This window comes from Ambystoma mexicanum, chromosome 1p, assembly GCF_040938575.1.
Source record: "Ambystoma mexicanum isolate Mex_15411 chromosome 1p, UKY_AmexF1_1, whole genome shotgun sequence".
Taxonomy (NCBI): domain Eukaryota; kingdom Metazoa; phylum Chordata; class Amphibia; order Caudata; family Ambystomatidae; genus Ambystoma; species Ambystoma mexicanum.
Window position 1 is genome coordinate 1,328,111,958 of NC_090921.1, and position 144,179 is coordinate 1,328,256,136.

A 144,179-nucleotide genomic window follows, 5' to 3' on the forward strand; every position below is an offset into this window, starting at 1 on the left:
GGTTAAACAATTGATGGAACAGATGGGCATGTTTGATGCATGGCGGGTACTACACCCGAGGGAGAAGAAATATACTTTCTACTCGTCGGTGCACGATTCTCACTCGCACATTGATTACTGGATCATTAGTCAATCCCTAGCCGGGGCTATCTCTAGGTGTGATATACACCCCCGTACCCTTCCTGATCACTCACCGATAACACTTGACATAAACTTGAGGGACGCTCTCCCCCCGGCGAGAAGATGGAGGATGCCATCCACAATCCTAAGAGACCCTAATGTATGTGAGTCGCTGCATGTTGAGATCGCAGAATTTTTAGAAATAAACGAGGGTTCAGTTCCAACTTATGCGACTCTGTGGGATGCATTTAAGGTCTGGGTCAGGGGTAATATCCTGGGCAAGTCGACGGGTATGTTGAAGTCGGTGCGGGAGGAACTGGGCTCTACTGAGGCAAAGCTTGATTTACTACAGACTGAATACAGTACTACACAGAACAAGGAAACCCTTTCACAACTGCACACAACACTGTGAGAATTCCATAAACTGGCTCACAGAGAAGTCCTGTACATGGCCACACCGGCCAGAGCGCGACGATATGGGGAGAGTAATAAGGCTGGGAGATTCCTCGCCAACATGCTTAGAACTGACAGGCACCACAACCCGATCCCGAGTATACACACCCCTAATGGTACACTGGTGAATGGAGAACAGGATATCAACTCTGCATTCATGGAGTTTTACTCCTCTCTCTATTCTAATCACGATCAGAAAAATAAAGAGGATACGTTCCGATACCTGGACAACCTTGACCTTCCCAACTGACCACTGCGACCCGGGGGCGCTAGATAGTCCTATCACTGTGGAAGAGATTGTTGAGTCCATAAAAGCTTTATCGAATGGTCGCTCCCCTGGCTCTGATGGCATGCCTGCGGAACTATATAAAGAGTTCAGTGATGAATTGGCCCGCTGTTGTTGAAGGTCTGGGGGGAGGCGATGGACCGGCAAGTGCTTCCGGAGTCAATGAGGGAGGCAATTATCACTGTCCTTTTGAAACCTCGCAGACCGGCACAAGACATGGCGTCTTACAGACCCTTATCCCTAATTAACACCGATGCAAAGATTTTTGCAAAAGTGCTGGCCACTAGGCTTCTCCCGTACATGTCGATCCTTGTCCACCCCGACCAGGCGGGCTTTATTCCAGCTCGATCTACTGCTCTCAATCTGAGGCGCCTCTTTAATGTTATGGCACAGTTAAACCCGGATGCCAAGGCGGCTGTGGTCGCATTAGATGCCGAGAAGGCGTTTAATTCAGTGTCCTGGACCTATCTTTTTCTGGTGTTGGAGCGGTTTGGCCTGGGTCACTACTACATCAACTGTGTGCGTTTATTGTACACACAGCCGACAGCTAAGGTTTTGACTAACACCACTCTCTCCCCCGCTTTCCGCCTACACAGGGGGACTAGGCAGGGATGCCCCTTTTAACCCATACTTTTTGCTCTAACTATTGAACCAATGGCGGAATACATACGCCAACACCACGCACATAGAGGGCTTAGGATGTCTGGGCCTCAGATAATCTCGCTTTATGCGGACGATACCCTGTTATACGTCCGAGACCCCATTGAGAACGTAAAACACATCATGGCAGACATACAGGAATTCTCGGAACATTCTGGATACAGAATTAATGTGCCCAAGTCTGAAGTATTCCCCCTTACGGATAGCACAGGGGACCTGGCTGGTATAGAGGGATTTCGTTTTGCCCCCTCCAGGGTGAGGTACCTGGGGATACTAGTGGCTAGAAATAAAGACCTGCTATACGCACACAACCATGGGGAATTGCTGTCAACTCTGGTGACTAAGCTTCAGATGTGGGCTAACCTGCCACTATCATTATACGGGAGGGTGGCGTTACTAAAGATGGTGGTTCTCCCCAAGCTCCTTTATTATTTCAATAATATCCCTCTCTGGCCTGGTAAACCTTTCTTCGTTAAATTTAAATCTCTTGCTTCCTCGTTCATTTGGAATGGGAAAACAGCTAGGATGGGTTGGGATAAAATGGTGGAACCTTTTGTTAAGGGTCGCATTGCTGCACCAGACTTTGAGTTATATTATTTATGTGCACAAGCACAATTCGTAAAACACTGGTTTGATCCTGAGGACACAGCCCCACACATACTTATTGAAAGACACTCGGTCCGCCCAAACGACATACGTTCAGTCCTCCTTAACCCGCGCTATGGTGGCACATGCCCATTTGACCCAGTATATACAACCACTCAAGCATGGGCCAAGATATATGGAAGAATCGGCGTGGAATCCCCCTATGACCCGGAGGTTCCCTTATGGGACTTCCCTGGCATCTCCCCCACATTTGATCGGGCCCTTCAGCAATCCTGGGATCCTAACAAGCTTTTTACACTGGGCGATATGTTCCCTGACGGGGAGTTCTGTGATCTCACAGATTTCATTGCAGTGGTGGGCAGGGGTCAACTTAAACACCTTCAATACTATAGAATGAGGGCAGCCTTTTTAGCGAGATGGCCAACATTCCCACAAGAACCCCAATCCCATGAATGTATTAGGTCAATGGTGTCCAAGGATAGTTGCGGCAAGGGGGTCTCCATGCTATACACCCTGGTTCAGGCCCACTCCCCGTCACGCAACACGATGAGAGAGGTCTGGGAACGAGACACGGGCACCCAGATAGATGAGGTCCGTTGGGCCCGGTACTGTCAATTAACCCGATCGGTGTCTATGAACTCTGGGTTACGACTAATCCAGTTTAAAGTACTGAACCAACTCCACTATTCCCCCTCCAAGGTAGCTAAATTTGTGAATACTTGCACGGGCGCCTGCCCTAAATGCGACTCCCCTGACGCAAGGCCTTATCATATGTACTGGACGTGTCCTAGGGTTACTGAATTCTGGAGGGAAGTGGCAGTACTCCTTGAGGACATCACAGCCATTCCGGCAGATCTCTCGCCCCTGAAATATCTTTTGGGCGACATAGGGAAGGTAAAGGAAACCACAAGGAGTTTATTCAATATATCATGCATCATCGCAAAACGTTGTATTCTTAAATGCTGGAAATCCCCCACTGCCCCAACCAGGGCCTCCTTCTTGAAGGAACTTTGTATGGTAAATGATGATGAGGAATTATTCATACTGTCAGTGCCATCGCCCTCTCGTCCCAAGGACATCTGGCCATTGTTGCGCTTCTATCTATGTGACCTGGTTTCAGACTCAGATGTAGCATCTGAACATACACCTTGATCTGTGATATCTGCTTATCTTGCAAGTGATGTTTTTGTACTTACAATTTGGATGCTGTGGCGTCTTATTTCTGAATGCTCCTTCTCTGTATGTTAATGGAACTGTATAAATTACTGTCGTGCTTATGAACTGCTCTCTTAATAAAAATATGTTTTAAAAAAAAAACAATGGTGCATATGCTTCAGAAGTTCCCATCCCATGGAGTCCTATGGGACTCCATGGGAATGGGAACTTACAGTTACTCTGCCGCCTGTAATGTCCCAGTAATACCGGGATATCGTGCGGCGGAAATGGCAATCTCTTAATGAACCCCTATGTCTGAGGTTGATAAATATGCATGTATATATACTTTTGTGATAGTAACACTTACTGTGTGCTACACAGCAACGTAACTGCGCCAGTTGGTGCCAGCTATAAAAAGTAGCATAGCATCAGTCTGGAGCAGGTACAGAGTTTTGTTCCTTCAAATGAGGTATAGTGAAACTAGTAGCCATCCCCCAATGAGGACCATAAAGTGTGAGTAGGGAGAGCTGATTAGGTAGTCAAATTCGAGACACTGGAAACAAAGTGCTGAGTCTCATATCCCAGCTTTGCCAGTGGAAGTTACAGTGATTGTGGATAAATCATCTTATGTCACTATATAGAACTGTTCTGTATTCAGTGAAAAGGTTTGCCTTCTCACATACTGGTGGCATTGTTTAGTCCTTTGCCTGCTCTTTCTTTTTATCTAAGCCATTTGAGTGTAAGGAGTTCTAGACAGAAGATGGAAGATCAAATGTCAGAGGCCTCTGGCGGTATATTTGCAGGTCTGCTCATTTGGCAAACACAGTCTGCTTTCTTATACAATGTCAAAGGTACCTCTGCACATCATAAATAACAGTTCTCAATTCTGTGTGTTGGGTGCATGCAAAGTTTTCAAATACAATTGCAAGTCCCAGAGGAATCCTTTTAAGCTCACATAAATTAATATTGTAGTGCTTGTGTACTTGCCTTGGTGATAGTGAAAATGAAGGTAGAATCATTGGCATTTTGCATAACCTGCTTCTGTAATGTTTTGTTTTTACATGTTGTCATGTTGGGTTATTATGTGATTTGTGTACTTTCCAATTCAATCCTTTGAACAATAGGGTGTTATTTTAGTTCATGAAAGTGAAACATTCCCAAATAATTGCACCTTCCTCTGTGATAAATACTGAGAAACAATGTGAAGTGCAGAAATTGCAGTGTGGGCTAAAATCTCAGCATCTCTTCTTAACCAACGTGTTGTCATGGTCATGAAGTCAGGGGCACAGGCATGCAGGGGTCGCATGCACAGGAGACCTGGGTGGACACTGTCCTGGCAACTTTGGCACCAGGCTCATAAACAAAAGTAAACAAGAACATCCAATTAACACCAAAACGCTTTTATTATGGACATATCACTTCAGATGCATTAACCTTAAACATTCCATCCATTAAGCAGGATGCATTAACCTTGAACATTCCATCCATTAAGCAGCCCCAAGTGTATTCTTGGGTGTGGCTGCTAATGGATTGCCTTCGCATGTGCTCACTCTCTAGGAGTGGCAGGGTGTGGCTGGTAAACCGGCCCTAATGGGCGTGCCTACGATCTCAGCTAAATAAACTGCCCCGATCCTCAAGACAGACGCTTCGCTTTATTCTGCATTTGCAAGCAGCGTAACGCTCACTGTCGCCTGAGGTCAGACTTACCTTTGAAGATCCTGCTTCCTGGACATCCTGCTTCCTGCCAGCATCCTTACCAACTGGACGAAGATGTTCTTACCTGTACAGCTCTTCAGCGAACCAAGTATTCATCTTTACACTTTCCGGAATGCCGAAATCTTCATCTTGGCACCGCAGCACGACACGCTCCAACGTCGACAGCAGCGCCTGCAAAGAAAAACAGAAGACAAGGTTAGACATCGAAAAAACAGTCAGTTTAAGTTTCCGCTTTGCCATACTTCGCGCTTTTCCATAAACCATCACTTAGCTGCTGTCGAACATTGCGGTAGCATCCATCCTCCATCCAGCCGCGTCTCGCGTCTCACAGCTGCATTGAGGCCGCATTTCCATCTAAGGGAAGAAAACAGAAGAGAGACATTATTGCAAGCATAAATAGGAGCAACATATAAAGACATTAAACAGAACGAACAGCATCACAAGAGCTCAAGAAAGACTTACCAATCATAAGGAGAAGCATAGTCGCAGCTGGACTGGACTAATCCTTATCAGGGATCAGTGAAGGAACTAGATCCCATTCGACGCGCCCCTGCCAGAAGTAGCAGGACAGAGAGCTTATCTTCCATAATTCATAGGGGGTCTTTATGGGCCGGAGTATGCTCACAGAAACCGTACTTTGGGGTGAAGGGTTCGAGAAGTACAACAATCACAGATTGGCGCACTCACACACTCTTATCTCCACGCAGGAGCAGTATCACCACGTACCACCGCTCACAGCTTTTCTACTGAGTGAGAGGCCTGAAGGGGGTGATTCAAGTTCAGGGAAGGCTGCAACTGTGCCCCAACACCTCTGAAGAAAAGAGGTGACGTAACAGAACGTAAAGCCTCTAATACTCTCTGCCTGGGTGTTATGAAAACTTTAGAAACGGATCAGTTAGCGCTCCTACTAGGGGAGTTATGGGCTGAATTACATGCTTCAAGAAAGGAAACCAATGCATTACGGAGGGATCTTATTGTAACTCGAGAAAGAACTGACGAATTGGCAAGACAAATGCTACAAGCACAAGCAGGACAGGTTCCACTGCCTGGGGTGACCCATTCTTCACATTCTTCCACACCACAACAATCAACACCGGTTCAGGCCGTTCTTCCAGGAGCAGTGCCTCTAGCCCCTCCCGAATGCTTCATCGGTAACCCAAACAAGTTTGCTGTATTTATGAACCAATGTCGCTTTCATTTCTTGTGCAGACCAGGAGCCTTTCCTAATGACCAAGCCAAAGTGGCGTTTGTACTGTCGTATTTAGGAGCTAGTGCGGCAGACTGGCCTATACCTTTGGTAAATCAAGATGACCCTTTACTCCGGAACTTTGGGAATTTCCAAAATGAGATGGAGAAATTGTTTGCCCGTCATACTCAAGGACAAGCTCTGGACAATGAGTTGTTGTCACTCAGACAAGGGAGTCAAGACTATTAACCTATATAGCAAACTTCAATCGTCTCATAGCTCAGACCAACTGGCCAGAAGAGAAGAGGACTACACTCTTTTACTGAGGGTTACATGGAGAACTTAAGGATGTGTTGGCGCAAGTGGTGAATCCCCCTAAGAGGTGTGCGGACTACATAGACCTGACGGTGCAACTTGATCATAGGTTTCAGAATCGGAAAATGGATCGAGCTAGATCAGAGGGATGGTCAGTTTACGTACGACCTCGTGAGAATCAGACTAAACCACATGAACAGCCTGAGCCAATGCAAATTGGTGGATTACGAAGTCCCCTTACCAAAGCAGAAATGGAAAAAAGAAGACAACAGCTTTGCTTATATTGTTGACAAGTAGGTCACTTCCTCCGTGACTGCCCGGTAAAACCACCCAAGAAAACGGTTGGGGCAACAGACAAAGGTGATGAAGAAGAAGAACAGAACTCGGGAAACGCCAATGCCTGGCAAGTGTAGGAGTCTGCTTGTCGAGCCTGAAAAAGGAATCTGTACAGACCTCACATCTAGTCCTTCCAGTGCTTTTGGTGAATCACAAGCAACCATCAAGAATACATGCCTTGGAGGCATATATTGATTGTGGAGCTGTGGGTAACTACATTGACCAAGATTTGTCTCTCCAAATAGGCCTTCCTCTCCGACAGAAGCAGAAATCGGAAAATGTCACTGCTGTGGATGGTTCTCAGCTATCATCTGGCCCGGGGACACAATACACCGAGAAAGTCGAGCTCTGTGTCAGGACGGCATGAAGAGGAGATTACTTTCAATCTCATCGGTGCTCCTCAGTTCCAGATGATATTGGGAATGCCCTGGCTGGAGACCCACAGTCCAAGGATTGACTGGCTAAAACGAGTCCTGACATTTCCTCATGATTGTGCCAACACATGTTACAAAAAAGATGACACCAATCTGAAACCGAAGAAAGGAATTATGTTGGGCCTCATCAGCTCCTTACCGCTTGAATACCAAGATTACAAGGATGTCTTCAAAAAAGAGCAAGCCAATGTTCTGCCCCCGCACAGACCCTACGATTGTCAAATAGATATTGTACCCGGAGCCCGGATCCCTTGCAGCCGAATTTACGCTCTGACAGAACAGGAAAATCTGTATCTTAGAACTTACCTGGATCAGTACCTGGCGAACGGTTTCATTCAACCGTCCAAGTCACCTGCCTCCTTGCCCTTATTCTTCGTGCCTAAAAAGGAGGGGGACTTAAGAACTTGCATTGACTATAGAGCCATCAATCAGATCACAGTAAAAAATCAATATCCTTTACCACTTATACCAGAGCTCCTGGACCAAGTGAAAAATTCTCAAATCTACAGAAAACTGGATTTAAGAGAAACATACCATCTTGTAAGAGTTAAAGAGGGAGACGAGTAGAAAACGAAGTACAGCGTCTTTGAATACCAGGTCATGCCCTTCGGGCTATGCAATGCTCCAGCAGTGTTCCAATTCTTTATGAATGATGTACTCCGTGAACTACTGGACGTTTGCGCTCTTGTTTACATTAACGACATTCTTATCTACTCAAATTTCATGGAAGAACATGTAGGCCATGTCCGGGCAGTCTTAGAGAAGCTTCGAGAACACCAATTGTATGCCAAGTTGGAAAAATGTTTTTTCCATGTAACCAAGGTTGAGTTTCTCGGTTTCATGCTCACACCACAAGACGTACATATGGATACACGATAGGTGGATGCAATCCTCCAATGGCACTCATCAACATCCACGAAAGGAGTGCAAAGCGTGCTCGAATCGCCAACCTTTACTGTCGGTTTATACCTGGGTTTTCATAAATTGTACATCCAATTACCTCCTTGTTAAAGAGAAATCAAAAGTTCCATTGGTCAACAAAAGCTGAAGAAGCCTTCCAGAAATTGAAACTAGCATTCACTACAGCACCAGTCTTTCAACACCCACGACCAGACCTACCTTACAAAGTTGAGACAGATGCTTCAAAAATTGCCATGGGAGAGGGGGGCGCGGCCAACTGCACGATGCGGTAGACGTGCGCCGCTGGAGCTCCCGCTGCCGCGGCCTAACATCCTGTTATAAACGACTACTTAAAACCATCTGGTAACCCCCAAAATATGATCTCCGGTGCGTGATACACCAGGGCACGTCTGGGGCGAATTCCAGCCTGAAACGCGCCGGGGCTGCAGAAGTGGGAGCCCGGGAAGGAGATGCCGGTGAGGCCCGACGATGAACCAAGTTGGCCGCCGGAGCACTGGGCGCGCTTTGAGCGTGGACCGGGCCATCCACGCACTCTGAGGTGGTTGCAAGTCGGAGTCGGGGACGGAGCTCCCGAGGACCCGCAGGGGCCGGGAGTTACGGCGTGGCCCCGTGCGACCCCAACTGGAGGAATCAGTTGGCCGGACTCTGAACCGCTCCGTCCAGACGAGGAGAGACGGGCACCGCCAGTTGGTTGCCGTGACGAAGACCCGCATACAGCGGTGAGTGCCCGGCTACGGACATGGGGAAGGACAAAGCTGGACGGCCCACCATGCAAAACAGAATCGAACAGTACACAATCCCTCCAACGCAGTCCCCCGACTCCCAACCACTGCCGTCGGTAGAGGAGGACTCGGCACCTGGACTCTCCCTGAGGGACGTTATGGCGGCCATAGCAGACTCCCGCACATCGATGGAGCAGAAGATGGATGGAATCAGCCTGGACGTGTCCCTCCTCCGACACGACCTGCAGAAATTGTTAGCACGAACGGGCGAGGCGGAGCAGCATATTTCCAACACGGAGGATGGACTGCATGCAGTGCAACTACAGCTTCAAGGGGTCACCGCCAAACTCAAAACTCTGGAGGCCAGACTACTGAACTATCGGGATCGAGACACACTGCTGCACCTTGCACAAACCAAAGGCTCGATCACCTTTAACGGATCCAAGATAGCCTTTTTCCCACATTACACGCGGGAGGTCCAGAAAGCATGACAATCCTTTGATAAACTTAAAAGGCAGTTGCAAACGATGGGAGTCAAATACGGCCTCCTCTTCCCGGCGCAGCTGAAAATCTATCACAAAGGCACAACGGTCCACTTCCGCGACCCAAGGGAGGACTGGCACTGGGCAGAGCAGCATATCGAGGGAGACTGGTCGGCACCTCAAGCCAACAGAGACAGAAATCCCAGGCCACCGGCACGACACCCACCGGAGCCTGATCAAACACCCTCACCGAACCAACCGGCAGAAGCCGGGGGCTGACTCTGGCGGGCCCCCCGCGGGGGGGGATCGATCCCACAAGCGGGTCTGAGACCGAACTGATACCACGGACTAAGCCGGGTGGTGCCAAGAAACTGTTGTAAGTCGTTTACGTCGTTAATATTGTGGCTAGCGGTGGCGTATCTCCATCGCACCTGGGAGAAGACTACCGGGGCCCCCTCCCTAACTTCTTTAGTTTTAATCTCAACGGGGGTTCGCAAGGTTGACGCTCTACTCTTTTTGAGAGTGAACGATGTTGGGGCTACAGGTACTTCGTGTTGGGGTGGAGTATGGGGAGGGGGTGGGAAGGGAAAATTATAGGGAGTTTTTTGTCACCCTGGGAGCAACGCGTTACTGCAAACTCCAGGGTTCCTTGAGGTTCATGGGAAGAGGAGGCCACAGATGGTCCAGACAGTACAATACCATTGACCCTGGGCAGGCACCGCAATGCACCACCACTGATGGGGACACCCTCCTCGTGAATCACCCGCCCAATCTCTTATCCCGACTATCGGATGGCATCCATACATCCCCAGTCGAGCCCGACTGAACGCCCCAAATCTTTGAAGGTACTCACCTGGAACGTAAATGGGATGGGCTCCGCGATCAAAAGGCGTCTGATTAAGCAACTACTTAGCAGACACTCTCCCAACGTGGCCCTGCTATCCGAAACGCACCTTGCGGGATCAAACTGTGCCCATTTCCAACACACGAATTACAGGGCGGCCTTCCATGCGGGTTACACAATGGGATCCAGGGGCACCCTCATTCTTGTACACAAGCGCATTCCTTTTGCTATTCAGAGCCTGGAACAGGACCCTAGGGGCCGCTATGTGATGATTCTGGGAACGCTTTGGGAGGAGAGGGTCGCTTTTGCTTCAGTGTACTCCCCACCTGGGTTGGGGCAAGAGCTGCTGGAGGACTTGATGGCCCTCATTGGAAAATACCAGCCGGATAGGCTGTTTCTGGGGGATATTTTAATGATGTCATGTGCAATACCACTGAGCGTACTCACCTTAGACACCGCAACCCAGAAACCCCAACTAAACTGTATAACTTTGCTTCTGCTTTGGGTGATGTATGGCGAGAGTTACACCCAGACACCAGAGGGTACTCCTTTCACTCTGGAGCCCACGGCTCCCTCTCCAGGATCGACTATCTCTTTGTCCCACACACAGATCTTTACAGGGCACGAGCGGCCGACTTCCTTCCCCGGGGCATCTCAGACCACTCACCCCTACTTGTGGAAGTTCGCACACAGGGTTCTTCCCCCCCCCCTAGAACTTGGAGATTGAACAATTACTATCTGGGCTTCCCCAAGCTAGTTGACCACCTTTCGGAAGTCTCCACCGAATACTTCAAGCTTAATGATAACGGAGAACAGGACCCAGTGGTGGTATGGGAGGCCTATAAGACAGTCTTGCAGGGCGCCATAATCTCCTGGGTGGCAAATAGGAGGTGGGTGAGACTCCAAGACAAGGCGAACTGGCCCGACAGGAGAGCGAACACATTCTTGACCCATCCCCACAGACCCAGCTCTCCCTTAAATGAGCCACTGAGTGGCTCCGAAACCTCTTATTGGATAATGCTAAACAAGCCCATTGGGACTCTCGAGCCAGAATCTATGAACATGGGGACAAGGCCGGCAGAATGCTAGCTTGGCTGGAGAAAAGGGATGAGGGACAACGGTGCGTTCGTGAGATTGTCACCTTAAGGGGTGAAAGGTGCACATCGGACGCCGAGATAGCCGAGGCCTTTGCCCAATTCTATGAAACACTCTATCGGGCCCCGACCCTGCAGCTGGACCCAACTCTCCTTAGTGACAGATCACTCCCAACTCTTTCAGTACAGCAAAGGGCGAGTCTCGATTCTGCCCTCTCGGAGACCGAGGTTGCCGAAGCACTAGCGCAATTGCAAACTGGGAAGACACCGGGCCCGAATGGGTTCCCAGCTGAAACTTGGCAGAAGCTGGGGGGGGGCAACATTACATCTTCCCTCCATAAAATGTTTTTGACAGCCCGGGAACAGGGCACCCTCCCGCAAGACCTCTTTAAGGCCACCATTGTGGTCATCCCTAAACCTGATAAGCCCCAGGACCAGTGCACCTCCTATAGGCCAATCTCGCTAATCAATGGCGAGGCTAAGATCCTTGCCAAACTCCTAGCCAACAGGTTGCAACTGGTGGCTGAGGCCCTAATACACCCGGATCAATGTGGCTTCATGCCACACAAATCGACCCGTATGAACCTGCGTCGACTCCACCTGGCGTTAGAGAGGGCTCCCACCATTAACGACCCGCTCGCTCTCCTAGCGATTGATTTTGAGAAGGCCTTCAATTCGGTCCGATGGGATGGCCTCTGGGAGATCATGGAACGCATGGGCTTTGGGGAGGGATTCCTGGGATGGGTATAACTGCTGTATACAAATGTCCGGGTGGAGGTCAGGGTGAATGGGTGGACCTCTCGTTCTTTCCGACTGGGCAGGGGTACAAGACAGGGGTGCCGCCTTTCCCCCCTTCTCTTCGCTCTCGCGATAGAGCTGTTGGCCATATGGCTTCGCCAGAGCACATCCTGGATAGGTGTCATGGGCGCTACTCCTGAGGGGCCAGGACTGGCCCAGCACCCTCGGAAGCAGACCCGTCTTCCACTACTCCGGACCCAGCAGACCCCTACAGGGGCCCTTTGGACCGTGTCCTGGTGTCTTTGGCGCCAGGCTCATGAAGGGTTTCAGTCCCGGGGCCTTAGGCGCCGGGCTCATATTGATAAACAGTGTAATAATGCTTGGGTGGACTTACCTGAGGCAGACCATGCTGCATATTTACCCAGAACAATCCAGTCTGGTTGAAGTCCCCAGCCATCAGGGCTGGGAGGAACTATTCCCTCCATTCAGGAACTCTTTTCTTACCTGGGTGGAACAGGTGGAAGAACACACACTGGAAGCACTTCTCTGCTATTTAAACCACGCCCGATGGAAAACACGTGCTTCGCGTTATTCTGCAGCAGCAGCAGGACGCTCACCGAGACGGCTCCTGCATTCCAGATCCAGAGTCATCTTCAGCTTCCGCGCAGCAACCTGTGGATGAAGAAAGACACAGAGCAATACTTACCAGATCCCGGAATCCAGTCACCGGCATAACCTGCAAAGAATAAACATAAGGTTAGAAAAGTGCAACTCGCTCGCAGCCGCGCCCGCTTACCTGATCCATCCGTGATTGCAACGGAGCTAACCGCGGCCTTCTCTTCGGCAGCTTCTCTGCACCTGAAAGGCAAAGGACATAATTAAAAAGGGGTTTGGGTGAAGGCAGTCGCATTCATCTTAATTTACCAGTTTTTGCACGCGCAGAAGCGGCCGCATCAACCGCAGCATCCCGGCACCTGAAAACTAGAAAAAGGACATTATTAGAGGTGCCATTAAAAGCGGCCAACGATCATTATACTTACGTGCATCGGGATTCCTTGGTTGGAGAAACACAATCCTCAGATTGATTGGCGAGCAAAGACGATAAAGTTCCCAGAGTGCACACCAACTTGTTATCCACGACCCAACATTGGCCTAGCGTCAGTAACGGCTGACGGTCCACAATTACCTCTAGAGTATCGAGAGTTCCAAGATGTTTTTCAAAAGGAACAGGCTAACACCTTGCCACCCCACAGATCATACGATTGTCAGATAGATTTGCTACCCGGTGCAACTCCCCCTTGCAGTAGGATTTACGCCCTTACCGAGCCTGAGAACCTTCATCTACGACAGTATTTAGACCAGTACCTGGCCAATGGCTTTATCCGTCCGTCGAAGTCCCCTGCATCCTCGGCTCTGTTCTTCGTACCAAAAAAAGAAGGTGACCTCAGAACCTGTATAGATTATCGTGCTCTGAACCAGATAACAGTAAAAAAACGGTACCCCTTAACTCTGATCCCGGAACTCCTTGACCAGGTAAAAAACGCCTGTATTTATACTAAGCTTGATCTCCGGGGAGCTTATCACTTGGTACGGGTCAAGGAAGGAGATGAATGGAAGACGGCCTTTCGCACTAAGTATGGGCTATTTGAATACCAAGTGATGCCCTTTGGACAATGCAATGCACCGGCCGCCTTCTAATATTTTATGAATGTTGTCCTCAGAGAGCGCATTGATGTCTGCGTTGTCGTCTACATAGATGACATTCTTGTGTACACATCTATAGAAGCTGACCATCGAAATCATGTTAGGGCGGTCCTTGAAAAAACTTTGCCAACATAAACTTTTTGCCAAGCTCGAAAAATGTGTTTTTCATGTCACTGAGGTCGAATTTTTGGGATTTATTCTGACACCCAAAGGAGTCCACATGGACTCGAGAAAAGTAGACGCTATCCTCAAATGGCCGTCTCCTACTTCTGTGAAAGGCGTTCAAAGCATGCTAAGCTTTGCCAATTTTTAACGTAGATTTATTCCAGAGTTTTCACGAGTGGTACAACCCATCACCGCCCTCTTAAGAAAAAATAAACGCTTTGAATGGTCCGCAGAAGCAGAACAAGCCTTCCAAGAGCTAAAGGCTAAATTCACCTCGGCGCCAATACTGAAGCACCCACGCCCGGACCTCCCTTACATCGTTGAAACCGACGCCTCCAGCTTAGCAATGGGAGCAGTCCTATCACAAAGAGATCCAGAGACTAACCAACTGCATCCTGTGGCATTCTGGTCTCGGAAGTTCTCGGCGCCTGAGATCAACTACACCATCACAGACAAAGAGCTTCTAGCGATTAAATCAGCCTTTAAGGCATGGCGGCATTATCTCCTCGGGGCCAGACACACTGTCACAGTGATCACCGATCATCGAAATCTGCAGTATCTGAAAACCGCCAAGGCTCAATCCTCCAGACAGCTTCGCTGGGCTCTATTCTTTGCTGAATTTGACTTTGTGATCACTTATCGCCCCGGCAACAAGAACGGCAAAGCGGATGCTCTTTCCCGAATTGGAATGGGAGATAACGTTGCCAATCCAGAACCTGTACCAATAATTCCTGAACAAAGGATTGTGGGTCTGATTTCTTCACAATCCATTGAGGATATTGAAGAAAAAACTAAACAACTTGTAACCTTACCAGACTTACTGAACTGGTTACAAAAAGGAAAAGATTTCACCGTAAGCAATGACTTGCCTTATTTCCAAGGACGATTGTTCCTACCACACTCCGATTTACAAAGACAGGTAATCTCCTGCTATCATGATTCATTAATTGAGGGTCACCCTGGCATTACCAAAACCACAGAAAAGGTGAAGAGACACTTCTGGTGGCCTTCGTGGAGAAAAGACATAAAGGAATTTGTGATGTCCTGCGGTGTGTGCGCTCAAAACAAGGGTCAGAAGAAGAGGCCGGCTGGTCTTCTGCAACCATTAGACATCCCACCGTGTCCCTGGCATACCCTTTCCATGGACTTCATCACAGACTTACCCTCCTGTTCCGGGTACAACACCATTCTTGTTATTGTGGACCTGTTTTCTAAAATGGCCCACTTCATTCCGCTAAAAGGCTAACGTTCAGCATCAGTCCTAGCCAAAGTATTTCTTGAAAACATCGTCCGGCTACACGGCTTCCCGTCAGTACTAATCTCAGATAGGGGGAGCCAGTTTATTTCCCACTTTTGGCGTAGCTGTTGTCGATTAGCTCAAATCGATGTAAGACTTTCGACCAGCCATCATCCCCAGACCGACGGGCAAACCGAGAGAACAAACCCGACTCTCGAGCAATATTTACGATGCATGCTACAACAGTCGGAGAGTAACTGGAAGGACATCCTTTGGATAGCTGAATATGCTTACAACAATTCAGTTCATTCGGGTACCGGGAAGAGTCCCTTCTACATCTTGTATGGGATTCATCCTCGAACCTCCAACCTTGATCCACCTCAAGATCTTGGAACACCCGCCGTGGATCAATTGCACACCGTTATTACCCAAGCTTTTAAGGAAGCGACTGCACATCTACAACAAGCTAAAGAGAGGTACAAAAAAGGAGCAGATCAACACCGAAGCAATGCCCCTCAATACCAGGTTGGGGATCAAGTCTGGCTGTCCACCAAACATTTATCGCTTAAAGGGCCTCGCACCTTCAACCCCAAATACCTGGGACCATATCCAATTACGGCCATAATTAATCCAGTGGCCGTTAAATTAGAATTGCCAACCCATATGAGAATACATCCTGTATTTCACATATCTCTTTTGAAACCCATGCAACCTGGAACCAGATTGACCAATCCTCCAGAGCCCATTCAAGTGAATGGGGAGCCCGAATTTGAAGTAAAAGACATTTTGGACTCTAAAATCATCAGATCGAAGCTATTCTACCTAATCGACTGGAAAGGCTACGGACCTCAGGAAAGGTCATGGGAACCCTATGACCACGTCCATGCTCCTCGTCTAGTCCAGAAATTTCACCGAACCTTTCCCGATAAACCAAAACCCCCGGGGAGGACAAGTTTGGGAGGGGCCTTGAGGGGGGGTGCTGTCATGGGCGCTACTCCAGAGGGGCCAGGACTGGCCCAGCGCCCTCGGAAGCAGACCCATCTTCCACTACTCCGGACCCAGCAGACCCCTACAGGGGCCCTTTGGACCGTGTCCTGGCGCCTTTGGCGCCAGGCTCATGAAGGGTTTCAGTCCCGGCGCCATAGGCGCCAGGCTCATATTGATAAACAGTGTAATAATGCTTGGGTGGACTTACCTGAGGCAGACCATGCTGCATATTTACCCAGAACAATCGAGTCTGGTTGAAGTCCCCAGCCATCAGGGCTGGGAGGAACTATTCCCTCCATTCAGGAACTCTTTTCTTACCTGGGTGGAACCGGTGGAAGAACACACACTGGAAGCACTTCTCTGCTATTTAAACCACGCCCGATGGAAAACACGTGCTTCGCGTTATTCTGCAGCAGGACGCTCACCGAGTCGGCTCCTGCATTCCAGGTCCAGAGTCATCTTCAGCTTCCGCACAGCAACCTGTGGATGAAGAAAGACACAGAACAATACTTACCAGATCCCGGAATCCAGTCACCGGCAAAACCTGCAAAGAATAAACATAAGGTTAGAAAAGTGCAACTCGCTCGCAGCCGCGCCCGCTTACCTGATCCATCTGTGATTGCAACGGAGCTAACCGCGGCCTTCTCTTTGGCAGCTTCTCTGCACCTGAAAGGCAAAGGACATAATTAAAAAGGGGTTCAGGTGAAGGCAGTCGCATTCATCTTAACTTACCAGTTTTTGCACGCGCAGAAGCGGCCGCATCAACCGCAGCATCCCGGCACCTGAAAACTAGAAAAAGGACATTATTAGAGGTGCCATTAAAAGCGGCCAACAATCATTATACTTACGTGCATCGGCACGTGCAGTGGCAACGGATATAAAGCCCACAGCATACCGGCACCTGAAAACTAGAAAAAGGACATTATTAGAGGTGCCATTAAAAGCGGCCAACGAACATTATACTTACGTGCATCGGCACGTGCAGCGGCAACGGAAAACTACACCCACAGCATCCCGAGGCCTGAAACAAAGGAAAAGGGACATTATTGAGGTGCCCATCTTTTAAAGCCTAAAGACTACAGTATACTTACAGGCATCCGCTTGTGCAGTAACGGCGGCATCGCTCTTCGGCATCCCAGCACCAGTGCCACAACTAAGGCCGCAAAAGACTTGAGCCTCAACACTGAACTCATCCAGTGACGTAACTGGAATCCACGCATCCCTGCACCAGACGCAGGATGGAGAGCTCAGCATTTATACGCCTAAGGTGAGAGCTCACCGAGACAAGTAGAAAGCTAGGCTGTGGGAGAAACTGGTGATTGGTGGGAGAAGGAATCCCATCAAACGGTGATTAACCCTTTTTCTTCCACCTGCAGAAAACTTACCCTGCAAGTCAGACATTCGATAAGAGGAAGCCCAGTCCTGAGAGTCGTCCGAGCTCTACGCTTCTCAATTGAAGAAACGATAGCAGCCCAGCCGGGATCAGCGCCTCCGTGGGAATCAGGTGAGCGTTACAATAGGATTCAGGTGGCCAGAGGGACACGAAAACCGAATATCCCTATACGCGGACGACCTTCTAATTTACCTGGGAGATCCTGTCCGAACCTGCCCCATGGTGACCCGGATGCTTGTTCAATACGGGGAATTTAGCGGTCTAAGGATCAATTGGAAGAAATCGGTCTTCTTCCCAGTGAAGGGTAGGGGTCAGCCTGATCCACCTGACTGTCCATACCACATAGAACAAGCTGGCTTTCGATATCTTGGGATCTGGATAACAACAGATCTTACCAGTTATACCATGCACAATCTCAAACCGATCATGGATCGATTCTCTAACGATGTACAACACTGGAAGCTTCTCCCCCTGACCCTCATGGGTAGAGCCGCCCTTTTTAAAATGTTAGCCCTCCCGCGATTCCTTTACGTCCTTCAAAACGCCCCGCTGCAGATCTCGGGGGCGGAATTTGTCCGGGTGGAGACCATCCTCAGGGAGCTCCCATGGGGCGGAGGACAAGCACGTATAGCCCTGGCCACACTCCAGAGGTCGATCTGGGAGGGTGGGATCGGAGTGCCCCACCTTCAGACCTACTATTGGGCCTCCCAATTGGTGGTGGGTAATGACCTTCTGCACGGAGACCAGGAATTACCCCATATAAAAGCCAAGGTAGAAACTATGCACGACACCGACCCATTGCAACTACTGTACCAAACCCCTCCCAGATCTTCCCCACTAACAATGAAGGCACAGATCATTACCACCTGGAGGAGCGTCCACAAGTTTGTGGGGTGGGGGAACAGACTATCAGCGGCACAACCCCTGTGGTGCAACGCCAACCTGAAAGAAATTGCGAAGCTCAAGCCCTGGCCATGCTGGGTGAGGGCTGGGATCCAGAGGGTGGGGGACGTCTTGAAAGATGGGAATCTTGCCCCGTTCGTAGACCTACAATGCAGGTTCTAGCTCCCAGACAATGAGAGATACCATCATATGCAAATGTCCCATGCCCTGAGAGTCCATATATCAACAGAGGACAATATCCTGGAATGGTCGCCTCTAGAACGCAACATTTTATCTGAATATATCCCCTCCAAATGCATATCCATTCTCTACAACGCCATCACTTCCTTCGCAACCCCTGAGCTGACCAATCTAAAGGCCAAGTGGGAAATAGATGTAGGGGAGATCGACCCTGAGGAATGGATCCGGGTACTAATGCACCCACGAGAAGCCGCCATTTCCTCGAGACTTAGACTGGTGCAACTGAAAATACTGCAAAGAGTGTATTATCCCAGAACTGCTATGTTTGGGTGGGGGAAAGCAACAAACCCGAACTGCCTCAGGTGCGGGGGTGAGGAGGTGACCTTCTTTCACATCCTGTGGTCCTGTCCCCGGATCCATACTTTCTGGGAAGCCTGCTGTCGGGAACTGACCCGGATACTCTCCAAAACTATAGACATGGACCCAAAGGTCCTAATCCTGGGAGCACCGGGGGAGCACGAACTGAACAAATGGGAAGAATTGCTATTGCATACGGCAGCAGCCCTAATTAAGCACAATATTGCGCAGAAATGGGGAGCCCCGGACTCTCCGACACTGGAGCAAAGGGCATTGGACATGGACACATGTGCTATGATTGAAAGGAGGATCTATACCGCAAGAGGCTGTCCCAATAAGGCCTCCAAAATATGGGCGGCATGGGAGGAGGTTGGGCCCTGAGGTATACGGACTCCGGGGACATCGCCCTGAACACTTATAAGGTGAATCGTGACCGTACTCCATGAAGATGGTGATGCAAGACAGTTATTATTGTAAGGTGGGCCGGGCCGGCCCAGTGGATGTAACTGCCTCGTCTTTTTCTTGTTCCTCCCTTTTTGGTCTTGGTTTTGTTTATGTTGTAATCAAATGATAATAAAAAATGTTTTATCAAAAAAAAAAAAATAGCCATGGGAGCAGTATTGTCACAATGAGACCCTGAAACAGGACAACTACACACCGTCACATTCTGGTCCTGCAGAATTTCAGCCCCGAGTTGAACTACGCAATCACAGATAAGGAATTACTGGCGATTAAAGCAGCATTCAAGGCCTGGAGACATTACTTTCTTGGGGCGAGAAATACAGTCACTGTCATCACGGACCACCGTAACTTGCAATACTTGAAAACCGCCAAAGCACAATCCTCGCATCAACTTCGTTGGGCTCTCTTTTTCGCGGAATACGATTTTATTATCACTTATAGACCTGGAGTACATAATGGGAAAGCAGACGCTCTATCACGCATGAGTGAAGAAAAAGAGGCTTTTACAGCATCCGACCCCATGGCCATAATTCCTGAGGAAAGGATTCAAAGCAGAATAGCTGCCACCACATGTGTGGATGACCAAAGAACCAGTTTGCAATCCCCGATGGATCAATCAACACAACAGGAATGGCTGTTAAAAGGTGACCAGTACACCAAAAAAAAAAATCTACCCTATTTCCAAGGACGATTATATGTCTAAGACCAAGAACTGCAAAAGCAAATCATCACAAATTACCACGATTCATTAGTGGAAGGACACCCATGAATAGCCAAAACTCAGGCTAAGGTAAAACAAAACTACTGGTGGCCAACCTGGCAAAGCAAAAAGAAAGAGGTGATGGCTGAAAGGTTTAGAATGAATCTTAACCACTGGCATTGCTCTGCGCAACCCTCCAGACCACTGTTCTTCGCCTGCCAAGCCATTACAGAAGGGGAAAGACCATATGCAAATCAGGCTTGGCCCCACCCCAAAAGGGGCAGTCCAGCCCGAACCGCTAGGTCACATCCCTTCTGCACGAGACCACAAGTATCCCCAAACATGTTTCGGCCTTGTTGGGGCTCATCATTGAGGAGTAGCTTGGGTCTCTAGGTCATCACCCAATTTATTGAAACCTGCGGTGTCTGTGCACAACACAAGTCTCAGAATCAGAACCCTGCTGGCTTACTACATCCCCTAACAGTACCGCCAGCACCTTGGCATACCCTGTCGATAGACTTCATCACAGATCTTCCACCCTGCAATGGATACAACACCATATTAGTCATTGTGGATTTATTCTCCAAAATGGCCCATTTCATCCCTCTGAAGGGACACCCAACTGCGTCAACTCTCTCTTCTGTGTTCCTAGAGCAAATTGTTCAATTGCATGGATTTCCATCAATATTAGTATCTGATCGCGGAACTCAATTTTTTCTACCTTTTGGAGAAAGTGTTGTACGATTGCCAAAATTGATCTCTGGTTGACCACAAGCCATCACCCTCAAACTGATGGGCAAACTGAACGAACCAACCAAACTTTAGAGCAATATCTCAGGTATATGTTGCAACAGTTCGAGGATTCTTGGAAAAATATACTCTGGATAGCTGAGTATGCATACAACAACTCAGTTCACACAAGCACAGGGCCAACTCCATTCTACACTGTGCACGGAAGACATCGAGGACATCAGTATTTGATCCACCCGATACGCTGGAAATGCCAGCCATAAAAAACTTGCATAAAACCATCACTCAGGTTCTTAAGGAGGCAGCAGAGCATCTGACCAAGGCTCCAAGGAAAGACAAAAACTGTTTGCTGATCAACATCGAAAGGAAGCTCCCACCTACCAGATTGGAGTAAAGGTGCGGTTAGCTTCCAAATATATTCCCCTCAAGGGGCCAAGAGCTTTCCGCCCAAGATACTTAGGACCCTATACTATAAAGTTCATAATCAATCCTGTCGCCATGAAATTGGAGTTACCATCTAACATGAAAATTCACCCTGTATTTCATGTCTCTCTCCTCAAACCAATGAAATCCAATACACGGCTTAGTTCTCTGCCAAAGCCCGAAGTAATAGATGGAGAACCAAAATATGTAGTCAAATCCATCCTGCACTCCAAGGTGGTTCGATCAAAATTGTATTACCTAATTGACTGGAAAGGTTCTGGACCTCAAGACCGTACTTGGGAACCCAGTGAACACGTCCATGCTCTGCGTTTAATCAGAAAGTTCCATCGCAATAATCCCACCAAACCAGGACCGGGAGGAGAACCACCCCTGAGTGGGGCCTTGAGGGGGAGTGCTGTCATGGTCATGAAGTCAGGGGCACAGGCATGCAAGGGTTGCATGCACAGGAGACCTGGGTGGACACTGTCCAGGCAACTTTGACGCCAGGCTCATGAACAAAAGTAAACAAGAACATCCATTTAACAACAAAACGCTTTTATTATGGACATAGCACTTCAGATGCATTAACCTTGAACATTCCATCCACTAAGCAGGTTGCATTAACCTTGAACATTCCATCCATTAAGCAGTCCCAAGTGTATTCTTGGGTGTGGATGCTAATGGATTGCCTTCACACATGCTCACTCTCTAGGAGTGGCCGGGTGTGGCTGGTAAACTGGCCCTAATGAGCGTGCCCACAATCCTAGCTATATAAGCTGCCCTGATCCTCAAGACAGACGCTTCACGTTATTCTGCACTTGCAAGCAGCGTAACGCTCACCGTCGCCTGAGGTCAGACTTACCTTTGAAGATCCTGCTTCCTGGACATCCTGCTTCCTGCCAGCATACTTACCAACTGGGGGAAGATGTTCTTACCTGTACATCTCTTCGGCTAACCAAGTATTCATCTTTACACTTGCCAGAATGCCGAAATCTTCATCTTGGCTCCGCAGCACGACACGCTCCATCGTTGACAGCAGCGCCTGCAAAGAAAAACAGAAGACAAGGTTAGACATCGAAAAAACAGTCAGTTTAAGGTTGCGCTTCTCCATACTTCGCGCTTTTCCTTAAACCATCACTTACCTGCTGTCGAACATTGCGGTAGCATCCATCTTCCATCCGGCCGCGTCTCGCATCTCACAGCTGCATTGAGACTGCATTTCTATCTAAGGGAAGAAAACAGAAGAGAGACATTATTGCAGGCATAAATAGGAGCAACATATAAAGAATTTTAACAGAACGAACAGCATCACAAGAGCTCAAGAAAGACTTACCAATCATAAGGAGAAGCATAGTCGCAACTGGACTGGACTGATCCTTATCAGGGATCAGTGAAGGAGCTAGATCCCATTCGACGCGCCCCTGCCAGAAGTAGCAGGATGGAGAACTTATCTTCCAGAATTCACAGGAGAGCTTCATGGGCCGGCGTATGCTCACAGAAACCGTACTTTGGGGTGAAGGGTTTGAGAGGTACAACAATCACAGATTGGCGCACTCACACACTCTTATCTCCACGCAGGAGCAGTATCACCACGTACGCTAGCTCACAGCTGTTCTACTGAGGGAGAGGCCTGAAGGGGGTGATTCAAGTTCAGGGAGGGCTGCAACGGTGCCCCAATGCCTCCGCAGAGACCAGGTGAGCGTAACACGTGTATGATACTGGGCAACACATTTAGTCCCGCTTTGCCTAACTAAGTAAGAGTCATTTAGTTCTGAGGATATGCTCGTCAGAAAAGTCTCACTCGTGGTTTAACTGGCTACAGTGTACATAATAATAGTGACCATTGATATCTGGCACACCACAAAGTCATTTGTTTATTCGCGGACTAATAGTAACAGCACCTGAAAACCATAGTTTTGAATGTATATGCGCAATCTGTCTAAATGCTTGAGCACTTTTACATTTAGTGTGCAAAGATGTGCCCAGGATGTTATGTTATAATTTGTATTAAGCACACAGTTGCCCAAAAGGAATCATGGCGCTAGAGAATACCCCTGGATTCGACAGGCATCTAAAACATATGGGTCTTCGAAAGTTGTTGAAACCTAAAATGACTCTTTGTAGCCCGGAGGGAGCACGGTAGGGCTTTCCACATTCTGGCTGCGTACCACTGAAAAGGAGCGGCCACCCATCCTGGTGGGGCGAACACTAAGAATGGCCAGCGGACAGGCTTTAGTGGATCCAAGAGAGCCTGTCGGAACATAATGCCAGAATTTCTGCTACAGATATTCAGCTCCCTGGCCATAGTAGCCATGGTGGACAGTACAGAGAGACTTAAAGAGAATCCTTTTCTGTACTGGCAACCAGTGGAGAGTATGCAGGAACAGTGAAATATGGGCCCCATAGGGAGTATTGGTGACCATGCGAGCCGCAGAATTTTGGAGTAGTTGAAAGTGATGCAAGAGTTAGGTAGGTTGACCCAAAAGTAGTGAATTATAATAGTCCAAGTGACTTAAAATAAGAGAAGAGACAACTAATGGGCGCAGATGCCCCGGGAGAAAGTGCAATACCTTAAGTACTCTTAACTAGAAGTAGCCCCCTTTGCAGATGGCACTGACCTGGGGTGGCAGATTAAGACTTGGAGAAGATGCAACCTAAATTCCTGACCTGAGACACTTGTGAGGGGCAAGGGGCCAACTCTGGAGGTGAACTCCAGGGGCCACCCAGCTGACGACCACAAAGAGGAGCCCGAAAGAGAGTCGAAAGTGCAGAGAGAGGCAGAGCCCACCACCAGAACCTCTATCTTATCTCCATTCAGTTTGAGCCAGTTGCGGCCCATCCAACTACACACGGCCGCTAGGCAACCCCTAAGCTGCGACGATTTGTCCCACTGGGTCAGGTCCAGTCGGATGATGATTTGAGTGTCGTCAGCATAGGAGTAGCAGCGAACTCTGAAGGAGTGGATGAGCAACAAGAGGGGCTGCATATAGATATTGAAAAGAGCCGTAGACAAGGCGGAGCCTTGAGGAACACTGTGCAAAAGAGCAGCAGTGTGTGAGAGAAAAGAAGTTAGACAGAGAATCTGTGTTCTTTCCGACAGGAAGGATGAAAACCACAATAGGACCTGACCCGAGAAGCCGGCCCGGGAGAGGCAATGGAGCAACAGAGGGTGGTCCACTGTATCAAATGCTGCTGAAAGATCCAACAGAATCAGTGCCCCTACCCCTCCCTGGTCAACAAAGCGGGTCGGGTCATCCAGGACGGACAGAAGAACACTTTCCGTGCCTGACTGGAAAGGATCCAGCAATTTAGAGTGCTCAAGAAACGAAGTGAGAAGAAAGGAAACCAACATCTCCATAAGTTTCATAGGGAACGGAAGCAAAGAGATAGGGTGGAAATTAGAAAGAACAGTAGGATCAAGAGATGGTTTCTTTAACAAAGGAATGATGCGTGATTGTTTAGGTTCCCGGGGAATAAAACCCTGGGAGCAAGAAGAATTGACTGCCTGAGACACCCATGGGCAATCTGAGGCATGATTTCCTGTTGAACACCCAGAGGAATAGGCGGTTAGGATAATACAATCATTCAGACTAATACTTAATGATGGAGGACTCAGGTGCGCATAAAGGAATAAATATAAGCCGGGACAGCATACAAGCATTTTCGTTCTCATAGCTCTCAACTTTTACAGCGATTACAAGCGAGTTTTGTGATCTCACATTACAATATCAGTTTACAAAATCTACGGGGAAGTTGGGTTGGTTAATAGTCCACGCTATATAGGATGTATGGGGATTAGTTATTTTATTGGTCAATGTCTGTCTGATTGTTCCGCCTAGACCCATACTTCTGCTGATACTATTTATAATACATCATCAAAGGGACAGCTAATTGGTTGGCATTGTCCATCATAGGTGGTGTGGCAAAGGGATTTCTCATTGGTTGGCATCTAGATTGCCAACCCTGGATTTGACAAGGCGTCAATATATGTGTGAGACACAAGTGGAGGAACCAACTCAGTTGCTTGCCTTAATTGCAATTAAAGAATACTCCTGATCATCCTGAGGTGATGAGGCCTTCCCTTTCCTTTGAACTTGGCCCTGTGTGCTGTCTGGTGTCTGCATGTGCTTTGAGGGAGTTCTGCATGTGTCCTATCAGTGTTTGGCTTGCAATGAATAGCCAGTGTTTGCATGTCTGGATCACGTGTTAGGGTACCATGTTTGAGAGCTGATATTCTTCTATTTACTACAATTCTTACCTAATTCTAACGCATGCTGTGTTCTCTGTGACCACTTGGGACCCCCTTTCCCTATTCTCTATGGGATCAATTGGCAAGGTACTCTTGTGCACCTGGACATCAATGGCTGGTTCTTTCTATTCATCCAATTAACTTGGAAAGTTATTGCTTAGTCTCCTGGGAATTGTTATCTCGTCTTTGGGCTCACTATGCACGCCCACTACTCCCTTCTGTGCCTAACCTTGACATGTGCTATGGCGGCTGTTCTGGACAGCTTCATAGCGTCTAAAATAAATTCAGCATTTCTCTGAGCCCCTGTTCGTTCTAGGCTTCTTGTAGCCTCTGTGCTAGGAAAATGGCATTGGTTCATCCTTTGACCTGTTATTCTGCTTCTCCTCACATGTTAATGTTCTTTGGGTCTACATATACACACGTATTTATGTTCTTCATGTCTGCGTGCAAGTATTCTTCATGTCTACATGCAAGTGTTTTTCATTTCTAAGGATGAATATTCGTCGTGTCTATGCATTCTACGTGTACTTGTGTTTTACTAAGTGTACTTCGTGTGTATACGTGTATCCACCTAGTCATTCTCTATCTATGTATATAGTATAGGAGATTCATGGCTGGGATTGGACCCTAGGACATAACATGTGCACCCAACAGGTATCGCCTATGGAGAATTATGTATTGGCAACATTGCTGGCCCGAGGCCAGGACGAGGAGCGTATACCTTATACATGCGTTTCAAGGAGGTTTTCTGATTAATCACACTGAGCAGGGAATTGTCCCAAGGACCGAATAGACTTAGAGTACGACAATGGTCACACTATTCTACTGATCTCATTTTATCAGGACCATTTATTCTTCGCATTTTGACGATTTGAGAACATCGCACAAACGTATAGAATTGTTGCACATGGGTACTTCCCATTTGGTCATATTTGTGGATAAACTGGTCGCCCTACCATGATCATCCCAAGATTGAAACAGGGTTGATATGGTGGACTTCATGACCTGTCAACAAAAAGGCCTTGATAACGACCACGAGGTTGAAACACATGTTGGCTGTCTGAACTAAGAATAACTAAGAATAACATTTTATTCACAAATTCTATTCAAATACGGGCATTTTTATGTTGAATATTTTCCAACCAGAGCGCAACTTACCTTTTCAACGTTATCCTCTGATTCACTATGTTTTAAACCCTAGATGGGTGGGTTTATGTGAAAAGGTGTACGCAGCTGGTCTTTATATTATTTTATTTCTTCAAAGTGGTCACAGCGCACAGTCACTTTCTCGAACCCATCCTTCCACAGTTTGTATGTATATAGTAACTATTACTTGTTTCTCTACTTATCACATTATATTCTTAGTTTGTTTCATCTTCTATCCCAAGGCTCTTGGAGCAAAAGGCTGTCTCATCTTGTAATTTTTCTCACCTGGACGATAGTGGCAAGGGATGCGGACGGGAAACGGTACTTGCATACTCATTTAAATCAGGGCAGTAGGTTGTACCTCAATATTTGCCTGCCCCATTACACTCCCCTCTGGTCCAGTCATGGACTATGCCCATATTTCTGCCCATTCATTATAGTCAACTTTGGATATCCATATTTTCAAGAACAATATATGTTTTCAAATTAAACAATAAAACTGTTACAAGCTACTAAAAGGGATAAGTATTCAGAAAACATTAAAGAACCATAAAAAACAGAATGGTTATGGGGAACATTTGATGCTTCTCTTGGAATGAAAAAAAGCCACACTCTATGTTGAGAAAGTGTCCTGGAAGAATGATGGAAAAATTTTCTTGTGCTAAACAATGCAGTTATTTGTCTTTTATTATTGTTTTTGCTCCTGCTTCTGATTGGCTCTACTCATCACCTGGATCCGTGGTCTTTTAACTCCTTCTTCACCTTCAATCTCCATATCGTTGGACAGGGGGGCATCACAACAATACTTTTTGGCGTTACTCAAAGGATCCAAGCTTTCCTTCTTTCCACTTTAACTGTGGAGGAGGTTGCTGCTTCCACTTCATAAGGTCCTTCGAACCTAGGCTTGTGCCAACGTCTCACAAACTTTCTACACTAACCTTCATCCCCTAGCTGAAGGGGCTGTAACAACTTTTCTATATCAAAAGGTCAGTTGGCCTCTTCAGTGATACTTGAACCCCTTTCTCACCTGCACATGTTTGTAAATAAATTTCTGAGATTTAGTCATAGCCATCAATGGTAATGCATTTTTTCTTCAAGTACAGTGGCTGAATTTCTTAGCATCAGTATGAGCCTGTGTGCGAGGATCAATTGGCACATGCATTCTAGGCCCCGTACCCAGCTCATGAAGTGTGAGGTGGTGGTCAGAGCTTGTCTGATTATGTAAGGCAAAGAGAGCCACGCGAAGGCAGTGTAGCCAATTAGTATGCGTGGTATCTTTTATTTTTGTAATGCGTTCCTTTAAGAGGCCGTTGTGGCACTCGCAAGTTTAGTTTGCTTGTGGGTGGTAAGCAGATGAGAATGTGTGTCTTATTCCAAAGAGGGATGTTATCTGCTCAAAAGCTTCATTAACAAAATGTGTTCTGCGCTCAAAAAGTAGTACTTAACATACTGACTATCTAGGAAATGCCTCTCATATGAGGAACTTTGCAGCTGATATGGCAACTGGATGTGTGCATGGACCTGCTTCAATCCAGCGGGAAAATGGGCATACAACTACGATCATGTATTTGTAGCCATTACAATTTTGAAACATATCTACACAATCGATATGCAAATGCCAAAATGGTCCAGTAGGATGGGATATTGCTCCTCTGACCATTCTCAATGTGTGACCAGCAGTACATTTCTGACACTCATGCAATTTATAATATAATTAGTCACATGCTCATTTAGATTGGGGACAAACAGTCCAAATCCGATGCTTCAAGGCATTCTCTGGTGATGTGTGATGGGTAATGGAGTTGCTACAGAGCTACCCTGAGCAATTGTTTCGGCAGGATAGCTCAGGGGCAACATGCTTGCCTTGGAAGCAAGACGACACGGAGCACCAGAGATTCAATCCCGGGGTCCGCGCTTAGAAACCTCTGGGTAATAAGCATGTTATAAATAACCTATCATATCACATAATAATTCAATCAGTATAATGGGTTTCCCTGTGCTATCCTGGTGCTACACTAGGTCTTTGAGGGGATAATAAGCACCCTCTTTTGCTCCATAACTCTTGTTCTTCTTTTGGGGCGCATCCTTGTAACTCCACAATCTGTGTTATTGGCAATGTGTTAAATTCTTCTGTCATCACCATATTACGTATACGTGTATGCTTGTTCTGGGCAGTTGTGATGTCTGTTATCTTTGGGAAATATGCTGCCCTTTTGGCTTCTGTATCCATGGCTTCATTGCCACAAGAAATCAAATCTACACCTCTCATATGTGCTGGGCACTTGACCATGGCGATCGCGGAGGGACATTGAAGAGCTTCCACTTGCCACTCTAACAATAGCACATGCTGTACTGGTGTGCTGCGTCTGCGTGCTCGAAGCCCCCCCTTCTTTTCCATTGTGACAACCCTGAATGTACTGTTGTCATCACATAGAATGCTCTAATAAACTCACTAGCATTTACATAATGAATGCCCGGTGTAGAACAAATTATCCTCTCTTCAGTGAAAGAAATCATCATGTTTAGTTTGCTCATCAGATCTCTCCCCAATATGTTGACTTGTGTCTTACCAGAATATAACAATTGCATAGCCATCTTGTGCTCCCCTATGGTTATGGGCAAGTTGTCTATGAAAGGAACCATTCTCATAGCCCCGGAGAATCTTAGTGCATCCATCGAAATTCCTGACTTCGGAAAGGTTCCCTCTCTAACAGAGGATCTTGTCGCCCCAGCATCAACTAAGAGGGGAAAAGCCTTGTAACTGATGGTCACCCAAACCCTTGGTTGCTCTTGTGGGTCTGGGTTAATTGATAGAATTTGGCACATCAAGTCTCCCTGTGGGTTGTCGTATTGTGGGTACATGTTCAGTCCTGTTCCAGTGAAAGGATTCCCTCCCAATACTGTCACACCCACTAACCTGGGTGCTGCCAATGCCTGCGGGCAATACCTTTGCATCGCATTGTATTATGTCATTCTGGGGTACCTGTGGTTGCATCTGTGGTTGCTGTATCTGGGATTGCATCGCCTGTTGTGATTGTTGTATTTGCGACTGTACTGTCTGTTGTGCTTGCAGCATTTGTGGTGTCAGTGTTTGCTGATACCGAGTGTAATCTTGAATGTTATATTATGGTGGTGCAACCCTATACTGTGGTGAGTATGCTGGCTCCCCTCTTGTGCCAAATTGCTGCCTGTTTTGGTGCATGCTTCCCCTTCTTTGGCAAGCCCGTGAAATTTGTCCTAGTTTACCACATGTCCAATACTGTACTGGAGGTCCTCCTTATCGTGGTTGCCCTCCATTAAACCCTCCTACCTGTGGTACTTGAAATCCAAACCATCTACCTCTGGACGCAAAACCCTCTCCCGGGAATAATAATTATATTGCCCTCTTCATGCAAAGTTTCCATTGAACCCTGGCTGCATCTGCCGTGCCTCCTGCACGCTATTATTTTCTCCTTGACTCGTTAACACAGCTCCTTCAATTGTCAGTTCTAAGTTTCTTTTGCACTAACTTTGCTTCCTCTATCTATCTTTCCATAACCTTCTTTCTGTCCTTCTCTTGTTTCAGTCTGCAATGATGGACACTATTCAATTGTATCTTTGGCCATTGTTTTGCCTCAATCCCCACAATTTTCTTTAATTGCCTCTGTACCTCTTTGGGGAGTCCCCGACATAAAATGTGGTAGAAAATAGTCATATTTGTGTCCTATGATTCTCTTTTCTCTAGACACCATTTCTCTTGTATGTCTTGTAAATAAGCAGCAGGGTCCTTATCTGGCCCAATTTTCTGTATTATTATTGCACTCATGTTTGATGTGTCTGGGAATTGTCTTCTGAGTGCCCTCCAAACATCTTCCCTACAATTGCTTAGAGGTGCCACGTCATGTCTTGTGTTTTAGGATGTCACTCCAGGATACCCTGCCTGTTTCCAAATGTCACCTGATTGTTCGCCTAGTATAGCAGCGAACATGCTTTTCTTGAATCCCACAGCCAACATTATGCCTGCCATCTCTGGTTCTAACTCATAAATCCACTTCCCATCCCCTGCTGTGAGTGATGGTAATTCATAAATCAAGTTGTTTGTATCTTTCTGTGGCCAAGGTATATATTGTGCTAGTCCTTTACCGTTCTGTAATGGCGGAAATTGTGTCAGTCTTGTTCTGCCCAAGGGTGTAGCCACACCCTTCATTCCTTTCAGCACTTCTGTCAAACTAACTTTCTTTCATCACAGTAAATCTCTTAGCCTGTTTACATATGGAGTCTATTTTTCTGCCCCCTCAACCTCATTTCTGGGAGCCACAGGTATTTAATGGGCATGAGCCCTGGCCTTATTGCTGGTTTCTCTAGATCCGACTAAGCTACCTCTCTCCCTGCACGCGTGCCCATAGAAGTTGCTCATGTTGCTTCCTCTTCCCCACTCACTTCATCATCTTCCTCGTCTGTCAGTGTTTCTTCTTCTTCCTTATCCTCTCTCACCTCAAATTCTAATCTCATAAGGGTTATCTATCCTGTGTGTCCCACTCATTACCTCTTCCATTACATCCCTGCCTTTCTCTTTTTGATCGTTTCCGCAACTTCTTCTTGCACCAATGCCATCCCTTGTGTTCCTCTCTAGACTGTTACTACTTCTCATAACACCTTCTGCCTTTCATCTAACATCATAAGTCCATTCACGTTGTCATCAACTTCCTTATGGCGCCTCTCTAAACCTCTCACCTTCTCCATTTCTTCATCTCACCATTTTTCTCTTTCCTTTTCTTCTCTTCTTTTCCTTTCCCTTTCTTTCTTTTCCCGTTTCTTTTCTCTCACCCTCTCTGTCTTCCTCTAGTCTGTCCTCCCGTTCCCTCTTTTCCTGCAGTCTTTTCTCATTCTACACCTCCTGTCCATCTCTACCTTCACTCACCTTTTCGTTAAGTTCATCAATGCCCATTCCATCAAGTTTCAATATTATTTGCCCTCCTGTCCATTTACATCGTACAAATACTGTCTCCTATTTTTCGCCCTGCATACCCTTTGCTCTCTGCCGCTCCACATCTGCTACCATTAACTTCTCTTGCACCCTACACTGTGCATCCGTTTCTTCCTTTAATAGTGCTGGCCTTTGCCTACTCGCTGTCTTGCCTCTCATACTGTCTTCATCAGAGTTGTCATGGAAGTACTGGCACTGTTACCAACAGTGCCAGTGCATCCAAGTCCAAATCTGGCGCCTGACATCCCGTGCAACCGGGACTTGTAATGTCCGGGTGGCACCGGGAAGTCAGGTGCCAGAAACAGTGTTTTAGGGTGGCAGCAACCCACCGGTAGCACCAGCAATTTCCCACCGACCTTGTAATGAGGCCCTTTATCTCTGATCCCTAAAGAGGCTTACCACGTGGTCTTCCTCAACCCTTGTCGAAGGTATTACATTATGTATCATCTCTATTTCTCTTAAATCAATAACACACAAAAAAACAACTCCCCAGTCTTGGCCTGCACTGTTCATACTCGCATCCACGGATCCTCTGAGAGCCTTTGGTGTCGAGCCTCCTCAATCTGCCAACTCCCAAACAAGCCTAGCAGGGGTGGCCTGTGGGGACCGGCAGGCTTTTCCGTCAACATGGTTACCTGCCGACCTCTCTTCTTAAATGTGCTTTATCTCCGCTCTCCACAGACCACTCTCTCTGTCCAAGGGAAAGCGGCAAGGAGCCCTCCATAGTCCAAAAAACACCAGAGATTCATCCTCTGCTACCAAGTTTAAAGATGTGCCCAGGATCACTCAATCAGTCAGACTAATACGGATGGAGGACTCAGGTGCACATTTAAACCCAGCTTTATTCAAACAACTAATCTAAGCCAGGACAGTATACAAAGTATCTTTTCTCTCATAGTTCTCAACATTTACAATTACAAGTGAGTTTTGTACCAAAATGATGCCACACGACATTATCAGTTTACAAATCCTATGGGGAAGTTGGGTTGGTTAATAGTCCAATCTACATATAAAATATAGACGTGCTGCTGCTGCCTGGTGCGTAAATGGCGTCTTGGTGTGCTCCCTTAATTTGGTCCAATATCTTTGGGGGAAAAAGTATTTAAGAAAGTGGCGCCCTCCCGTCCCTCTCCTCTGTCCCCGCTCATCCCTTTCCATTCCTTGTTCCTTGCAGCCCGCCCGCCTCCTTTCCCTCCCTCTAGCTCTTATTGGCCCAGCATGCATTATTGCTTGCCCTACGAGGCCCTTTCCTCGCCGGAGCTCCAGCGTGCACACTTGTTGCTGCTGCCTGGCAGGTAAGTGGTGCCTTGTTGTGCCCCCTTAATTTGGCCCAATATCTTTGAAAAAAAGTATTTAAGAAAGCTGTGCTCTCCCGCACCTCTCTCCTCTGTCTCCACTCATTCCCTTCCATTTTACTGTTCCTTGTAGTCCGCCCGCCTCCCAGCCCTCCCACCACCTCCGACTGGGCCATCACCTGTTGTTGCCTGCCCTACGAGGCCCTTGCCTTGCCGGAGCTGCAGCGTGCACACTTGCTGATGCTGCTTGGCAGGTAAGTGGTGTCTTGTTGTGCCCCCTTAATTTGGTACAATGTCTTCGGAAAAAAATATATAAGCACGCGACACATCCAGCACGTCTCTCCTCTGTCCCCGCTCCTCCCCTTCCATTTCCCTGTTCCTTTAGCTCACCCGCCGCCCACCACCTCCAATTGGCACAGCACCCATTGTTGACAGCCCTACGAGGCCCTTCCCTCACCAGAGCTACAGCTTGCACACTTGCTGCTGCTGCCCCCTTAATTTGGCCCAATATAGTATTTAAGAAAGCAGCACTCTACCACACCTTTCTCCTCTGTCCCCGCTCATCCCCTTCCATTTTCCTGTTCCTTGTAGCCTGTCCGCCTCCGAGCTCTCCCACCACCTCCGATTGGCCCAGCATCCGTTGTTGCCTGCCCTATGAGACCTTTGCCTCACCGGCACTGAGCTGCAGCGTGCACACTTGCTGCTGCAGCTGCATGGTGGGTAAGTGGTGCCTTGGTGTGCCCCCTTAATTTGGCCCAATATCTTTGGGAAAAAAAGTATTCAAGAACGCGGCGCTCCCCCGTGCCGCTTTCCTCTGTCCCTGCTCATCCCCTTCCATTTCCCTTTTCCTTGAAGCCTGTGCGCTTCCCAGCCCTCCCACCACCCTCGACTGGCCCAGCATCCGGTGTTGCCTGCCCTACGAGGCCGTTGGCTCGCCGGAGCTGCAGTGTGCACACTTGCTGATGCTGCTGCTGCCCTGCGGGTAAGTGGTGCCTTGGTGTGCCCCCTTAATTTGGCCCAATATCTTTGAAAAAAAAGTATTTAAGAAAGCGGCGCTCTCCTGCGCCGCTCTTCTCTGTCTCCACTCATCTCTTCCCTTTCCCTGTTCCTTGTAGTCCGCCCGCCTCCCAGCCCTCCCACCACCTCCGATTGGGCCAGCATCTGTTGTTGCCTGCCCTACGAGTCCCTTGCCTCACCGGAGCTGCAGCATGCACACTTGCTGATGCTGCCTGGAAAGAAAGCAGCACTCACCCGCACCTCGCCCCTCTGTCCCTTTTTGAAAAAAAGTATTTAAGAAAGTGGCACTCTCCCGCGCCTCTCTCTTCTGTCTCCACTCATCCCCTTCCATAATCCTGTTCCTTGTAGTCCGCCCACCTCCCAGCCCTCCCACCACCTCCTATTGGCGCAGCATCCATTGTTTTCTGCCCTACGAGGCCCTTACCTCACCAGACCTGCAGCGTGCACACTTGCTGTTGCTGCTGCCTTGCGGGTAAGTGGTTCCTTGTGGGCCCCCTTAATTTGGCCCAATATCTTTGAAAAAAAGTATTTAAGAAAGCTCTCCTGCACCTCTCTCCTCTGTCCCCGCTAATCCCCTTCCATTTCCCTGTTCCTTGTAACCCACCCACTGATCCAGCTCTTCCACCACCTCCGATTGGCCCAGATGCTCTACTTGGGCTCCCTGCAGTGAAGGATCCAGATGCAAAGGACAGCTCCGGCAGAAGCAGCTCCACACTGTATTGGCCCACGTTAGCCGGTGGAGGGTGGAACCTGCAGCCGTCAAGCTACTGACAGGGTAAGTGTGGTTCGGGCAGAGGGTGCAGTCATTACTGTACCCCACTAAACTGACCAACCCAAACCTATCTTCCTTTTACTCTCTATTGACATACAGTCTGATAAGTTCAACCCACAGTTAGTATATTAAACCTATCTCGCACCTAGCCTGATTGTATTAGGTAGCCATATCTTGCATCTAGCCTGATTGTGTTAGGAAGCCATATCTCGTATCTAGCCTGATTGTGTTAGATAGCCATATTTCGCATCTAGTCTGACTGCATTAGGTAGCCATATTTCACATCTAGGCTGATTGTGTTAGGTAGCCATATGTCCCCACATCTCCTGTGAACTCCTCTCCATGAAACTGTCTCTCTCAGCAACAGCGACACTAAATGTCCACCTAATCTGCCGTCCCCCTGGACCCACACACACCTTTGAAAAGGAGGTCACTCAACTGATCTCGTCCAACACAAAACCCAAATCTCAAACCATTCTACTAGGTGACTTCAATTTAGGCCTGAACGACCCACACGACTCCAATGCGCTATCCCTGGCAAACACTATCTCAGCACTGGGCTTTGAGCACAGAATCCAGAACCCTACACACTCGGAAAGGCTGCACTCTCGACTGGCTTGCAGATATCAACTGCACTGCCTCCCTCCTATCGAACTCTCCCTGCCCCTGGACGGATCACCACCTAATCACTTTCAACATAAATACCATGATCAGCCCGTCCCATCTTCCCACTATTGCTACAGCGGCTCCCTCAAGAAACAAAAAGAACATTGCTGCTAATAACTTGCTCCCACTACTGCAACCTATCCTAGCGTCTAGCGAACAATACTGACAACCCCACCTTAATGACACTATCCTGTCTGCTATTAACAAAATAGCACTGCTCGCGCTACACAAAGCGAAACCACCTGCCCACCTCAATGTGTGGTTCATCCCTGAGTTAAAAATTCTTAGAGTAACTAAATGAAAAGCAGAATCACTCTGGAAAAAAGAAACTCAACTACCAACAAAATTCTCTTCGACACTGCCTCCAGGGATTACAAACAAAAAGTCCCTCTCACCGAAGGGAAACTTTAAAATGACAGAATAGCCAAATCCAGCTCTAACACCAAGGAACTTTTCCTAATCCTTAGAGAACCAGAGACTCCTGACCCGTCACCTGAGAGCAGCAACAAGGATGTAGACTGGTGCAAGGACATTCAAAATGCCCTCCAAAGCAAAATCAGCCGCCTCCAATCTACCATCAAAGCCAAAAAGAACAGCCTAGACAAACTACGCAAACTCCTACCCCTTCTGCCACCAACATCCCCTCCACCCCCGGAGACTCAACAATTTGAATTCACAGATGTCTTCATGCCAGAAGTTCTGAAGATCATCCACAGCCTAAAGCCCTCTAGATGCCAAGGTGACCCATGCCCACCCACAGTCATTAAAGACAGCGCACCCCAACTCGTTCCAACAGTACTGTTTCTATTGAAAATTCTGGATCAGGTTGCATATCTGCAAATTCAGACTTACCTGAAAACAAATAACATTCTGGAGCTACGTCAGTCTGGCTTCCGCCCTAGACACGGGAGGGAAACAGCTTTACTGGATTTAAAAATCCAAATGGACAATCTGAGGGACAATGTGAAACTAGCAGTGCTTCTTCTATTAGACCTCTCTGCTGCATCTGATCTGGTGGACCACAGCATTGTATGTGAGCACCTAACTTCAACAGCCAACTTCTCCCCTAACGCCACACTCTGGATTAATTCCTTCCTCAGTGACAGACTAATGCAAGTCTTCTACCCCAAAGCCGAAGCCCCCTCACCACCACAGTCACCTGTGGAGTGCCGCAAGGCTCCAGTGTGCCCCCCACCTTGTATAACTTATTCACAAAACCATTCTTTGACTGCCTCGACGACTTGGGTGTCATATACACCAACTACGCAGATGACACCCAAGTTCTCATACCCATCTCACAAGACCAGGCCACCGACACGGCCGCCCTAAACACCATATACAGATCCATCCAAGACTGGATGGCGCAACACGGGCTATGCTTAAATGACAACACAACCGAGCTGCTTATCGTCGGCTCTCAACGTAAAATCTCCAAACCTAATCACCTCTTCAAGTCATTCATCATCGATGGACACACCATCAAAGTCACCAATGAGGTTAAAAAGTTCGGATTCTACCTAGACTCCGCACTCAATCTCAACAAACAAGTAAATTCCACCACTTCAGCCACCGCATACACTCGCAGACTCATCAGCGCCTGCAGAAAATTCATCACACCAGACAGTTGTCTTGCTCTAGCGATAGCCCTAGTCCTCACACACCTCGACTACTACAATGCACTATACGCCGGGATGAAGATACAGAATATCCGAAATCTACAGGTCCTTCAAAATAATGCTCTCAGGATTGCGCTCAACATCCCCAGATCTACACACATTGCAGAAAAAAGACCTGAACATCACTGGCTCCCAAATAAAGAACTCATAATGTTCAAATCACTCACCCTCACACACAATTGTCTCCACCAGATGGCCCCAGCCTACTTGTCCAACAGCATCACGCCAACACAACGATCCAGACCTACCCGTTCTACCTATCAGCACCACCTTGCCACCCATAGATTCATGCTTCAAAAGAGACTATAACTCGTGGTTGGCTGGTGGGGGTCAGAGGCCTGCTTTGGCCTGTTTTGTGATCACACATACACCAAGGCACCCAAGACTGTCTTGTGGTCTAGCATGGCACATTCCTCCATAGAGCAACATATTAGCAACACTTTGAGAACAAAGGGGGATTTATGTGGAAGTTACCAGCAGTGTGGGCCTCTCTCATCAGCGCTAGGGCCTATTCAGATTTTCTCCTCAGGCTTGCAGCCTGTTTTTAACATGCTGAATACTATTTGGTCATGCAGACCTGTAAGTGATTTCAATCCGGCACTCCAACTAAGTCAATGCTTAGTATGGGATGCCCAATGGAAACCCTTATTTATATATTTTTATGTCAAAGTTCATTTAATTCTGGATGATGTACCCTTATATAACGCCCCTCTCTTTGAATTCCCCCGGTCTCACTGAACCAAGAAACAGGGTTGTTTTGCAAATTAAAAAATTTATTTGAAGAATTGAACAATATATATATTAGACTTTTATGAATATGAATAATATCTGAATATCACACTTATGAATATGAACAATGATCAGCAATGGGTAATATTACAATATCAACAATCTCTTAAATCAATTAGAAGTAGGAATAGGAAGAATAATGTAACAGAGAATACTTGGTGCGGTTCAAGGAAATGCAGTGATATAAAAGAAATAAACTTGATATGAATTTAACCAAAGACAATGTAATCACTTTCCCCCTGTTGTTACTCACTCCCCCCACTATGCAATATGAAGAGAGGGAATGAGGGCACACAGGTATCAGGGATAACAATCAACAATTGAAGTTTCAATCCCACTTCCCCCCAGCAAGTTTAGAGAGAACAGGAATGCTTTTAAACAGGTCAATTGCTTTTGAATGTGATTTAGTAAGGTATGGAAAAATGCTAAAAATGATTTTTATTCACTAAAAGAGATGCAGACCTAGTGAGAGTTGCTTTGAATTGGGTCAGGTGAACACTAGCAATGATTTCTGAATGATTAGCAGATTGAAAACGAAATTCAGAAGTTGAAAGCAAGAAATAACTATTTTTACATGTGGTGAAATTTAACCAAATTGCATATTCGCAGCAACTTTTCCGCGTGCGGCAAACGCGATTATGGCACAACGATTCCGTAGAAAGCTGAGGATGTTAGCTTCAAAATGACATTTAAATTTTGTTTCTAGGACGTATGGTTCAAAAGTTACAGAGGTTTTCTTATTAGAGGTAGATTTTTCTCAAAATGTCAAGATTTGAAATGAAAGATGCGCTGTTGAAGATTTGGAACAAAGATTTCTTAACACTAAAGAGTCTATGGAGCTGCAAAGTACACAAAAGCCCAGCCACCTATCCAGAGGCGCCTCCGGATGGTTTCTGTCTGCACGAGACGATTGCCTCTCTCCAGAAAATATATATTTGTGCCAAGATGATTATCACTACAATTATCAAGGATTATGTGGAGGAGAGAAGAATTTAGAATAGACAAAAGAGATTCAATAATGCAGTTAGAGATAGGTTGGAATGGTTGGATTGGGTTACTTAAGACTAAGAGGTTGGTTATGGACAGTTCTACACTAAATACTTACAAATATGGCTTAGGAATGGAATGGGCCGTCAAAGATCTGGTCAAAGGTTTGGACTTCACTCACCACCGGACAGGATCAAGGCACTGGGTTCTGCTCTCAGCAAGGCACTCTGGTCTGCGTGGCCTCTTGGACTGGATCTGACGGGTTCTGGGTTACAACTCTGCTCTGTGGGTCTGGATCTTGGTTCTAGCACGGGGTTCTTAGCTAGAATAGAAAAACAGCTCAGCCAGGCTGTTGGATTTTGTGGTGCCCCTTGGAAGTTTAGGGGTTAAAATCAGGTTGCTTAAGATTCTGAAGGCAAGCTGAGAAGAGTTCAGCTTTTGGGTTGGTGTCATGACCCATAGAACTTGCCCCTTCTGGACCTCCTGGTCCTTATCGCGCCGGGGCTTGTATTCCTTGTTACTCCCAACATGGCCGCAACAAGCGACTTGCCTCACACCAGCTTTCACGTCGCACACGGCACGTCCTATAAATTGGCCACGCCTCCGCGGCCCCGCGCGTCTCAACACTATCATTAGGTAGTGACTTGACGCGTGTGTGCTGTTCGGCAAATCTTCTATCCAAGATCCTGGTTTCCTTCCTCCTTCCTTCTCCCTTTCCCTCTATTCGACTCCTGGAATCCCCATTCTTAGCGACCGCTACCTACTTTCCTGGACATCCTGGAACAGCGGCCTTCCCGGAACTCTGAACGCGCTCTGCAGCCGGACAGATTTCTTTCCATTAAGTATCTTTAAAAGTGGATTTTGTTCTGATAACATATGATTCTTGCTGACATTATAATTGTATGGGTTCTTGAAGTAGCATGATGTGGAATACCCAACAAGGAGGTTGGATCTTTTGGGTGGTTTGTGAGCCATAATTGTTGCAAATTTGACAACCAAGAAAACGGATTTCCAAACAGCTCTGTGTTTCTTTTGGCAATCAGCATTGCTTTTTCAAGTGGTTTCAGGCTACTTTGTGTGTAGCCCAATGGAGGGTTTTGGCAGTGGTCTCCTGTGCTCACTGAGATAGGCAAAAGTGGATGGCGGCCTATTTTTCAGATTTTTACTGTGCAATTCTGGGTGATCTTTAGCGAGCAGCATGCTTTCCAGTGGCCATTTCTGATGCTTCTGCTGCCAGCAACGCACAGTAATGTTGCAGTTCCTGGACCAGTGGGTTGAAACATCCCACAAGCCCCCCTCTTGCGATTGGCGTTGATTGGCCATCAATGGAAACTCGCAAGACTGGGATGGAAGCCTCATCTCTTCTGATTCCACCAATGGCAAAGTTCAGCTCAGCATCTTTTCCTCCATCAATGGTGGATCGATTGGTTCTCCTCGCCAGTCGTGATGGGAGTATTGAGCGATACTCCGGGCCCCTCAGATCTTTGCTCCCGGTCCCCGGGTCGTCCTCCTTGGTTAGTCTCCAGGTTTCCAATCTATTATGGCTTATCTCTATCTCTCCTAGGATGACAAAGCAAAAAACATATTTGTAGACATTTCCCCACCACTATTAATGTAGTGGGGCGGACATATACATTTTGATAATCAGGACACATTTTTATTATAACATTTTATAGACTATATAGGGAATATTTTAGAGTTGGAATTTTATGAAGCTGGAGGGGCCCCGTCTGGGGTTCCAGAAGACTCCTCCAGTTGCTGCAGAGTGTGCCTAGGATGGCAACTCTTTAGTTGATTAATCTGGACCCTCTTATCTTCTCCTTCTGCCAAACTGCCTTTGGGGATGCAGATCTTGTAGGCGACTGGTGAGATTTTGCTTACAATTTCAAAAGGTCCCCTCCAGGTAGGCAAAAATGTGCGTTGTTTGGCCTGGTTCCTTTGGAAATTGTATAGGTAGACCCAGTCTCCTACATTGTATTCTTTTCTGGTAGTCTTCAAGTCATAGTGGGTCTTCATGCTGTCGGCAGATCTCTCTAGATTTCGCTGAGCATAGGCAAAAGCATGTTGAAGGTGTTTTCTTAAATTTTCAACATACTCATGAGTTGTGGAGGCATTGATCAATGTCTGCTCTTGGGTCCTGTAGAGCAGATGCTGCGTCCAGTCATCAGCTCAAATGGTGACATTTTAGTTGCAGATGAAGGGGTAGATCTGATGGCCATTAGGATAAGAGGTAATCGAATATCCCAACTTGGCCCAGAATCTGCCACAAACATTTTTAATATGCTCACAATTGTTCTGTTGTATCTTTCTACTGAACCACTAGAGGCTAGCCGGTAAGCAATGTGTAGCTTCCTTTTAACCCCAAGTATCTCTGTCACGTCTCCCGTTGCTCGCTCCATTAAGAACCGCACAACCACACACCCAACAACAAGAGCAGTCCTTGCACATAGAAAGAACCAGCAGTTTGCCTAGCGTAGGAGGACACCAGCCTGTAGCCCCGGCGTCTACCGTCCTTTGTTTCGCTGGCAGTTACCATGGAGGCGCGCTCATGGCTGGTCACGCCCACGGAGACTCCCACGGCAACGAATATCCAGCGTCCTGTGACCACGTGATCACGTCACGTCTCACATGTCCATGAGACACATCACGTGGTTACTTAATCAGTTTAAAAGCATCTTGGCAACGTGGGTACAGCGCTTCACAGCTGATCTCTTGAGGATTGTGTAGCGCTTTGGTTTACCTGTTTTTGATCACGGATTTTGCGACCTTGGACTGTTCTTCGGATTTGTCTTGCCTGTCCCTCTGATTTCTGTTTCTTGGATTCCGCTTTGTTTCCCCGGCTCCTTGACTTTGGAACTCTCTTGGACTGCCTTTGGATTATCCCCTCTGAACCTAGAATCTTGGAACTTGGTTTTGACCTTCTTGCCTTGCTGGTCCATCTACATCAGACCCAGATGTGTCTCACCTTCGAGCCGTGCAGAACGCCTATTTTCACCACCATCAACAATCTGTGGCTCTTACCACATTTAGGACCCTACTTGCAACACTCCTGGGTAAGCCTTGTTAATACTGATTGTTACCCGTATCAATTGCACTGCTCCTGTTTAACCATTAACCATTGCCTTGCAGCGGTCAGGGGTCCTTCCGGCGTTCCTGCTACCTGATTGACGGCTCAACACATCTGTGGCCTCAAAGATTGCACAGACAGTGTATCCTTTCTGTCTGTGCGGTACTTGGGGACAGAGGTTTAATAATCTGCACGACCATCAAGATCAGAACAGACTGTGAAGCCTTCCTGGTCGTCCAGATTATGGATACCTCCTCCGGGGACCCTGTGGCCGCTCTAATGCAAGCGGTTGCGGCCCTTAGGACCGACATGGCCGCAGCCACAACAGCTATCCACCATAGACTCGATGCCCTACAAAGCACACGTGCCCCTTTACCCGCAGATGCCGAGTTCGGCGACCCCACCCCCCAGATCCACCTGCACATCCATCCACAGCACCCCCAGTCCCCACTCCAGTGGTCCTTCCAACCTCCTTTCCTCTTGCTGCCCCCGAACATTATCAGGGGGATCCCAGGAAATATCGTACCTTTCTCAACCAGTGGAAACTTCACTTCTTGTGTAGACCCCAGCTTTTTCCTGACTCTGTTACCAAGGCAGCTTTCCTTCTTTCTCACCTGTCAGGTGTAGCGGCCATTTGGGCGAACCCATTACTAGAGAGCGATCACCCTGCTCTATACAATTTCGATCTACTGGTGACAGAAATGGCAAAGATTTTTGACACCAGGTATAAGGCACAATCCCGAGACCTGGAATTGCTTGATCTTACACAGGGAAAGCAAACTTTGATTGATCACATCGACCCTATGATTGCCCCATTGATTTGGTTCCTGGGGCAACTATACCAAAGGGCAGAAAATACTCCTTATCTCCATCGGAAGAGTTGGTACTCAAGGAATACATCCAACAAGCCTTATGCTTAGGCCACATACGACCCTCTAGCTCTCCAGCTGCTAGTCCGATTTTTTTTGTGCCCAAGAAAGAGGGTGACTTACGTCCCTGTGTTGATTACAGACGATTGAACGCCGTTACCATCAAAAATCGGTATCCCTTACCCCTTATCTCCACGCTTCTAGACCGATTGACCAAGGCATCCATCTTTACTAAGTTGGATCTTCGGGGGGCGTACAATTTGGTTCGTATGCGTAGCGGAGACGAGTGGAAGACGGCATTTTGTACTCGACAAGGGCTGTTCGAGTACACTGTAATGCCTTTCGGTCTCTGCAATGCTCCCGCTACGTTTCAACGTTTTGTTAACGAAGTATTCTCTGATGTCTTAGACGTTTTTGTTGTGGCCTACCTAGACGATATATTGATATTTTCGTCCTCACTGGAGGAACACATAGGTCATGTCACAGAAGTCCTAACTCGGCTAAAAAGACCTTCCTTGTACGCCAAACCCGAGAAATGCGTGTTTCATACTAGGGAAGTAGAGTTCCTAGGCTTTCTTATTACACCTGGAGGTCTATCCATGAACATGTCCAAAGTCCGTGCCATCATCGACTGGCCCGTTCCAACCTGTCTCAAACAGCTCCAGTCGTTTTTGGGCTTTGCCAACTTCTATCGGCGTTTCATTGCCGGTTTTTCATCCATTGTTTCACCACTGACTGCCTTGACCAGTCCTCGGGTCCAGTTTTGTTGGACCTCAGAACATGAGCGTTCTTTTGAGACACTCAAAGCTAGATTCACCACAGCTCCTGTACTACAGCATCCCTACCCCGAACTCCCGTTTGTTGTAGAGGCCGATGCCTCTTCCTTTGCATTAGGCGCAGTGCTCTCCCAACCCTGTCCCTCCACGGGTCAGTTGCATCCCGTAGCATTCCACTCAAGGAAATTCACACCTTCCGAGTCCCACTACACAGTCACCGAGAAGGAGTTACTGGCCATTAAGGATGCATTACTGACCTGGCGACACCATCTCATTGGGGCCAAACATCAAACCGTGGTTTACACAGATCACAAAAACCTGCAGGACCTGGCCTCCCTTAAATGTTTGAACAGCAGACAAGTGCATTGGCACCTGTTTTTTGCCGCCTATGACTTTGTGGTAAAACATAGACCAGGGCTTTCACATGGTAAGGCAGATGCTTTATCTCGCTCGCGCTCGCCTGGAGGGGATTCTTTGCCCTTATATCCCGATACTCTTCTGAACGAAGGTCATGTCATATGTATGTGCACTCCTCCTCCCTCCATGCTATCTCTCATCCGACAGTGGGTTTCACATCATCCACAAGCACTAACAGAATGGGATTTGGTACTTCAGGAAGGGTTGCCCTTCATACAAGATAAGTTATTCCTCCCCACTAGCGATGTACGTAACCAGGCACTTGCTTGGTCTCACGACGCGGCCATCAATGGGCACCCTGGACAGCACCGCACCTTGGAGTTACTAAAGCGATGGTGTTGGTGGCCATCTATGAGGCGCGATGTGCAACATTATGTAAACACTTGCTCCATCTGTGCACAGTGCAAGACACGCAGGGGTCGTCCTGTGGGTCTCCTTCAGCCCCTACCTATTCCTCCCAGACCATGGCATACGGTCTCTATGGACCTCATTACAGATTTGCCTCGCAGACAAGGTTGCGACTCCATCTGGGTGGTAGTCGATTCCTATACTAAGATGGCCCGTTTCATTCCTTGTCACGGGATTCCCTCAGCCCCTGTTCTGGCCCAACTATTCTTCAAGTCAATCTTCTGTCTCTTTGGTCTTCCACAAGTCATTGTATCCGATCGCGGTACACAGTTCACATCCCGTTTTTGGCAGGCCCTTACCAAGATCCTTGGCATTGATGCCCGCTTCTCCTCAGCCTACCACCCGGAGAGCGATGGCCAAACCGAGAGAGTAAACCAGGCTCTCGAACAGTACCTACAATGTCTGACCCTTCAGTATCAGGATACATGGCTGAACCTGCTCCATTTGGCCGAATTCGTATACAACAATGCCTGGCATTCCTCCACCGGGTTCTCCCCCTTCTATTCACTATATGGGCAGCACCCTCGTTCTCTCCCTCTACCCGATTTTTCTTCCTCCTCCACTCCCGCCGCCAATTTTTGTGCTCAGGATCTGCAATCTATCCATGCCCAGACACTGGTTCATTTGCGGGAAGCCCAAGCCTCTATGAAAACCAAGGCCGACAAGAAACGGGTGGCGGCTCCTGTTTATCAGGTTGGGGACCGTGTTTGGCTGTCGACTCGCCATTTGCGGATCCCTGGTTGCCGGAAACTGTTGCCCCGGTTTGTCGGTCCCTACAAGATTTCACATGTTCTGAACCCAGTAGCCCTACGGCTTTCTATTCCCTCTTCCTGGCATATCCACCCGGTGTTCCACACTTCCCTACTCAAGCCTTGTCTTTCTGCCACCCGGATGGTCCAATCTCCTGCCCCTGTTTCTGTGTCCTCCCCGGATACGTATGAGATCAGTGCTATTCTGGGTTCTCGTCTCTGCAGGGGTCGCCTCCAGTATCTGGTTGACTGGTTGGGGTATGGCCCTGAAGAACGCTCCTGGGTTCCCTCCCGGGACATCCATGCCCCGCGTCTGGTCGCTCGCTTTCATCGGGATAACCCGTCCAGCCCACGGGGTTGTGGGCCTTTGAGGGGGGGCTCTGTCACGTCTCCCGTTGCTCGCTCCATTAAGAACCGCACGACCACACGCCCCACACCACACCTAACAACAAGAGCAGTCCTTGCACATAGAAAGAACCAGCAGTTTGCCTGGTGTAGGAGGACACCAGCCTGTAGCCCCGGAGTCTACCGTCCTTTGTTTCGCTGGCAGTTACCATGGAGGCACGCTCACGGCTGGTCACGCCCACGGAGACTCCCACGGCAACGAATATCCAGCGTCCCGTGACCACGTGATCACGTCACGTCTCACATGTCCATGAGACACATCACGTGGTTACTTAATCAGTTTAAAAGCATCTTGGCAATGTGAGTACAGCGCTACACAGCTGATCTCTTGAGGATTGTGTAGCGCTTTGGTTTACCTGTTTTTGATCACGGATTTTGCAACCTTGGACTGTTCTTCGGATTTGTCTTGCCTGTCCCTCGGATTTCTGTTTCTTGGATTCCGCTTTGTTTCCCCGGCTCCTTGACTTTGGAACTCTCTTGGACTGCCTTTGGATTATCCCCTCTGAACCTAGAATCTTGGAACTTGGTTTTGACCTTCTTGCCTTGCTGGTCCATCTACATCAGACCCAGGTGTGTCTCACCTTCGAGCCGTGCAGAACGCCTATTTTCACCACCATCAACAATCTGTGGCTCTTACCACATTTAGGACCCTAATTGCAACACTCCTGGGTAAGCCTTGTTAATACTGATTGTTACCCGTATCAATTGCACTGCTCCTGTTTAACCATTAACCATTGCTTTGCAGCGGTCAGGGGTCCTTCCGGCATTCCTGCTACCTGATTGACGGCTCAACACACCTGTGGCCTCAAAGATTGCACAGACAGTGTATCCTTTCTGTCTGTGCGGTACTTGGGGACGGAGGTTTAATAATCTGCACGACCATCAAGATCAGAACAATCTCTCACATCTTTGTCATTACTTCGCTGGTGAAATGGCTACCTCTGTCTGACTCGATCCTTTGGGGTAGTCCAAAACGCAAAAAGATGTGGTTGATCATCAGGGCAGCTGCTGTTTCTGCCTTGCAGTTTGGGGCCGCGAGACATTCCACCTATTTAGTAAACAAGCATGTCACGGTCAACATGTACTTGTTCCCCCTAGAGGAGTGAATCACGGGCCCAATGAAGTCGACTTGCAAATCTGACCATGGCAGTGTCATCCCCCTCTTTTGGAGAGGCGCACGGTGTGTGAGGGATGTTGGCTGAAATTGTGCACACACAAGACACCCCTTCAAGTATTGGTCGAGGTCCTGCCCCATGTGTGGCCAGTGTGCAACCTCTCTTAAGATTTCAAGTGTTATATGAAGCCCCCTATGACCGGCTGTGGCCGCATCATGGGCGTGACTTAACATCAGGCTTCGGAATGAGGTAGGGACCACCCACTGATCATGACCAGCTAGGGATTTCCTCACCAACAAACTGTCTTGGATTCGGAACAGTTTTGGACATTTCATCAACACTCTGAGGTCCTCTTTCCCTATGTAATCAGTATCCGTCAGTGGAAAGTTCTCAGGGTCCTCAATGTGTTGATAAAACTTACCAATTATTGGATCCCCTTTTTGAGCTGTAATCAAATCAGCATCTGGGTCTCCTTACTCCATTGTACAGTTGAGAGATCATTGTGAGCATTTGTCTGGGACCTAGTGATAGCAGTTACCTGGATTTCCCCCAACAGGGACTGGATCTCAATTAGATCCCCTTGGATGGCCCCGGTTTTGGCCAGCTGATCAGCTAAGTCACTTCCAATTTCGTCTGGTCCCTCTACTTTAGAATGACCCTTGATCTTTTTCCAGTAGATGGTCATCTGCCACTTGACTACTTCAGGGAACAATCTTGTATCCGGCGGAGGGTTCTGGGATCTCATTCACCCATGTATTCCCTACACCGGCCACAAGTTCTTTTTCCCCGTTGTTGTCAACATGGTAAGAGCATCCATCCACATAGACGGTGGGCATTCCCTCACACTTGTCTTCTTCAAAGACTTTGTGTGGGGAATTAAGGTATGCCTCCATGTTGTCCTTGATTTTTAGACTTTCGTCCTCGAGACAGTTTTCTCAGGCACAATCATGCAAGTCAGCCAGACCTTGCGCAAGGGGACTCTTCTTGTTTTGGCCATATCTGACCTCCACAGGAAAGCCTTGCATTGACATAATCCAGGAAGTAATTCGGGAATTACTCACATTTCCGGCCCGGATTCTGTCACTTTGGAGATATTGCAGAGGCTGGTGTGGAGTCTTCACTATGATGTGTTCCCCCTGGATAAACAGCCAGTAATTCTTCAATGCCCACACCGTTGCCAGGAGTGCCTTCTCACAATCGTTGAATTTTTCCTCCACAGAGGATAAAGTTTTGCTCGCATAGGAGATTACTTTATTGACCTTGTCATGCTTTTGGTATAATATTGCAGTCAAGCATGTATTAGAGAAACCTGTCTCCAAGAAGAACTCCTTGTTTCTGACAGGGTAAGCTATGCAAGGCGCTTGTAAGAGGCTTCTTTTCAGTTGTTTTACTGCCTCGGCTTGTTCTGGACCCCACTCCCACTTGATCCCAACCTCCAAAAGATGAATCAGGGGTCTTGTGATCTCTGCGTAGCCCTCAATGAACTTTCTACTGTAATTAGTCAGTCCAAGGAGGCTCCCGCAGAGTTGTGGGGTCTTTCAATTTCTGGAGGGCTTCCACTTTCTTTTCCTGAGGACAGAGACCCTGAGGAGTAATCTCATGCCCCAAGAAGTTGACACGGGTTCTACACCACTGTGCCTTTTGAAAGGAAAGTTTTGCTCCGGCGGCCCTCAACTGTGTCAGAACATAACGGATCTTCGCTATGTGTTCCTCCACAGTTGAGCTTTTGATGAGAACATCATCTACATAGGCCAGGTTACCCCTCTCACCCAGGTCGGGCATGGCCTTATGTAGAAAAATGTTGAACTCATTGCCGGAGTTGATGTATCCAAAGGGAGTCCGGGTCCATGTGTCCTGCTGCCCCCAAAGGTAAAGCAAAACAGAAAGGTGATGGCTGGAAGGTTTTGAATTAATCATAACCACGGGCAAAGCTCTGGGCAACCATCCAAACCATCGTTTTTCAGCCTGCCAAGCCATTACAGAAGTGGAAAAACCATATGCAAATCAGGCTTGGTCCTACCCCAATAGGGGCAATCCAGCCTGAACTGCTAGGTCACATCCCTTCTGCATGAGACCACAAGCATCCCCAGACATGTTTCAGCCTTGTTGGGCGTCATCAGTGAGGAGTAGCTTGGGTCTCTAGGCCCGGCAGACTCGGGACCCATGTCTGGGCATACCCGTCCCATTCGGGGTGACTTTAGCAAAACAGAAAGGTGATGGCTGGAAGGTTTTGAATTAATCATAACCACGGGCAAAGCTCTGGGCAACCCTCCAGACCATTGTTTTTCAGCCTGCCAAGCCATTACAGAAGGGGAAAAACCATATGCAAATCAGGCTTGGTCCTACCCCAATAGGGGCAATCCAGCCTGAACTGCTAGGTCACATCCCTTCTGCACGAGACCACAAGCATCCCCAGACATGTTTCAGCCTTGTTGGGCATCATCAGTGAGGAGTAGCTTGGGTCTCTAGGCCCGGCAGACTCGGGACCCACGTCTGTGCATACCCGTCCCATTCGGGGTGACTTTAGCAAAACAGAAAGGTGATGGCTGGAAGGTTTTGAATTAATCATAACCACGGGCAAAGCTCTGGGCAACCCTCCAGACCATCGTTTTTCAGCCTGCCAAGCCATTACAGAAGGGGAAAAACCATATGCAAATCAGGCTTGGTCCTACCCCAATAGGGGCAATCCAGCCTGAACTGCTAGGTCACATCCCTTCTGCACGAGGCCACAAGCATCCCCAGGTAAAGGCCAGCTCGTATTGGTCCTCCCTACTGACAGGCACAGTCCAGTATCCATTGGTCAGGTCTATTGCAGTGAATACCTGTGACCCCTGGATCTGAGCCAGCCCTTGGTCAATGTAGGGAAGAGGCCATCGGGAAGTATGGACCCGTTTGTTGAGCTCCCTAAGGTCGGCGCAGAGTTCCCACTGGCTGTTTGGCTTCAATATCCCCAGCACCGGATTATTGAAGGTGCTGTGGACTGGACGGATTATCCCACGGGACTCAAGGTTCTTAATTATTTCAGTAAGGGACTCCATTGATGCGAGAGGCAAGCAATATTGCTTCACAAACACTGGAGTCATGCCAGGGTCCTTGGGAATTGTTGTGTGGATGTCGGTGCGACCACAGTCATATGAGTCCACCTGAAAGAGATCTTGAAAATCCAAGAAAACTTGTTTCAACTTTTGCTTCTGCTCCGGAGTCTCACAGGCATCAGCTAGGTTGACTCTCTCTTCAACCATCTGCCTGAATCCTGGAAAGACTTCTGGTTTTGCTATCTCAGCGGTCTCCTCCAGCTGGGTGGAGAAGTCCCTGGTCAAAGTGCTGATTTCGACTCGTGGCTTCAGGTGGGAAAGGCAGCCCTCATGGACCTGGAAAATCACCTCATCCCTCCTGAAGTGACAGGTCACATCTTCCTTACCATAAGCGCAGGAAGTGTACACCAGGAAGTCCCCCCCCCCTGCTGGGTAAAGATCCTGTCTGGTGTTGTGTTGTCATCACTGTCACTGTCAAAACAGTCCTTGGGGATTGGTCCTAACAGTACATTTCCTAAATCAATGGAAAAATGTCAGTCATCAACCGCCATTCCAATAGTGGTGCCTGCGGCTAGAGTGATACTCTTTAAGTCGCTGTTATCCACCTCTATTGGAATGGTGTCATGTTCTATATTGACTAGTGGTGTTGGATTTACCCCCAACCCTTGCTGTTGGAAAGAAACATTTAGATGAATATAAGCATCAGGGTTTTTCAATTTCTGTCCTCTTTTAACTTTCACTTCCAGGGAGAATTGCCGGGTCCTTTCTGGGATGGTGACTTCCTCTCCAATCTGAATTTCAACTGCATAAGGCAACAGTTGAGCTGACCTAAATGCTTTCTCTGGATCATCAAAGTCCATGGGATTATCCGCTAATCGGGACCAAGCTTTGAAGTTTATTAGGTCCAAACTAATGGCAAAGCGATTGAGAATATCACTGCCTAAGTAAAAGGCAGCAGTGACGTCTCACACGACCCAACAATTATGAACTATGCTCTTGTTGCCTATGGAGATTTTGAGCATACACCTGCTTGGCAGGAGATGTTTGGAATTGGGTGTTTCCAGATCCATTTCCCATTTATCTATCAGTCTAAATGTGGGAATGGCTGGATCTTTTGGGAGTTGGCGGAACATGGCTTCGCTGATGAAGCTCTTACCGTTGTTCACACACACTCGGGCGAGAACTGAGTCCTTCCCTTCATTTAACTGAACAGGGATGAATAACTGCTCTCCAATTTGCTGAATTTCAGCCAGGCTCTGAGCTGATTTCACATCTTTCTGGACTATAGGAGTGGGAATGTCTGATTGTGGATTGGTAAAGAATTTCAGAGTGTTTGCTTCCAGTGTGGAATGCCACCTTAGACTGGAAGGAAGGTTGATTTTCAGAAATAGAGGGGACCCCCCCATCACCAGTCCGTTGTCCTACTGCTATTACTGTCACGTCTGGAATTTGGTTGTTCTGGAAGTGAAATTCTACTTGGTCAGATTTGTGTTCAACCATGTGGCATGTGCCGTTTAAACTAACATGGTTGACGCTCTGTTTCAATTTTATTGGTCGGCTAGTCTGGGTCCAGAGGACCTTGTTTACACAGTCTATTAGGGGCGACAACCTTCTCAGGAGGTCATTCCCTAGTAAACAAGGGGTGTCCTCTGGAGTCACAACTATGACCGGGTGCTTCACCCTGTGTCGCCCAATTTCAATGTCCAAATTCGCAGTCCCCTCGACAGGAATTTCCTTCCCGTCAAAGTTCTGAAGTTGTACAGGAAGAGAGGTGAGGGGAATTTGATAATTCTCCCCCCTTCCTGAATTCAGTTCATCAAAGGCCTTTTTGGACAGAAGGGTAGCTTGGGATCCAGTGTCCACCAGTGCCAAAATTGTACCCTGCCCCTGTACTTGAACCGGGGCATAGTATCTTCCCTCCCTCTCCGCAAGGGGGTACAGATAATGTAAATTTTTGGACAACTGGTGGGTTAGTTTTTTAGTTTTGGACACTGAAAGAGAAGAGATTTGGAAAGAATTCATTCGGGAGCCTAGGGAATCTGAAAGAAAAAGGTGGCAACTAGAGATGGGAGAAGTTTTGAGTTCCCCTGGTTCTGCCCCCCCCCCTTTTTGGAGGCAGTCACCAGGATGGGTTTGAACCAGGGGATTTTCATGCTGTTGGTTCTGGGATTGGATGATGGGCGGCACTAGCTCAGTCCCCACATCTACCCAGACTGGATTTGAATCCTTTGGGACCCATTTCTCTTTTGGAGGAGTTCCCCCATTTCTGAAGGAGAAGATCCTTTTCCCAGGGTCCTCTGAGGACCACTCTCCTTCAAATTAGAACTCCTCCACAAAATGGGTCTGTTTGGATCCTTTGTTTCTCCTACCCCCCCTCTGCTCCTTTGGTGGCAGGCTTTCAGGGTCAGGAGATTTTGTTTCCAGTTCCTGGGTTTCCAGGGGCTTTTTACAAGTGGGGAAGGAAGCTTCCACCAGGGCTTCACACCCCCTTCCCCTTGTGCCTCCTCCCTGGGAACCGGTGGGTTGTCGGGGTGCTGCCCCCGTCATTGTTCTGGAGCACCAGGTCCAGAGTTGGAGGCATTCTGTGCCGGCATGCCCATCTGAGTGTTCTGCTGAGCCCTCAGCATGCGACCCAGATCCTGTGCCATATTTTGGACCTGACGCTCTAGCTGTGAAACCCGCTCAGGCTGATACGGGGTTCTGTTTTCTCCCCTGGGCTGATCCTGGGAAGGGTAGCTATCCCTTCTCTGGTAATACCCCGGGTTGGGAGGATTTGGGTACCCCTCCACCCTTGGCCTCCCCTCTCCTGGATTAGGTTGTCTGGGCTCAGGAAATTGGGGAAAGAAGGATGGATGATTTTGGGGTTGAAAGTTTTGTGGATACCTGGGGAAGAAGTTCTGTCCAGGATTTGGGGAGTTTCTGCCCTCCTCTGGGAAGTTAGGAGGGAAGTTCTCTGGGTTAGGTACCTGGTTGGACCCCCCCCCCTGGGCTGGAAGAGTCCACACATAACCCAGGATCGGTCTGTTCCCCTTGTAGCGGGGACTTACATAGTCAGGGCAGTGAGGGATCCCATTTGTGGGACTACCTCCTTGGCTCCCTGTCTGTGACTGGCCTGAGGGCCTTCTGGGCTTGGAATTATTCTGCTGGGCAGGTGGGTTTTTAGGCCCCCCATCTCTAAATCCGAAATGGGGGCAACCTTTACCTCTGCCACCTTAGCAGCAGCAGGCGTGCTGGTTGGTTTGGGGCTTTATTTGAGTATTCTTGTTGTCTATGGGCTTTTGCACCTCATAGATCCGAGTGGCCTGTTCAAAGACCCAGTCTAGTGATATTTTCTCATGAAAATCTCTCACTAGCTGGGTCATGATGTACTTTGGTTGAGCGTGGAAAACATTATTAACAAATTCTCTGCTGTCCGTGTGCTCCCTTCTGGTAGTCTGTGTCATGCCTGCCAGGTCCTCCCATGCTCGTGCTCAGCACCCTACACGTACAGCCCAGAGATCAGCCAGACCATTTTATACTCGGTGGCGACTCTGGGGGAAGATTCCTGGCAAACGCCTTCATTCCCGCTAAATTCATTGTCAGTACTTCCTTATCTTCTGCCTTTTGCGAACGGGCGGACATTCCTTATCAAGCATACCGCGCATACCATTTACCAATACCAGTTGCATTCCACAGGTATGCGCGAGTATCACATGACTGGACGTCTTCGCGCTACTCACGCATTCTCGTCAGCTGACTCGTATTTAAACGGAAGCCTCCCGCTAATCGGAGCTTCTGATCGTTGTTCTTTGATCTTCGTTCCGGAGCTCGGTTTCTACCTTGCTTCTAAGCAGTTTCCAAACTGCTTTTTCCTTTTGCTACCAGCCGGACCCGCGCTGCTATTTTTGGCGGTTTCCTGAACTGCTCTTTCCCTACTGCCAGCCGGATCCGCACTGTTATACATGGCAGTTTCCAGACTGCTTTTCCTTTGCTACCAGCCGGACCCGCGTTGCAAGTCTCGGCTAGAACCCCAGCTATCCTAACGCCACGGTCCTCTGGCTCCTCGCAGCAACACCCTGCGGTTCATACCGCTATCTTCAGCTGGTTATTCTATTCTCCACATCTGGATTTCGGATCCATCTCAAACCTCTAAAGGGCTCTGCCAGTCCCAGCCTATCCTGGACCTTCCTGTTCTAGGAATACCTTTTCCATCCAGACCTCCATCCAACTACTTTCTACAAGGATAGTGCACGGAACTTTATGGACGCTATCCGGTGTGCACCAACCCGTCACTAGTGCGTCCCTCGTTCCGTTCGGGTTAGTTACCTTACTAACTTCCCTTTTTCCCTTCGTTGGTTTTTATTTTCGGATTTGTATTGCTGGAACTCAGTCTTCAGTCCACACAAACTACAGGTTAGTGTGTCCTTAATCTAACCCATACATAGTAATTAGATCATTTGACTAGTGACTAAAACTTATTATTCTTTATCCAGCAGACTGGTGGTATCCATCCCATATCTGGCCCTTTCCACTAATTACTCTCTCAGGCTGTTTTTTGTTTATTAATAGTCTGAGAGTGGCATTGGTTGGAAGGTTTTCAATCATCAAACTCATCTCCTTAGAAGTCACCCGGAATAGCCGATTGGGAGAAGTCCTCCGGGAACTCAACTTGTATCCTTTTTTGTACATCTGAGTATCCTTTTGGTGTTGTGCTAGCCTTCTAACTCTGTGATTGTAACAGACCTTTTTGGTGTTGTGCTAGCGTTCTAAATCTGTGATTGTAACAGTCTGCGCAAAGGCACGCTTTAGTTCCTGCACACATTCTTGTGGGGCCTGATCCTCCCCACATTGCAAGTTGTAGGCTGCCTTGCGAGCCTCTTGGGGATTTCTGTGAACAGAAAAATGCTTCAAGATAGCCGCCCTATATGTGGACCATCTGGAATGATTTTGGTCCTCCAGCCCTGTAAAGAAACTGGAGTATTCTGGTGAGAATGTCCATCATTTCACATACTGAATGCAGCTACTACTGTCTTTCAGATGGAAAGTTTCCATCATCTGCTCAAAGAGCTCTAAGTGTTCCCAAACAGAATACTTAGTGTTCTTATGATACGGCGTGATGGCGCTCCTTATTGCCTTGATCTGTTTTAAGGGGTCCTTAAGCAAGGCCCTTTTTGCCTTATTGGCCTTCTTAGTTCGGGTAACCCTGGTCCATTCATCCTCTGACTCAGAGGCACTGCTCCCAGAGGTGCCGTCTGATCTTCTAGGTTCTCCCGGATTCTGCAAGCCTGGGAATGGCTGGCAGAATGTGGGGACCTAGTCTCCTGTGTCCTGGGGTGCTCAGAGGAGTCTTCTGATTCCTCCTTGCTCCCAGGATTTGATGGGTACCCCCCCCATACTGTCCTAGCTGGGCAGAGGTTTTTAGGATGCCCTTAGTGGGCCTACTCTCCTGGAGTTCCCCACTAAACTTCACAGTACTTGGGTACCCATACCCAGGTGCCCGCCCATCCATTCCTGGGAGGTACTGGCCTATGAGCCCCATACTTCTGACTGGATAGTAATCTGCCATCCCCGTGGCCCTGGGCTCATGTGCGCCAGTGGACATGGGGGTGGCAGAGTCCAAGGACTGGGAGAGATGAAGGCCTCTGGTACTAGGGCTCCTGAGGTTATGCTCAGGTGTTTCCCTTTCCCAGCGAACCTCATCTCTATCAGCCCCTGCTCCCTGTTGCCATACAAGAACCTGAGCGTTCTGTTCCTCAATCAGGGCCTTACTAGTCTTTATCAGTCTCTCTTGCATGGCAACCTGCCTGTGGAGCTTGTCATTATTCTTACAGAGAGCCTCATTTTCTCTCTGTGCTTCCTGGGTTGCTTTTCAGTACTGGGCCAGTCTTTGCTGCAGGAGGGTTACCTCCTGAGTCATGTCCATACTGGCCTGTTCCTTCCTGTTGAAGCATACCCACATCCTCTTTTATTTTAACTATATACTGCCTGCTTTCATTTTCTGACTCCTGGCTCCTCTGCAGCCTCTGCTCAGAAGAGTCCAGATCCGATTGGGCCTTTTCTAATGCCATCAGTTGCCTACTTGCCAGATCTTGGCCTTCAGCATATTTGTCCTGTATGGCTCCCATAGATAAATATAGATATGCCGCTATCTTGGCAATCTTATTTTGCTCATCCTTGGCCATAGGGGCCATATATAGTTCACTCAGGGCCACACGTAAGGGACCCTGATCTCTCCAGATATCTAACCCAGTTGCAGTGATCTGTTGTGTGATTGCCTGCAACCACACATTCTGGTCCTGCTCAGTCCACTCACCTCTCACAAATAACTTATGTAAAAGGTGTTCTCTAGCAATCTTGATGTCTACCAATGTCGCCATTTTGGAAATATTGATTTCCTTCCTTCCTGATTTACAGAAGTTTTTTATTTTATTTTGCAAAACATACCGTTTCCTTAGAGCGTTCCCTTTTGAGGGGTGCTTTTACAGTGTAACACAGCGTGTTAGCCCAACAGGATTTATGTATCCTTTTAGTAAGCACACTGTATTAAGCTGCACAAGTGGTAGCTCTAATCCAGAAATCCCGGCCACGAGCCCCCAATCTGTAAGTGATTTCAATCCGGCACTCCAACTAAGTCAATGCCTAGTATGGGATGCCCTTAGCCTTTTGGGCTCCCTGCCTCAGCCCTGCTCCTCTGGGCGTCCCGCCTTGCAGCCTGCTACACCCTGATGCCTACAGCCCTAGCCTTTTGGGCTCCCTGCCTTGCATTCTGCATCTCTCCGCTGCTTACAGCCCTTGTCCTCTGGAACCCCTGTCTTGCAGTGTTAGGCAGAAACCTGTGCAGTTCCCTTAGGGAACACTGCAAAAGATTTAAGACTACAGGTGTTGGCAGTAAACCCACTTGGTAGCAGTCTGTACCACCCAGATTTACCTGGTAGCCGTGGCTGAGCAGTCAGACTTCTCTCAAGAAGAGTTAGGCAGTATGCAAAGTATACACAATAGGCACTCAGACACACTAATACAAGCAAACACTGACCAGAGCTTTGGTATCAAAGTATATAATTATTTATTTAAAAACACACTGTTTGAAACACTCCAGCACTCTTATTGTAAAATATTCTAAACACAGTTACTATTGTTATATATACACCCCTTTTTCCTTATCAGATAAGTCACAGTAAAACACCACTTATTTTCATACAGAGGTGAGCACTTAACTAGATGGCACTCCAATAAGTTTGCGAGAAAGGGAGGGAAAAAGACAGAATATGGAAAGGTACACCACTCTAAGATTCAGGAACACTGTTAGCAAGGCAGAAGAGCAAAATTCACTGGTGAGCCAAATTCCAAAGGCTGGGCCCACTCTTAGAGAGAGCAGAGCACAAATGCGCCCAAGATCACACAGTTACACTAGGCTTTGAAAGTCTTGCAGAGGGTTCAAAAAGAGTTTAGAGAGGCTTTAGGAAAGTTTAGCCAGGGCGTCCCAGGCTAACCCAGGTTCGAAAGCCGGGGGCTAAATCTACCCCGTACAGTCCGTAGCAAGGGAAGCCGGGCGGGACACGGTACCTTAAGTGGGAAGGATCCTCCAGCGGTGGCAGTTGTTCCTGGCAGTGGGTGAAAGTCACGTCGTCGTCCAGGGGAAGAGAAGATCTCGACTTGGAGGAAAGATGAAGGTTGTTGCACTACCAGGGAAGAAACCAGCCACAGAGTTTTCCGGTTAAAGGTGGTACCTTTGTTTCGCGGTCGTGGTAAAACGTGGTATCCCGGTTTCCGGGGTGCTTGGCACAGGCAAGGCAGCCATGAGGTACGTCGGGAAGGCGAAAAGACGGTGAAACTGGTTATGCCCACCAGTCAAAGGAAGAAGACTCTGCAGTGGGAGATCTCCTCTGTCGTTGGGAAAAGTGGTGAGACGGAACAGCAGGGCTCCACCGGTGGTGGTGTCGTGGCAGGTCGGCTCAGCTTCTCCCTCATCGGATTCTTAGGTCCTGTGGCGACTTCTGAAGTTCCAGTCCCCAAAGCCCTGCTTTTATGCAGAAAACCCCCATTCACTCAGCCTAGCTGTCACTCAAACATGCTAAGTGGTGAGCCGGCCGGCTCACCACTTGGGCCAATCAGGACGGAGTGCGACTTGAGTTGCCTAGGCAACTCAGTCCAGGGTGCCTAAATTCCCCTCCACCCCTCCTAAGTACCCCAGACAGAGTGGCACCACTTTGGAGGGCTTCTGTGGAGAAGCCCGCCAAAAAGTGGAACAAAGGGCTCGACTTGGGTTGGAGTCACAGAAGAGAACACAAACACCATTTTAGAATCAAGTTTTGGCAAAAAATACCAACCGGAGAATTAATATTAATTAAATAAACCGGCGGTATGTTCGAGGCTACCGTAAATAATTAAATAAAGGTAGTAGCCTAAAACAATGGGAAATCCCATAGGAAAATATTCGTGGTTGAATATAAAAAGTAGTATCCACTGCCACCAGCCAAAACTCGATCAGGGGGGACGGAGACGTGCCCCCTCGACTAACAGACCCCGGGGCAATTGAATTGCCCCAGCCAGTACGTCCACAATATGATGGTTTGTACTGGTTCTGTCCAGAATTTAAGACTAGTAAAGTCATTGGTGACTTTACATGCCCTGGGAGACAGTAGTAAGTCCCAGGGTATGGAGTCTATACTGGGGGGTCACTATGACACCCCTGTGTCATTGCACTGAGGGTTCTGTGTAACACACCTCACAAAAACACATGAAGCCCTATGGAGTAAAAGACCCCATAGCCCATTAAACACATCTAGATTCAAAGAAACACACTCAAATCATGCCCAAGAGTGAGGGTAAAATAGTCTCACTCTTGGCAGGAGAAAAAAATAAACCCCAAAAATCCAGCAAAGCTGCTGGGGGACTCACTAGGTTAGGAAATTCAGCCTAAACAGAGAATTCTCCCTAACATGCAGCTTGCTACACCCCTCTGCCTTCAGCCCTTGTCCTTTGGGCTCCTTGCCTTGCAGCCTGTTTCACTCCGCTGCCTTCAGCCCTTTTCCTTTGGGCTCCCTTCCTTACAGCCCTGCTCCTTTGGGCTTACTCCTTGCTGTCCTGCTCCTCTGAGCTCTCTACCTTGCACCCTACAGTCCTCTGCAATCAACAACAATTTACCTGCATTTATTACTTTCAGTTTATGCAGCCCCCTGTTTCCTGACTGCTGCTCCATTGCTCTCTTTCTCGTTTTTATCCCTCAGTTCTTTATCCCTGTCCAATTCAGCTATACTGCTTTCCTTTCATTTCCTTCTGCTAGTTTGCTCATCGACTTCTCTATTCCTGGATTTTTCTGTTATTGTCTTCTCTTGTATCGTTTGTAGACCCCTTTGTACAGGGCTTGTCTGTTGGTTTCCGGCAAGCAACCTCTGCCCCTCCCTTGTCTAATTTCTGTGTTACAGACACCCACAGCTGTTGTTCCCAGCCATGAGCAAACAGCGTGGGCCTCTGTTATAGCAAACTGTGCAGATGGCTAGAGTTTTTCCTAAGGTCCGTGGAATACTCTTTTCCTATATCTACATACACCCCAAGAGGGAATCCATTCTGTTGTACCTTATTTCCTTGCTACACTTGCCTACTCTTCGTTCTCTTTACTTTCAGCTGTGTGTGTACTGATCTGTCCACCTTACTTCGGCACAACCACCCAAACCCTTCCTGGGTGTCCTGTGCCACTCTTAACAGAGTGCCAACCGTGACACTTTGAGTGGGTGTCCTCTTTCGACTGGTGTGTTTCCTGGTCCTTGGCATTTAGTCTATGTTGTTTGTGGTTCGTTGTTGCTTGTAGTTGCTGAGGTAGAGGATTGTTGAAACCTCGGTTGAAGACCTTCGTGGTTTGGTTTGTTTACTGCTCTTTCCTTTCTGGCTCTGATGTGTTTTTTGTTGTTTATCTTAGGGGTGTTTTGGTTGTGGTGGTTGAACCGAAGGTAGTAAACCCTTGTGGTTTGGTTGTTTAGTGGTATTTTCTTTCAGGCTCTGATGTGTGAACCCCTGGTGGGTTGATGTGTCTGGGTTGTAGACACAGCGATTGTTCAAAGGGCACATATTTTAGCTACCATGGATTGTGGGCACCTGAAGCTTAGCTGCCAAGGATTGTGTGGAGGCCCAACAGTCTATGCAGTAACACCTAGACTCGGGACAACTTGACAGAGGGAGAGAGCCCCAAGGGGGAGACAACCGTCAATACGGCAGCACCCAGGTTTGGGACACCTGGATAGAGGGAGAGGGGCACAGAGAGGAGGCACAATAGTCGATGCAGTCACACCCAGAATTGGGACACCTGGACAGAGGCTGATGGGCCCAGAGAGGGGCACAGCAGTCAATGCAGTAACCCCAGATCTGGGGCACAGTCAATGCAGTAACACTTCGATTTGGAACACCTTGATAGTGGGAAAAGGGTCCAAAAAGGGGGCACAACCATCAATGCAGTAACACTTCGATTTGGGACACCTGGATAGAGGGCACAACAGTAGATTTAGCAACCCTAGACATGGGACACTTGGGTAGAGGGGGAGGGCCTAAAGAGGGGGCACAACCCTCAGTGCAGTATCAACTAGACCCGGGACACCTGGATAGAGGGAGAAGTGCCTAAAGAGGGGACACAACCAACAATGCAGTAAGACTTCGATTTGGGACACCTGGATAGAGGGCCACAATAGGGAATGGAGCAACCTTAGACTTGGGACACCAGGTTAGAGGGAGAAAGGCCTAAAGAGGGGGCACAACAGTCTGTGCAGTAACACTTCGATTTGGGACACCTGGATAGAGGGTAGCAGCAGCCCTAGACCCGGGACACATGAATAGAGGGAGAAGGGCCTAAAGAGGGGGCACAGCAGTCAATGCAGTAACACCTCGATTTGGGACACCTGAATAGTGGCCACAACAGGAAATGCAGCAACCTTACACTTGGGACTTGTTGGAAAGGGAAGAACCCCATCCCACCCCACTAGGCATTTTAGGTTGATGCAAATCCCATCGGAAGACCTGTGACATGCCAGGGGGAGAGGGACGTCTCAAGTATCCCCACACAATCATAATGTTATATGTAATGTAGACAATAAGGCGCGAATATAAGTAGACGCCATTTTGTAGTCGTAATCGAAGCATAGGGTCTGTGGGATGTTTCAACCCACTGGTCCAGGCCCTGCAACATTACTGTGCATTGCTGGCAGCAGAAGCATCAGAAATGGCCACTAGAAAGCATGCTGCTCGCTAAACATCACCCAAACTTGTGCCGTAAAAATCTGAAAAATAGGCCGCCATCCACTTTTGCCTATCTCAGTGAGCACAGGAGACCACTGCCAAAACCCTCCATTGGGTTACCCACAAAGTAGCCTGAAACCACTTGAAAAAGCAATGCTGATTGCCAAAAGAAACACAGAGCTGTTTGGAAATCCGTTTTCTTGGTTGTCAAATTTGCAGCAATTATGGCTCACAAACCACCCAAAAGATCCAACCTCCTTGTTGGGTATTCCACATCATGCTACTTCAAGAACCCATACAATTACAATGTCAGCAAGAATCATATGTTATCAGAACAAAATCCACTTTTAAAGATACTTGATGGAAAGAAATCTGTCAAAAATGGGTGGAGTACCCTTACTTGCCTCCGACAGGTGCTGGCGATCTCTAAATATGACAGGAGAAACTTGTTTTTTCAAAGCTAAACATGTCAAAGAAGGGATTTCCATCAAATGCATATAGAGTGACACACACTTTCCACTCATCAACTGATTCCTTGGCGAAGCACCCTGCAGGAAGATCCAGGCTCCAGACATAGATCCAGAATCCAGACTCTAGAACTTTGAAGCAGAAAGGCCCAACCCAAAAGTTGAACTCTTCTCAGCTGGCCTTCAGAATCTTAATCAACCTGATTTAAACCCCTAAACTTCCAAGTGGCACCACAAAAGCCAACATCCTGGCTGAGCTGTTTTGCTATTCTAGCTAAGAACCCCGTGCTAGAACCAAGATCCAGACCTGCAGAGCAGAGCTGTAACCCAGAACCCGTCAGTTCCAGTCCAAGAGGCCGCGCGGACCAGAGTGCCTTGCTGAGAGCAGGACCCCTTACCCTGATCCTGTCCGGTGGCGAGTGAAGTCCAAACCTTTGACCAGATCTTTGACGGGCCCATTCCATTCCTAAGCCATAGTTGTAAGTATTTAATGTAGAACTGTCCATAACCAACCTCTTAGTCTTAAGTAACCCAATCCAACCATTCCAACCTATCCATAACTGCATTATTGAATCTCTTTTGTCTATTCTAAATTCTTCTCTCCTCCACATAATCCTTGATAATTGTAGTGTTAATCATCTTGGCGCTAATATATATTTTCTGGAGAAAGGCCATCGTCTCGTGCAGACAGAAACCATCCGGAGGCGCCTCTGGATAGGTGGCTGGGCTGTCGTGTAGTTTGCAGCTCCATAGACTCTTTAGTGTTAAGAAATCTTTGTTCCAAATCTTCAACAGCGCATCTTTCATTTGAAATCTTGACTTTTTTAGAACAATCTACCGCTAATAAGAAAACCTCTGTAACTTTTGAACCGTACGTCCTAGAAACTAACATCTTCAGCTTTCTAACGAACCCAAAACGACATTCCAATTCCTGATAGTTTTGCCATAATCGCGTTTCCCGCACACGGAAAAGTTGCCGCGAATTTACAATTTGGTTAAATTTCACCACATGTAAAAATAGCTATTTCTTGCTTTCAACTTCTGAATTTTGTTTTCAATCTGCTAATCATTCATAAATCATTGCTAGTGTTCACCTGACCCAATTCAAAGCAACTCTCACTAGGTCTGCATCTCTTTTAGCGAATTAAAATCATTTTTAGCATTTTTCCATACCTTACTAAATCACATTCAAAAGCAATTGACCTGTTTAAAAGCATTCCTGTTCTCTCTAAGCTTGCTGGGGGGAAGTGGGATTGAAACTGCAATTGTTGATTGTTATCCCTGATACCTCTGTGCCCTCATTCCCTCTCTCTTCATATTGCATAGTGCGGGGAGTGAGTAACAACAGGGGGAAAGAGTGATTACATTGTCTTTGGTTAAATTCATATCAAGTTTATTTCTGTGTTGCATTGTTTTATATCACTGCATTTCCTTGAACCGCACCAAGTATTCTCTGCTACATTATTCTTCCTATTCCTACTCCTAATTGATTAAAGAGATTGTTGATATTGTAATATTACCCATTGCTGATCATTGTTCATATTCATAAGTGTAATATTCAGATATTATTCATATTCATAAAAGTGTAATATATATATATTGTTCAATTCTTCAAATAAATCTTTTAATTTGCAAAACAAACCTATTGCTTGGTTCAGTGAGACCGGGAGAATTCAAAGAGAGGGGCGTTATATAAGGGTACATCATCCAGAATTAAACGAACTTTGACATAAAAATATATAAATACGGGTTTCCATTGCATTGACTTTGGGGCCCCCTCTTTAGGCCTTTCTCCTTCTATCCAGGTGTCCCAGGTCTAGGGTTGCTGCATTTACTGTTGTACCCTCTATCCAGGTGTCCCAAATCGAAGTGTTACTGCACAGACTGTTGTGCCCCCTCTTTAGGCCTTTCTCCCTCTATCCTGGTGTCCCAAGTCTAAGGTTGCTCCATTCCCTATTGTGGCCCTCTATCCAGGTGTCCCAAATCGAAGTCTTACTGCATTGTTGGTTGTGTCCCCTCTTTAGGCACTTCTCCCTCTATCCAGGTGTCCCGGGTCTAGTTGATACTGCACTGAGGGTTGTGCCCCCTCTTTAGGCCATCCCCCTCTACCCAAGTGTCCCATGTCTAGGGTTGCTAAATCTACTGTTGTGCCCTCTATCCAGGTGTCCCAAATCGAAGTGTTACTGCATTGATGGTTGTGCCCCCTTTTTGGACCCTTTTCACACTATCAAGGTGTTCCAAATCGAAGTGTTACTGCATTGACTGTTTTGCCCCCTCTTTAGGCACTTCTCCCGCTATCCAGGTATGCCAGGTCGAAGTGATATCGTGTTGACTGTTGTGCCCGTTCTTTAGGCCTTTTTCCCTAACAAGGCGTCATGGGTCTGGTGGTCGCTGCATCTACTGTTCTACCCCTCTGTCTAGGTGCCCCAGATCTGGGGTTACTGCATTGACTGCTGTGCCCCTCTCTGGGCCCATCAGCCTCTGTCCAGGTGTCCCAATTCTGGATGTGACTGCATCGACTATTGTGCCTCCTCTCTGTGCCCCTCTCCCTCTATCCAGGTGTCCCAAACCTGGGTGCTGCCGTATTGACGGTTGTCTCCCCCTTGGGGCTCTCTCCCTCTGTCAAGTTGTCCCGTGTCTAGGTGTTACTGCATAGACTGTTGGGCCTCCACACAATCCCTGGCAGCTAAGCTTCAGGTGCCCACAATCCCTGGTAGCTAAAATATGTGCCCTTTGAACAATCGCTGTGTCTACAACCCAGACACTTCAACCCACCAGGGGTTCACACATCAGAGCCTGAAAGAAAATACCACTAAACAACCAAACCACAAGGGTTTACTACCTCTGGTTCAACCGCCACAACCAAAACACCCCTAAAATAAACAACAAAAAACACATCAGAGCCAGAAAGGAAAGAGCAGTAAACAAACCAAACCACGAAGGTCTTCAACCGAGGTTTCAACAATCCTCTACCTCAGCAACTACAAGCAACAACGAACCACAAACAACAAAGACTAAACGCCAAGGACCAGGAAACACACCAGTCGAAAGAGGACACCCACTCAAAGTGTCATGGATGGCACTCTGTTAAGAGTGGCACAGGACACCCAGGAAGGGTTTGGGTGGTTGTGCCGAAGTAAGGTGCACAGATAAGTACACACACAGCTGAAAGTAAAGAGAACGAAGAGTAGGCAAGTGTAGCAAGGACATAAGGTACAACAGAATGGACTCCCTCTTGGGGTGTATGTAGATATAGGAAAAGAGTATTCCACGGACCTTAGGAAAAACTCTAGCCTTCTGCACAGTTTGCTATAACAGAGGCCCACGCTGTTTGCTCATGGCTGGGAACAACAGCTGTGGGTGTCTGTAACACATAAATTAGACAAGGGAGGGGCAGAGGTTGCTTGCCGGAAACCAACAGACAAGCCCTGTACAAAGGGGTCTACAAATGATACAAGAGAAGACAATAACAGACAAATCCAGGAATAGGGAAGTCGATGAGCAAACTAGCAGAAGGAAATGAAAGGAAAGCAGTATAACTGAATTGGACAGGGATAAAGAACTGAGGGATAAAAACGAGAAAGAGAGCAATGGAGCAGCAGTCAGGAAACAGGGGGGCTGCAATAACTGAAAGTAATAAATGCAGGTAAATTGTTGTCGATTGCAGAGGACTGTAGGGTGCAAGGTAGAGAGCTCAGAAGAGCAGGACAGCAAGGAGTAAGCCCAAAGGAGCAGGGCTGTAAGGAAGGGAGCCCAAAGGAAAAGGGCTGTAGGCAACGGAGTGAAACAGGCTGCAAGGCAAGGAGCCCAAAGGACAAGGGCTGAAGGCAGAGGGGTGTAACAAGCTGCAAGACAGGGGTTCCAGAGGACAAGGGCTGTAAGCAGCGGAGAGATGCAGACTGCAAGGCAGGGAGCCCAAAAGGCTAGGGCTGTAGGCAGCAGGGTGTAGCAGGCTGCACGGCGGGACGCCCAGAGGAGTAGGGCTGAGGCAGGGAGCCCAAAAGCCTTGGGCTGTAGGCAGCAGGGTGTAGCAGGCTGCAAGGCAGGACGCCCAGAGGAGCAGGGCTGAGGCAGGGAGTCCAAAAGGTTAGGGCTGTAGGCAGCAGGGTGTAGTAGGCTGCAAGGCAGGACGCCCAGAGGAGCAGGGCTGAGGCAGGGAGCCCAGAAGGGCCAGGGCGGAAGGTAGAAGGCAGCAGAGCGTGATCGGCTGCAAGGCTGGAGCCCGGAAGGGCCAGGGCGGAAGGTGGAAGGCAGCAGACCGTGATCGGCTGCAATGCAGAAAGCCTGGCAGGGCACTGGATCAAAGCAGGTGTAAGCAGGAATAGCATACAAAAATACGTAGCTCGAAGCAAAAAGGTGCTGGAAGGACTCTTAATGCAAGAGACTGAGCTCCTGCAGGCAGCAGCTTTTATACCGCCCTGCCCAGCACAGAAGCAGGCTAATTGGTCGCACCTGGATCAGCACACCTGCATACAATCTGCCTCCTCCCTCTCTGTTCCTGAACTGGTGGAAACAGAGCTGATCCCTAGGGCTTCTGGGGATTGTAGTTCCGATGATGACAAATAGGAATAGCCAGGAATAGATAGTTATAGCCAAGTGCATTGTGGTAAGTGTAGTTTGTTGGGAAAAATAGAAAAGCACCAAAGTCTCGCAAATGGGAAATAAGGTCCAAGAAGTGAATAGCGGTTGATCCGAGAGTTTTCTGTAGATAAATGAATAACCATTAGTCCATAATGATCGCCAATGTATGCGCCCATGGCGCAGGCATGACAGTATGCCCCTCTCCAGGCCCCTCTCCAGGCTCCCTGAAGACCGACCAACAAGAAGAATGTCTGTCACGCCGTGAAAGAGTCTCATACCAAAAAGGCACATCATGAGGCACCAAAAACGGTTCAAGGTTGCAAGGTGAGAGTCTTGAAGGACGGAGACAGTACCAATGTTCTGAACCATTGAGGTAGAATTCAGAAAAGACAAAGTCTTTGGAGCACAAAACCCAACAGTGTGTTCATGGACAGAGGAGCTGTGAAAGACTGCTGCAGGCTCCATGGCAAATCTTGCTTTGAAAGGCAACAGTAAGGTGTTGAAAGGTGGAGCCAGAGGTAAAGCAGAGTTGGTTGCTCTAGGAAGGTTTTCCAAGGCATCAGAAGCAGCAATGGCAAAGTCAAGATTAGCCACAGAAAATTCAGGAGTCACAGTGGCGGGTTCGCCAAGATTTGTAGGAAGTTCAGAAGCCACCACAGCAGGGAGATCATGAATGGCTGTAGATAGTTCCGATGCTGTAGCAACTGGTAGTGTGGGTGCCATAGAAGAACCAGCGGGCAGTGATGCACCTGAGACTAATAGAGTAGAGTCTGGTCGTTTTAGTGCTGCAGAGGCACCAGCAGGAACAACCAGAGCTGTAGTCCTAAAAGAGAAGTTGTTATCTGACTTAGCAACAGGTTATGTCCTTGCAGGCAGAGAGGAAGGGGGTGCTTCTACTGCAGAAAGAGTGATGCGAGATGCTGCAACAGTAGCAGATTTAGAAGTATTAGCAGGAGGAGCAGCAGAGATTGGGCTAGCAGATGCAGTAACAGGTAGTATGACAGATGTGGGGTCAGGATAGGGTAGGCGTTCTGAAGGCTGATCTTCAAAGTCTGGTGTGCTCAGATTGCTAGGTGGGTCTGGGGTATTGACTGATGGAAAGGCTGGATTCCAGACAGGTACTGGGTATTGTTCAGAATTAGAATCGTGGTCTGGTGTACAAAAACCCTTAGAAGCAGAGTACATTTCTGATTTGATCACTTCAGAATTGGCTGTAAGTGTGAGTAAAGGACAGTAGTCAGGGGTAAGAGCGGAACAATCCTTTGACTCACAAGGATCTCTAATCAGAAGATTACACTTGTCTTGTGGTGTAATGGCAGTGTGAGTGATTTGGCCCACCGAAGGAGTTCATTCTTTACTGTCTGTACAACAACCTGAGTTACTGTGGCTGGAAAGTGAAAGAGCTGTGTCAGACTTTAGAAGGGATGCATATGCCAAATTTAGGTCTTCCATCTGCTTGGTATAAGTCTGTATCCTTTTCTGCATGGCAATTCCAGGCTTTATCATGTCGATCTCAAAAAACAGAATATCGGGTGTAGGACATAGTGTCAGAGGTCTGGAATATTATGTCCCTTCATTAAATTTTTACTATGTAAATAAACAAAGTCATCATAGAGATCTTCGGTCTGTCTTTTAAGGCGTAGGAGATGTTCTTGAAGCAGGTATGTTCCATTAGCCTGATCTAAAGCTTCAGAATCTGGTGTAGCAGAACATTCGGTTGTAGCAATAGGAAGACTGACCTTAAGGTTATTATGGTTAGTAGATTCTGGGGAAGTATTAAGACAACCGATGGTCAGTATAGGTCTTTTGTACCCAGGACCAGGGGGACTAACCTCAGGATACTTAATGCCTTGTCCTGTCAAATGAGGGTTTCCAGCAGTCTGGGGAGTTTGCCAAGCTGATTCTGAACATATCACTCTAGCAACAGCGTACTCTGGCTTAGAGTCACCCATAATGAGTGCTATATCCTTGGCTGTAGCAGTGTTAGAAGAATTGTCAGAAGACGCAGGAGTGTTTTTTACTGTTTGGGCTAGCAAGATCTGTAAGAATTCATTATCTTGCTGTAGCTCTTCAACAGATCAGGACTGCGGATCATAGTCGCAAATGTCATAATAATTATACATGGAAGAAGGGTCAGCTAGCCAGTGAGTGTAGTACCGTGCTTGTAAATCTTTGTTAACTAAGGCGAGACTGTCTTTTAGACTAATGTTTTTGTCTGATGTCTTTAGAGAAACTATAGATATTTGTAAATGTTTCCTAACCCGAAAGGAAAGCCTCTTTGGTCTGTGTGTGCCTTTCCTGCCAATGGTACAAGACATTTTTGGCTCTTGCATTCTGTCACGGATGGCACTCTGTTAAGAGTGGCACAGGACACCCAGGAAGGGTTTGGGTGGTTGTGCCGAAGTAAGGTGGACAGATAAATACACACATAGCTGAAAGTAAAGAGAACGAAGAGTAGGCAAGTGTAGCAAGGAAATAAGGTACAACAGAATGGATTCCCTCTTGGGGTGTATGCAGATATAGAAAAAGAGTATTCCACAGACCTTAGGAAAAACTCTAGCCTTCTGCACAGTTTGCTATAACAGAGGCCCACGCTGTTTGCTCATGGCTGTGAACAACAGCCGTGGGTGTCTGTAACACAGAAATTAGACAAGGGAGGGGCAGAGGTTGCTTGCCGGAAACCAACAGACAAGCCCTGTACAAAGGGGTCTACAAACTATACAAGAGAAGACAATAACAGACAAATCCAGGAATAGAGAAGTCGATGAGCAAACTAGCAGAAGGAAATGAAAGGAAAGCAGTATAACTGAATTGAACAGGGATAAAGAACTGAGGGATGAAAACGAGAAAGAGAGCAAGGGAGCAGCAGTCAGGAAACGGGGGCTGCAATAACTGAAAGTAATAAATGCAGGTAAATTGTTGTGGATTGCAGAGGACTGTAGGGTGCAAGGTAGAGAGCTCAGAGGAGCAGGACAGCAAGGAGTAAGCCCAAAGGAGCAGGGCTGTAAGGAAGGGAGCCCAAAGGAAAAGGGCTGTAGGCAGCAGAGTGAAACAGGCTGCAAGGCAAGGAGCCCAAGGGACAAGGGCTGAAGGCAGAGGGGTGTAGCAAGCTGCAAGACAGGGGTTCCAGAGGACAAGGGCTGTAAGCAGCGGAGAGATGCAGACTGCAAGGCAGGAAGCCCAAAAGGCTAGGGCTGTAGGCAGCAGGGTGTAGCAGGCTGCAAGGCAGGATGCCCAGAGGAGCAGGGCTGAGGCAGGGAGCCCAAAAGGCTAGGGCTGTAGGCAGCAGGGTGTACTGCAAGGCAGGACGCCCAGAGGAGCAGGGCTGAGGCAGGGAGTCCAAAAGGCTAGGGCTGTAGGCAGCAGGGTGTAGCAAGCTGCAAGGCAGGACGCCCAGAGGAGCAGGGCTGAGGCAGGGAGCCCAGAAGGGCCAGGGCTGAAGGTAGAAGGCAGCAGAGTGTGATCGGCTGCAAGGCTGGAGCCCGGAAGGTCCAGGGCGGAAGGTAGAAGGCAGCAGAGCGTGATCGGCTGCAATGCAGAAAGCCCGGCAGGGCACTGGATAAAAGCAGGTGTAAGCAGGAACAGCATACAAAAATACGTAGCTCGAAGCAAAAAGGTGCTGGAAGGACTCTTAATGCAAGAGACTGAGCTCCTGCAGGCAGCAGCTTTTATACCGCCTTGCCCAGCACAGAAGCAGACTAATTGGTCGCACCTGGATCAGCACACCTGCATACAATCTGCCTCCTCCCTCTCTGTTCCTGAACTGGTGGAAACAGAGCTGATCCCTAGGGCTTCTGGGGATTGTAGTTCCGATGATGACAAATAGGAATAGCCAGGAATAGATAGTTATAGCCAAGTGCATTGTGGTACGTGTAGTTTGTTGGGAAAAATAGAAAAGCACCAAAGTCTCGCAAATGGGAAATAAGGTCCAAGAAGTGAATAGCGGTTGATCCAAGAGTTTTCTGTAGATAAATGAATAACCATTAGTCCATAATGATCGCCAATGTATGCGCCCATGGCGCAGGCATGACACAAAGGAATACAACCCACAACTCAAAGAACATGCCTCGACAAAGAAAGACAAAGAAGCCAGAAAGGTCTACAGAAATAATAAGAAAACCCAAACCGCTCGGGAAGGTGCCGACCAGCATGAGCCCACAACTCTGAAAAACTGGACAAAAAACAGCCCAGACAGCCCGACCAGACATACAAATAACAGAACAAAGGCAGACTACATCGCCCGCTCCCTCTCCACATACGACTGCATGGTAAGTAAAGACATAGCAGCAACAACGAACTGACAGGCAATAAGCGTTATTAATACAAAGCCCACCAGGACACCAAACGTAACATGACAAGTAATAAACCATCCCAACCCAGTTCACACCATGGATCATACCCCAACCAGAATCAGAATCAGGGACAAACTGGAATCCATCACCCTCTACACGCCCTACATCACAAAGACTGGAACAACGGGCGGGTACCAACACAATTCACCACCAGGAACTAACCAAAACCAACCAACCCCGCCATAAACCTTATCAGTGTACTTGACAAAGAGATCGATCACCAAAGAACCATACCGCCCAACGGGTTCAACCAGGAAAAAAACACCAGCAACGGAAACCCAAAAGACAACACACCGAACCGAACCAACAATACAAACAACAACCCAAAAGGAAAATCGAACAAACTACACTGACCCCTTTTCAACGGTAGATTCATGGCAAAACACTAAATAGAAATCCATGACCTTCTAAGCAAAGGGGGCACAGATGTGCTCTTTCTTAGAGAAACCTGGTTATCAGACAACTAAAAAACCATCACGAGCGAAGCGATACAGGACATTTGTAAACTAATACACGCCAACAAGAGAAAGCCAAAGAGGAGGCAGCATCGCAATCATACACAAACACACATCCAAGCATCTCAACTCAACACAACCAATGTAGAAGACTTTGAATCCCTCCTCATCAAGATAGAACTCAGTGACCAAACAAACACAGTATTCCTCCTGATCTACAGGCCACCTTCTTACAACCCCAACTTTGCAACTAAGCTAGTGGACACAAACACCATTTTATCAACCTACCACAACAACCTAGTCATACTGGGAGACTTCAACATCTGGTTCAAAAAAGAAAAATAAGGCACTACAAACTCAATCTGCGCACTCCTGAAAACTTTACATTTCAAGCAGATGGAAAATGGATCCACCCACGACGTTGGCCACACCCTGGATGCAATCTTCTGCAGGGAAGCACTACACGCATCTGTGCCACCTACACCAATGGTATGGAGTGACCACTACTTGATACCATTCTACATCACATCCCAAACCCACCTACCAGTCGGAAAGGAAATACTCCATACAAACAAGAAAGGAAACTGGAAGAACTTAGACCTAGAGGGCCTAACAAAACTTCTAGACGCAACCCTCCCAAGCGAAACAGAACCCACCGAATCAACCATAGACACAGCAGAAGACACACTGAACAGTTGTACCACCAAGGCCCTTGACCAACTGGCACCAGCAAAAACATTTAAAGCCACAACACAAAAACTGGCAGCAAAATGGTTCACAGAATAACTGAAAGAACTAAAAAAAAAACTACAACTGCAAAATGGGAAAAATATTGAAAGAACAATACACCCGACAAGACAAAATAAAATACTAAAGACAAACTCAAACTATGCAAAGCAACAGTCATCAAAGCAAATCATCAAAGAGATAAAAAAAACTTCTTCCTGCAAGAATTCCATCATCCCAACACAAAGACTTTGTGACAACATAACCAACCACCTGAGATCAAACATAGATACAATACAGGAGACCATCAATGTAGTCGAGCAAATACAAGCACGGGTGCCGGACCACAGACCCCAGGAAAAACGCACATTACAGCAAAACTCACCCGCCTAGAACTGATCACAAAAGAATCCATTGCCACACTGATCAAGGACACCAACCTTGCAGGATGCCTAAGGGACTCCTGCCCCCAGGACATCTTCAAAGGAATCCTCAACCACAGAACCATGGCAGCACACTTCTGGAATCTAATCAATCTATCACTCAACATAGGAATAGTACCATCAGCAAACATTAAACCACTGATGAAAAAGGAATCAGAAAGCAGAGAAGATCTGAGCAACTATAGACCGATATGCTACCTGCCCTACCCTGCAAAGATCCTGGTGAACCACATGTACAAAATCCTTCTTAAATGCGTCGAAACAAATGAAAAACTCGACCAGTCACAAGTTGGCTTCAGACCAATGAGAGGAACAGAATCAGCACTCCTATCGATATGTGACGACCTGAAAATAAATGCAGACGATGATGCCCAATTGGCCCTCATACTATTGGACATATCAGCTGCATTTGACACAATAAGCCATTCAACACTAATAAAAAGATTGATGGAATGTGGCATACAAAAATCTGCACTAAAGCAGCTTACCTCATTCCTAATAAACCAAACCGAACCGAAACATACCTACCAACCTTCACCTCGAACATCAAAAATATATCCTGCAGAGTGTAGAGGAAGAGCCAAAAGCCCCTACCAAAAGCTCCGCCCCCATGTTGCCTATATGTCGGGAGCCAGAAATTGCGACACGTGCAGTATCAGCGAGGATGCCTGTACCGCAAAGAATTCTTGAAACAAGGTATCCATTGAGAAAGCCCTTAATGGATTCATGAAGATATGATGGACTTCTGGACAGAGTCCCGAAGAAGTGTGAAAATGGATGGAGAAAGAGGACTGGTGACATCATGAAAACCAGCACTGACACACCCAGAAAAGATACGCAAGACGAAAGCACATAGACATTCTATAAGATCTGAAGAGGAGGTGTCGAAGATGAGCAACATTTCAGGCTTGAAATGAAGATGCTTATGCAAAGAAACGCTGAAGAAAATGCAAAGTCAGTTTACATTTAACTCTTAACTCTCGCTCTGCCATCAAACATTCCTCTGATATCTGTCGCTTTCTTGAGGAACTGGACCTTGACGTCCTCGGTCTCACTGAGACATGGTTCACCGCCAGCTCTGTCACCAGCTTTGACACACTCCTACCTGACGGTTACAAGATCCTCTCCATGCCCAGGCCCAACCGTGCTGGGGGTGTGTGGCCCTTATCTTCCCTGAGTGGATTCGTGCCACTATCACTCCTACGCAGACCTACTCCTCTTTTGAATGCCTTGTCTGCCGACTCTCTCTCTCTCTCCTAGCCATTCCCTTACCGTGGCTACTATCTATCGGCCACCTGGTCAAATTTCCTCCTTCCTCTCCGAGTGGGCGGACCTCTCCTCCTCACTCCTGTCCTCTACCACTCAACTCCTCTTTCTTGGAGACTTCAACTTCCACCTGGATGCCTCCTGTCCCCCCTCTGGACTCTGTCGCGACCTCAGTGACTATCTCTCACTCTCTATTCTCCCGTCTGGCCGACTCATTCGGCAGGGTACACCCTTGATGCTCTGATCTCTTCTGACCTTCCCCTCTCCGTCCCTCTCTCCACTCCTCTCTCCTGGAGTGATCACTTTCTCCTATCCTCCCACCTCACCTTCCCTACCCCACAGACAAAGCCACTCTCATCACTGCCACCCTCCTTCTCGGTCATCCGACCCATGAAGCGCTTGTCAGTTGAGGCTTTCGCTGCCACCTTCTCGCCCCCCCTTCCCCCTTCGGCTGACTCCCAGCCTGACACAGCCCTCTCCACGCTCCACTCTGCTATATCTGATACTCTGGATATCCTTGCCCCTGTCATGAGAATCTGCCTGAAGCACAAAGCCAAATGTAACTCCTGGTATGACTCGGATCTCGTCACCCTAAAACGCAAGTGTAGGGTGGCAGAGAGGAAATGGCGTGCTTCATGTTCATCTTTTGACAAACTGGCCTGCCGCCTGCTCCAAAGGCAATATCGGCTGTCCGTTCTCACCAAGAAGACAGCCCTTATCCAAGCCTGCATCTCTGCGGCATCTAACAATTCGGCCGAACTCTTTAAAATCTGCAAGGAGCTGGCCAACCCTGCTGCGATCTCTACCTCTCCTGTCCCCTCCCAGGCCCTCTGCACGGCACGGCCTCTCACTTCATCTCTAAAATTCAGGACATCCTGTCCTCACTCTCCTCCCATCACCTCCCTCCCTCTATTCCCGGCTCTTCCTCTGGCCCTTCTGCAGCCACCCATCCTCCCTCCTTCTCTGCCTTTCCCCTTTTCTCCACTGACAAGGTTTCCAGACAAGTCCGATCTATGAAAGTCTCGTCAAAACAGGTTCACCCCTGTTCCTCCAAAACTATCAAGAACCACATCGACTCCCTGGCTCCTGCCCTGGCTGACTTTTGCAACCGCTCCTTCACCTCTGGAGTCCTTCCATTCCCCCTTAAGCACTCCCTTGTGCACCCTCTTCTTAAGAAACCCTCCTCCGACCCCTCCTGCCCGGCTAACTATCGCCCAATCTCCATCACTCCCTTCCAGGGCAAGCTCCTGGAGAAACTGGCCATCTCCCAGCTTAATCTCCATGCTGAATCTGTTGGTAGTCTTCATGACCATCAGTCTGGCTTCAGAGCTGCCAGAAGCACGGAAACTGCTCTCCTGAACATCCGTGAGGACCTGCTCTCGAACCTTGACTCCAACACTCCGTGTGTTCTCATTTTGCTCGATCTCTCTTCTACCTTTGATACTGTCAACCATGCCATCCTGCTCAACCGTCTCCGTGATAACCTGGGTATCACTGGTCAGGCTCTGGCGTGGCTGACCTCTTTCCTCTCCAATCGACCCTCCCAGGTCCAACTGGGGTCCTTCCTCTCTGACATCTTTTTCTCTACCTGTTATGTCCCCCAGGGATCTAACCTCTCTCCCTGGCTGTTCAACCAGTATCTGGCACTCCTTGCCCACCGCATCGCCGCTCTCTGCCCCAACTTTCAGTGCTATGCGGATGATACCCAGCTCATTTTCAGGCTACCCTCGGCCTCCTCCTCTCCTTCCCTCATCTCTGACTGTCTGTCTGCTATCCAGGGATGGTGTGCCGCCAATGACCTCTGCCTTAATGCCAGTAAGACTGAGATTCTACTCATCGGCACACCCACTCCCTCCTTCCCTGCAGCTCTCTGGCCGGCCTCTCTTGGCCCTCTTCCTGCTCCTACCTGCAAGGCAAAAAAACCTCTGGGTCATCTTTCGACTCCCCACTCTCCTTCTCTCCTCACATATCTGACGTCTCCATGAAGTCACACTACCAGTTGCACCTCCTCAGAGGTATTCTTCCTTTCCTCTCCTTCCCCCAGAAGCTCACTGTCTCCCGAGCCCTGGTTCTTTCAAAGCTGGACTACTGTAACAGCCTCTATCTTAATCTGCCTGCCTCTACTCTCCGCCCTCTGCAATTTATCCAGAAAAGGACTGCGAGACTTGTCCTTGGCCTCAAGCCCAGGGACCGTATCTCTCCAGGACTGTAATCTCTACACTGGCTCCCAGTGGCTGCGAGGATTAAGTTCAAAACCCTCTGCATTGTCCACAAGGCCTTCTGGGGCCTGGGGCCTGAATACCATCAACTCTCTCTTCCTAAATATCTTCCTTCTCGAGCTCTTCGCTCATCCGCTTCCAACTCCCTCAGGGTCAGTCGCTTCTCCAAGCAACGAGTTGGGGGTAGATCTCTCTCCACCGCAGGGGCCTCCCTCTGGAACACTCTTCCTGCCTCCCTGAAACTTGAGGAGAACCATCTCCGGTTCCGGAAGCACCTCAAAACCTTCCTCTTTGCTTCTGCTTTCTCTCCCCCTCTCCCCTGCTAAATTCTTGACTGAAATTGCACTGAATCTGCAACTGGGCCACTCTCACCGATCTCGGTCCTTGGCCCAACCACTCTCCGCTTGCACTGCCTCCCTGGCAACCCCTGCACTACGGGACTGTCTATGTATCCCTTCAGCCCCCCTTCCCAGCACGTGTCTGCACTTACCTTGCACTTGCCACCAGCTGGCCCTAGTATTTATTTGTTGCTCTACTTACCCTGTACTGCACTCCCCCCCTTTCCCCTTGCACATTTCCCTTCCCTCCACCCATGCACTTGCGCGATATGAATGACACCTGGCCTAGTAGGATCGTTGGCTGTCTTCCCTTTGTTCCCCCCTGCCTGCCTCGTCGCGCCTTGAAACACTTGTGTATAGGCGTGTTACAAATGCCATATCATATCATATCAGATGCAGTAATGCAAGTAGACAAAGTGATCTTGAGGCTGGCTATGTAGTGAATAGATTGCGGCGATGCGCCAATGTATATGCATAGGAATGTATAGAACCTGGATGTTCCACAATGCACTTTAGCAAGACTTGAACCCCGTGAATGGAAAGGGTTTCAGTGTGGCACAGTTGGAAAACAGTTAATGGCGAAGCAGAATACGAGAAAGGCTTGGCTGGCACAGCACCGTGAGCCTGGTTGTCCATCCAGTAGGTACATGAATGTGAGAAAGAAACAAACTTCTGTTTGAAGTGGAATGAAAAAACACGGAAGGCATCAAGAGTTCATCATTTAATAGTATTATATGCAGCAAAGAACTTGAAAACGTGGTCTCCAGTCACATGGTCAGATTGAAATAGACTTTGGGTCGAGCTACTCCGAAACCAGAAGATAAAACCATGCCACACTCCCTTTTATTCTCAGGCACAGAGAGCTTCTGCAAGGCCAAGTTCAAAGCCTTAATTGAATGGCAGACCACAAGAGTGATGATAGATGTCAGACTAATTGGGTGGGAAGCTATGGTCAAGACCAGCCCACAGGCACATGGGGTACCAGCCTGCGTGCTGCTAGCGTGTGCAATATTCCAGAAGGGTACACGCATGCCAACCAATTATAGAGGGCCAGGTAACAGAGAGCCCTATAGTTTGTGTAACCAATGGATCTTTGTGTATTTTATGACGATGAAAATGACTTTCACTAGAGGAGGGCTTAGTTGTCCACCTGATGTTAGAGACCCAATCACTACCCCATTAGTATGGAACGTATACTTAGATGTTCCTTGTAAGCCTATCACATCCCCAAGTAGGATTTTGTCGTTTGCCATATAGTGTGAAATTACTGATGATGAATATTGACTGTAAGAGTTGTTTTTTATGAAATTCACTGAGACCATGTTTTGCGACGTCCGTTGATGTCCATTGTAACTCCCTATTTTAGATAATTGCAAATAAAACAGTACTATATTTTGCCAACTTCCTGAGTCAGTTTGATTATTGATGTATAAGTAGGTTCTGCATCCCCATCCATCTCTAAGTATTGCTACCTCATCTTAAAGGACCCATGTCTATGGTTTCAGGATGTTCACAGGGATCCAGCCTCTCTCCCCTGCTCTTCAACAACTACATGTGCCCACTGATGAAAATCATTCGAACCCACAGACTTACAGCCTACAACTACGCAGACGACACACAACTATGAAAACAAACAGAACACAGGACGTAAATAACACCCTCAACAACTTTTTAAAAAAAAAATGTAATTTGATTCAGTTGATATACAACTTTTCAAATATATACAAAAGTACACGTTAATACAAAACCCTCAACAACTGCCTCACAGACATCTACAACTGGATGACAACGAACAAACTTAGATTGAACCCGGCAAACACCAAAATAATGCTCTCACCCAAAGGATTTGATAGAATGAACCCAGAACTAGACTGGCCGACCGGCATGGGAACGCAAACAGAGACTTCCGACGTGGTAAATAACCTATGAATACTTTCCGCCCCTCACAAAACACTCACAATCATGTTCCCGATTCTCACAACAATTGACAACGCAAACAGAATCTACCTAGGAATGCCGGAAAGACTCACCAAGAAACTCCAAAGAGTGCAAAATACTGCAGCCAGGATCCTATTAACACTGAACAGAAGAGACCACATCACTCAATCACTGAAAATCCTACACTGGTTACCAGTAAAACAGTGCATACCAATCCAAAGCACTCTGCATTGCCCACAAAGCCCTACACAGACAAGGAGCTGAATCCCTCCAAGACAAGATTAGCCAGTATCACCCAAGAAGGGACCTAAGATCCAGCAACAACCTACAAATAGAGGCAAAAAAATACCAAAAAAAAGAACATTCGGCAGAACAGCATTCTCACGTCTAATTGCTAACATCTGAAACACCATGCCCAAAGAAATTAGAACCACAGAAGACCACATCAACTTTAGGAAACAGCTCAATAACACCACAGACAAACAACTAGAGTGGAGACGGTTGGGCCAAAGAACCACAATCAAGAACCAGGCAAGATACCGTCATGCGGCAACTGAAGAGCCGCGCCAAAGTCTTCAACAAACCGACCGACTTACTAAGCCATTCTTCCCTCCCTGCTCCTCTAAAATAACTGAAGCCATAACAGACCTTGAGCTAGCCACACTACACATAAACAAACCGAGAATCAATTCTATGTTCACACCGACCATCTATGGATGCTGAAGCACACCTCGAGTAAGCCATCCACATAGTCCATAAAACCATCAACAATCCAAATACACACCAAGACAGGATAATCATAAGGCTATGGTCACCCGTGAATCTGGATCCCTTATAGACACTATGTAACCAGTGTGCACAACCAAACCCACCACAACCCCACTCAACACACTAACACCAACACAAAACACTACTGTACACCTGAGGCACTGAATCTTACCCATACTCTTACAACACACAAGCCCTCCCGCATGAACTCCCACATCCAAAACAACATAGACGCCAGTTCATCCTGGTTCTGAACCTATCCTCTCACCCTAACCTCCCGACACCCCTCTCTTACAGAGCCATGCGGGGGCCTGGAGACTGCCCCTGGGTGGTAGCAGTGTGCAGTATAAATCAATATAACATAACATGTATAGAGTTCAGTTACTTTATTGGTCAATGTCTATCGGATGGTTCTGTCTAGACCCATCCTACTACTGATACTATTTATAATACATCAGATTTGTCAAAACAGATGCTGGTCAGTCAAATTGTCCTTCTATGATTGGGAAGACGAGGACCGGCAGCATGTTATGTGCTGACAACCTCGTCATCTTATACCGTACTCTTTCTGGATGTCGATCTATGTTGGAGGAACTGGTTATTTATGCTGCTGAGAATGATCTTGTAATCAATAATCAATATTGAAAGAACTAAAACCCTACTGATTGCCTGTAAGAAAATCAACAGAGCCACACAATATTCTAAAGTGGGAACCAAAGATTATGCTGATCATTATACGTATCTAGGATTGGAGATGAGTGCATCGATGGATTACATCCATATTATCGGAATAAATAAAAGAAAAGCCTGTTTACTTGCTCATCATTTTTTTATAAATGTGCGTACCAGACTGCAGGATATTCCCTTGAGGGAATATTGACCTTATATAAACAGAGCTTTTGTCCTGCCATTTTATACTACTGCAAGGCATGGAGAATGAAAGATCTTAATTGGCTTAATCGAGTGGAAGGTGCTTTTTGGAGGAATATCCTGATTCTCAGACCATCAGTATCAATGGAATCCCTGCACTGGAACTAGGGTTGATTTCATTGGGGGGCGACAGGTTGAGAGGAAGGGGGGTGAACTATATTTAAAGTCTAAGACAAATCCAACATGCCCCATATTGAAAGTTCTGGGTACCGATTGTGGGAGGGACCGCCTCACTAGAGGGGACAGTTTCGATGATCTTGTAATGTTCACATTTAAAATAATAAACTGGCCCCCGAATTGGAATTCTAGGGGTGGCTATGAAGTATTAAAAGAATTGTTCAAGAAAAAATACGAGTTATGGGACTGGAACAAAAATTACAACCACATTGCCACTGTAAAATGTTATCAGCACGTGTCTAGAGTGGTCCACGAGTTTAAGAGACCACAATAGTGTACAATCAGTGTCCTAACCCCGGAATACGTATGCACTTATTGTCCTTACGAATAGATCAACTCCCACTATTAACAGTACTGGGTTCCCAATTGAAACTGAAGACAGACGAAAGATACTTCTGTGTCTATAAATTACGGGATGCCCAGGAAACTTCCAAACGTTTATTAACAGGGTGCATGATCCTGGGCTCTACCTGTATGCGTTATTATGAGAGCCTTGTAAATGCTTATGACTCTATAAAATCTGATGACTCCTGGAATTACTGTTTAAATTATGTTTCCGTTTCAGTGCACATTGCACTTTTCAGGGCCTGGGTGCAAATAAAAAAGCTAATAGGCACTGTAGTAAATTTGCCCAGATGTTGAATGGCACCAATGATTGATTGTTGCACTATTTGCAAATATAAGCATATTCTCCATAATATTTAATAATGCATCCCAGTGTATATATATCATCAGTGTACTGATTTACACATCTATCTGCACATTACACTTTTGCACATATTTGAATTATAATACCTTATCATTGAGCTATATTCCTATTTGCACATTACCTATTTGCACATAGCACCATAGTATTGATGTAAAGTATGACTTGTGTATGTTTTACCCATTTGCTGATGCCCATTTTGCTACTCCTCTGTCAAGGGATGAATGCCTTGAGATTTTAACACGATTGCTCATGAAGAAAGATTTGGAATGTACCGTCACAGATCTTAATGATTTTTAACAAGTCTTATGTTAACGATGATGATTTTTAGTGGACTATTTTCATTTTAAGAATTATTTTGTGGATTATAACTTATGTATATGTATTTGTATGCAATATTGGTGAATTGTAAAAAGTCATTTACTATATGTTTATTGTAATTAGTCAATCATTTCTAGTACATCATCATAGGGACAGCTAATTGGTTGGCATTGTCCATTATAGGTGGTGTGGCAAAGGGACTTCTCATTGGTTGGCATCTAGCTTCCCAACCGTGGACATTTTGACAAGGGGTCAAGATATGTGTTAGATACAAGCGGGGGGATCGAACTCCGTCATCTGCCATAATTGCAATTAAAGAATACTCCTGAATATCCAGAGGTGATGAGGCCTTCCCTCTACTTGGAACTTGGCCTTGTGTGCTGTCAGGTGTCTGTATGTGCTTTTAGAGAGTTCTGCAGGTGTCTTATCAGACTTTGGCGTGCAATGAATAGTCAGTAATTTCATGTCTGGATCACGTGCTGTGTTACCGTGTTTGAGAGTGGATTTTCTTCTATTTACTAAGATTTTTAGCTAATGCTAACATCCATGTTGTGTTCTCCTTGGCCACTTGGGACACCCTTTCCCTATTCTCTATGGGATCTCTTGGCCAGGTACTCTCACGCACCTGGACATCAAGAGCTGGTTGTTTCCATTAATCCAATTAACTTGGAAGGTTATTGCTTCGTCTCCTGGGAACTGTTGTCTCATCTTTGTGCTCGCTCTGCATGCCCACTGCTCCCTTCTATGCCTAACCTTGACATGTTCTATGGCTGCTGTTATAGGCAGCTTCATAGCATCTAAAATGAATGTGTTTTTTGAACATTCAGCATTTCTCTGAGTCCCTGTTACTTCTAGGCTTCTTGCAGCCTCTGTGCTAGGAAAATGGCTGCAACTTAGTTCATGCTTAGACCCGTTATTGTGCATCTTAACATTTTTTTGGGCTACATATAGACACATATATATGTCCTTCGTGTCTGCGTTCAAGTATTCTTCATGTCTACGTGCATGTGTTTTTCATGTCTAAGGGTGAATATTCTTTGTGTCTATGCATTCTTCATGTACGTGTACTTGTGTTTTGCTACTTGTACTTTGTGTGCATGCGTGTAGTCACCTAGTCATTCTCTATCTATGTATATAGTAACAATTACCTGTTTCTCTACTTATCACAACATCTATTCTACATTCCTAATATCACCTTCATGCTCTTAGTTTGTTTCATCTTCTACCCCCACGACTCTTGGGGTGGTAAGGCTGTCTCAGCTTGTAACATTTCTCACCTGGATGACACTGGTGAGGGGTGGGGAGGAGAAACAGTACTTGCATATTCATTAAGTCGGACAGTAGGTGTTACCGGAATATTGCCCTGCCCCATTACAAGTGAGACTGCTAATCTGAGTCTTCTCTCTAGTCTGGGGTATGTGTGCCTTTTTCATGCCAATACCTATCTGTGTCCTGTATCTGAACAACATCTTTCAAATGGCTGCTATTGCTAAAATGTGTCCTGTACCTATGCTTGAACACAAGTACCCGTGTGGTGTACTGAAAATGTTGCCCTTCAAATGCTGCTTCTTTATTCTGATTCCAGCAACTCTGAAGATGGTAAAGGGACTTGTAGGGAGTAACCTTGCATATTTTAATTGCTGCAAGACAGAATATCAGGCTCTGGGTGTGACCAGAGATATCCTGTAATTTCTTTGGTTCGGGAAGGGATGGGGCCCAAAAGAGTATGTGCCCCAGGATCCAATATTCTTTAATATGGTGCTGCACTACTTTCCAACATATCGGTAAAGCCAGCAGTGCCTCTTGAGGATCTGACACTTAAAGACCCCTGTCGAGAAGAACACAGATCCATACCTGAAAAAATGTGTTTGCAAGGTTGAACCTTGGTCACTCCACATATGCCTCAAAATACCTGCTAAGGGAAATTCAGGGCCGAGTAGCCTTTATTTCGGAGGGAAAGAAATGCTTGACTACAAATCATGACATGACAGCCTTGCCCTTGAAAGGTTAGAACACCAACATGGAATGGAGGGTTAATTGCTTCCCTGGATCAGATGATTTAAACGCCTATGCTCTTTGCCTACGATCACCACTTTTCCATATGGCCCTATCACAGAGGATCTAACGTGTGCTCGATACCAGACCCATGCTTCTCCATTATTCTTCAGGAAGGATTTTTGTTGGGTGTTAAAACTTCCTTCAGGTGGAGGGTGCAGTAGAACCCCTCCTTGGTCTGAAGTCTCCTTCAGAGTGACCACTTAAAATACCTGCCTCGCCTGGTTTTGAAACAAGAAGCCTGCTTGGAACCACTGGATTCTGTCATTGTGAGAAAATCACTGCTCCTCTGCATGAGTACAGGGATGAGTAGTGGCTAAAATGCCTACTTGACCCCACACTACTACTAAACCAGCAGTGATCCCAATCATCAAGGTGAAACGGGCACAGGCTGAAAGGTTTATCTCCTTGGCCACTTTTGGGAATGTCTGCTGAGGGCAGACTATATCTTCAGGAGGGGAGTGAGCTGTTAGCAGTGGCAACCTAAACAACACAAGTAATATGGTTCAAAAAATAAAAGTGTGTCCAATCAAGGTTCTATATACATACAGACTCTTAATTGAACAATGCAAATGCAATCAACTAACTAGAAAACACTACAAACCACACTCCTATAAAAGAAAACACAGACGTTTGAGAAAAGAGACTCTGGGTAGATGAGCAGGAGTTTTCAGGCAATCAGTTCGGGTGGAACTGTCAATGTTCATGGAAGAAAAAGGCAGAAAAGGGGGCTTAAAGGTCACTTTTGTCCCAAAAGTGGAACAGGGCATCTTCACAGTACCTTTATTCTTGTCTTTGGGAGCTTGACAGAATCGAGCTGGGCTTCTTGTAGTATTAACTGCTGTTGAGCCGATGTTGAGACATTTCGAGTCAGTGAGATACCACTGGCTATCGGTGTAGAATCGGCTTGATTGTGCAGGTTGCCAGAGGATCGAGTTTGCATTTCAGACAGCAAGACAATATCTTCTGATGGTTTAGGTAGTGGTCAGGTCAGCTTCAAGATGATGGCTTCTGCTGGGTTGAGTTGGTGTTTGCGACAGAGAGTTTGATGGATTACAGCAGGTTATGTGGTAGCTTAAATCAGCTGTTTCAATGAAAGTCGAGACTGGCCTGGCTTCTCGAGACAGTCTGCAGCAATTGGTCTCGTGAGTGTTTTGATTGCTCTCGATGTAACCAGTAACGAAATAGGATTCCAGCTGTCTCTGGTTTGTGAATCCCAGTCGAGGGGCTCCAGGACCAGGATTTCTTTTGCGTACTCCCATTCCAGGGAGCTTGGCTGACACCTACAGCGGATCATTCACCTGCAGTCAACAGGAACATGGTTCCAGGGTAGTCAACAGTGAGGCCTTGTTCCAGTAGCAGTCACTCCCCACTATTCCCTGGAGACGGTTAGCGGACTACACTCTCCTCTGGGTGCGTTCGGTCTTCACCTCTATGGAAGAAGACTTTGTAATAGACTGCACTCCCAACAGAGGTCCAAACGTGCATCCTGTCCCTTCTCTTGATTGTCCAAAGATAAATCAAAGAATGGGGGGATGCCCCTGTCCCTTTGAAGGCAAACAATCACAGGGGATTGGTCCAAAGTAAGCTGGCTGAAAGAGGTCCAATGCAGATTGAAGCAAGTGCTTTTTGCCCTATAACCTCACACCCATAGTACCTTGTCTTGTGGAAAAGGAAGAGAGCCCTAAAAGAAACCAAAATGGTGGGACCCTTTTCTGAACCCACTCCTCTTGTCTGGCTACTGTAACTCCTCTCCCTTCCCATGCTTGCTGGCTTCAAATTGACTCCAGTGGTCTGCACTCTGGTGTGAGATTGACTTTGTCATGTCAGTGCTGCCTTTGATGCACCAGAAATAGGAGGAAGCATCCTGGGTATTGTTCCACAGGACTGTAGTGAAGACAGTCAGATCAGACACTAATATAAATCATTCATGTCATAGCTGAGCCCTGCTCACAGAGCTGACACTAGTGTAATATCAAGTTGCTATGGCTACATAATTGTGTGTGTTTTAGCAGTCCCATGCCTCAACAAGGCATGGCTTATATTTAAAGATGTACCTGCCACCAGACCGACTAAGGCATACATTTGATATTATTTACATCCGAGATGCAGATTAAAAAGACATCGCTGGCTGCAGGAACCTTGTGTTCTAGCAGCAGTCAGGAATGTGCGTGTGACCTTTCAACTTGCTCTGTGACACTGCAGAGCTAGTGCTGAAGAATGGTTACAACAAAGGCACATCTGAACACTAAAATATGGGCATGGATCATTTGTGAAAGGGGGACTGATTAGCAGACCCTTCCTCTTACAGAAACAGAATTACTTGCATCATTTTAGTGTTAATAATTTTAAAAGTATGGGCTACCTTTCCCTCGCCAGATGCTATTCTATCACAGTTGCTTGTTCCATCCTTTGCGCAAAAGTGCCATTTCTGGTGGAAATCACATAGGCCAGGCACCTGGGAGAATTGTTTGCTCTTCCTTCATATCCCACTTCCAACATTTCCTTGATATGGTGAGAATATAGTGCCCTCCTTCCTGTATGCCAACAATTCCACTCTCACTCCAAGTGCCTCTATTATTCTGTATCCAGTTTTGAGCAAGATGCTATATTACACATCTCCAAGGCACTCAAAATAAACCGGCAGTACCTGACAGTAAGTAGGTCCCATCGCTGCTTCATTACCAAAACCTCATCGTTTCCATTGTCTATATGGCTAAAACATGCAATCAAATGGCCTACAATGTTTCCGATGCTGCTGTGTAGACCACTGCTCAAACAAGAGCCACCAGGGGTGGGTCCAACCACCTCTTAACTACCTTTGGCATAGGCCAAAGGGGTGCAAACCTTTATCATCCACATTGCATGTTTTTCTCCTAATTGGCCTACAAACTTTGCAGTGCTGCTTTACTCTGCTTTTCAAACAAGACCCACCAGGGGAGTGCAGCAGCTGGGCTGAACTAAAGTGGTACTCATGTCAAACATGAGCCATGCAGCTTCCTGACCTTCCTCAGTTCTTTCACACAGCCACATTCACTTAGCAGATGGCACTGACACCGTTTTTGGTTCAGTCCGAATTCCCAATACCCTCTGGCAACACCTACAACAGCACAGAAGGTTTTGAGGGTGTGCCCACCTATTATCAGACCCACACAGTGGGCAGAGCTAAACATTTATTTAAAAATGTAGCATGCAGACGAACACCCCTGTCTCATGGTGAGGACACCCTTCAAAGAGTAACAACAGTGATGAGGAAAAGATGTCTAAATAATGAAGATTACTGAGAAGTACATGAGCCATACTGGGCCAAGCTCTTTGGGACACAGGCCAGGCAGGGCAGCAGGAACAAGGGCCTCCATCGGTCTGAGAGTGCACAACGGGCCTGGACTGAACCACAAACTCTGAGACTTGACCTGCTTGCGGGGACGCCTTACCAAAGATCTCCTACATATTCTTACAAGGCTCTTGCGACTGCAAACGGGTGGATGAGGCAGTAGGGAAAGGTACAAGAGTAGGTGCTGAATCCTGTGAATCCAATTCAAGAACAGGCAAGTGGTGTTTGCTTCTCCAGGAGAAGGAGGACAGACTACCTGTGCTCAGAAGAGGAATGCGCTTGCAGGGGCACTAATGCGCTTGCAGGGGCACTAATGCGCTTGCAGGGGCACTACTTGCTCCTTTTCTTATTCTTCCTTTTTCTCTTTTCGCCCTCCATGGATGCACTAACTTTTGCCAGCGTCTTTAGGCGTAGCAGAGGAAGATGGCCACTTCCTGGAGACCTGCTTGACTTGTGGAGAGGCATGGAAGCTTTTGGCCACTCTCTACCTCGCTGCCTTAGAATGCATTGACTGGCAGGAGCCAGGCTCTTCAGGGTTGTAAGCCAGGTCCCAGCCATCAGAAAGTGCACCAATTTTGATCCAATTCAGCCATGCACTTCCCAGGTATTTACAGCGCTAAGTGGCATGATGTTTTATGGCAAGCCAAAGCGCAGCAAACAATTCCTTTGATGTGGCCTTCCAGAGCAGCCTCAGAGTATGACAGACAAATGAAATGAGGAAATAAGGTGTGGGCACCTGCATATGTGTTCCTCAGACGTCACATTGGGTGGGTGCCAACAATGCCAGCACAGTGCCACCATGCATGCCTTGCGACAAAGTTTTCAATCCAGTCTGTCCTTGGTGAAGATGTATCAAAGATCAGGTATCCACGGGAGGAAGGGGTCCATTAGAGAGCAGAGGGAGAAAGTGAGCCTCTCTCAGATCTACTGCAAGCCACACCACATCCACAAATCATTCAGTAAATGGAGTTACATGATATCTGCATTGGATAGGCATGCAATAAAATGACTATTGAGTTCTGTTTCAACAGCATTATTCTTGATTCTCCCCAACTCCAAGTCTAAAACCATGGTGTGAACGTTAGAGTCACTGGGGACAGTATGCGAATCAAAAGCAAGTTATCTGATGTCAGACAAGGTTGGCGACTAAATCATGGATGAGCTGCTCCCAATGCCGTTGGTCCGGTCTTGTCCAGCTTGTTCCTAAGGATGACACCACAGACTTACATTTCTGCATAGACAATAAGGGGCTCTGTTCTTTCACCAAGAGGTCACCTTTGTCGCAGGCCTGAGCTCGTGGTCAGGTTAAGTGTGGCACAGTTTTCCATCTGTGGTCACTGGAAAATTGCCTTAATCAGTACATTCTCAACCTCTGAAGACTTCTACCAATTCAGAGTAATGGTCTTTGGGTTGAAGAGTGCTTCTGCCACATTTCAAATGCTGGTGAACCATGCCCACTGGAGTGGAGGACTTTTACATTTCCTACTGTGAGGACACGATGGTCTTTGGGGCCCAGCTGGGTAGATCGTCTTAGCAACCTTACAGAAACTGGTATTTTGTAGACCATGCAAAAGGCCAAGTTCACTATCAAGGTATCCAAGGACCAGATAGGCCAATGCTTAGTGGTGTACATTGACATAAGGTTGGTGGTGGACATTCAACCTCTCCAAGAAAAATAAAAGCTTATTTGAATGGAAACCATTTTACCACACAGCCAAACTGAAGGCTTTTATTGGCAATTGTAGAACATGACATTTGTTGCTGAGTATCTAACAATAGCAGCATCATTGAAAACATAAACATTTAACAAGCTTCCCAAAATGTTGTTTGGACAGAGAGGTGCCCTGGAGCAGTTGCCTTTTTCTAGCATTCCTTGGTCAGTTCCTCCTGAGTTCAAGTTCCCAGTCCCTCCTGTATTCGTCTAGCACATGGTTACTCGATATGTGGTCCTCCAGATATTAAACTTCCATTATCTCTAGCCAACATAGTTAAGGGTGAAGGACCATTGGAGGTGTTGTCCAAAACCCCAGAAAGGCCATATAATAAGTAGGCAATGTTCTTGCAGTCGGCAATTGTACTTGTGTAATTGTTTCTACAGGGATAATGCTGAAGATATCTCATCAGAGAACAATGATAGGAGCTCGTCAGAACCCACCCCATTACTAGAAGAACCATTTTAACGTTATTACTGCAAACAGATAAAATTCCAGGTTTTGGAAATGTGGAGACTAGGTTTCCTTTTTTGTTTTTTTAAAACGTTCATCTTGTCTCCAGCAAACACACCTTTAAGGGTTCTAGGTTGTTACATTGACCCTGGATGGTAGATGTCATTTTGGTCGGCTTTTTTTTTAGTGACCATGGTCGACAGGCCCCCTTATTTTATTAATGGCGTGGTCCCCCATACCCTCTCTCTGGTCCCCACCACACCCCCTTTCCACCCTCCTACCCCTTACTTGACACTAATCCAAACTTATATGGGATACATTACTCACAATAATCGTATTTCTGATGTTTATAATCTGCTTAGATCCACATGCTATGCATACGTCGACATCTAGTGGAAGCTGTTGTTTTCGAAACTCAAAAAGCGATGTCGACAGAGCGTGCCAGTAATACTATCCCTAGCGTGACATCCACTGTACCCATGGTCCTTCACGCGTTGAGGTCCCTCCGATTGTTTTGTTTCTGACATGAGGTTGCAAGAATTGTAGCATGAGTACTGGTGTATTAAAGTAGATATGTATCAGATAAAGCCCATTTAAACATCTATGCACCTTCTACTCAGAGGGGAGGAAGGGTGGGCTCATGTGAATCTAAGCAGATACAAGAATCAGAAATGCGATTACGGTGAGTAATGTAAACCTGCCGAGGCTTGTGGAATCTTCTTAGATCACATGCTATGCATAGATTAGCGAGCAGTGTTAGGTGAAGGTGGTGGGTTGTGAGAAGGTCCAGCAGCAAATAGATGTTTTAGAACCGCTTGTCCCACCTGAGTATCTGCTTTAGAGTATGTGTCAATGCAGTAGTGCCGAGTGGAATTGTGTACTGAGCTCCATGTAGCTGCTTTGCAAATGGTGTCCAGTGGGACCTTTGCAATAAAGGCCAGAGTAGCTCATGTACCCCTTGAGGAGTGAGCTTCTCGGTGTGAAAGGCAGTGATTTGCTTGGTAAAGAGTAGCAGAGCTGTATGCATCTGACTATCCATCTGGAGATAGCATTCTTTGAAATGCTGTCTCCTTCTCTGCCTGGTGCTACAGAGACAAACAGTTGGTCTGTTTTCCTGAGCTGTCTGGTCATGTTTACATAGTAAAGGACCGCCCTCCTTACATCTAGTGTATGGAGTTTTTTCTCAGCTAAGCTAGTTGGGTTCTGAAAGAAGGCTGGTAGCTCGATGGATTGGTTTACGTGGAATTTTTAAATTAACTTACGTGAAAACCTAGGGTGTGTTCTTAAAACCATTTTGTCTTTGTGGATAGCAAAGAAAGGGTCTTGCACTGACAATGCTTGAAGTTCGCTGACTCTCCTTATAGAGGTAATTGCCACCAAGAAATCTGTTTTATACGTGAGATGTTTAAGGCTTGACTTATGCATAGGCTCAAAGGGGGCTCCTATGAGTTTTGCAAGTACTACATTGAGGTCCCAGCCTGGCAGTGGTTTTGATATAGGAGGGTGGAGTCTCTTTACTCCCTCCATGAATGCCTTAATGACAGGTACCTTCCACCATGATACTTTACTCTGAGAGGTGGTGTATGCTGGATAGCGCCGCCAGGTGAACCTTGATTGAGTTAAATACTAACCCTGAGTCTAATAATTGGAACTTGTAGTGAAGAATGTGAGTTGGAGTACATTCTATCGGGTTTATTTGTTTTGACTGGCATCAAATTACAAATCTTCTCCACTTATCAAAGTAACAGTGTCTGGTGTTTGGTTTACGGGCCTCCTTGAGGATTTCCATACACCTTTGCAGTAAGTTAAGATGTCCAAATTCTATGACCTCACGAACGAGCCATGCTGCCAAGTTCAGTGAGTGAGGTTGAGGGTGTAATGTTGTTCACTCGTTCTGGGAAAGCAAGTTGGGCTGGCACGGGAGCTTTATTGGTTCGCACATCACCAGTTTGCACAGATGTGGATACCATGGTTGTCTCGCCCACATGGAAGCAACTAGGATTAGCGTCATTTGTTCCCTGTGAATCTTTTTCACCACCCTGTCCATTAGTGGAGTTGGGGGAAAAGCGTAGGCAAATTTCCCTGACCAACTCATCCGTAGGATGTTCCCCTTGTAGTCTAGTTGGGGAAACCTGGACGCAAAGTCTGGGCATTGCTTGTTTTCCTTTGTAGTGAACTAAGTCTAGCGTGGGGTAACCCCACTGTGAGAAAATGTGATCTACGACATCTTTGTCGAGTTGCCACTCGTGATCTTCTGAACCCTAGTCCGCTAGGGTGTTGAGTTCCCCTGGTACATGTTGTGAAGTCAGGAACATCCCCTGTTTGAGTGCCCATTTCCATATTTTCTGTGCTAGCCTGGGCAAATCTGGAGAATGTGTGCCCCCCTGCTTGTTGATATAGAACATTGCAGTGGTGCTGTCTGTTAAGATTTGTATCGACTGATTTGTCAGGTTGCGACTCAAAGGCTTGGAGCGCTTTGAATACTGCCAGATGTTCCAGCAGTTTTATGTGGTTCTGTGCTGTGATGTGAGTCCACAGGCCATGTGCTGTGAGATGAAGGTGATGAGCCGCCCACCCAGAGAGTGATGTGTCTGTTGTAACTACTGCTTGCACTGCTGGGTCGTGGAAGGGTTTTCCCTTCAACAGATTCTCCTTTGTCCACCAGCGTAGAGCCTGTACTAGTGTCGAAATGACTACTAGATCGTCCCACTGACCGCTTGCCTGAGACCACTGTTTCGCCAACCACTCCTGCATCGGGCGCATGCGCAAATGTGCGTGTGGGACCAGGTAAATGCAAGATGTCATAATGCCAAGCAAACGCATAGCTTTGCGTATGCTTATCTGGTGACCGGCTTGTTGATACTGAGGTATTTGCAGCAGTCGGTGTTTGATTCTTTCCTTTAAGGGAAAAACCAACCCTTCCTCTGTTTGTATAACAGCTCCTAAGAACTGTTAGGTCTTGCTTGGTACGAGGCTTGACTTTTTCTTGTTTATTGAGAAGCCCAATTGGAAGAGAAGGTTAATCGTTCTTTGTGTAGTTTGCTTGCAAATAAGGGGCGTTTCCCCGGTGATCAGCCAGTCGTCCAGTTAGGGGAACACTGGGATTAACTCCCTGCGCAGGTGCGCTGCCACCACCACCAGTACCTTGGTGATACTCTTGGAGCAGATGCTATACTGAAGAGCAGCATCTTGAATTGGTAGTGCTGGTTTGCTACCTTGAAACGCAAGAACGTTCTGTGCGCTGGGAACATTGAAATAAGAAAATAGGCATCTATCACATCCAATCTTGCCATGTAGTCCCCTTGCTTTAGCAGTGGGATTACTTCTTGTAGCTTGTCATGCAGAATTTTTGTGGCTTGACATAGGTGGTTGCAGGGCATAGATCTAATACTGGGAGCATTGTTAGATCTTTTTTGGGCACAAGGAAGTAGGTTGAATAGATACCCTTGTTTACCTGATTTGCCCAGACGATTTCGATGGTGTCCTTTAACAGCAGCACTTAAACCAAGTATGCGCTGTTCATCCTTTGTGGTGGTTCTTTGTCACGGGGGTGTAAGGAGGGTCTTTGAAATAGCTCTATGCAATAACCACCCGCCACATAGAAAGCACCCACTTGTCCAATGTGATTCCCTCCCATGCATGGGTGAAGTGTGTTATACGTCCTCCTACTGAAGTGGCATTGGAGTGGACCTGAAGCGGGTGGTTATTGCTTTGGAAGAGGAGGATCTGCCCCAGCCGCAAGATCTTCACTGGCCCCTCTGGAAGCCCTGAGAGGATTGGCCTTGAGTAGAACCCCAGGATGAACCCTGACCCTGGTTGTAACCAGATCCTTTTTGCAAAGTTTGTCCCCTGAAACAATGAAAATGATGGCTTCCCCTTTACCCTGCGGGTTTGTTTGTAAACTGAGCCAGCGACTTTAAGGTGTCATATTCTTTCTTTGCTGTTTTCAGAGCATCCTCTAGTGCTCTGCCGAATTGAACTTGTGGCTTGATCGGCATATTGAGGAGGGTTGCTTGTGTCTCTAATTTCAAACCTGACTGGCGCAGCCATGCGTGGCGCTTTATAAGTGTGCCCTCTGCATTAATTCTTCCAGCATTATCTGCTGCATCTAAATTCTTCTTTAAAATGCAGTTAGACACAGCCTTCCCTTCTGCTACTGCAAGGGTGAGTTGGGATTTTAGTGGCTCTGCAGCCGAGGCCATTAATGTGGATATTTCTTCCCACTTTTGGCAGTTGTAGCTGGCCAGCCGAGTGGTATTATTGGCAATCTTGCCTGATATGCCGCCTAGGTGGACACCTTCCTACCGAAAGTGTATATTTTTTTGCTCTCTTTATCCAGGGGGTGTCTCTGATGATGCGAGAGGTGTTGCCGCCCTTTTTCTTGTGGTGGTAACCACCAGAGAGTCTGGCTTTATTTGACCCCTGATGTAGTGGGGGTCAGAGGTTAGTGGACGGAAAATATTTTCAATGCAGCGCTTTACCGCCCACGTTAGGTTTGGTGTTACCGGAGAGGGTTGTATTCCTCTCTGCACAGATTGCAATATGGGGATAAATTGGGTTGCTGCCTTTTTGTCACCCAATATGTCTTCGACAAAGTCCTCGTTGACTAGTGTTTCTTGTGTCTGGATTTGGAAATGATCAGCTGCCTTAAGGAGCATGTCATTGAATTGTTGCTGGTTATCAACCGGTGAGTCAACCACCGGCGGGTCAACATGATCTGGAGACGCTTCCTTATCATCATCATAATAATGATGATCTCCCTCTTCTAAGTCTTCTTGATCCTCAGAGTCTGCAACCGCTCCAGTATCCTGGAAGCTTTGGTTGGTGTTATTGAGTTGAAACTGGTCTCGGTCATATTGAGGGGTGTCTGCTTGAAGGGTTTCTGTTTGTGCTCTCTTTGAGGGGGGTAGTGGCAGTGCTGCCCCACTAGCTGGTGATGTATTCTCCAAGTTTTGTAGAGCCTGAGGATTTCAAAATAATCGCCATAAAGGACATACGTCTCATGCCACAGTCTATGTCTTCAGCAGACCACTGTGAAGAACTTGTGATAGCTGCAGGAGTTTGAGGTAGTTCAGGTGTGGACCTCCTCTTGTGCTTCATAGTTTGAGATATTGTGTCTTCCCTCTGAGTAACTCTCTCCTTCTCCCTATTTGAATGGTGGGACTTCGAAGTGTGGTGTTTCGAAGCCCGGCCTTTCAGCAGTGTGTCAGGGACGTGTTTCTTAACAAGATGAGGCAGTTTTGAAGTCTGCATGGATTTAGCCGACTTCGACGTGTGTGTGGATAGTCGAGTTTTGGCAGATGATGGAGCCAGCGTTGCATCTTTTAATTTTCAGTTACCAGCTGTATTTCTATACACAGCGTCTGAATCGGATCCATCTATTCGGGGGCCTGTCGTGAGGCGAACGTGAATGCCCAAAGAACAGGGAACTGGTGGACCTTCCCCTCGTCACTGTGTGTGGCTGTGTAGTCGGTGTTGTCGACTTATGGCCTTGGTTTCTGTCTTTTGTGTGGGGTGACTTGTCTGTGCTGATGCCGCCGGGTGTCGTCCCCGTAACAGTGCCGCAGGCCTGTCTGGTGGGAATCTGATGGTTCCCTTTTGCTTTCGTCGTCACTGAAGATGCTGATGCTGTCGTCGCTAGAAGCACCTTCTATGTCTATGGAGGCCTCGGCCGGCATGGCATAGTGGGCCCAGCGCTTTGTCTTGCGGTCCTTTAAGGTTTTGGGCTTAAAAGCTTGCAAGCTTTACAGTGGCCCCCGTTGTGATCCCTCAGAAGACAGAGATTGCACGTCCGGTGCAAGTCCTTCCAGGGAAATTTTTTATTACAAGTTGGACAAAATTTAAAAGATGTATTTTCCATTTCTGATTGAAAGGGCAGCTTGGCGATTAGAAAGGGGAGAAAGGGAAATATGTATTCTCTTAGTAACTAAGATATGTAACCACGCTCCACTCTCCCTACTGTGTGGGCCGAGGCCCAAAGTGGCCTTCCGAGGCCATGGAAGATCGTCTAAGCAAGTTGTGCAGCCGACGAAGTTTGTCCTCAAACCGTTGTCGAAGGTGTTTGTCAAAGAATGGCTATAAAAGGACAGAAAGAGTAACTAACTCTAATTTTTCATAATAAATGACCGGAAAAGGAACTCTGCTTTCAGCATCCAACAATAATGGTGGAAAAAACAATCTGAGGGACCTCGAGACGTGAAGGACCATGGTTACAGGGGACATCACACTAGGGATAGTATTACCGGCACGCCCTGTCGACGTCCCTTTGTGAGTTTCAAAAATAACAACTGTAATACTCTGCAGCTTCCACTAGATGTCGGCCTATGCATAGCATGTGATCTAGGCAGATTCCACAAGCCTCAGAAATATAGGAGCTGTTTTTTTGTGAGAAAATTATAGAAATGTACTATGCACCTTATAGATGAATATGTTAACTCCCTGCTTTCATATATAGTAATCATGGAAGTATGTACAAAAATAATGAGGTATTATTTGTAGTTTTTGAGTAATACTTTATCATTGGAAAAAAGCAGCTACATGAATGCATAAATGAGTATTGTTTTTCATACTCATCATAGACAGCTAAAAAAAAAGCCTATAGCGATGCACTAAGCATTTTAGCAGTTGTTGCATGCATCATACACCATATGGCAATGTGCCAAGTCTTGGATGGATCAGACCAGCACTAATTGATATGGGGAGGCATGTACATGCCTCTGTGCACAGGCTATGGGCCTCATTAGGACCCAGGCGGTAAGGGGTTTACGGCGGCGTAAACAGCGCCGACCCTTACCGCCTGATTCCGAGGACCCTTAGCGCCATGGAGGATTTAACACCTGCTTTTAATAGCACCATGGCTAATACCCCCTTACCGCATTCACGGTCTGGGTTCTCGGAATAGGGACTTACCGGGTCATTCCAACCTTGGAGGACCCGGTAAGTCCCCATTTTGAGAACCATTCCCCATTCCCATTCGAGCCCCCATAGGGCTGAATGGGGATGGACCTAATAACGGGCCCTTAGCGGGACCCGCTAAGGGACCTTGTAATGCGGCGGTAAGGGGTTAACGGCAACAGCAGCCTTACCGTTGCCGTTAACCCCTTACCGCCGACCTCGTAATGAGGCCCATAGTGTTACATTACGTGCCTGTGTGGTAAATCAAACATAAAGTGTGGGTATACTTGAAGCTCAGCTCACAATAATATTGTATTGCAGCAATTATGCACAACGCACTTTATTCTTTAAAATAATAGGTACATTTGTAAACTCTAAAATCGTACATAATTAACTATTATATGTCTGCTGGTTGTGCACAAGGATGAGGACTAACTGTATACATTGAGGCTGCCCCTACCTAAAATGGTCGCAAGCAGTGCAAAGTCTTTACTGAGTCACCTTTATTGTTTTTATCACTTAGGGGTGTTTTTTAAATTGACTGCTTACTGGGGAGGAGTCACTGTGATCAAGCAACAAGTGTGTGGTGAAACGCGTCAGGCTGTCTGCTGGTGTTTTATTTTCCTGGGAAAATTTTGAAATTTTAAAACTGCAGAATGAATAAATAAAGGTTGTGGAAGTTATTCAACCATTGCAGTTTTTGCTGGTTTTGGTCCGTGAGGATATTTTATTTTCGAAGCCACGTTGGGAGTGCTGCTCGCCGGAATGGCATTTCATTGCCTTTCATCTTTTGAATATATATATTTACAACAAACAAAACTGCAATTCAGCAGTTTACAGCGGCACTCCTCCATTGCTAATCCAAGAACCACGCCACTCCCGCATTCACCGTGGTAATAGTCCTTTATTTGTTTATAGGTGGACAGCTCAAAAAACAGACACACAATAACGCGTTTCACCCAAACTGGGCTTCGTCGGATTGTATTTTTTCAGTGAAAAAACATTGTTAAAGTGACGTTATGGTTCAGTTGTCCTAAGAAAAAACAATCAAATTCAGTGCAAAAACTTTTTTAAAGGAACATTAGTTACTTTGCACTAATAACAACCTATCCATATTATGGTTACAAGTAAAACATAAAAAACCCCAGAACATCCCAGTTACGGTAAGCTAAGCAACAATAGCTCACGCCACCACTGTGCATGACATCAAAGATGACATCACAAATGTCATTGATGACATCACTAATGACATCACATGTGCATTTACTTTGCATGAAAAGTCTGTACAAGGGATTGTTATTGTAATGTTGGCAAAAAAAGTGTCAGGGGTCATTGGGATAAATATCATCAGCTACGTAGTTCATTAAGGAATGCATTTCTATAAATAGTATTGTATTATGAAGGTCTTTCCAGTATAGGAATCTACTGATGTAGAAACATTGCCATTGTGTGTAGCCTACACGATAAAGGTGCAATGTTCATAATCATGCCATGTTGGATAGTGACATGATAAATGTTTTAGTATTAGAGGTTTGCATTTTGTGAAACATATAACAAGTAGGTAATACAGCCCCACTTACTACATAATTGTATTACTGTATACAAAATATAAAGAAACCACAACATATACAAATATGAACATATACAGAGGAAGTAACGTAAGCAAAAAAGCAGCAGTACTACCAGAAAGTGTTCATAACCTAACTGATTATGTTCATGCACATAAATAATTGCTCTGTTTCAAGGGTCTTACTTCCCCTATGTACATGTGTCATATTATGTGACTGGATTCTAAGAAAAGTAGTGTGAGAACAACGCATACAAATGTGAGCATATACAGGTAAAGTAAAATAAGAAAAAAAGAGCAGTAGTACCAGAAAGTGTTCATAACTTTACTATTTACCTTCATGAAGAGAAATGATTGCTGTGTTTGAAGCCTGCTTATTCCCCTATGTATATGTATAAAATGCTGTGACTGGACCCTAAGGAAAGTAGTGTAAGAACATATTTGAAGGGTAAGTCTACAAATATAGTACCTTTTGAATTTTCAGTTCCTGAGAGTTACTGAAGAAAACCACGTGCCGTAGATATGTCAGTAAAGAAAAAAGAGGGAGCGAGAGTCATCAGTGAGGTCATCTTTGATGTCCTAGGTGTTAGTCATAGCATTGCACGGTGGTGGCACGAGTTATGGTTGCTTAGCTTACCATAACTGGTGAATTTCTGGGGTTTTTCAGTTTTACTTGTAACCATAATATGGATAGGTTGTTATTAGTGCAAAGTAACTATAATATCCCTTTAAAAAAGTTTTTGCACTGAATTTGATTGGTTTTTCTTAGGACAACTGAACCATAACGTCCCTTTAGCAAAGTTTTTTCATTGAATTTGAAAGGTTTTTACTAGCGCAACTTAACCATAAAGTCGCTTTAACAAAGTTTTTTCACTGAATATATATCAGTAAAAAAACTTTGTTAAAGGGACGTTATGGTTAAGTTGCGGTACTAAAAACCTATGAAATTCACTAAAAAAAACTTTGTTAACGGGACGTTATGGTTCAAAGTAAAACCGAAAAACCCTTGAAATTCACCAGTTATGGTAAGCTAAGCAACCATAATTCGCGCCACCACCGTGCACTGCTAAAACTAACACCCAGGACATCAAAGATGACATCACAAATGTCATTGATGACATCACTGATGACATCACATGTCTGGCTCCCCCTTTTTTCCTTTACTGACATATCTAGGCTACATGGTTTTCTTCAGTAACAGGAACTAAAAATTGAAAAGGTACTATATTTGTACACTTATCCTTCAAGTATGTTCTTACAGTAATACCCTTAGGGTCCAGTCACATCGTATGAAACATATACATAGGAGAAGACACAGACTTGAAAGACAGCATTCCTTTCTGTGGATGAAGATAATCAGTAGGGTTATCAGCACTTTCTGATAGTTCTGTTGTTTTTTTTATTACTGTACTTTCCCTGTATATGCTCATATTTGTATACATTGTACTCACACTACTTTGCTTAGGGTCCAGTCACATCATGTGATACTTATACATAGGGGAAGTAGCAGCTTTGAAACAGAGCAATCATTTCTCTGCATAAAGATAATCAGTCACGTTATGAACACTTTCTGGTACTACTGCTGCTTTTTTGCTGAGTTCACTTGCCTTGTATATACACATATTTGTATGTGTTGTCTCTTTTTGTTTTGCCTGTAATAATGCAATTAAGTAGTAAGTGGGTTTTATTAGCTACTTATTACATGTTTCACAGTACGCAAAACTCTAATAAGAAAGCAGTTATCATTTCATTATTCAACATGTCAAGATTATGAATAGTTGTCAGAATGCACCAAAGTATCAACTGAAAAGGATACGATATTCAAAAGGATACAGGAGGTAGGGTCTTCCGGATCCCTGTTCACCCGACTTGATAGTCGTGAAGTCAACAAAGACCTTCCAAATGATACAACCCTCTGGCTGATAAAACAGGCAGAGCGATGGATCACTGGAAAGGGCGTGGGTAAGGTATAGTAATCCAGCCTAGGACAAATTAAAGTATCATGAATAACTGCTCCAACCTGAGTATGATGAGTTAGATAATGACAGGAATGATCACACTGACCTGTATCTCTGGGTAGAACAATCCAGAAGCCTCTTGATGGATTTGAATTGAAGAACAAAACGACAGGGAAGGGAAAATTAGTAAGGGAGACTTATCCCGGACGGAACGAGGCTCACGCTAGATACGGGTTGAATTCACCACAGGATAGCGTCCAAAGTTCAGTTCAAAGTCACTTCCAATAATCCTTGAAAGGCTTCCTTCCCACTTAGGGATCAATCCTTCTGTTAATTCCACAGATGCAGGAGTTAGAAGAAAATAGCGTTTGAAGACAAAGTGAGCGTGTGGATTTACACGCGGGCAGGAATCGCGCAGCCTGGGCCAGCCGCGTGTGAAGACAGCGTGCGCGTGTGGATTTACACGCGGGCAGGGTTCGCGCAGCCTTGGCCAGCCGCACTTGAAGACGAAGAGCGCGTGTGGATTTTACACGCGGGCAGGATTCACGCAGCCTGGGCCGGCCGCACTTGAAGACGAAGAGCGCGTGTGGATTTTACACGCGGGCAGGATTCACGCAGCCTGGGCCGGCCGCACTTGAAGACGAAGAGCGCGTGTGGATGTTACACGCGGGCAGGATTCACGCAGCCTTGGCCAGCCGCGTGTGAAGACAAAGAGCGCGTGTGGATTTTACACGCGGGCAGGATTCACGCAGCCTGGGCCGGCCGCACTTGAAGACGAAGAGCGCGTGTGGATTTTACACGCGGGCAGGATTCACGCAGCCTTGGCCAGCCGCGTATGAAGACAAAGAGCGCGTGTGGATTTTACACGCGGGCAGGATTCACGCAGCCTTGGCCAGCCGCGTATGAAGACAAAGAGCGCGTGTGGATTTTACACGCGGGCAGGATTCACGCAGCCTTGGCCAGCCGCGTGTGAAGACAAGGAGCGCGTGTGGATTATCACGCGAAGGGATAGCTCCAGGAATCAGCGTGTGGCGGAACACACGCTATCGAAGGCCCAAAAGTAGCTGTAGGAATATACCAGGATGTAGATCAGAGGTTCAGCTACACGACGCCAATAGAGACGATCAGAAGCAGCGAGTGAAGTTTCTACGCTGCTTAAATACGTGATACCGTATTTCACGTGACGAAGCAAAAGTCACGTGAAGTTAGCGACGTGAAAAGTGTAAACGTCGTTTTCCCGGTAACGTATCGAATAGCCTCCATTTGGAGTAGAACGGTCTAGCTGTTCTACGAGCGTAGCGTCCAGCATGCATGACAATAGTGCGCCTTCATCATGTATGCTATACAAAATACCTATGTTTCTGCATGAGTAGCTTAGTATACTGGATAGAACTTCATAATAGAATGGGATTTATATCAATGCATTGCTTAATGCACTAATTAGCTCATTATATTTATTCCAATGACCCTTGACACTTTTTTGTCTACATTATAATAAGAATCCCTTGTACAGACTTTTCATGGAAAGTAAATGCACATGAGATGTCATCAGTGATATCATCAATGACATTTGTGATGTCATCTTTGATGTCATGGGTGTTAGTCTTAGAAGTGCACAGTGGTGGCGTGAGTTATGGTTGCTTAGCTTACCATAACTGGCGAATTTCAAGGGTTTTTCGGTTTTACTTCGAACCATAACGTCCCGTTAACAAAGTTTTTTTGGGTGAATTTAATAGATTTTTAGTAGCGTAACTTAACCATAACGTCCCTTATATGAAGTTTTTTTACTGAATTTGATAGGTTTTTAGTAGCGCAACTTAACCATAACGTTCCTTTAACAATGTTTTTTTGCTAAAGGTCATCGGTTTGTAGTAGTGGCACGTAACCATAATGTAAAGTAGTTTTACAAAGGTAGCGGGCGCCCCTCTCTCGCAAGAACAGACATGATAACCTGTTCAGTGGTTATTAACCACTTGAGAGTTCGCAGCCACTGCTTTTACTCACTGTGCCTTTCACAGATGGGAAATATCCATTTGCATATCAGTCTTTGTCCTGCCCAGGGGCAGTCCAGCACCGAAATACAATGGCAATTCCAATCTGAACGAGAATACCACCAGCAACCCCATACACGTGTTTCACCCTTGTTGGGGATCATCAGTGAGGTGAAGCTGATGCCTCTCTAAGCACAGTGAGAGGGAGACCACGTCTGGTTGCCCCCAGGAGACCTAGGGTTACCAATCCCAGGTTCCTTAACAAATAGTTTTACAAAGGTAGCGGGCGCCCCTCTCTCGCAAGAACAGACATGATAACCTGTTCAGTGGTTATTAACCACTTGAGAGTTCGCAGCCACTGCTTTTACTCACTGTGCCTTTCACAGATGGGAAATATCCATTTGCATATCAGTCTTTGTCCTGCCCAGGGGCAGTCCAGCACCGAAATACAATGGCAATTCCAATCTGAACGAGAGTACCACCAGCAACCCCATACACGTGTTTCACCCTTGTTGGGGATCATCAGTGAGGTGAAGCTGATGCCTCTCTAAGCACAGTGAGAGGGAGACCACGTCTGGTTGCCCCAGGAGACCTAGGGTTACCAATCCCAGGTTCCTTAACAAATAGTTTTACAAAGGTAGCGGGCGCCCCTCTCTCGCAAGAACAGACATGATAACCTGTTCAGTGGTTATTAACCACTTGAGAGTTCGCAGCCACTGCTTTTACTCACTGTGCCTTTCACAGATGGGAAATATCCATTTGCATATCAGTCTTTGTCCTGCCCAGGGGCAGTCCAGCACCGAAATACAATGGCAATTCCAATCTGAACGAGAGTACCACCAGCGACCCCATACACGTGTTTCACCCTTGTTGGGGATCATCAGTGAGGTGAAGCTGATGCCTCTCTAAGCACAGTGAGAGGGAGACCACGTCTGGTTGCCCCCAGGAGACCTAGGGTTACCAATCCCAGGTTCCTTAACAAATAGTTTTACAAAGGTAGCGGGCGCCCCTCTCTCGCAAGAACAGACATGATAACCTGTTCAGTGGTTATTAACCACTTGAGAGTTCGCAGCCACTGCTTTTACTCACTGTGCCTTTCACAGATGGGAAATATCCATTTGCATATCAGTCTTTGTCCTGCCCAGGGGCAGTCCAGCACCGAAATACAATGGCAATTCCAATCTGAACGAGAGTACCACCAGCAACCCCATACACGTGTTTCACCCTTGTTGGGGATCATCAGTGAGGTGAAGCTGATGCCTCTCTAAGCACAGTGAGAGGGAGACCACGTCTGGTTGCCCCCAGGAGACCTAGGGTTACCAATCCCAGGTTCCTTAACAAATAGTTTTACAAAGGTAGCGGGCGCCCCTCTCTCGCAAGAACAGACATGATAACCTGTTCAGTGGTTATTAACCACTTGAGAGTTCGCAGCCACTGCTTTTACTCACTGTGCCTTTCACAGATGGGAAATATCCATTTGCATATCAGTCTTTGTCCTGCCCAGGGGCAGTCCAGCACCGAAATACAATGGCAATTCCAATCTGAACGAGAGTACCACCAGCAACCCCATACACGTGTTTCACCCTTGTTGGGGATCATCAGTGAGGTGAAGCTGATGCCTCTCTAAGCACAGTGAGAGGGAGACCACGTCTGGTTGCCCCCAGGAGACCTTCCTGCTGCCACATCCCATCCCTGCCTCATTAACCCTCACCTTCCGAAACAGTATTTCATAAGCTTAACAAGTGCAATGGTGTGTTGTTTTATATGTGGTAGAGGTGATGTCCGCGTACACCAAAACACGAATGAAAGATGGCGGGGCGCAGCGAAAGAATCTGACGCACTTCACGCCGTTAGAGAACGCGTCACATGTCCGCGGACATGACGCTACGGATTAGCCAATCGGTATCTTGTCCGCGGAGCGAACAGGGAAGTGTGTCCGCGAAGCGGACATAGATATCACACATTTTTTGAGACATACTTTTTGGTCGTTTTTAAAGAAAACTACTGGATGGATTGGCACCAAATTTACATAAGCATGCTTTCTGGACCAAGCTCCTGCCGCAAATTTGGTGAAAATCCATCCAGCGGTTGGGGCTGTAGGCGTGCGCAAAGTTTTTCCCCCATTCAGTCTATGGGAACAAAGACATTTTGGGACCCCCCCTCCCTGGACCAAACATCACCAAACTTTGCAAAAAAATTCACAGCGGCCTATATACTTTTTTTTGCAAAGTTTGGTGTGGATTCGTCCAGGGGGAGCGGAGTTATAAGCCACCCAAAAAGTGCTCTTCCTATAGAAACATCAACTTAACCATAACTACACGGCCTCTACCGTGGCCATGTAATATGATTACAGTCAGAAAAACAATAAGTGTACAAAAATCACACTAATATTGTTTTCTACATGAGTCACCACTTGTCTAACAATGGCCATACCAATTCAATACATATGCAGATATCATTATGTAAACCCATAATGGTCCACCAGCACTTCAGAATGTGGAAAGATGTGAAACTGCCAATAGGAATGCAGGAGCTTCTAAACATACCCTGTAAAAATGAGAAACTGTACACGATTAGAATACGCTAACTGGTATCTAACTGCAACCAGAATACTTCAATATTACTTGCAGCATTGAAACAGCAAATACATTTGGAAGTTTTTTTTTTATCCTGCATGTTCCCCCCCCCCCCCACAGACCCAATGATTATGCAAAGAAACACAGGAACTGCGCACATTGCACAGTACACTTTACACTTGTTTAAAGCATAGTACTTATGAAGTACTAATTATGAGGGTCCACAAAGTGCATAAATATCTGCAATGCAATGAACTCCAAAATAACGAAATACCTGCTCTAACATGTTATGTTTTCTTTTTCTACAGATAATGAAGCAGCGATTACTACAACATTCCACATCCCATACACAAAAACTGCACAGGCCCTCCACAATAGAAACAGTAAGTATAACATTATTGGTGTCATATTTCTTTATAATATGCAAAGTGTAATGTGTCCACATATTTCTGCAATCCACATACCAATGTCACAATGTTCAATGTACAGCTATATTACACTGTGCTGCTTGCACCCACGGCCTACACCATTCACTACACACCGTGCAGTCAACGGGCTCCAATATTGTAGACCCTGGCTACAACTACCACAGCACGGTACAACCATGCATAGAAACATCTACCCACTTACCACAAACGCGACACATAACACAGCCACCTACCCCTTAGCCACTTCAGTTCACATCGTATTACATTACTTTCACACAATGGACAACCTCTTTGCTGAATGCCCTCTTCACCCAAGCATGTAATAACTAGATACATTCAATGTACTATAGTACAGTAGCCTACCCAATAATCTGCACAATCGCAACAACCCAAACACAAAAATGCATCACATGCCACTGGCATAGTTTAGGCCATTAGTTCATCTTTGTTGTTATGTACACCATTTGACGTATAGAACACACAATAGAGTGGAGCACATGGTGCACAACTCGGCAACCATATTTGAAAGTCTGCTGTACTCCTTAAAATTTCCAACTTCTGCTTTTTTTATGTGTAATGGAGACACAATTTAAAAACCATACGCCCCTTACAATGTTTGGAGAAGTTGTAAAGTAATTCCTTTTGTTTCATGAACAAGAGGCCAAAATATCTCCATACTGAAAGACACCAAAGTGCATAAGATGGCCCTGCCACCCACGTATGCTGAGCCATCGCACACACAGTCTGCCAACATACACTGTTGCTTCGTAAGACACTGCACATATAAATAGTACATAGGGCCCGTAAATGTACATTTATGTATTGCGTCATCTGTGCATTCAGTGCGGCATGTATAAGATACCATCATCTCTCCATGTACGTAATACTAACTTCTACGTAACTACACTACTAACATTTGGAAATGCACAGTGAAATCTAACACGTTGTCGCCTGAATAATTTTTTTTTAGCCGCATGGTAGCGGGAAAGCGAAACCTAACATACCTCTCTTTCAACAGGACAAATGCTCATAGTAAAATATCCTTGAGCGGTACACATGAATTGCTCCAAGGGCAGACATTGGCCCTCATTACAAGTCAGGCGTTAAGGGTTTAATGGCGTCGTTGGCACCGTTAACCCTTAACGCCTGATTCACACTTAAGTCCAAGGCGCTAAGCACCTTGGTGCTAATTACGGCACCGTAATTTACGGTGCCGTAATTAGCGCCTTCCCCATCCCCATTATGCCCTATGGGGCAAAAATGGGAATGGGGAAGGGCAAATGGTGAATGGGGAATTACCGCCCCACTCACCTTGGAATGGGGCGGTAATTCCGCCATCCACCATGGCGGAATCCGGCATGGACCATGGTGCTAATAGCACCATGGTCCACCGCCTGACTTGTAATGAGGGCCATTGTATGAAATAAAAAGAAAATCAAAGATAACTTACAGTATAGTCACAGTGCACATTTTCCGCAAAGGTAGTCTGCAACTGTCCAATACGCCATACAGAGCAATTTCCTGTTGACACAGTATAATCATGGAATTTGCAGAAGTTACAACTTTTCATAACATGTTTTTTAGGGATTAAAATTTAGTAGGATATTGTTCTGTGTGCATAATTATGAAGGTATCATCCTTTAGACTTTGTCCATATGCACTGTACTGGTTTTTGTAACAGCAGTGTTCACACTGCGGTACAGTGCTATGTCTCCAGCATTCAGCTTAAATGACAGCTATGATTGTTGTTGATTTTGTTGACATGGTTCTGCAGCCCATTCAAACCTATACATAGAGCACAACACTGAAAGTGAACGCAACTCGTGCACTGAAACAGCACACCGTATGTTCAATTGTGTGCTGCAAGATTTCCTGCATTGTCCTTGTAATGACCTTTGAAACACTTACGAGTTGTACGTGCCTTCATTCTATTAAAATTAATAATGGCCCGAAGCCCATTTACCACTCTGCCGGCACACAAACGTCAACAGGTAATACTGTAGTGTTGCATATTTTGGCAAAACAGCTCCTGCATTGTCTTGCAATTGGAGCGGACACCCAGGAAGATTTTTTTTGTATGTTTGTTTGGGCGCACACAGAGAGAATGTGCCATGGGTCTGACGACACTCGCTGGCACTAACATATTTTGTAAAAAGCAAACACATGAAAGGAGGGTGTGTTGGCAACGTTTGAAAGATGATTCACATGTGTGTAGCCGAAGAAGGAGAGTGGCAGCTACAAAACAGAGGGCAAGCCAGTGGGTGAACATCCGACGCTACTCAATAACACAAAGTAGCTCACCCAAAGGTCCATGACCCAGCCACCTAGGGCCCTTTGCGACATCCTTCCCTCAGAGCCCTTGTACTTTATGCTGCCACTGACAATGGCTACTTAAATGTATTCTTATTCCTCTTTGTTCACAGATACCCTGCACCTTACTGCCCGTGTCACTCCTTCCACCTCCCAGCAGACAGATTGTGGAACAATCATTACAAGATTACCATAAGCGGTGTGTTTTCGTTCATCGTTATCTGGGACGACTGCTATGGCCCTGTATGTCCATTTGTATTTCTGGCAATAAGAAGCAACATGCAAACATGTATGATGTAAGACATCATAGAGACAACAGCTGTCACCTTTCCTAACTTGCAAAAAAAGTGTGTTCTCCCACACAAACCACCAAGGACCATAAATTAATCCTTTTGCTACTTTGCCAGACGGCAAAAGAAGTACAGAAAAGCACAGATGGCATTCTACGCTGGATTTTACCCGCAAAATGAAAAAAAAAACTGTCGTATCAGGCAGTTTATACTTTCTTGTGAACATTCTATGAAAAATAAAACCACTTGCAACAGTACACAGTGTTGTTCATAAATTATTCAAATATTCTCTGCGCAAACGTATGCTCTGTGTGCGCATGAATGTTTTAGCTTCTGTTTATGTTCCTGTTTTCCGGACTTAGGTCCTCACATGGCACGTTGGGCTATGCTGGCCACGAACGTTATGAAAATGTCTGGATGCACGGTTTGAGTAACTACTGTCAACAACTAATGTCAGCTATGGAGTCGAGTGTTGTGATGTAGTGCCGCGCCCTCATGTAAAGTTATTGCAAGCGATGCACACATAACAATAGCACAAAATGGCAATGCCGAGCGCGTTCTTTGTACATCTCAAAAAGTACACAAAACAAAAGGTAATAGTGAGATGGCCAACCGTCCTGTATTTTGCGGGACGTACCCACATTGATGGTTTTGTCCGGTGATTTGCTGCCATTCTCTGCAAACCTCTAAACATGCCGAATTTACCTTCACCCCCTGCCTGAGTAAAACCTTTTGTGCTCTGAGCTCACACTTCTGTGTGATAATTGAATGCCAGGGCAGAAAGGCGGTAGGGGAGCTCTCCCAGGATGTGCAGCATTTGAAGATGTTGCTCTGTGTAAACAGAGCATTGCAATGGCAGCAGATAAACATCAATAGGGGTCAGGGGGGGATATTAGCAAGGACTGATCTCCCTTAAGAAATGTGAACTCAGAGTGATTGCAAGCAGCAGTGCAGCATGTTGTCTTTCAAGTAAGACTATAATATAAGTGAGGTGTACATGTTTTTCTCGCACAGTAGTGTGTCTAGTATTGCTGTACCTTCAATGCTGGATGGGGGAGAAAATAATAACAGCATACCGATTTCGCTGAACATATTTCTATGACCAATTATATAGTGCAAGGTTATGTCATTGTGAAATGCTCCTTTTCTTGTAATGGGATATGTTTTCTTTCCAAAGCATTTCTATAAGGAAAACATTTGATACATAGGTATGTGAAGTAGACCTTCAATTATATTTGGGTAGCTGCGTACATTGTCCATATTTTAAATGTGTGATGCTAAGGAAATCCTTTCATGTCGCAATATCTTAGTTCACTCCCTAAGCAAAGGGTCTGACCAGGGGTAAACCATTACAAACGCAAATGGTGTCATGTCACTCCGTAATGGCCAACAAGTCTAATGAAGTACACCATATGGAAGTGTACGCATTGCAGCTCTTCTGTGGTGCTCTACAAAGTCCTCAACATCCACATCCATTCTGTAATGGTGACCACCCTAGGAGACCACCCATTTTAAAAGTGTGTACGATGGAGCAACGTATGTTTATTACAACTTACCCAAAAGATCGAAGAGAAAAAAATGCACTCCATAAACATATTTGTGGAATCCATATACCAGTATCACAGTGTTCGCATGCATGGCTGCATTACTTTGCAGTGGGTGTGGCCAAGGCCTAGCCTCTTGGGTACATACGGAGGCCTGTGGCCTCCGCATGTATCTATGGCCTATGACCATGACACACGCCTGACACAACCATGGGGACAGGCACACCTTTAGACCATATATGTAAGGCCTTGCCCTTGCATTGTGAACAAATTAAGAAATACCACAATGAATGGGTGACCGAGACTAGAGGGGGGGTGCCACCCTCCTAGCCAGAGCAAGGATCTTTTGTCAGAAGTGTGCTCACATGTTCACCTTTCTGACAGCAAAGTATAGGGGGAGACCGTTACAAAATAGAAGAGAAGTGTTGAAGTTCTGGAAAATGTTTGAAGAAACAGAGGATCCGAAGGTTGAAGGGGCGACCCATGATAGTAACAAGAAGAAAGGTGCAGGGGAGGGCGAGAAGAATGTGTAGACTAAAAAGGGGGATATATTCGCTAGCAGGGATATATTCGCTAGCAACGCGCCCAGCAGATGGGTATACCAACCCGACATACGTGTCAGCAGCCACTATGGTGGCCACACCAAGCACGGCCCCACCCGCCATATGTCTCACCTCCGGAGGTTACTGCCCACACAGGGGTGAGCCTAAGAGATCTAGAGCTAGCACTGGCATCAACACACACTGAATTAACCAGGTTACAGACAGCATGTGAAGTGACTAGGGTGGTAGAGACACCAATGTTGCCTCCAGGGGCACCCACACAGCCTCCTGGGGAAGAGTGGAAGTCAGGCGACTTCCTATTCAGAATAGATGGTGCGCCAATAAGAACGTTCCATGTTGAGCGGGACGGGGAAACAGACAGTTTGGGTTACGAGAATGTAGGGTCCGGAAGAGGGGACGAAGAATATTGGAGTGATTTTAATGACACGGAAGAAGAGGGAGAGTGAGGGGCCGAACAGGCACCCCAGGCCATACCAAGTCTAGAAAGTCTATGGGGTGGGAGATTAAGAGAGAGGCTTGGCAGAATAGTGTTACCACAGAAAAAGGGAAGTGCAACTAGGGGTGGTAAAGGAAAATGAAGATGCAAATGCCACTAATACACGAGGGCGCGGGGCGACCGCACTATGTACACTTGGCCCAAATGGACAAAAAAAACTCATTAAAGCGCTCCCCCAACTCACGGTGGGGGCTTGGAAATGGATCTATGCATTTGAAAAGAACTCAGCAGGGGTACCCTTAGCAATAGGGGACATCAAGGGTTTGTTGGTAGCCACAGTTGGAGACCAAGCAGAGACTGTGTGGATTAAAGCAGGGTATCCGGGAGTAACGTTGAGTAATGATGCCCATGATGGAGCATCATTCAACAAGATTAGAGCATGGGTATGGGATGCGCTGCGGTGAACGTTCCCAGACACCCCCTATTTACAATCAATTATGCAGTGTACGATGGGGGATGAGGAAGATGCTGTGCATTACTTTCTTAGAGTGCAAGAAATGTGGAGAGCAGAAACGGGCAGCGCCTGGGATCAATCAACATCACTTTTCTATTTTATAGTAAAAAAAGGCCACCCCAAAGAAGCACAGAAAGCGCTTGACAAGATAGCTGGGGTGAAAGCCAAGCGGTGGCCAAAATCCAAAGCATTATAGTCCACCACTGTAGAAGAATCAAAGAGCGATAAAAAGAAACTATCCAAAGGCGACAGGCAGAGGAAACAAAACTAGATCAAAACAAACTAGTGAAAGTGGCTGCAGTATGGACAGGGCCTTCGATAGAGCAGATAGGAGAGGAAAGGTGCGCTTGTAACGTGACACAGGCAAGAATAGCGGCAGTGTGTTCTGAAGGAGGACAAGGGCAGTGGGGAGGAGACCAGTGATTTTCAGGACCACAGTGGCAAGGTTGGACAGAGACGAGGACAAGGTGGTTTCCAAGGGCCTGGAGGAGGGAGATTTGGAGGTCCGGGACCAAGAGGTGGGGGACCAGGCTAGTGCTGGACATGCGGGAGGTGGGGTCACTTTTTGAGAAAGTGTCGCAGCAGGCAGGGAGAGAGTTACAACTACAACGAGTTGAAACACTTGTGAATAGGCACGTTATAAATGCTATATCATATCATAATGAGCAGAATTATGATTGTGTCCATCCAAGTAGCCCCCAAGGGCCACCTCCCAGAATGACTTTGATACCATATGAGATTCATCAGGCTTACACACAGCTACCCCCACAGATCCCTTTCCCCCATCATCCACAACCCCAGCAATAAGCAGTTCATCCTTACCAGCCCTGCCCAAACCCACAGCCAGCAGAGAAAAGAAACACTTTTGGTACTGTGCCTAATGGCACAGTAGCACCATTTCAAGATGCTACAGTAGTGGGGGGAGGGGAACCCTTTTTCTTTCCCTGGGACAGACGCATACCCTTACTAGGACAGCCCACAGAGAGCACTTTCATGTCCAGTACTGTCGATGGCCCTAAATCCAGAAGAGGAACCGTTGGTGGGGCCAGAGATGGGGAACAAACAATTCATCTTTATGGTGGACTCCGGCGCGGAGAAGTTGTGCATCAGCGTAGGTGACTTCCCACTATCAGGAAAGACTCTCAACATGCAGGGGTTCTCTGGGGCTGTTTTAACGGTTCCATACACAAAAGATCTTGACGTCAAAGTGGGAGGGAAGGTTGCCCTTACTATACTCTGAGAGTTCTCCTGTCAACTGGGACCTGCTTAGCGAGCTGAACATGACAAACTCATTTACAGACAGAGGTATTGCCTGCGGCACACCTGGCATGTGCTCTCTAAGAGCAATGTTAGTGATACATGCCGTGGTGAGTGATGTGGCAGTGTGAGGTATCCCTGTCAATGCCGACATGTTCATTTACGGCATCAAGGTTCTTGCACGAGCCGTCCCTCAGATCACAAAAACCTGCTGGAGAGTGCCCACTGATTTCATTTTCTGACCTGTAGTATTCTGCGGGCTGGTTGCTGTCACAATACTATCATTAGACTTAGAAGGCTTACTAGTGTCTGCAAAAAGGATTGTAGTACTAGTTACTGACCCCATGGGTGCCAATGGCGCACTGTGTTATGCATTGATCCCACTTTGCCCCTAAGAGAATTGACTGATGAAGAACTATTTTAGGATGACAACAATGATGGAGAGATCATCCTCGAGATTTGCATACCCTGCAGGCTCATGGTGCAATACAGAAAAGTTCAGAGCCCCCTCATGGCTGTTGTCGCACCACCCGCAGACCTGCAGTACTTACCCACATACTTATGGACCACAAAACCACACGATATAGGAATGTTGAAAAAAGTGACTCCTGTAAAAATCACACTTAAACCAGGAGCAGAACTCCCACGGGGTGAAACAATATACACTGTCCAGAGAAGCAGAGGAGGGGATCAGAGAAACACTACAGGCACTGCTACACAAGGGATCGTAATACCCTCCACTTCACCATGCAATACGGCTATACACCCCATTAAAAAGGCAACAGGGGGCAGGTGGAGAATGATCCAAGATCTCCGCCCCTTAAAGATGTAGTACAGAAGGAGTTTCCACTTGTCCCCAACCCAGAATCCATTTTGTGCAGCATCCCCAAAGAGGCAACTCATTTCACTGTTGTGGATTTGAAAAATGCCTTCTTCTCAGTACCTCTTCACCCAGAAACCCAGTACCTCACAGGCTTTAGTCTGAGTGGAAAGCGCTACGAGCACACTTGTTTGCCTCAAGGGTACGGCGAGAGCCCCAGCATATTTAACAGGATACTGCACACCGAATTGGGTAATATCCAGGTTTCCTGCACAATAATTTATTACATAGATAATTTGTTAGTGTGCAGTGACAGTGAGCAGAGCTGCCGTGGAGACTCGATTGAACTATTTCAGTTGGTAGGAAGGAAACGGTACAAGGTGGACAAGGCCAAGCTCCGGTACTGGCAACTGGAAGTACTTTATCTGGGGCAGCTCATCTGAAAAGACAGAAAAAGAATCATCCAGGACAGGGCAGCAACGATGTGTGCCACTCCTAAGCTTTTCACATGGAAATATATGCAAACATTCTTAGCATTGTGCAAGTATTACAGGGCATGAATTCTAGTTTATGCAGCATACATGAGGCCACTCCTACAGGGCCTCAAGGAAGCACAAAAGGAGAGCAACAAAATAGAGAGTGTACCCCAGCCAACGATGATAACAAGTTTCAATGACCAAAAATCTCGACAGCACCTGTCCTTGACAACCCAGATTACACACAAGAATGTTATATTTTATCACACTCAAATGGCACACTCATGACAGCGGTACTCACCCAGAAGAGCACTATAGGCCATAAGCCACTGGCCTATTACAGTGGCACACTCGACTCTGTCATGCTGGGACAGTTTGCCTGCAGATAATCTCTTGCAGCTGCAGCCTTTGCAATTAAAGAAAGCTCCACAATTGTTATGGGTGCTCAGTGACATTGTATGTGGAGCACTCCCTATTTGCAATATTAGATTGCTCAAAGTCCACCCTAACCACACAGAGGGCATCAGCATATGAGATCATATTATGAAGTCCATACATTCACATTGTGAGGTGCAAGACAGTCAACCAAGCCACATTTCTCACACAACCATGTACCGCTAAAGATTTGCAGCAGCATGACTGTGCATCTTATGAAGTGGAAGATGATGAAATCCCCAAGGCCAAAGACAGCCCCCTAGAAGAGGGAGACATCATCTTCATTGACAGGTCACCATCAATTGATAAAGTGACAGGTGAAAGGCATGTTGGGGAAGCAGTGGTACGCCTAGAAGAAGGCGAATATGAGACACTCATAATGAAAAGATTGCCCACACATTATTCAGCCCAAGCAGCTGAACTGGTAGCACTTATTGAAGCCCTATGGGCATCAAAGAGATGTTATATATCCATATACTCAGACACTGTCTATGTAACCACAATGGTACATGCAGGTCTGTCGCCCTGATCAACACACTGATTTCCGCCCTTGCAGAAAACTCTGTGGTGGCGGTCGTTAAATGTGCAGCACGTACACACAATACTGACGAAACGCAACCGCCGATGTGGCAGCAAAAGCTGCAGCATACCTCCCAGTGCCCACATCTGCTGAATATATTGTAACCATAGTAAACGCCAGACCAGATACAGACGCATACACAGCTCTACCTCTCGCACAGATAATTGAGCTGCAGCGTAGCGCACAACCAGAAAAACAGGACATATGGCTCAAACGTGGGTGTGTACAATCCCCCAATGATCTATTATGGAGACAACAAAGTACAGGAAAGCTAGTGATGCCCAAGGAATTACTGCACACGGCCTTTGAGCAATTGCATTACCCTTCTCATAGTTCTAAGAAACACATTGCAGAAGACATTCAAGATTGGTTTATCCCCAATTTACAAGAACACCTCTCAATTATGGTCGTTCAATGTACCACCTGCCAAGTGTTTAGTACAGGAATGACACTTAGAACATTGCAAGGAACTCTGCCCCGCCCCGTCGGCCCGTTCCGTGAGCTGCACATTGACTATACAGGCATGGGGGAATGATGCAATGGGGTGCGATATTTGAGTGTGGTGGTGTGTCCATTCTTGAGATGGTTTGAGGCTGGCCCATGTGTCCATCCAGATGCCAAGTGACCCACAAAACTCCTCGTCAGCGAGGTCTTTCCATGCTGGGGAGTGTGTGACGTTTTAAGATCGGATAATGGCAACCATTTTTTCAATGAGCCCTTCAAAGAAATAACAGCCCTTTTAGAGATCAAACATCGTATGTGCTCGATTTACTCACCCACAAGCAAATGGGGTGGTAGAATGAATAAACGGCCTCCTCAAGAGCAGACACTCCAAGTTATGTAACACCCTAAAAAATAACTGGGTGTATTGCCTGCCCTTGGCCCTCTTCCATCTGTGCACACAGCCCAGTAAGAACCGCCACCTGTCCCCCACGAAATAGTGAATGGTAGAAGTATGCAGACACCTCTATCACCTGTGAGGAGAGCGTCAGATGCTCATAGAGCAGCAGCAATTCTGGGGGAAGAATTTAAGCAGTATCTGTCCAAACTGACACACGCAATAAGATGTATCGCAAAACAAATGGCTCTGCCAAACACAGAAGACGCATAAACATCAGCTGCCCCCCAAACTGGTGCTGCGCCCGGTCAACAACTTTTGCTGGGGGAATTGGTTAATGTCAGAAGCTTTGTGCGAAAATGGAACAATGACCTCAGGTTCCAGGTTCCATGGGCCCTACAAGGTTGTGTTTTCCACGTCCTGGCAGTAAAGATGAAGGGGCTCAGATATTGGATACACGTCTCAGACATCCACAGGGCTCTACCCGACTCGACACCAGGTGTCCAAAGTAATACAACACTACCTCAGTTTGCATAGCTTCATGCTGACCATATGAGTGCATGTGAAATAGTTAAAAGTATATGCATTGCTGCTAGAGTATGAGCTATGTAAATTAAAACTCTCTCTCTCCTTTTCTCTCCTCCTATCTCTCTCCCCCTTCCCTTACTTTTTCCCCTCCCTTCCCAGATTTTTCCAAACAACGGGTATTACTATGATGGAAATGACGATGCCAAGATGTTCTTCAACTGTAGATAGAAACAGTATTAGCAGCACCAGAATGTATAGTTATGATTGTGGCCATTTAGTTTACAATAATGCTTTTTTTATTAGGAATTTATTGGGGAACATCTTTTATCTGGGCTGGCCATCTAAAAGAAGGGGGGAGGGCACCACAGGGACCTGCAGCACAAGTACACCTTCCAATGTCACTGAATTGACTCATACGCTCCAATGTAACTAAATTCACACCTAACCATATATCCTCGTTTGTAACCACACTGAGTTCCAGCCCAGAGCCAAATGAAAGGACGAATGAAAGTGTACAATTTAATCCCACAGAATCAAACAACATAACGAGAACCACGCATAACGTAACCCCCGCAAATAGTAGCAACACCCATACAACTCTAGGTACAAGTAAAATGTTTGAAATACTACTCTCAAATGTCAAAAGCAATTTGTGTAATGCAAGCAGTAGTGTAAATATCACAACTAGCAGAAACGGGATAGCAAAAAAGCATGTACTATGCCATAATTTATTTATTTATTGTATACAACTTTCACAAATTCATTTATCACAGTGATGTAAAGCATAATAAAACACATTACGTACCTACTTCCAACATACATTTGCACACAGTGTACTGTATTAAATGCACATTTAAAATCAAGAGATATTTTAAAATGTAACCAGAATACAATTCAAATAGTATCATCTTTCTGGATTGCACAATTGACATTAACCTCAAATAAAAAAAATCCCTAAATCCATAAAATATGGTTCCAATTACGACAGCAATCAATGAACCAACTGAACATCAAATCCAATCCCAAAGTAGGGTAATAAAGAGCTCTCACCCTACATCCATACAAGATGGGGTGGGTATGCCCTTGTCATTCCCATTCAATAACAAATAAGTATTACCTATTCCAATAGACATAACTAATTTATCTTGCACTATGTAGGATTAACGTCCACCTAGAACTAGTTAATCCAGACACCTGAAAATGCAAAACGAGTTCCACCAACCCCAACTATCTTAAAGAACCTTACCTGGTGATCGAAGGAGCGAAATACACCAACAACAAGTGGCAAGAAACAACCCTCACATGCAAGGCTGAAGGACTTGTGGAACAGACTTGTGCACAGGCATGGACAGAGCACATCACCAAATTGACTTGGATTGCAGCCATCGAGAAGCCAGTAAAGGTCCACCAAGAAAAGACTTATGAACTATGTTTTTACAGTGAAGGAACTGTTTCTGTCGGGTCCAACAAACGATGTAACAGAATTATCCTAATTCCAGAGCTCAAGAAAGGAACCATAGCACTGATGGACTATTACTGGCTGTGTGGCGAACAAGCATAATTGTACCTCCCGCCTTCTTGGAGGGGCTATTGTTCGCTAGCCACGCTGCATTCTGCCCCGTTAGTGGTCCCAGAAGAAAACCTGAAAGGGGGGCCCCTGCCTGGTGAAGCATCTACAGTGCCCCCCAACAATCGAAGCACAGCGCACAATGCCACCACCAGACTTTTGCATCCTCCCTGAGAAAGAGCCCTATGACCAACTGCAAAGAAGGTAAAAATCCTCAAATTACATATCCACAAACTCATCCGAACTGCTCGTGCAAATACCTAATGAATACACGCTCTATAATTCTGCATAGAAATTCTTTGCATCTCTAATAACCAGCATACAGACGCAAGCCAATGCAAAATGGCTCCAGATGGCTCGGATGGGTGCTTACCCAGATGGTTAATGACACAGAGCAAGGGTTCAACGTCATAAGAGTGGAGCTGATGGCCCTTAGGCTAATGACAACGCAAAATAGGTATGTGTTGGATCTACTGACAGCCATGGAAGGAGGCGTTTGCAAAAAGATCGAGAGTTCATGTTGCCCATTCGTACCTTGCGCAGATGCTGAAAATGGGACATTGTCACACATCATTGCAGCAGTACATGAACTAGGGGTGAAGATGAAAAAAGAAGCCGGCGTTCAAGAAGAAGATTGGTTTATCCTGGCCTTCAACTGGGCCCCATCATGGCTTGGAACATTGGTGAAGATGCTGGTGCCCATCATTGTGTTTGTCTTGGTGATTTTCTGCATGTGCCAATTGGGTCTTCGGGGTTCTGCCAAAGCAGTACCTAATGGTGCAATGATGATGGTTTCTATTGACAGTACTAAGCACCTTATGATACAAAAGATATAGAAGTACAAACTAACCAACCCATCCACCATATGGTCCCAATTCTGGTTGGAGATATAGTTGACCGATTATATCAAAACAACCATTGTCCCTCCCTCTGACCCCGAGAATTACAAGGAAGTTTGGGTTGACTTGGCTGGGGAAGGAGGATGCATTTATATGACATGTACACCGGAGCAATATGCGCAAGCAGGGGACAGCTTAAAAGGTGTTTAGGGCATGGATGCTGATAAAGGGAACACCCACATATGATAAAGCAGTAAGACAAGAAAACTAGTGTAAATATGGGGGAGGAGAATTCATTACTGTACAAGTAACAAAAAAGGGGAATGTTGGGATGGAAATTAGTATATCCCACCCCTCAAGAGCTTTCAGGTGAGGCGAAACCCCCATGAAATAGTGTATTGTATAAGGGGGGAGAGAACCACATTATGAAACTCGGTGCAGAGGTAATATAGCATGAACAGCAGATGTATAACACTAGGAGACACATAGAAAGAAATGCTATTTTGTAGTATGACAAAAGCACAGGCTTGCATGACTGCGCTGCACCTGCCAAGCTCCATGGAAAGATTTCACTAGGCCCAACATCATCACGGCAGACTTAAACCACATCGACAGTTCTCACGGAAGTGAACATCCCCCATGTCCCTTCACTGTTGCAAACATTTAGTATTTTTCGAAGGAATACGCTCTGCAAAAGCGTCAGAAAGCACCAGGCTGCACACAGTGCCCATTCATCACAACCAAGCTTCTTCGACCTACTGGACTCTATGGGTATAGCATATACCAACTATGCAGACAATACCCAAGTACTTATTCCCCTATCTGTACTCTATCACCAAGACACCACGACCCTTCACAACATGTATGCCTCTATCCAAGCCTGGATGACAATCAATGGCCTGTGTCTTAACAGGGAGAAGACTGAAATCCTCAACCTTTGCCTAACAAACACAATAACGAAACTAAGCCCCCAATACGCCAACTTCAATATAGACAACACTACCATCCCTGTATCATCCACCGTCAAGACTCTAGGTGTTCACATTGGCACAAATCTATCGATGAACAAACAAGTCAGTGCCATAGCCTCTGCATCTGCATTCAGCACCAAACTCATCAATGCCATTAAACCATACCTATCCACCCCCAACCGCCTGGCCATAGGTAGAGCAACTAAAGGCGCCAAACTGGACTACTGTAACGCCCTCCTAGCTGGCACCTCCGCCAAGAACATTCGAAGACTGCAAACCACACAAAACTATGCACTCAGAGCCGCGCTGAGCATCCCTAGAAGAGACCATATATCTCACGCCAGACGTGAAGCATGTTGGCTCCAGGTCAAAGACCGTATCACTCTGAAAATCCTCACCATCACACACTGATGTATCTACAAAACCGCCCCAACATACCTATCTGAAGCATTATCCAGGACCACATCCACTCGCCCCACCAGAGCCCAGTACACCAACCAGCTACACTTACCACACATAAAGAGAGCTACAGCTGGAGGTCTAGGCTTCTCCTACATTGCAGCAAAACTTTGGAACTCTCTCCCGGCCACCCTTAGAGTTGAAACTTCCATCTCTGTCTTCCGCCTCAACCTCAAGGCCACTTTCCTCAACTAGCCTTGCCCTGGCATCCTTAATTGTAATATAATACAAATGTATATCTATATTGTAACCTGTACATATTTACCAATGACTATATAACTATTTTGTACCCTGTATATATATTGCTAATGACTATGTAACTAAGCTGTGTACTGTAACAAGTGCCACAATGTCCTCGGACTGTTGTGCGCTATATAAATACGAATAAAAAAAAAATTAAAAAAACAAGCTGCCAATGGCCCTTTAACCCCCACCCAGCTAGCCCAGAGCCCACACCACTGACCCAACCCCCACATCTCTGCATTCCTTGATAAGCGAGTGACCCCGTTGTCCTAGCATAAACCAAGTGGCCATAAAAGATCTAAGCATGCTTGACTGTTTCACCCCTCAGCATAAAATACATCCTTTGTAACATGAGGTACAAGGAGGGATACATTATAGATCAAAACCAGGGTGGAGACCTTGGGTGCAAGAGGAGTGGTATCAACGAAGCCCAGAATGTGTAGGTCAGTATGACTGTATTTCATCCTCCCTTCCCCCTGGCACCGATCCCAGAGCTGCCCAGGTGCATGCCACAGTGATGTAGTAATAGGCTTAGTGTGCTAGTTTAGAATTAACACTGTATCTCATGAGCGACCTGACCTTCACCACACGACGAGATGAGCCCAGCTGACCCACGTGGAGCCTGACCGATGGCGAAAGAACCGACCAATCGCAGCCTGGCCTCCCAAATGGAGTAGGAGCATGTATACCGTCCTCCAAATGAATTGTGTGAGTTTAGACCCTAAACGTGATGTCATCTATTACGATGTGGTCCCACATAAGGTACAGACATGTATTATGGAGTCAGAGCGTTCTCGAGCAATTCTGTACAATTAAACGTTGTTATCCTTCTTGCAAGCGATCTCCTGGCTTATTTCCCTAGAGGGTTGCATTCACTCTGGAGTGTGCGTAAACAGGGACTTGCCTTCATTTGGTGACCCTGGCGACGTGATCCCATCACCCCCACACCTGCAGAGGTATCCAGGTGTCCTCTCCCGAAGGGCTGTCCCCACCTACGGTGACCACGCTAAGTGGCCTTGTGGGAGCAGTCTTTGCAGAATACCGCCTGCTCTTTGGAGTGGGGTGCGGCCCCAAGGAGAGGTGCAGGCTGGTTGTGTTTACTCTGGAGTGTGCGTATACAGGGACTTGCCTTCACTTGTAACCAGAACATCCCTTTAATAAAGTGTTTCCCTGAATTTGATAGGTGTTTATTAATGCAACTTAAAATAAATAAGCCTCTCGCACTACTTATGTATTTTTGACTTATGTGAGATCTTTTTGCCTATTATTCTAAACCAATTTTTAATAGGTTTTAGGTGCAGGGGAGATGAAAATCAACCCTGGCATATGGGTTGTGAAATACACTAGAACCAGAAATAGTTCCTAATTAGGGAACTCCCGTCCCCTGCACACTTTCAATGGCTGTATATACAAGTCAAACAATTTAGAATTTATCTTAGTTTGCTCAAAGTTTTTTTGTGTGAAAATAAATAATCAAAACAGTATCAATAAACAAAATTGTCAATGGAACATTCATAATGCTATAATAAGTAGTACACTTCATCCATAGCTAATGATTTCATACATAATTTATTAACATATATAAGGTGACCCAATGCGTTTCGAGATAATTCTCTTCTTCAGCAGCAGGTAATGTATTCAAACTTTAACATTTGTTGAAAAAAATCAATCAAACATGAATTTCAATTTCATGGTCGTTGTCAAGGCAGCTTCTTGAAAATCTTTACAATAAGTGACAGTCATCCACATTACGAGTACGGCGGTAGGGGGTTAATGGCACCGGTAAGGATGACGGTGCCGTTAACCCCCTACCGCTGCATTCCGAGGTCCCTTAGCGGGTCCCACCAAGGCCGGCTGCTTTTACCAGCTGCCCTTAGCGGAAGCCGTTAAGGGACCAGGGAGCTAATAACGGCCCAGCTATTAGCTCCTTCCCCATTCCCATTGAGCCCTATGGGGGCTCGAATGGGAATGGGGAATGGTTTTCAGAATGGGGATTTACCAGGTCCTCCAAGGTTGAAATGACCTGGTAAGTCCCCACTCCGACTACCTGGACCCGGACCCGAGTTTGGTAGTAGCCATGGCGCTAAAAGCACCATGGCTACCTCCAAACTCATAATGAGGCCCAGTGTGTCTTATATCCAATAATGGCAGATTTGCTGGCTCCTATTTGTTTCTCCTCAGCAGTATTAGTGGCATTTGCTCCAAATGTTTCACAAATGCGTGAACAATGTCCCAATGCCAGAAGATCTGGCTCCTAAGTAATTCTTCTAAAGTGTACTGGCAGTAGATTTGTGACAGATTTCCCCGAAAGTTAACTGGCTCCAAATACCCTACTGGCGTTTTCTTGATCGGGATAGATCCTGCGTGGCCTTTGCGGCAAATCTGGCATTATTGGATATAAGAGAACCATCACTTATTGTAAGGATTTTCAAGATTCAGCAAATGAAACACATAGCGCGCAAAGACATCTGAGTTTTTTCTGAAGAAGCTGCCTTGAGAACAACCGCGTAGGTCAAAACACCTCGGCTGTTTCAGATCTTTGGAATAAAAGCATATTGAAGAAACACTTTGGAAATCGTTTTGGACATTATATTACTTAGAAAAGAATGTACTCATTATAGTAACTCAGGGTCATAGCGCCGCTTGACAGCAACCCAACCTTTTTCTGTCTTGTACATTTTGGGAGCGTCAGGGGTACCTCCTTTTGCTGTTGCTGCTGCAAGTGACCAATCACATTCTTTTGGCGAATAAGTGCACTCACCTTGGTTACACCCCGACATTTACTCATGTTGAAACATATCAAACTGTCGAGGTCATGAAATGTTTTCCATTAAAAGAAATGTCAATTTCACTTCCATTGTCTAATTTAGCATTGAAATCCCCTATCACATGTACTTTCTCAAACACAGAGCGCTGTACATCAGTCACTATCAGATAATTCATAGCTCTCAACCTTTCATGGCTCTTGGGCGGGAGAAAACACCCAATGTTACATTTGGCGGGTGAAAGTCCATCGATTCCTGTGGGGGTGTAGCGAGCTTGGCGGGTGAGAGAGCTGTCTAAGTGGTGGGTGACACCCGCCAAAAGCATGTGAAGTGAGAAGTATGGATAATTAAAAACGTTCCTTATATATTTATGTGATCCAAGCACGTTGTTTGCCATTACAAAAAATATAACCTAGGCGAGAAGGACATTATCTTCATTCTTCAAGGTGACCAAAACACCATTTCTAGAATGTTTTGTTCACAAATTTCCTTCTTTATTTAACCAAAATGAAGATGCTAAGACTTCTTCATTTTTGTAATGGTTGGAACCTAAAATGAAATAAAAACTCCATGGTCAGCGTGATGATCGTACAGTGTCTCTTGGAATGACAGATTCCATATATTTAAGAACTGTATCTGATACTTTCACTGTCAGCCCTGAGAAGTCCCAGACGAGAGGTTTTAGACATCCCGGATTCTTCCTTACCTAGGTTTGTGCTAAAAATGGCAATTGGCACATCAATAATTATATTCAAGCTGTTTACTACAGGGCTCTAGTAGCATGGCAACCTGGCCTCTTCTCTACTCTCAACTCATCCTGATGGGTGATCTCAACATCCATCTGGACTCTGACTCCTCAGGACTTTTCTGCAACCTTTGCAACTCTCTCTCCCTATCTATCCTACCCTTTAGCTCCACGCACACCAGGGGCCACACATTGGATGTTCTCATCTCTACTGAGATCCCTCTCTCTACCCCTCTGACAACCTCTCTCTTGGACCAACCACACCCTTCTCTCAACTCACCTGATGCTCTCCTCTCCTCTTGCAGCAACACACCCGCCACTGCCACTCAGGTTCAAAGTCCCCATAAAAGTGACAGTGGCTGTCTTTGCCTCCAACTACTCTCCTCCTCCCATTCCTGCGGCGGATTCCCACCCTGACACAGCCCTCCCTAACCTCACCCTCCCTATCTCCAACACTCTTGCCCCTGCCATTAGGGTCCGACTGAAGCCTTCCAAAAAGTGCAACTTTTGGTACGACTCCCATCTGGCTGCCCTTAAATGCATATGTAAGGCAGCTGAGCAGAAATGGAACTCATCGGGCAGACCATCTGACAAACTGGCCTGCAGCATCCTTCAAAGGCAATATTGACTCTGCATCCGCTCCAAGAAAAGAGTCTTTATTCAAGCCCGCATCTCTGCGGCATCAAACAACACAGCCAAACTTTTCAAAGTCTGCAAGGAACTGGCCAATTCTGCAGCACCCTCTTCTTCTGTCACACCCACCCAGGACCTTTGCTCAGCCCTGGCTGCACACTTCATCACAAAAACCCATGACATCCTTTCCTCCCTCTCTTCCACCCCACAGCATTCACCAACACCGGAGCCTCCCTTGCCCCCTCCTCCTCTTACCCTCTCCTCTCTCTCACCCGTCACACCTGATGAGGTCACCAGACAAGTCCAGTCTATGAAGGCTTCATCCAAACATGTGGACCCCTGCCCCTCGAAAACCATTAAGGACAATATGGACTCCCTCGCCCCAGCCTTGGCTGATCTCTGCAATCTCTCCTTTTCGACTGGAGTTTTACCAACTGCCATTAAGCACTCCCTTGTGCACCCTCTGCTCAAGAAACCCTCTGCCGACCCCTCCATTCCGGCAAACTACCACCCTATCTCCATCACTCCTTTCTTAGGCAAACTCCTGGAGAAGTTGGCTATCACTCAGCTGACCCTCCACACTGAATCTATTGGCTGCTTCCATGACCATCAGTCTGGCTTTAGAGCATCCAGAGGCATGGACACTGCTCTTCTGAACACCCATGAAGATCTGATCTCAAATCTTGATACCAACACTCCCCTCTGTCTTCATTCTCCTTGACCTCTCCTCTGCCTTTGACACGGTTAACCACAACATCCTGATCGCACATCTCCGTGAAACCCTGGGAATCACAGGTTAGGCTCTGGTGTGGTTAATCTCCTTTCTCTCTGACCGCCCATTCCAGGCGGAACTCGGAGCCTTTCTCTCGACTATTGATCTCTCAACCTGTGGCTTTCCCCAAGGATCTACCCTCTCCCCCTGGTTCTTCAACATCTATATGGCTGCCTTGGCACGTGTGATTGCCACATTCACCTCTTACCTCCAGTGTTATGTGGATGACACGCAACTATCATTCAGGCTACCCTCAGCTGCTGCCTCCTACTCGCTCATATCTGACTGTCTGGCTGCTATTCAGTCATGGTGTGCTGAAAACAACCTCTCCCTCAACGCCAGTAAGACTATCGTTCGCATTGGGACCCCTGCTCCCGTTTTCCCACTTTCACTCTGGCTGGCCTCCTCTGGCCCTGCGCCCGCACCTCCCTGCGAGGCAAAAAACCTCCGGATCATCATAGACTCCACTCTCTCCTTCTCCTATCACATTTCTGGCTATCTCTAACAAGTCTAACCATCAGCTAAACCTCCTCAGAGGTACTCTACCTTTTCTTTCCCCCAGCGTCTCACTGTCTCTAGAGTCTTGGTTCTCGCTAGGCTGGACTATTGCAACAGCCTCTTCTTCAACCTCCCTTCTTCTGCCCTACGCCCTCTGCAACCAGAACAGAACCGCAAGACTTATCCTTGGCCTCAAGCCCAGGGACCACATCTCTCTGGTGCTGAAATCCCTTCACTGGCTTCCCGTGGTTGCAAGGATCAAGTTCACGACCCTCTGCATTGTCCACAATGCTTTCTGGGGCCTAGGACCTACCTACCTGCAACGCTGCCTACCTAAATACTGTCCCTCATGAGCCCTCCGCTCATCTACCTCCAACCTTCTGCGAGTGAGCCGGTTCTTCAGGAAGAGATTTGGAGAGAGATCCTTATCCTCAGCAGGTGCCTCCCTCTGAAATAGCCTCCCTGCTGCCCTCTGTCTTGAGCCTGACCTTAAATTCCGGAAACTCCTCAAGACTTTCCTCTTTCTTCACTTTCCTCTACCCTGCTAACCTAGCTCTCTCCATCTCTCCCTCCTCTTCCTTACAGCTTGCTAACTGGCCGCCTGGTGTACCTCAGAGTCCCACTAGTCCCGGGCATCCCTGCTAGTTCTCTCTCGCACTTGCCTCAGGGCCCTACACCTACCCACCTTCACTACACCTAGAAATAACCCAAGAGAGCTCTTCCCACAACTCAACGAAAGGGTCCAATTTGAAAATAGCACCGCCCTTTTTTGTTTTACAATAGCACCATCAATGTTCCCATCTGGGTACCCAGATGTGTTCCTAACACATTCTCTCATCGCCATAATGGAAGCTCCATTACCACTGCATTTTACATTTCCAGCAACCGATTTTCAGTATGGCCAATAGTGGTTAAATCCAAATGGGGATATGGGATAGCCTGGTTTGGTACAAATATCTAGCAGAACCTCTTCTTGGAGCAAATCACTATTATCTATTTGTGCAAAGGACTTAAAACGATTTGGAAAAGGATTCATACAATGTATGATTTTCAAAAGGTACTGCTAGATTATAGAACACAACCAAGAACTTGTTTAATGTTGTCACTGCCTCCAAGTTGCTTCATACATCCAGCTTAGTCGTATCGAGAATATCCTTGATCACCACTGCTAAACTTTCAGCTCAGATTTTAGCTTCGTGGTTTAAATATAGGTTTATAAGTGACAGTGGGTGGTCATTTACATATTTATGGATGGCTCTGCTAGGTTTCGGTAGGAGGATCACGTTTAAGCATTTCATAGCCTTAGGAAACACTAATGTGTTGCATATGGGGTTCTATAGATTTTAGAAGCATAGGTGAATGTTCTTTGAATGTTTGGTAGGAACTTGAGATAAAACCATCTGTGCATGGTGATTTATCTTGCCCAAGAAAGCCAACAGGGTAGGAATGGTTAGTTTATTCAGGAATTCACTGGCTGCTGGGTGGTCGTAGTGGGCGGGGGCATAACATTATGAAGAGAATCTCTCAAATGTGTGTCAATGTTCTATGTTCTTTCCATACCTTGCATCCAAAATCATGAATGGGCTTGCCATTATCAGCTACTGCGAGCAAGAGGCTTACTAGATGTTCCGATCATACTTGGTTCTTTCGATTTTGTGGATCAGGCCATGGGTCATGCTGATCTTCCCAAGTTCAGCATGACATTTTTATTGAATTCTCTAAATCTTTGCTGTTAATTGTCTCTTTGGCCTGCAGGTTTATTCTTTCATGAAGAGATCCTGCACGAGACTTAAAACACTGTATTGACACCAGATTCACTTTAAAATAAAGAAATGCATTTCTTTTGTCGCAATTACAAACTCTTGAGTCGGAGAGGAGAAAAGGGTCAGGTTCATCCACAGGCTGTAATTTAATCCACCATGACATGGTCTATTTAAGCAAGGTTAACAAGTATACTCGTCATTGTAGATAAGGCCATGATGCAGCCTGTCAGAATGTAGCAAATTCTTGAGAATTAGGTATGTCTTGAGGCGAAAAATATACATTCCATAACATTAGCAATTAATACATGCCTACTCGTCCCAAGTTCTTCATAAGTCTATAGTGGTTAGCTATTATTTTGTTGCTATTGCCTCATTGTAGCTCTATTGATAGGTTTACATCACCCACTACTAAAGCACTGAGACCTTACTTCAATGGTAGCAAAAGCATTGGATGGCCAACACCAGACAAATAGAGATCACCATCATCAATTCCATGTGTAGGGGAAACATGGTATTACAAGTATAACACAGACACAATAGGTACAATTTGTAAAACATTTATTTTGGTTTCTGGGTTTTGAAAAACTCCTACTTTGCCCTATAACTAAGATGGGAGTAGTCTCAACCATCAAACGATGAACAAAACAGTCCTAGTAGAGTTTCTCAAATCAAAATGGCCTATGCTAACAAAACCTAATGCCTGCTCTATCTCTTGTACATAAAGTGTATTAAGGAGAAATGTATGCAAAAGAAACCACTGTTCAAATTAATAAACGTGGCTGAACCAGCTCTCCTCCCCCACCGTAGACCCCAGGGAGTAAGGCAGTCCTTGTAGGCAGGATGACACACTCAAGGCCCATCTGGCCTTCCACGCTAAAGTCCCTTTTTCCGACTTTCAAATAATTTTTCAACACAAAATTCACGTAGGTCCCCCTCTGTCCGGCTCAGAGCTTTTCAGACACAAAGTTCAACAAAATTTTCAAAGGGGATCCCTTCCCCAAGTTTATTTCACTTTGGGTCTCCCTCAGCTCAGACCACTTTAGGCGTGTCGAAGACTTTCAAATGTGTGTGGTGTTCATTACAGACCTCTGCAGGACCACTTCTACTAAAAGTTCAAATTCAACTTGCACTCTCCCCTTCTCTAGGAGGGAATTCTGCTTACTTTGCTTTTGTAATTCATTCGCTTTATCATCACAAACAATGCACCTTTCAAAGAGACTTTCAAGTGGGCTACTTCCTTTCGCCAGACCACTCCATTACTCAGTATCACGGATTCCACAGCTGTTCTTTACTTCATCAAAGTTAATTCACAGGTCTGCCTTAACTCACGTCTCATCGACATGTGTGCAGCCTTCACTTGCGATTGAATGTTGCTGCTTCAAACCTTTTTTTAAACACACACCGGTCTCTCAGGTCGCTTGCCAACTCACCGGCTGTGTGCGTTTCTTTCTGGTCTTACGATTTCAACTTCATGAGTCAAGGTTAGCACCAAAGGCTAGGCATCACCTCCGCAACTCTGCAGTTCACCCAGGAGGGTCACTGGCATCCTTGAAACATAATGCAGTCTTCACTTGCGAGTTCTGGCCTTCTCCACGTCTTTCACAGCCTGTCGGAGGCAACAACCTCCGGAAGGGAACTCTTGGAGTTTTTGACCCGCTGCTCTCATCGCTCTGCTCCAGTGGGTTTGCCTTCACCCCGGAAATCCTGCGCATACTTGTGTTCCATCTTGCTCAGAGTGTGTCTTTAGGGTTTGCCTTTTATCCGTGTGAGAGCTAATTGGTATCAGGTGTATGCACTTGAAGTCAAGTACCTGACTTTTCCTGACCCGAAATAACAGTACATGTCCAGTATGATGTATGAGAGACAGACTCGTTCCACTCAGTAAACCTCTTCCTCGGCCCAGTGTTTGTGTAAAAAGGGCACTGGGGGTTTGGGGTGAGGGGGGGTTGTTTGGGACCTCAGAGAATCCTACAAAATAGGATGCGGTGGATGAACAAAAGGGGGAATACCGTGTCTCACCATCGGCTGCCTCACCCCCACTCCCCGAAGACACCGCACCCAGGTGATCCTCCCACACTGGTCCACCCCCAAGGTCTGGATCCAAAGGCGATGGCCATGCCATGGCCACCTGAGAAAGGGAGAGATCCCCAGGGACTAGCGGGTGAGTCACCCTCTGGTTTTTCACACGTCTCCAAAGTAACTGTATATTACAATTCATAAATGATCAGTATGGAATGACAGCAGAAATGCTCAGTTTCCTGTTGCAAAGTGGTGGCACTAGCACATTGGCATTTCCAATCCCACCTCCCTCTATCTGGGCTACACTTGTCAGGAATACCCATCCACCCGCTATAAACAATTACCAGGTACCTGGGAAATTGAGCCCACTAGTACTTATAACTCAGCTTCAGAAACAGACTTACCCTGTCCCACTCCTAGGGAATACACTCCTGAGCAATCGAGGAATCTGGGAAGGCAAGCTCCTGCAAGTGACATGGTGTTGTGACCGCCTGTCATCAACACTCTAACCAGACACAGGATCAGGAACACTAACCAGGCCGCATACCCCGGAAAGACACCCTCACACCTGGTAGTCGGAACAGGTGGCCAGGACACGGCCATCGCTATTGGATCCAGTTCCTGGGGGTGGACCCGTGCAGAAGGATCACCTGGATGAAGGGTCCTCGGGGAGTGACAGTGGGACACCGACGGGTGATACGCGCTACCCCCATCCTTATAACACCTTTTCCCCATCCGTAGGATATTCAGAAGTTCTACCTGCCCCCCCCCTTTTCTCACACAGACACTTGCCTACACCATGAAAGACCAGACTAACACCAGAGCTGTTTACCTGACATGTCCTAACACAAGGGTCAGGCAGAGTCAGGCAATTGACAATAACTACACAGACCCGACGCCCCTTTCCCTTACCCACAGGGATAAAAGGTGGAGCATGAGTGCACACTACTGGCAAGGCAAAATGCACAAGGAAGTGGCTGTTCCAAGACGGCAGTACAAAAGGAGAAGAAAAATGGTGAGACCAGATAGGATGACAAGGAGGGAAGTGCCCTTGCTCTTTTCAACACAGACCTGCAAAGCCTCCGTGAAAGGATCCATAAGACCAGGAACTAGAGCTAACGTGTTTTCTAACAGATGTCAACGGTGCACGGGGCCCTTCCAAACTGATAACCAAGGCGGAGAGAGGCGCTTGCTACCGTGGTACCTTACTTGACTCCAGAGACAAACGTAAAGGAGTTCCGCAAAGCCAGCGAGTCAGGGCGAAGAATGGATAGTAGACAGAGCTGTATTGAGCGAAGGATGCAAATGGCAACATGATATGAATTGAAAGAACGTGTGAACAAAGAACTTGTGTGTTACTGAACTTTTGAGAACCAGGGAAAGCCCAGCTGAAGTGGTCCGGCACCACGTGGACGCTTATTCAAAAGACTCTGGTTGGTCCCGTTTTGTGAAAACTACAGATACCAGGAGGCCTTACGAGAGCCTAACGTAAGCGGTCAAAGTGGTCATACAAGAGTCGAGTAAAACCCCTTGTACAATCGAAAGTCTTTGACCCATAACCAAGAAAGGGAAGTGAGATACCCATGAACTTTGCGAGGAAAAGCATGAACCCAACTGAGGGATGGCCACAGTGAATTGATGGTCTGAGCCCGATCGACAGAGGCAATCATAAACCAAGAGGAACGGTAAGGGCAGTGAATCCCGCATTTGTGATAAAGCAAAGTGAATTGTGTAGCTGGCAAAAGTGAACCAGGCTGAGCGAGGTCCACAGTGAAAGGTTGTTTAAAAAGAAACTGAAATTCATGAAAACTACAGGTGAAATTATTGGGCGTGAAAGGCCGCGGTGAACCCGACGGAGGGAGGACAATGTTGCAAGAAGGATCGAATTCAAGGGTGGAGATAAAGCACCAGACATGAAGGTTACTGAAAGGAACTTTTGTTATTTTTTACACTAACATTTAAGAAGGATCAGAGCCCGGGTTGAGGGAGATCCAGGAGTGCCAGTGTCATTACCCAACGTAAAAGATTATGGAAATAAACCTTTGTTCTGTTATTTTTGACACATCAGGCCTTACGAGGCAAGAGACTTTGTATAAAGGAGACTTGACCATCGTAGGTCCTGATAACGCTGAAAGGAACTGTAACCTCGTGCTGGAGAAGCCCCGCCGTGTTCTGTGCTCAGAGTCCCGCCTGGTCCCCGGCTAGAAAACTTGGGGAAGGGAGTCTCTGCTGTACCATCCTGACTTATTTTGTGAACACTTCTTTCTTTTCTGGTGAACATTATCCCACACTATTTTGTAACTTAGCGAGAAGGATTGGCAATAGCTTTTTTTTTTAGTATAGGCCTTTTTTTATTTGACAAGACGCCACTCGGACTGCCTTATTATTTGATGGTCGTAGTTTGTGCCCATCTTAGATTTAGATTAGGCGTTTTTCTCACCCATTTATACAGTTTAATAAACACCCTCGAACTGTGATCAATTGTGTTTGTCTTTACTGTTGCCAACATGAGTGCCTTACAGCACCCAAGCACTATATACTACTGACTCTCTCCACTGACCTGGAATACGGTCCCCAAGGGCGTTCAACCCACAGTGTTTTGAGATCACACCAATGGTATATAAGGCACTACACAAATGCACAATAACGTTACATACCTCTTCTTCATTAAGATGTGTCTTTTCTAAGAGTTTTGGGAAGTGCATACCATGTTCGATGGTATGCAGCCGTGAATGTATGTGTGATTAATAACATTGCTAGTGCTGAAGAGTAGGGTGCTGTGAGGTTCCTGAGAGTTCTGCAAGTGTCAGTTGGTGGAGTGCTGAGATGCAGGTGTGCCTGTGAGTCCGTCTATCTTGCCATATCCATACATACCTGCAACAAAGAAGGATAGATATTTCTTATTGTAACTCTGACTCCTGGACTGTTCTTAGCATGATCCACTTCCTGACAAATTACTTGAATTTACACGCAGTGCTGAAGGGCGTTTGTTTGTTTGTTTGTTTATTTACAGGGCGCCAGAAAACCCTTGGGTAGCTGGGCGCACAGAATAACAAGAATGCTTAGAACTTGGTTACAGGTTGCATATTACAGGTTGTCAACCTGCAGACCACCACCTTGCACATGAGGACAGCTGCAGCCATCATCTTCTGTGTTGTATTTTACTCACTTTTAGAGCAGTGAAGGGCCATATGGCAGTGTCTGTCTAGTGCATGAGATGAGACCAATGTTGCAAGAAGGAGTACCCTCCACGTGTCAGCATATAGAGAGGAATAAGGGGCACACAGTTTCTCATTACTCAAATCATAGATCTGAAGCATGTAATGCTCACTTTTCATCACCTCACTTTCATATATAGGCAGAAATCCTCAAATCCTCAATGCCTTTAAGGGGACTGGTCCCTTCTTCAGTAGGTAAAAGTCGGAAAAATAAAATATACAAAACAACCTCTCAATCATCCTACTAACATAGCAAATGATTAATTCAGCAAATATTCCCAGGCTTATAATTAGATCAAATGCGCATCACAGCGTAAATTGACAATACACCATTTTTACAACATTCTTCAAAGTAATAGTCTGTTCTTAATCTCCACTACATCCTAAAGATAGACCATTAACTTAGTGCCGTACGAGAACTTCATCATTACGGCTCATGGGATAAGAAATGGAGAAATAACAATAAAGAAACTGAGGAATATACTACGTTGGACAATCGATTAAAAAGGCTTGGTTTAAGTGGAACAAACAAATCTCACCAACGATTAAAAAGTCAGCAATCACTAGACATTTTTTTGAGTTAGCCATCACAACAGCCTGGCAAAGTTTCAAATCTTAGCGACAAGGACACAATTTTGCAGAGTAACATGCTGGAATTATGGATTGACATGTTGGTATGTGGTGGAATAACCAGTTAGTCTGAGGGTTGTGACTGAAGTTTGACAGAGGAAGTGAAAGATGGCAGAGTAGGTGGAGTGAAGCAAGTAGGAGAAGGCAGTAAGAGAATCTCCGATGTTGGAAGCAAAGTATTCAGCAAGGTCACTAATAAAAGAGTAGAGTTAATAGTTGTGGGTTTAGGAGGAGTAAGTAAATCATCTTCTCTTTGCCTGAACTCTTTTCTGATCTCTATCAAAATGTCCAACCGTCTCTCTACTATTAAATATTGGTTGGCTTTGCACCCTCCAATGTTGAACTCTACCGAAACAGAGGTGCCCTTCTTCCCTGCTAGATACTGGATCTCATCTTTTTCCCTGCCTATGCAGTTCCTACCCAACACTCTCCCAAACTCTTCCTCATCTAGAAACCTCGGCATCATCTATGACCCTTCTCACACCTTTCATCTCCAAAACTGAAACAGTGGCTTGCCTCAACCTCCTTAATATTAGGAAAGTCAGGCACCTTCTTTCATCATTGCCAAGCATCTCTTAACTACTCTGGTCTTCTCTAAACTGGACTGCTGTGCCAGCATCGTCTTTGGTCTCCCCAACTATGCGTTCTGCCCTCTTGACGAGATCATTACCTTTGTAACCAGGACTCGATTTGAACTCCCTCACATCACACCTACTTCCTCTTACCGTCACCAAGCTGGGTGGCCGACTATGCAAAACAGGGCCATATTTAAATTTCTTTTCCTGGTTCACAAATCTTTCTGCAGTAAGACACCACTGTATCTATCCTCCTCTATCCAACTCTACAAGCCTTCTCTTAATCTCTGCTCTGCCTGCTCAACTCCCTTTATTGCACCTTGCCCTCCATGTGCTTCTTCTTGCTACCGCCGTTTCTGTATTCTTGCTCCAGTTGCATGGAATTCTCTTCTCCCGGACATCCAATAAACAGTCCACACTGATTTGAAACTGGAAGCCTACCTCCTCGCTTCAGTTACGCTTTTAACCTACCTCTCTTCTGCCACTAACCTGCCTATGTCCCTCAGTGTCTCTGCTTCCACTCTAGCACTTCATCCATCATGGTCACATCCATAACACAGTTGGTCTTACCACCTACCTGCACTTAGAAATGTCTAATATTGATTGTCCTTAATCTATGCATGCACACCCATGCATCATCCCCAGTGGCTGTTACATTTACTCCCTTCTACAACTGGGTCAGAATGTCACTCAAACTCACCCCATTGCAAGAGGCTCATTGCTTTCCATCAAATCTGACATCTTATCTATTATACGTTCTTTTGCAATCGAAAGAGCATTGTTATTCCCAGTATATAAAAACAAATTGATCATAGAATGAGGTACTAAAGACCTGAGTAAGTCTCCCTGACCCAGACAGATATCTCTGATTACTGATCTGAGGCCTGCAAGATGCGAGTGGTCTGTTGGAAGCATGCTGTATGAAACACTAACCCATAAAAGCCCCTCCCTGCTTCCCTAATATCGGATGCTTGTACCTAAAAGAAATCTCCCTTAGTTTAAACACCTAGGTATGGTTCCAAAATGATCATTTGACAGGGGTGGAATGCAGACAGAGGAGGGAATAGATCAAAAGTCACTTTGTGTTATCTAGATATCAGTACTTAAACAATGAGAAGACCCACAATGGTTTAACAATTTATTTCCTCATACAACAGTCACTGGACAAGTAAACCACAGACAGCTTTTGACCATGAAGTCTCATCTCTTTAGGGGAATCTGCACTATCTTAACGGTGGATGGAGAGTTGAGCCACCTCACACAATGCAGTGATGCCCCTCCCTTCCACTCCTTGGTGGGCTTTGATATCAAGGATACAGGCTCTGTGGGGACACCATCAAAAGGTAAGTGTGAGACCCTCCTAAACACATGCCAAAACATCCTTTACAGTCAGCAAATGTAAAGACCCTTCCTATTGAATGTTTGTCCCACTTTCTAAATTCACTTTCCCAACAAATTCACTTATAGCAGAATTTTCCCTTCAATAATCGCAGGAACTTGGAGAGGATATGTACATGAGTGAACTACATGTGTTTGAGAGGAGGAACTGCCCATGTTTGAAGTGATCAGGTAGAAACTGGAGGTGGATAAGTGATATGCTCCACAGTAAAGAGAATAGCAATGTGCAATACTGGTTGTTGAATTGGTCATCACTCATGTGCCTGCAACAGCAGTACTTGGGCAAATGAAACGATGCATCTTTTTTACTTAAGAAGGGGAAATGACTAATATTGAACTTTAGGACTCAGACAAAACATTGCCTCATTCAGAAGGTAGCCTCTTAATTGAGGTGGCCCTTAAAAATCAATATCTACAAGAACAAACCACACACAAAAAGAAAACTTGTCAACAAACCTGCCCAGATATATGGGAGCTGCCTGCAATATTTGAGCATGAAATTATGATTCTTAGTAAGAGTCACTCACATTGGTTTAAGAACCCTTGGCTGGTTCTGGTAAAGGTTAACGAAAAATCATCATACTAGTTGCACTTTAGTGAACAGTTAATTTCTGGTGAAATCACACCGAGGAACTTTGAAGCCTTGGGGGTTGCAGAGGGACTTTGTAAGGGAGCGTGCATGTCCCCTTGTTTCTATAACATATTTATGACCCGTTTTTCAATATGCTGGAACAAGAGGGGATCTTCTTTGTAAACTATGCAGATGGCACACAATGTGTCATTCCCATTACAGGTGTGCATAAAGAAGATGAACTTAACATCAACAGGGTTTATCAAGCCATTCAAACTTGGATGGTTATGAATAGCATGGCTTTGAACAGCTCACAACTGAGTTTATGTTAGTGGGGACTAATCCAAGACTGGCTAAATTTGATTCAGCATATAATGTTTTCAGTCTAGACAATTGTATGATTGAGGTTATGACGAAAGTGAAGATGCTGGGCGTCTACTTGGACACATCATTTGTCCATGGAGGCCCAGGTTAATTGGCTAGTTTCATCATGGCCATACTTCATCAAAATGCTTAGGCACCTTCGCTCATTCATCTCTAAGAAGAACACACAGATTCTTGCCAGAGCCATTATTGGCTCTAAATCGGATTATGGCTGTTGCCTTTTTGTGGGCATTGCTCGAAAGGACCTCCACCGGCTCCATGTGATTCAGAACGGAGTGGTGAGAGCAGTGAAAGAACTTGGGCGTAGGGATCAAGTCTCGGACGCCAGAAGAAGCCTGCATTGGTTTCCAGTGCAGGCACGAGTATGCTTCAGGCTGATTCTCTTTACTCATAAATGCTTTAAAGGTCAAATGCCTCTATACTCAGAAAAAACGCATAACATATCATTATGTTCTCATCATCACCTTCAACAGTTTTTAACTTTGCTACTGCCCATCGGCAGATATTTAGTCCAGCAGCATCTTGTTCACTAGTTCCAGAAAGAGAGTTAGGGCAAAAGTCCGTTTTTTGTTGACTCCTTCAGACATCAACACCCACTACCCCTCTCCACAAAGGGCTGCTCTCTTTGTTATCTCTGGACCAAGATATTTTGTTCTCAATGTTTAACCCTGTACAGAATAGAGTCAAATGTTTCAAGGTTTCATTAGCGTTTGAACAGAATCTACATCTGCTATACTGAGATTAATTAGCCCTTGTCTTTCTTTAGTTTGGAAGAGATTTACCGGAACTTCATGATGATTAATCTCTGGTGCTTACTGGGAAACGTTTCCAAATAGTTTGCTAGCTTATTATAAGCTTTAGATTCCTGAACAGCATACTGCATGCATCTGTGTTGGGTGCTCATCTCCACTGTTTCTAGCCAGTCTTGCTGCCACAATTTCTTTTTGACTGCGTTTGGATTATCTTGTAGAAGTTTGTTATCTGTATGCAGCTGCATTAGGGTCTCTTCACATCTTTCTACCCACTTCCACAATATTGTTTCACTCTTGTTGCTTTCTAGCATGTTCAGTATGGTAATTGGTGGTGGACTATCCGCACTGATCAGTTTTCCATAAAGAGCCAACATGTTCTACGTTCTTGCGTTTATCGATAAGAGACCTAACTCATACCCAATGCAAGCAGTTGGAGTTCGCTTTGGTAAGTGTAGAATTTTCGGCCAGAACACGTTTTCACAGGCAGCCCAAGTCAACAAGTCAAAGTCGAGCATCCCAGAGCGGCTTCAGCTCCATGAATTAGGGCTGGCACTACCTTGACTTTATAAAAATCCACAACAGGTTTTATTGTGAAATTGCCGCATTTCTTGTTTAGCAAAGCACCTTGCGAAGCTAGCCATTTGCATTTGGCCTCGATTTTCTGTGCCAACGGTTCATCATTAATGTTGGTGTTAATTACCATGCCCAGATATTGAGTCTGGTTTACACATTTTAGGGTTTCTTTCTTGAGCTTCCACTGGTGTTTTTTGCCCACCCCTTTTCTACCTTTGAGGTTCTGCAGCACCAAGATTTCAGATTTTGCAGGGTCTATCTGTCATGAACCATCAAATTCGCCCCTTCTGGGCCTCCTGGTCCCTGACACGTCGGGCCTTACACTCCATAATACTACCAACATGGCGGCAAGCTCAGAACGCTGCTCGCCAGTCTTCACGTTCTATGCAGCGTCCTCTATAAAGAAGCCACACCCCCGCGCGTCTCAACGCTGCTACTAGCTGTGATCGGACGTGTGCTCCGAACCTTCTCTAGTGCTACTTGCTATCCCCTGGATTCCCTTCTCCCGACTTCTTCCCTCTTTCCTAACTTCCCAGAATCCCTGCGTCGCTTCCGCGTGCCCCCAAACTCCTTCTTGAATACTCCCGGAGTTTCCCGTGATCCTGGACATCGAACCTGAACATAATCTGGAAGCCGAGGATGGCCGAGCGGGATTATTTAAGTCCCGAACCATACGAAAGAAGACTCCACCTAAAGAGGACATCAGGCAACATAGACAGGTGAGTAGGGGGGAAACCTGTGACATTATCTTTAAGCCATTTTCCTCGACGTGTTTCTCCAGGGCAAACAGCTTCCGTTGGAGGCCGATTGGTGTTACGTCCAGAAGGACTAACTCGTCGGCATATAGCATCCAACTCAGATGGTTTCTGTTGATTTTTGGAGCAAACGAGTGCACACTTCCAACGGTGCCCAAATGTCAACTATAAACAGATTGAATAATATCGAGGCCAAAGGACATCCCTATTTCACACCTCTGAATATCTTTATAGGGGAGGACAGGGTTCCATTTTGGTCAAGGCGAATCTTGATCTCCGTTCCAGAGTATAGTTCTTTGATCGCCATGATCAGACTTATAGGGAACTTCCACTGTCTTAACTTTGTCCATAGGAGTTCTCTGATGACGCTATCATAGGCGTGGGTCAAATCAATCAAAGAGAGGTACATTTCTGTTCCTTTTTCAATTGCTTCCATTTTAAGAGGATTAATCATCAATAAGTTTAACCCACATCCTACGCCCTTAAAAGCCCGTTTGTTGCGGGTCAAAAGTACCAGACTCTTTAATCCACGCTACTAGCTGACCTTGCAGTTGTGTGGCGAAGATTTTTCCTACAACGTCTAGGAGAGCGATTGGCCAATAGTTTGTTGGCTCTGATCTTATTCCCTTTTTAAATATAGGTATGACATTTGCGCTCTTCCACGACGTAGGTATCACATGGTTTTTCAGTATTATTCCGAACAGTGTGACACACAAATTAGCCCACTCTTTCGGATTTTGTTTTAACATTTTGTTGGTTAAGCCATCCGGGCCATGGGCTGTAGAGGAGAAAATTCTTATGATTTTCTTCAAGATGTCCTCTTTAGTAATCCAAATGTCCCACTGTTCAAAGTGAGGGAGCAACAGTTCTTCAATAGCCCCCTTCTTCATGAACAAGTTAGTATAATGAGCAATCTATTGAGCCTCGAATACCATATTGCACATCATGGATTGCTTTGGAGCATCTATAGCATTAAGAATTGCCCAGAACTCCCTTGTGCTTTTCCGGACATACTACCCAACATCATTTCTACGTCATGTTGTTCCATTGTTGATTTATGTGAAATTAGCCCGCTTTTAGAACTTATTTTGGCTTTTTTCTTCTCTGCAAAGCGATTTCCATTATTTGTCTTCATGACTGATCTGAGGTTTTTAATTCTCGCTTCCTTTTCACAATTTCAATGTCGTACACATTCCACTTTTTTAACCTCATTTTACCCATTCCTGGGGCGATTTCTGTATATTGTTCTAGTAGTGCGCAGTAGTCGATTTTGTCAAAGCTTTCCTCGTTTATTTCAGCTTGTAGAGATCGTGTGATGTTATTCACATTGATGGAATCCATTCTCAGTCTATTTCTGCCCGGTTCTACTCTCAGGGTTTGGTTCCGGGCAAGAGTGAATAACAGACATTTTGAACTCTAAAGAACTATATGCTACTTACCCCGGAGTCATCAGTTGTCTGGAACTCGCCCAACTCCTTCAGACCAATGAAGTAACTGGTTTTCTACGTGCCCCTGCCTCCCACGAAGGATGGAGAGCTCATCTTTTCAAACAATAAGGTGAGACTAGTGAAAGGGAATACAGGAGGTGTTCAGTGGGGAACAATTGAGTGCGTGCATCCTCTCGCCCACGGGTGGCTAAATCCTTTTCCCCTACCTTTAGGAGATTATTCCTACGGGTCAAGCAGACGAAACTAGGAGGGCCAGTCCAGTCAGCCATCACCACACTACGAGTCACGCTGGTGGAGTCCGTGGTAGTCCAGTTCCCTTCGACGCCCCTGTGGGGTCCAGGTGAGCGTAACAGAACGCGAAGCCTCTCTACAAACATCCACCCGGGCGTCATGGAGACCTCTGAGACTGACCACTTAGCCCAACTACTAAGCGAACTTAGTGCAGAAGTGCATTACGCCCGTCAAGAGACTAATGCTCTTAGGAGAGAATTGGTTGTGTCCAAGGAACGTACGGATGATCTTGCCAGGCAATTACTTCAAGCCCAAGCTGGGCACACACCTTTACCTGGACTCAGGGGAGCTGCTGCTCCAGTTCCATCAAGCAACCAAGTACAGATAAACCTACCAGGAACAGTTACTTTAGCACCACCAGAACGCTTTGCAGGGGACCCAAAAAGGTTTGCTGCGTTTATGAACCAATGTCGCCTGCATTTTTTGTGTAGACCAGGAGCCTTTCCTAATGACCAAGCGAAGGTGGCCTTTGTATTATCACATCTCAGCGACAGTGCTGCCGATTGGTCTATCCCATTAGTCAATCAGGATGACCCCATTCTTCGGGATTTCCAAGGTTTTCAACTAAGTACGGAAAAACTATTTGCCCGACATTCCCAAGGCCAGGCCTTGGATAACAAACTTTTGTCTTTACGGCAGGGTAACCAGGATTTGTTAACTTACATCGCAACTTTCAACAGATTGATAGTAGAAACCGGGTGGCCAGAGGTCAAACGAATTACATTATTTCATTGTGGTCTACGAGGTGAACTAAAAGACGTTCTGGCACAAATAGTGAACCCACCCCAAGATTGTGCAGAATACATAGATCTAGTGGTCCAGTTGGATCACAGACTTCAGAATCGTAAGGCGGATCGAACCAGGTTCGAGAATTGTGTAGTGGTAAGACCTAAAGACAATGTTATTCCTAAAGGAACTGATGTATCTGAACCTATGCAAATTGCAGGGGTTAAAGGACTTTTAACTCAAAAAGAAAGGGAAAGGAGGCGGCAGTTACAATTGTGTTTGTATTGTGGAACCTCGGGACACTTTTTACAGGATTGCCCAGTGAAACCACCCAAAAAGATGGTAGGAGCTGCTGACAAAAGCAATATAGAGTCTGAGTCGGGAAACGACCACGCCTGACAAGCGTAGAGCTCTGCTTGCCGAGCATTAAGAAGGACACTCATGCCTCGCACCCAATTATACCAATGGTCCCTATTGATTCCATGCAACCATCTCGTATGCACGGAGTGAAAGCATACATTGATAGCGGAGCTATAGGAAATTACATGGACCACGAATTGGCTACAAGGATGAACCCACCTCTTTGCAAAAAGACCACAACTGATGTCATTACCACTGTCGATGGGTCTGAAATTGCCTCCGGACCAGTGACTCATTCAACTTCGGAGATGACATTGTTGGGTCAAGATGGGCATCGAGAGAGCATTGTGTTTGACTTAATCAAGGCCCCCCAGTTCCAAATAATTCTGGGAATACCATGGTTGGAAAAACATAACCCTTGTATTGAATGGCGAGAAAAGAGAGTGACCTTCCCGGACTGTGCACACACTTGTTATCCAGTAGAAACCTTGGACAACGGCCTGGCCACGGTCGCGAACCTGATGACTCAGTTACCTCAGGAATATCAAGAATTTCAGGATGTTTTTCAAAAAGAACAAGCAAACACGTTACCACCTCACAGATCATATGATTGTCAAATCGATCTCTTACCCGGTGCCCAAGTTCCATGCAGTAGGATCTATTCTCTCACTGAACCTGAAAACCTCCACCTATGGCAATATCTGGATCAATACCTAGCTAATGGGTTCATTCGTCCATCCAAGTCTCCAGCAGCATCAGCGTTATTCTTCGTGCCAAAAAAGGAAGGTGACCTTAGGACTTGCATAGACTATCGCGCGTTAAATAAAATTACGGTAAAAAACCGATAACCAATGCCTCTGATCCCGGAATTACTGGACCAAGTAAAAGAAGCCCGTATCTACACGTTAGACCCTAGAGGGGCATATCATCTGGTACGAGTTAAGAAAGGCGATGAATGGAAGACTGCCTTTCGCACCAAGTACGGATTGTTCGAATACCAGATGCCTTTCGGGCTGTGCAATGCACCGGCAGCCTTCCAGTATTTTATGAACGATGTCCTTCGTGAACTCATTGACGTCTGTGTTGTTGTATACATAGACATTTTAGTGTACTCCTCCTCAGAATCAGACCATGAGAAACATGTTCACGCTGTCCTTGAAAAACTACGCATCGGCTATATGCGAAATTGGAAAAGTGCGTCTTCCACTCTACTGAAGTGGAATTCTTTGGATTTATCCTGACCCCAAATGGAGTTCAAATGGATTCACGAAAGGTATACGCTATCCTCAAGTGGCCTTCACCCACCTCAGTTAAAGGAGTACAAAGCATGCTCGGATTTGCTAATTTCTACCGCAGATTTATTCCTGAATTCTCACATATTGTACACCCTATCACGGCCCTTTTGCGAAAGAATAAGCGCTTCCTATGGACCGAAGAAGCAGAAAGGGCCTTACAGAATCTAAAACAAAAATTCACTTCTGCTCCCATTTTAAGACATCCACGTCCTGAACTTCCATACGTGGTGGAAACTGATGCATCCAGCTTAGCCATGGGGGCCGTTCTTTCTCAGAAGGATCCTGAGACTGGCCAACTTCATCCAGTGGCATTCTGGTCAAGAAAATTCTCAGCACCTGAACTAAACTATGCTGTTACCCACAAGGAGCTACTGGCCATCTAGTCAGCATTTAAGGCTTGGCGGCATTATCTTCTCGGTGCTAGGCATACCATCACTGTAATCACCGATCACAGGAATTTGCAATACCTAAAGACAGCCAAGGCCCAATCACGTCAGCTTAGGTGGGCCCTATTCCTTGCGGAATTTGATTTTGTGATTACTTATCGACCAGGTTGTCGAAATGGCAAAGCTGATGCCCTGTCCCGTATCGGAATGGGAGAAGCATGTTCAAGCCCTGATCCAGTACCTATAATTTTGGAGAAAAGAATACTTGGTATATCCACTCTGCAAACTCTAGATGACGTCCATATTAAAATCAAACAACTGTTCGACCCAGCAGTATTAAGAGACTGGTTAAACAAGGGCCAAGATTATTCAGTCATCGATGGTCTACCCTACTATCAAGGTCGTCTATTTCTACCAAACAAGGAACTACGGGAATTAGTTATCTCCAATTACGACACTCTGATTGAAGGACACCCTGGAATCGCCAAGACTGAGGCCAAAATCAAAAGACAATTCTGGTGGCCGACTTGGCGGAAGGACTTAAAATCATTTGTGTTGTCTTGTGGTATTTGTGCTCAAAACAAGTCCCAGAAGAAGGAACCAGCTGGTCTTTTACAACCCTTGGACATTCCACCTACGCCCTGGCACACCTTATCCCTAGACTTTATTACTGACCTGCCCCCATGTAATGGATTTAACCGCATTCTAGTTATAGTGGACCTTTTTTCCAAGATGGCTCATTTCATCCCCTTGAAAGAGCTACCTTCAGCTTCATCCTTGGCTAAGGAATTTCTTGAAAATATTGTTCTAATACACGGATTCCCCTCCGTATTGGTTTCTGATCGAGGTAGCCAGTTTATTTCACAGTTTTGGAAAAAATGCCGTCAACTGGCCCAAATCAACATGAGATTATCAACCAGCCACCATCCCCAGACCAATGGTCAGACGGAGAGAACCAATCAAACTCTTGAGCAATACCTACGCTGCATGTTACACCAAACTGAAGGCAATTGGAAGGAAATCTTGTGGATATCCGAATATGCATACAATAACTCTTTACATTCAGGAACTGGAAAAAGCCCTTTTTATACCATATATGGCATATATTATTCCATGGCTAGCGTATGTTTTTTCAATTCTGGGTGAAACCAATTTAGGCGCCCTTTTTCCGCCTGATATTATTTTGACCAAAAGTGAGGGGTCTGTTTACAAAGCCATGCTGGGTGAATTCATAGCAAGTAAGAGCGTGGCCATAGCAATGGTGAATTTCATTCAAGCATTAGCTGCCTAACGGGAATCCAACCTTACTTGCTTTGGAGTACGTTAAAAAAGGACAGGTGGCTGATTACGAGGGCACGGTTTGACTGCCTTCGGTTGCAAGGTAACACCTATAAATGGAAGGGTTTTCCCGACTCAGCGGGTTGCCCGGTTTGTGGACACGGTAGAGAGGATCTCTCTCATTTGTTATTCTTCTGCATAGGGTATGCAGGTATTCGTAAAGTGTCCCCGATTCCTGCCCTTAAGAAGTCGATGATCCGCACACACAGGGCTGCTCTTGTGTTTCTCCTGAGCGCCGAATCAGTTTACACCGCTTGGGCTCTTTTGACGTTCCTGAAAAGAGCGATGTATTTGAGAAATCGTATTTTGAAACTGCAAGGTGGTGAGGGCCCGTAAGAAAACTTTGTAGCACTCATAATGGGTTAAAGCATTTTGTATTGTCTTTTAAATGAATCATTACTAAAATATCCTTTAATGTAGTTCATGACGAGGCAACCGTCCGATTGCCAAATGTATTTGTATGCTGCCTTCGGCAATGCTTTTTAAACTCTATTTTTTTATGGAAGTGTAATTTTAAGATTTTGTAATCTGAATCAGTGTAATAATTGTGTTTATTTGTCGTTTAATGGTTGCTTTATACAACCGAATAAACTTGTTTGACTGACTGAAAAAGCCCTTTTTATACCATATATGGGCGACATCCTCGGACCTCAGAACTCGACTCACCCCAACACTTAGAAATGCCCGCTGTAAACCATCTACACACCACTATTACACACGCTTTTAAAAGAGCAACTGAACATTTGAAACAAGCTAAGGAAAGATACAAGAAGACTGCAGATCAACATAGAAGCAAGGCACCGCTATACCAGATAGGAGACCAAGTTTGGCTGGCTACAAAACACATACCTCTGAAAGGAACTCAGACCTTTAACCCTAGGTATTTGGGACGTTACACTATTAAGGCCATTATCAATCCTGTGGCCGTTAAATTGGAGTTACCTTCAACTATGCGAATACACCCCGTCTTTCATGTTTCACTTCTGAAACCAGTACAACCTGGAACAAGACTCACCAAGCCACCTGATCCTATCCTAATAGACGGGGAACCCGAATTTGAAGTTAAAAATATTTTGGATTCAAAAATAGTCAAATCAAAGCTCTTTTTTTCTAGTTGACTGGAAGGGTTATGGGCCACAGGAAAGGTCATGGGAACCGAGTGACTACATCCATGCACCAAGGTTGATAAGGAAATTCCATCAAAATTTCCCAGATAAACCCGGACCAGCGAGAAGAACAACCTTAGGAGGGGCCGTGGGGGGGAGGGAGGGTGGAGTGCTGTCATGATGCCTGCCCCTGGACATCAAGATCAAGTCCATCTGCCCAGGAAACAGGCATCCAAGCACCACTGGGATTCCCACCATCCCAGTTAGGAGCTATATGGGTGTGGTCCTGGCGCCACAGGCGCCAGGCTCATATTGTCAAACTTACCTCATGCAGACCATGCTGCAAGGAACTTAAGCATAGGCCATCGTGAGGCCTGGAAGGGATTACTTTTCTTTAGGGACTATTTTTTACTTGGGTGTGGTTTTGGGACTTCTTACCTGGGACTACTTTGAAGGCTATTTAAACCACGCCCGATGAACAGCACACGCTTCGCGTTATTTTGCCTTCTGCAGCGTAACGCTCACCGCGCCTGCAAGCCGAGCATCCTGTCTTCAGCCACGGCCACCTCGAACCAGATCCTAGAAAGAAGGGGAAGAAGAAGGAAAAGTTAGAACAAGGACATTACCTTTTTATCATCAGCAGTTCTCAGAGCTGCCACACCATCGAATCGAGGAAGAGACCCTAAATTCAAACGCGTCGCTTAGCCAGCTGCAGTGCCGCGCCATACTCACCAGTCTTCACAGCATCTCCACGCCCCGGCGCAGTCTCCATCGCCTCGTCGCCGAAATCCTGGCATCTCAAAAGACAAAACAAATAACAAGGTGAGCCAATAGCCAACAAGGACAATCTTCTTTCACCGCAAGATACTTACTTGAGTTCATCGCCCGAGGCATTCTTCTGCACACCATTTCTTCTTA